The 144,179-nt window shown below is 33.7% G+C and overlaps 2 protein-coding genes and 1 pseudogene across 4 annotated transcripts; 1 reads left to right on the forward strand and 2 right to left on the reverse strand.

The window, feature by feature from the left end:
• Positions 1-41,305: 41,305 nt before the first annotated feature.
• Positions 41,306-46,479, reverse strand: LOC127720834 (IgGFc-binding protein-like; annotated as a pseudogene).
• Positions 46,480-60,517: 14,038 nt separating this feature from the next.
• Positions 60,518-114,346, reverse strand: LOC127719750 (IgGFc-binding protein-like). 3 transcript variants are annotated; one of them, XM_052225994.1, is made up of 4 exons: positions 113,072-114,331; positions 108,742-108,829; positions 71,248-71,307; positions 60,518-60,579 (listed from the first exon to the last, which is right to left on the reverse strand). In XM_052225994.1, the coding sequence occupies exons 1-4, from the start codon at positions 114,329-114,331 to the stop codon at positions 60,548-60,550; spliced, it is 1,440 nt and encodes a 479-aa protein (XP_052081954.1). In that variant the 3' UTR covers positions 60,518-60,547. The 3 variants fall into 3 exon arrangements, with proteins under 3 accessions (XP_052081954.1, XP_052081955.1, XP_052081956.1); XM_052225995.1 differs by lacking the exons at positions 108,742-108,829; positions 113,072-114,331 and adding exons at positions 72,137-72,224; positions 77,646-78,917; XM_052225996.1 differs by lacking the exons at positions 60,518-60,579; positions 71,248-71,307 and adding exons at positions 105,535-105,584; positions 107,433-107,492 and having other exon boundaries at positions 113,072-114,346.
• Positions 114,347-137,299: 22,953 nt separating this feature from the next.
• Positions 137,300-138,238, forward strand: LOC127720968 (acetylcholine receptor subunit alpha-like). The gene has a single exon (XM_052227691.1). It carries the CDS (start codon positions 137,330-137,332, stop codon positions 138,134-138,136), a length of 807 nt encoding a protein of 268 aa, XP_052083651.1. The 5' UTR covers positions 137,300-137,329; the 3' UTR covers positions 138,137-138,238.
• Positions 138,239-144,179: the final 5,941 nt, after the last annotated feature.

A 144,179-nucleotide genomic window follows, 5' to 3' on the forward strand; every position in this document is an offset into this window, starting at 1 on the left:
CAATCAACTCCTACTGCAGTTTTTAATCCAGATCTCGTACACTTTACAATAAGATCGAACCTATGTTAAAGTTGCGCACCTCCTATGATTCGTTGAGTGATTTTTTCAACTTTTTCTAGACTTTGGATCTTAGTTATTTTCAGCAATATTTATGAAACTTTTGTGTAATCAACTCCTCCTTAAGTTTTCCACCTAAATCCTATACACTTCACTGGAAGATTGTAAATATGTTGGAATTGTGAACACCATTGTCGTGTGGATTTTTATACGAATCAAATATAACGGTGGAATGGAATCAGTTATTTCAAACCCCGGTAGTGAACCTATGTATGGTTGTCTGGACATTATGGTCCAGGAAATAAAAGGTAACTGCCTTTGATTTGCATCTAGTGCGTATAAAATAACTCAACAGATATTTCTTTTTTCTTATTAAATTTACAACGAGTGACAGGAGCAAGTAATGTAAGATCCCGATATTGGGCCTATCCTGAAGACCTTTTTTTAGTTTTCTCACCTGGGCCTTTTATCTAGGAAATCTTATGCCACTCGTTTGCATTTAAAGCTTATGCAGATCAAATTAAAAGCATGGCCAAATGGTTTATGTTTTAGATTTAAGTTACATACGTCAGTACCGATATTGGACTCATTGTATAGACCTTTCGTGAAATGTCCACTTGAGGCTTTTGGTCCAGGAAATATTTGCTCTCTGATTTTCATATACACCTAGTGCAGATAAAATTTTCGACGCAGGAATTGTTTTACAAATTAAATTTAGGTTGTATAACTAATAAAATTGAGAATGGAAATTGGGAATATGTCAAAGAGACAACAACCCGACCAAAGAGCAGACAACAGCCGAAGGCAACCAATGGGTCTTCAACGCAACGAGAAAATTCCGCACCCGGAGGTGGTCCTCAGCTGGCCCCTAAATAAAATTGTGTACTAGTTCAGTGAAAATGGACGTCACATTAAACTCCAAAACATATAAATCAACTAAAATTAAAAAACATACAAGACTAACAAAAACCAGAGGCTCATCATAGATACCAGGATTTAAATTGTGTACGCCAGACGCGCTTTTTGACTACAATGACTAGACTCTTCAGTGATGCTTGAATCATCAAGTCTAAAAAGACCAAATAAAGCTGAAGAGCATTGAGAACCAAAAAATTCCGAAATAGTTTATCAATACAGCTGAAGTATGCTATTCCTGGTGTAGAAAATCCATAGTATTTCGAAAAATGTAAAGTTTTGTAAACAGTCAATTTATAATGATGACCATATCAATGATAATTCTTGTCAACACAGAGGGCAGTAATGTCAGATACCGATATTGGAAAATGTGGTTTAGACCTTTCTAAGAGTAGTCATAAACTTAAAAAAAAATAACGTAGGCCACAGGTTTGATTTTTTTACTAGTGCGAATAAAAGCATTGACGTATGGAGTTAAATTTAGAGTAGATAAAGGTTCAGTTATATCAGATCTTTATATTTAACCTATAAAGTAGACCTTCCGTTAGTCCTCCCACCTGGATCTTTTGGTCCAAGAGATCTGAGGTAACTGTCTTGAATTTGCATCATGTGTGGATCAAAATGTTGTCGAAGAAAACTTTTTAATTAAGTGATGGTAAGGGGTAGGTAATCTCAGACCCCGATTTGGATCCTATGATGTAAATCTTCTGTTGTTTAACCCATCTGGGCTTTTTGTCGATAAAACATTATAGTCTACCTTTCATATGCATGTAGTCCGGATACAAGTATTGACATTGGAAATATTTTCGAATCAAATTTAGGCCGTAGGAAGGAGATGAGTATTAACAGACCTCAATATTGGATATGTGGTGAGATCTATCTTAGGTTTCCCCCTGTGTCTTTTGGTCAAGAGAACATTAGGCCTGTAGTAAAGTATTGACAGTTCGGCCGCACAAAAACATAGCACCGGTTTTTAAAACATAAACCCGTAACCCTCACCCTAAACCCTTAAAATAACAGCTAAGTTCGAAAAAAACAATTGACCTGACAGGAGAATGATAAAATGAAAAATACAATATGGAAATGACATCAACATATAAAGGTGAAAGCGAGGAAAGATTGAATATATACAGATGATCTGAACGGAAATGTCTCATGAGGCTATGAAATGTGCACTGTGATATCTCAGAAATTACAGAAGTGGATGGAAAATTTTGAAATAGTAAATTGTTAATTCTTAGAAATAGAAGAAATGGAAATCACTAAAGTCTCAGCTTACAATATACTACACAAAAAAATAAAATAAATTGGTGGGAACTTGTGTCAAAAGTAACGGTTTACAAATAGACCTACATTTTGATCTGTAAATAGTATCAGGGTTGGATTAAAAGCTTTAAATAAACTTTAAATGATAAAAAAAACTTTTTTGAAGAGGGGGATAAAAAGATATACAATTACGACATGGTATTAACAAATACAATGGTGTTTGCTGTTGAAACAAAAAACCGTAGAAAGCTTTTGCTAGGAATCAACTGCTTTAAAGAATTAAAATATAGGGAAAGTTTAGACAATTGAACCAATTCAATCTAAAACTGACATAATGCTGGCGGAAAGAAACAGACATTTTTTTTTAGATAGTCAAACCTAGAAAAAACCCAAAGTCTAGATGGATCCAGAGACATTTTAAAATACCACACGTTTCAAAAGAATGGAAATTATAAATGGGGGTACTACGAAAATTGGCAAAAGTATATGTGATTTTAAATTGCATGTTTGAAAAGATGGTTGGTGATAAGAAGGAAGAAGCTTATATTCATTGCTGATTAAACATGACAAAGGCGATCAACTTTGAAGATATGTTGAAAATGATGTAAAATAGATTTGGAGAGAAATTTGTAAGTTGGACATCAGACAAAAGTGGTTAGGCACTGACAGAGGAGATTTGAATAAAATTTGATATCGATAGATAAAGATCCATTATCGGATGTCAATACTAGGTCTTACCTAAGTGGCTGGCAGACAAGAAAGCCATCATTGATGTGAAGAACCAGGACGAGCAATGTTTTATGTGGGCGATTTTGGTGTCGATACATTACGAATGGGTAGAACATAAAAGTGCTGACCGGGTAAACTAGTACCATCGATGGGCAGAAGAGTTCACGTTTGAAGGGATTGACTTCCCAGTGAATCTCAAGTTTGAGAAAACAATCCAATATATCAACTAGCGTGTATGGTTTAGAAAAGAAAAAGACCTACCCACTCAGGATATATGATACTGACAAAAGAGAACTGAATGTGGACTTGTTGGAGATTGAGAAAGAAGGATTGACACACCGCTATTATCTGATACCTAATCACTTGATCTAAAGTATCAACATATTTTATAGATCACCCCCGGTTTTTTGTCAGTCTGATTTCGACTTATGAGTGTAACATGTTAAAATATCTCTTTGGTTTATTTCGCCTCTCTTTTAATCACTTCCAAAGTGAGCAGACCCTATCCAAGCAAAGAGAGAACAGTAATAACAAGATGATTGCTAAGTTACGATGACGGATCAAGGGGCCTACGATGATTTTGAAAACCATTTGAAATCAATGAAGGTTCCATTGATTCGATGTGTACGCAGGATTTGAGTGTTTTACTGATGACATCAAGTCGAAAACATTATGAGGAATTGTAGTGAAAACAATGCAATTTTTTTTAAATCAAGGAACAGAATAAGATTCCAGCTGAAGAAATCATGAATCGCTGGTGCCGAATGAATAACTTCAAACCCTACCAGAAGCACACATCGTGCAGAATTTGCTATAGCATTAAGGGCTATGACGACAGGGTGTAATCTAGAGAACCAATTTGTTATACAACATGATAACTGCAGAAAGAAAGGGACGATGTTACCAAGATCTTTGTGATTACTTCAATATGTACCAGAAAGATAATTATTGACTGTTCAAGGAGATGACGGAGGAGAATGAATAAGCATTACAGCAGGCAACGATGTAATGGATCTGTTGAAAAACTAGGAGATGACAAAGTGACATATAACGGTCAATATACCGGGGATGCAGGGCGCAGCTCACTATGTGAAACTTAAAGAACAAGATACCCAAATTAATTCCGTTGATCTTCTTCAACCAGACTGGGTACGACAGCCATTATATCATTACAAACATGGGAGTGAGTGGAGCACAGATTACTTACATACCCCAAAACGAAGAATTATACATTCCCTTTACAAACATTGTTGCGGTTGGTGAGTTTAAAGGGGAGGAGGGGAAGATGTAGACAATGTACCGGGACTCGCGCTTTATTGACAGCCTGACATTAATAAAAGCAATTGTTCAGGTACTTGTAGAGAATAACACAGCCGTCGCATTTCCAAACACACAGAACGTGTTTGGAGAAATCAGGAATTCTAATGCAATTTTTATGTAACAATTTTTTTCATTGGCTAAAAGTTACCATCAAATCCACAGTTGACATGGCGTAACTAAGGATGGAACCCGCCATTTTGAATTGCTTGGATCAGTAACTATCAATAACTACAATATTATCGAAAATAAAACAACATCTACCTCAAAATCGCCGTTTTGATGTGATTTTATCTAAATTTTAATCGTAGAATTAACGTAATAACCTACAGTTTGTAAGTTTTCATTTGTATGACGTCACGTTTAGCCATGTCGTTTTTGCGCCAAATTCATTCATGAAGTTTCGTGGAATTTTATTTTATTTCAATTTTATACATTTTTTCAAGCTCTAACGTATTATTTCTTTTTGTAATGCAAAAGGATATTTGCGACAGCAAAATCAAGTTTAACGAAGGCCAATCTTAAATACAATACAGTTATCTCCATTCTAATGCAGCATATTAAAATAAATTCCATTTTAATAATATTTTGGCATAAAAATTTCATAAAAGAAAAAGTCCGCGAAACTGTTTCAACGTCTTTAGCATTTAAACAATGTGACGTCATATGTATACTCACGATGTCAAACATAAAAACTAGACGTATTTATACCTTTCGTACGCCTCAGAATTGTTTCAATGTTGACAAAAAGAAGATTTAGAGGCTCAAAATGTGACTTTCTTGTTTACTTTGTGAGAAATCACATACCAAAAAAAATATTTGTCAACATCCAATGAAAATATCGTTACAAAAAAACCGAACTGCATTAGAATTTCCGTTTTACTGTCTCCGCTACGCGTCGCCAGTAAAACTGCCTTTGCGACCATCAAATCGCCAATTGACGGTGGCAACTCTTCAACTACAGTACTGTTATTCCTTACTGTGTAAACATATTTTATTAATTAAATTCAGGTTAAGTAATGTACACAAATTGGCATTTACATATTAATACAAGTGTTATTCCTTAATTGTATAAAATGAAACAACACAATGCTAGGGATGGTAGGAACATAGCCATAAGAGAGATAGTTGACAGTCGAAAATAAGAGTACATTGTGAATCATCTGGATGATTTCCAGTTTAGGACTCGGTGCATTGAAGGAGTTAAAGCAGACAAGAATACACAACTAACATGAATTCGCGACTACAAAGCCAGTACCTTTGGAATCTTTCACCTCTCTTTTATAAATGTTATGGGTCAAAATTTGTAGCCTGGATACTATTTCTGATCAGTTTGCAAAATATGTGGAAGGTCGTAGGTTAGAAGTTATTCTTTAAGAATCCTCCTCATACATGATTTTAGTAAGTTCATCATCATGATCTACAATCTATGAGATAAATATCTGTAATGTGTCTCCAATTTTGTAGTGTTTCTGTCCAATCGATAATGTCTTCCCCTTGTCGTCTGCTGAAAGAGCTTTATTATTTTGTGTTGTACTATGTCGATGGGAGCATTTGCTCAGAATCATTTTCGTGTTGTTGTAGGAATCATAGCCCGAGTTCAGATATTGTTTGAAGTCGCTATATGCAATCTTATCCTTGATCACATTTTTGTCACACTTTTATCTCTCCTGATTTCATACCTTTCTGTTTTAATGGCATACCGTTTCCGTCTTAGACCGACACGTGCAACCATTGGTATTCCAGCATAATCGATCGTGAAACATATAAAATGTCTTGTTTACTAGTACCTTAGTCTTGACTTGGAATGTATGGTCAGTTGGACATCTCGTACCATTAACGCACATGTATTTGTAAATGTCTGTGATCTGAATATCGCAAACGAGAATTTCAGTGTTGCGTATGTAGCAGATCGTGGCTCGCGGTCCGTATTGGGGTTTGAGGTAGTCTTATACAAAGTCAGTCATCAATGCTTTGGACTAGACCAAATTCGCAAAACCTAGAACGATTGGTTTCTCAAATCAACTTGTTTCGTGTCCTGTGGATTGCAAGCAAAAAATCTTAAAATATATTCCGTTTCTTGAAATTGAGGTTGATTGCTTGTTTTCAAGCTTTCGTTTTGTTACGGATACCAACACGGTTCCAGATATTTTCATGCTTTTTGCAAACACTTTCATACTTTTAACTTTTTTAAAATGTAACCCTAGATTCGGCTCGGAGTTTATTTTTGTTGTTAATGTAAGGTTTCAACATGGGTCTTGGTTGGATATGATAGCTTAATAGATATTCCTCAGTTTCAACTTCCGGGTCAGACACTCCTTAAATTCACTTATATAATGCACCACATATGTTGAAATAGCTTGAAAATTTTATCTTAAATGTATCTATAAATTATTTGTTTCCTTAATATTATCTGGCCAGTAAGGTCTCGGGTGATTATTCCTCGTGTCAATCTCATACATGTAGTCTTCGCAAATTTAAGTGTTTGTCTATTTCTTCAGGCTTGTATTTTAAAATTCGAGTTTTACCGCAGTCCCAATATCCGAAAAACCGTTCCACTGGAAGTAACGCATTATACTTTCATCTTTAACATTGGAGCTGGTTTGGTAATCGTGCATTCATGTTAGCTAGGTATTCGTATTTACTTTAACTCCTTTGATCTATCGAGCCTTAAGTTGGCAATGTACTCTTACTTTCGCCTGTCTACTATTTCTCTTATGATTATATTCCTGCCATTTTCCGGATTTAGTTTTATTGTAAATTCCGGGTAACGGGAAATTTCTCCATGCACTTTCTGTGTGTTTGGAAATACGACGGTTGGGTTATTCTCTGTAGACTTGCTTTCATAAATGACTGGCTGTTAATAAAGCGTAATGCCGGTACACTGTCTGCATCTTCCCCTCCTCATCCCCTTTTTGCTCAGCGACACTTTTTGTAAAACGAAATATATTTTTTGTTTTTTTTTTGGGTATGTAAGTAATCTGTGATCTACTAACTCACATGTTTTCAATGAAGAGGTAGCTGTCGTACCCGGCCATGTTGTGGAAGATCACCAGAATGAATTCAGGTGCCTTGTATTTTAAGTTTCACTTGTGAACTGTGCCTTTGTAAACCCCGGTATGTTGACAGTTATCTTTCACTTTGTCATCTCCTAGTTTTCTCAACATTCTTTGCCTGGTCGAACGCTTGTTTAATCTCTTTCGACATCTCCTTAGACATTATTATTATTTTTCTGGTACAGAGCTCAAAAATCTTCTTTAAATATATTCATAAGGATCTCGGCCACATCATCCCTCTATTTCTACATTGTACATGTTGAATAACAAACTGATATCTAGTGAACACCCTGTCGTCACAGTAATTTATGCAATAAAAAAAGGACGGTGTGTGCTTTTGGTAGGGTTTGGGGTCTGGTTTGCAGTCATACATTCGTCACCAGTAACTCATAATTTCTTCGGCCGGGATTTTATTCTTTCATTGATTTTTTTACAAAGTCTTGAATCTTTTTTTTATCTACTAATCCTCATAATGTTTTCGACTTGACGTCTTCAGTATAGCACTCAAATTCTACGTACACTACAAAATAATTGAACCTTCATTGATCTCATATGGTTTTGAAAATCTTGGCATCGTTACTTTCGTTGTCATCTTTTTTATTTTTGCTGAGATAGGGTCTGTTTACTTTGGAAGTGATTAAAAAAGAGGCGAAAAATACCAAATGGATATATATACAAATAAGTCGAAAATAAACTGGCAATGCCATGGCAAAAAACAAAATATGAGCAGCTGGGCACAATACACAACATAGAAAACTAAAGACTGATCAAAACGAACCCGACCAAAAACCAGGGGAAATATCGGGTGCTTTGGAAGGGTAAGCAACTCCTGCTCCACATGTAACATCCGTCGTGTTACTCCTATAAAATATTTTCATTGACTATATCAAGTGATTCTGTAGCACACGTTAGTTGATTCAATTTGGTAATTGACAGTTATCTAACGCTAAGACAGCAACAAATTCATCAACCATCAACATTTATAAAGTGTTCTTTACATTTTTTATACAGAGAACTGGGTTTTTTAAGTAAGAAAATCACCTAGATTGTATGGCAGTGCAAAGTTTTTACAAACTTTACGGATATGCATATAGATATGCATATAAATATGAAATTTTCTAACTCACTTTTTCCCTTTAAGATACTCTTGTATGGTATTTGACTGAAGTAGATTTTACGCAACCACATGAGCATACAACTACTAGATACCTCACTTCTTCACGAGAATGAAGAGTAGAAAAATGATCAGAAGTATTAGATAAATGAGTGAAATACAGATATTTAATAAAGTACTCCCCACAAATCAATGTCTTATATGGGATTCGAAAAGTGAACGAAAGACTTAAAAATTATAAACGTCAGATAGGTCTGTTTGATGTGTAAATTACTATATGAACCACAGGATATATAGTGTGGTATTTTAATCAACATTCTTCCATAGGAACTGGAACACACTGGACATGGTGATTTAAAAACGGATTAAAATATATATATTGTGATTATTATGAACTTCAACACCCCGAGAAATCGATTGAGTATTTACAATTATAAATTGACTAAAACATAGATGAACTACAAAAAACGCGACACAGTAGTGTGTGAAAATATTTGTTTGAACGTTTTGGAAATGCTTTCAGATGGTCAGCGGTTGATGAAATGACGTTTTTATTAAAATTATGAAAAAGAAAGATGGAAGATTAGTTTGTAATTGTTAAAGACGAGCAAGCATTGTTACTCTTTTCCACAGGCGCTTGGGTATATGATACAGAAATTTAAAAAAAAAAAATTTTGTTGATTAAAATATTCAATTTTCTACATTTATACTACATACTACATATCAATCACTACTGCGCATGTCTCACCTAGTTTCGAGTGATTTTACCAACTTTGAGACAAACCCCCATTTTACTATCCACACTAAGAAACAAAAAGGCAACTAACTCGACGCTATCTTGCGTGCTATAAATAAATAATAAAATTGACCTACCTGGATTCCCCATCGATTTTTATGGAAAATATGCCTTTCTCGCAGTCCGATCGCAGACGTCGTTTCTATTTATCAAATTGCTACTGTTCGTAACATTTTTAGTCCATCTCAAGCATATAATAAAAAGATTTTCACTATTTTCACTAAATTCAAATTTACGTGCCCGGAAGTTTACAGTTAATTTTCAGGGGAAGTTACTTTTTCCCGAACTTTTGTTAAAGGGAAGTAATATTTACCCGGACTTTTTCGGAACATCTCTGCAAGTACACATAAAACAAAGAAAGGGATACGATGATTTAGTGAAAATAGTGAAAATCTTTTTATTATATGCTTGAGATGGACTAAAAATGTTACGAACAGTAGCAATTTGATAAATAGAAACGACGTCTGCGATCGGACTGCGAGAAAGGCATGTTTTCCATAAAAATCGATGGGGAATCCAGGTAGGTCAATTTTATTATTTATTTATAGCACGCAAGATGGCGTCGAGTTAGTTGCCTTTTTGTTTCTTAGTGTGGAAAGTAAAATGGGGGTTTGTCTCAAAGTTGGTAAAATCACATGAAACTAGGTTAGACATGCGCAGTAGTGATAGATATGTAGTATAAATGTAGAAAATTGAATATTTTAATCAACAAAAAATATTTAAAAAAAATTTCTGTATCATATACCCAAGCGCCTGTTCTCTTTTCGTGAACCTCGATGGTAAAACGAATGCAGACAGGATTATGCAGATAAAAATGGGTTACACGCGAGAAAGAAGACGTAGATACTCTTTCCGAATGGATTAAGGTTGTGAGGTCGTTAATACAAATCAGAATTACGAAACTGAATGGTCTATTAATACCCATGCTACATCAATCTTTAAAGACCCAAATGTTGCTATACACTTGTCCGACCTCTATGACAAATATGTTGTTGTCCCCGCAGATAAAGCCCCAAACAACATAGTTTTTGTGTGTAAATCACATTACATAAACTGCTTGATAAATGAATTAGGTTATGACAATTCACTTGGAAACTCAACATATACCCCCACGACTCTTACTAAAGAGGAAATCCTGGATAATCATAGGTCTGTTCTATGTTCCTTTGGAATCTTCAACCAAAGATGAAGAACTGGATCTTCCATCACTGTATTGGATACCTAAACTACATAAGTGTCCTTACAAACAACGGTATATTGCTGGGTCTTCCAAGTGCTCCACGAAACCTCTTTCTAAATTATTAACATCAATTTTATCAGCAATCAAAGCCGGGCTTCAAAGTTATTGTAAAACTACCTATTCAAGAGGTGGCGTGAATCATATGTGGATACTAAAAAATTCCAAAGATCTTTTAGAGTACATACAATCTAAGACTCTTTCATCTTGCAATTATATTAAAACATTTGACTTTTCTACACTTTACACAAGTATTCCCCATTCCAAACTAAAAGACAAATTGAAAGAGTTGGTCCTGCTTTGTTTCATAAAAAAGAATAGCCAACGTTGATACAAGTATCTTGTCTTAGGGAGGGATAAATCCTACTTTGTAAAAAATCACTCTGATTCTAACAAAAAGTTCTCTCAAACTGACATTATCAGGATGCTTGATTTCTTGATTGACAACATATTTGTTACGTTTGGAGGGCGTGTTTTTCAATAAACAATCGGCATTCCAATGGAAACCAACTGTGCCCCTCTTCTTGACGACTTGTTCCTTTATTCATATGAGGCTGACTTCATACAGGAACTTCTTAGGAAGAAAGAAAAGAAATTAGCAGTATCCTATTTTACTTTCCGCTACATAGATGATGTTCTCTCACTAAATAATTCAAAATTTGGTCACTATGTTGAACGCATCTATCCCATCGAACTTGAGATAAAGGATACAACAGATACAGTTAAGTCTGCCTCATATCTTAACTTACAGCTAGAAATTAACAATGAGGGTCGGTTAAAAACAAAACTTTATGACAAAAGAGTTGATTTCAGTTTCCTAATTGTGAACTTTCCATTTTTATGTAGCAACATTTCAGCAGTGCCTGAATACGGAGTATATATCTCCCAGTTGATACGATACTCCAGGGCTTGTATTTTCTATCATGATTTCCTTGATAGAGAGTTCCAAGTGGTGAAGTTGAAATCATCCCTTCGTAAATTTTACGGACGCCATCACAAGTTGGTTGATCGTTACGGAATATCCGTTTCACAGATGATAGCAGATATATTCTAAATGTCGTAACTACAATCACGTCCCCTTTTCCCGAATGTGACCTACCAAATTAGACTTATTACCGGGTTTGTACTAACATGAGCACACGACGGGTGCCATGTGAAGCAGAATCTGCTTACCCTTCCGGAGCACCTGAGATCACTCCCAGTTTTTGGTGCGGTTCGTGTTGCTCAGTGTACTTGAAAATCCAGGGTGTTGTTCGGCTTAGTTTTTTTTTAAAGTGGTCCAAAGTTTGAGTCGGACACCCTACCCCACTCTTACCGAAAAGTAAATAAACAATGTTCTACGGCAATACTTTGTCCGCACTAGATGCAAAGAGTAGCTGTGTAGCTGAGGTCTACTTGAGAAAAAATCAAGAGTGTCGTTCGGCTTAGTTTTTTTTAAGTAGGTCCAAAGTTGGGGTCGGACACCCTACCCCACCCTCACCGAAAAGATAATAAAAAATGTTCTACGGCAATACTTTTGTCCGCTTTAGGTGCAAAGGGAAGCTGGGTAGCTGCGTTCTACTTAAGAATAAATCCAGGGTGTTGTTCGGGTTATTTTTTTTTTAAATTAGGTCCAAAGTTGGGGTCGGACACCCTACCCCACCCTGATTGAAATGTTAATAAAGTTCTACGGCAATACTTTTGTCCGCATTAGGTGCAAAGGGAAGCTGGGTAGCTGAGGTCTACTTGAAAAAAAATCCAGGGTGTTGTTCGGCTTAGTTTTTTTTAGAGTAGGTCCAAAGTTAGGTTCGGACACCCTACCCCACCTTTAACGAAAATTTTATAAAAATTGTTCTATGGCAATACTTTTGTCCGCACTAGGTGCAAAGAGAAGCTGGGTAGCTGAGGTCTACTTGAGAAAAAATCCAGGGTGTCGTTCGGCTTAGTTTTTTTTACAGTAGGTCCAAAGTTGGGGCCGGACACCCTACCTACCCTTACCGAAAAGTTAATAAAAAATGTTCTACGGCAATACTTTTGTCCGCACTAGGTGCAAAGGGAAGCTGGATAGCTGAGGTCTACTTGAAAAAAATCCAGGGTGTTGTTCGGCTTAGTTTTTTATTAAATAGGTCCAAAGTTGGGGTCGGACACCCTACCCCACCCTTACCGAAAAGTTAATAAAAAATGTTCTACGGCAATACTTTTTTCCGCACTATATGCAAAGGGAAGCTGGGTAGCTGAGGTCTACTTGAGAAAAAAAACCAGGGTGTAATTCGGCTAAGTTTTTTAAAGTAGGTCCAAAGTTGGGGTCGAACAACCTAACCCACCCTTACCTAAATGTTAATAAAAAATGTTCTACTGCAATACTTTTGTCCGCAATAGGTGCAAAGGAAAGCTGGATAGCTGAAGTCTACTTGAAAAAAATCCATGGCGTTATTCGGCTTAGTCTTTTTTTAAAGTAGGTCCAAAGTTGGGGTCGGACACGCTACCCCACCCTTACCGAAAATTTAATAAAAATTGTTCTACGGCAATACTTTTGTCCGCACTAGGTGCAACGGGAAGCTGTGTAGCTGAGGTCTAATTGAGAAAAAATCCAGGGTGTTGTTCGGCTTAGTTTTTTTTAAAGTAGGTCCAAAGTTGGGGTCGGACACCCTACCCCACCTTTTCCGAAAATTTAATAAAAATTGTTCTATGGCAATTCTTTTGTCCGCACTATGTGCAAAGAGAAGCTGGGTAGCTGAGGTCTACTTGAGAAAAAATCCAGGGTGTCGTTCGGCTTAGTTTTATTTAAAGTAGGTCCAAAGTTTGGGTCGGACCCCCTACCCCACCCTTACCGAAATGTTAATAAAAAAAGTTCTACGGCAATACTTTTGTCCGTACTAGATGCAACGGGAAGCTGGGTAGCTGAGGTCTACTTGAGAAAAAATCCAGGGTGTTGTTCGACTTAGTTTTTTTTTTAAATTAGGCCAAAAGTTGGGGTCGAACACCCTACCCCACCCTTACCGAAAAATTAATAAAAAATGTTCTACGGCAAAACTTTTGTCTGCACTAGTTGCAAAGGGAAGCTGGGTAGCTGAGGTGTAATTGAGAAAAATCCAGGGTGTTTTTCGGCTTAGTTTTTTTTTAAAGTAGGTCCAAAGTTGGGGTCGAACACCCTACCCCCACCCTTACCGAAAAGTTAATAAAAAATGTTCTACGGCAATACTTTTGTCCGCACTAGGTGCAAAGGGAAGCTGGGTATCGGAAGTCTACTTGAGAAAAAATCCAAGGTGTTCTTCGGCTTATTTTTTTTTAAAGTTGGTCCAAAGTTTGGGTCGTACACCCTACCCCACCCTTACCGAAAAGTTAATAAAAAAATGTTCTACGGCAATACTTTTTTCCGCACTAGGTGCAAAGGGAAGCTGGAAAGCTGAGGTTTACATGAGAAAAAATCCAGGGTGTTGTTCGGCTTAGTTTTTTTTTTAAAGTAGGTCCAAAGTTGGGGTCGGACACCCTACCCTACCCTTACCGAAAAGTTAATAAAAAATGTTCTACGGCAATACTTTTGTCCGCACTAGGTGCAAAGGGAAGCTGGGTAGCTGAGGTCTACTTGAGAAAAAATCCAGGGTGTAATTCGGCTAAGTTTTTCAAAGTAGGTCCAAAGTTGGGGTCGAACAACCTAACCCACCCGTACCTAAATGTTAATAAAAAATGTTCTACTGCAATACTTTTGTCCGCAATAGGTGCAAAGGAAAGCTGGATAGCTGAAGTCTACTTGAAAAAAATCCATGGCGTTATTCGGCTTAGTTTTTTTTTAAAGTAGGTCCAAAGTTGGGGTCGGACACGCTACCCCACCCTTACCGAAAATTTAATAAAAATTGTTCTACGGCAATACTTTTTTCCGCACTATATGCAAAGGGAAGCTGGGTAGCTGAGGTCTACTTGAGAAAAAATCCAGGGTGTAATTCGGCTAAGTTTTTTAAAGTAGGTCCAAAGTTGGGGTCGAACAACCTAACCCACCCGTACCTAAATGTTAATAAAAAATGTTCTACTGCAATACTTTTGTCCGCAATAGGTGCAAAGGAAAGCTGGATAGCTGAAGTCTACTTGAAAAAAATCCATGGCGTTATTCGGCTTAGTTTTTTTTTAAAGTAGGTCCAAAATTGGGGTCGGACACGCTACCCCACCCTTACCGAAAATTTAATAAAAATTGTTCTACGGCAATACTTTTGTCCGCACTAGGTGCAACGGGAAGCTGTGTAGCTGAGGTCTAATTGAGAAAAAATCCAGGGTGTTGTTCGGCTTAGTTTTTTTTAAAGTAGGTCCAAAGTTGGGGTCGGACACCCTACCCCACCTTTTCCGAAAATTTAATAAAAATTGTTCTATGGCAATTCTTTTGTCCGCACTATGTGCAAAGAGAAGCTGGGTAGCTGAGGTCTACTTGAGAAAAAATCCAGGGTGTCGTTCGGCTTAGTTTTATTTAAAGTAGGTCCAAAGTTTGGGTCGGACATCCTACCCCACCCTTACCGAAAAGTTAACAAAAAATGTTCTACGGCAATACTTTTGTCCGCACTAGGTGCAAAGAGAAGCTGGGTAGCTGAAGTCTACTTGAGAAAAAATCCAGGGTGTTGTTCGGCTTGGTTTTTTTTAAATAGGTCCAAAGTTGGGGTCGGACACCCTACACCACCCTTACCGAAAAGTTAATCAAAAAATGTTCTACGGCAATACTTTTGTCCGCACTAGGTGCAAAGGGAAGCTTGGTAGCTGAGGTTTACATGAGAAAAAATCCAGGTGTAGTTCGGCTTAGTTTTTTTTTAAAGTAGGTCCAAAGTTGGGGTCGGACACCCTACCCCACCCTTACCGAAAAGTTTATAAAAAAATGTTCTACGGCAATACTTTTGTCCGCACTAGGTGCAAAGGGAAGCTGGGTAGCTGAGGTCTACTTAAGAAAAATCCAGGGTGTTGTTCGGCTTAGATTTTTTTTTAAAGTAGGTCCAAAGTTGGGGTCGGACACCCTACCCCACCCTTACCGAAAAGTTAATAAAAAAATGTTCTACGGCAATAATTTTGTCCGCACTAGGTGCAAAGGGAAGCTGGATAGCTGAGGTTTACATGTGAAAAATCCAGGGTGTTGTTCGGCTTAGTTTTTTTTTAAAGTAGGTCCAAAGTTGGGGTCGGACACCCTACCCTACCCTTACCGAAAAGTTAATAAAAATGTTCTACGGCAATACTTTTGTCCGCACTAGGTGCAAAGGGAAGCTGGGTAGCTGAGGTCTACTTGAGAAAAAATCCAGGGTGTAATTCGGCTAAGTTTTTTAAAGTCGATCTAAAGTTGGGGTCGAACAACCTAACCCACCCGTACCTAAATGTTAATAAAAAATGTTCTACTGCAATACTTTTGTCCGCAATAGGTGCAAAGGAAAGCTGGATAGCTGAAGTCTACTTGAAAAAAATCCATGGCGTTATTCGGCTTAGTTTTTTTTTAAAGTAGGTCCAAAGTTGGGGTCGGACACGCTACCCCACCCTTTCCGAAAATTTAATAAAAATTGTTCTACGGCAATACTTTTTTCCGCACTATATGCAAAGGGAAGCTGGGTAGCTGAGGTCTACTTGAGAAAAAATCCAGGGTGTAATTCGGCTAAGTTTTTTAAAGTAGGTCCAAAGTTGGGGTCGAACAACCTAACCCACCCGTACCTAAATGTTAATAAAAAATGTTCTACTGCAATACTTTTGTCCGCAATAGGTACAAAGGAAAGCTGGATAGCTGAAGTCTACTTGAAAAAAATCCATGGCGTTATTCGGCTTAGTTTTTTTTTAAAGTAGGTCCAAAGTTGGGGTCGGACACGCTACCCCACCCTTACCGAAAATTTAATAAAAATTGTTCTACGGCAATACTTTTGTCCGCACTAGGTGCAACGGGAAGCTGTGTAGCTGAGGTCTAATTGAGAAAAAATCCAGGGTGTTGTTCGGCTTAGTTTTTTTTAAAGTAGGTCCAAAGTTGGGGTCGGACACCCTACCCCACCTTTTCCGAAAATTTAATAAAAATTGTTCTATGGCAATTCTTTTGTCCGCACTATGTGCAAAGAGAAGCTGGGTAGCTGAGGTCTACTTGAGAAAAAATCCAGGGTGTCGTTCGGCTTAGTTTTATTTAAAGTAGGTCCAAAGTTTGGGTCGGACCCCCTACCCCACCCTTACCGAAATGTTAATAAAAAATGTTCTACGGCAATACTTTTGTCCGTACTAGATGCAACGGGAAGCTGGGTAGTTGAGGTCTACTTGAGAAAAAATCCAGGGTGTTGTTCGACTTAGTTTTTTTTTAAATTAAGCCAAAGTTGGGGTCGAACACCCTACCCAACCCTTACCGAAAAATTAATAAAAAATGTTCTACGGCAATACTTTTGTCTGCACTAGTTGCAAAGGGAAGCTGGGTAGCTGAGGTCTAATTGAGAAAAAATCCAGGGTGTTTTTCGGCTTAGTTTTTTTTTAAAGTAGGTCCAAAGTTGAGGTCGAACACCCTACCCCCACCCTTACCGAAAAGTTAATAAAAAATGTTCTACGGCAATACTTTTGTCCGGACTAGGTGCAAAGGGAAGCTGGGTATCTGAGGTCTACTTGAGAAAAAATCCAGGGTGTTCTTCGGCTTATTTTTTTTTAAAGTTGGTCCAAAGTTTGGGTCGTACACCCTACCCCACCCTTACCGAAAAGTTAATAAAAAAATGTTCTACGGCAATACTTTTGTCCGCACTAGGTGCAAAGGGAAGCTGGAAAGCTGAGGTTTACATGAGAAAAAATCCAGGGTGTTCGGCTTAGTTTTTTTTTAAAGTAGGTCCAAAGTTGGAGTCGGACACCCTACCCTACCCTTACCGAAAAGTTAATAGAAATGTTCTACGGCAATACTTTTGTCCGCACTAGGTGCAAATGGAAGCTGTGTAGCTGAGGTCTACTTAAGAAAAAATCTAAGGTGTTGTTCGGCTTATTTTTTATTAAAGTAGGTCCAAAGTTGGGGTCAGACACCCTACCCCACCCTTACTGAAAAATTAATAAAAAATGTTCTACGGCAATACTTTTTTCCGCACTATGTGCAAAGGGAAGCTGGGTAGCTTAGGTTTACATGAGAAAAAATCCAGGGTGTTGTTCGGCTTAGTTTTTTTTTAAAGTAGGTTCAAAGTTGGGGTCGGACATCCTACCCTACCCTTACCGAAAAGTTAATAAAAAATGTTCTACGGCAAAACGTTTGTCCGCACTATGTGCAACGGGAAGCTGGGTAGCTGAGGTCTACTTGAGAAAAAATCCAGGGTGTTGCTCGGCTTAGATTTTGTTTTAAAGTAGGTCCAAAGTTGGGGTCGGACACCCTACCCTACCCTTACCGAAAAGTTAATAAAAAAATGTTCTACGGCAATACTTTTGTCCGCACTAGGTGCAAAGGGAAGCTGGATAGCTGAGGTTTACATGTGAAAAATCCAGGGTGTTGTTCGGCTTAGTTTTTTTTTAAAAGTAGGTCCAAAGTTGGGGTCGGACACCCTACCCTACCCTTACCGAAAAGTTAATAAAAAATGTTCTACGGCAATACTGTTGTCCGCACTAGCTACAAAGGGAAGCTGTGTAGCTCAGGTCTACTTGAGAAAAATCCAGGGTGTTGTTCGTCTTTTTTTTTTTTTTAAATTAGGTCCAAAGTTGGGGTCGGACACCCTAACCCACCCTTACCGAAAAGTTAGTAAAAAATGTTCTACGGCAATACTTTTTTCCGCACTAGGTGCAAAGGGAAGCTGGGTAGTTGAGGTCTACTTGAGAAAAAATCCATGGCGTTATTCGGCTTAGATTTTTTTAAAGTAGGTCCAAAGTTAGGGTCGGACACCCTACCCCACCCTTACCGAAAAGTTAATAAAAAAATGTTCTACGGCAATACTTTTGTCCGCACTAGGTGCAAAGGGAAGCTGGGTATCTGAGGTCTACTTGAGAAAAAATCCAGGGTGTTGTTCGGCTTATTTTTTTTTAAAGTAGGTCCAAAGTTGGGGTGTTACACCCTACCCCACCCTTACCGAAAAGTTAATAAAAAATGTTCTACGGCAATACTTTTGTCCGCACTAGGTGCAAAGGGAATCTGGGTAGCTGAGGTCTACTTGAGAAAAAGACCAGGGTGTTGTTCGGTTTAGTTTTTTTTTAAAGTAGGTCCAAAGTTTGGGTCGGACATCCTACCCCACCCTTACCGAAAAGTTAACAAAAAATGTTCTACGGCAATACTTTTGTCCGCACTAGGTGCAAAGAGAAGCTGGGTAGCTGAAGTCTACTTGAGAAAAAATCCAGGGTGTTGTTCGGCTTGGTTTTTTTTAAATAGGTCCAAAGTTGGGGTCGGACACCCTACACCACCCTTACCGAAAAGTTAATAAAAAAATGTTCTACGGCAATACTTTTGTCCGCACTAGGTGCAAAGGGAAGCTTGGTAGCTGAGGTTTACATGAGAAAAAATCCAGGTGTAGTTCGGCTTAGTTTTTTTTTAAAGTAGGTCCAAAGTTGGGGTCGGACACCCTACCCCACCCTTACCGAAAAGTTAATAAAAAAATGTTCTACGGCAATACTTTTGTCCGCACTAGGTGCAAAGGGAAGCTGGGTAGCTGAGGTCTACTTAAGAAAAATCCAGGGTGTTGTTCGGATTAGTTTTTTTTAAAGTAGGTCCAAAGTTGGGGTTAGACACCCTACCCCACCCTTATTGAAATGTTAATAAAATTTTTGTACGGCAATACTTTTGTCCGCACTAGGTGCAAACGGAAGCTCGGGACCTAGGGCCTGCTTGATACAAATTCTGAGTTTGGGTATAGCACGGAATTTATTAACCTAAAAAATAAACCTTTCGTCCAATCAAAAGTAAGCGAAATCTACTGGTTCAGAAGTAGAATGTTTCGTCAAAACAGATTTTTCTGGCAAAAAAAATGTTATAGCACGAGCGCAACTTTCTATTCTTGTAATGCAGAAGAATTGTTACTTTTCAGAAACTATTTGACAGGATGCCGTGAATATGGAAAGCCATTTCACACAATATCACAATTTTGCCAGCATTTAAATTATTTCATAACTATTTACGATTCTATATACACTCAAAAGTGTTGACTATTAAAAGCATGCAGAACGCTGTTTGGTATAATGAAAGCGAATACTATTGTCTTTAAATTAATGAACAGGAAATGAAATTTTAAAATTCATAGAACAGTGTCTTCGACTTATTTATATATCAAAAACAGATAATTTAGTGGTTATGCATTAATAAAAACATTTTAAGTACGTTTGAATCTGATGCAACTTTTGGGTTTATAGACATATCTGAAAACTGGCTGCTAGCGAAGTGGCTGCTAGCGAGTGGCTGCTAGCTTGAGTCTGGTGCCTTAATATAAAAACACTTGTGATTTTATTCTTAAGAAATTTCGTATAATACTTACCTCATATATCATACAAATCAGAAGCTGTTGTGTGATTGCCATGCAATGCGACTCAAACAAAGTTCAAACAAAATGGATTTAAGCGATTATAGGTCCCGTACTGCCTTTAACAATGAGCAAAACTCATACCGTATAGTCAGCTTCAAAAGGTCCTGACATGATACAAAATGATATTCAAACAACAAAAAACCAACCACCTGATTTATGACAAAACAATAAACGAAAAACAATATAATAACGTCAACAATTAATAACCGAATTACAGGCTCGTGACATAGGACAGGTACGTACAGAATGTAGTGGAAAATCAAATAAACATGGTAGTGGGCGTGCAACCCTCCCCAACTTGGGACTATGATGTTACAGCACAACATTATAACAAACAACAATAATCAGCTGGAAATGGTTTCTCTCATCAGATTCACAATAAGCACCGAAAAAAAAACTAATATAAAGACGAACGACACAAAATACCGATCTTAGAGAACTGAAGTTAGTTTAAAACCAATAACAACTACTGAATAAATCATGTTCTCCAAGACTGGAGTATCAACCAGTACACATCTAACGGATTCAATTTAAAGAGTCATAGAGAGTCTGAGAAAAGCATGACCTTGTGCAAATGACAATATATAAGTACACAATATCTACAGGATGTAGGACTATAAGTTTTCACCAATTTAAAGCAATACATACATGTATATAGTTCTGTTTTAATTTATCAAAAACAAATTCCATGTCAGTACCGATAAAAAAACATATTAAACTATCTTACTACGGTATAATTAATAATAAGTTTATTCAAAAGATCAATCAGTTTACATGGATCGTATTTAAATATAAGATAATTTAGGAAAAGTTTTAAGTAATCTATGGTAATGAAATCCATGACTTAAAATTTACTAGATATACAACAACGTGGTGATGGTATAGCGTAAATACTACAAGGAAGTTCTTAACAATGAAATTATAACATCTTCTACATCCATGGCCGTGCGCTCCACATAGAGGCAACTAGTAAACAATCATGTCACTGTCACATCAATAGATTTCCTTTGTTTTGCAATACAACGATTTGTGAATCGTAGTGTAAAGAGCTTTTTCTCCCCATTCGAAATGAGTTCTTAACTTAATGATTTTTTAACCTTGATTGTAAATCTTCTGAAATTTTTTTAAATCTCATACAGGTCATAAATCAGGATATAATTTTGAATCATGACCAGTGATTACATGTAATGTTTAATTTCCACTCAGTGACACGTGGTTAGTTACTTTGTAGCATGTGGTAGGTTGAATGATTGTGTAACCAAATGTTATGGAAAGGTCAACGTATTGAAATTTGTAGTCAGAAAATTAAATGAAGAGGAATAAAGGGGAAAATAAATAGCAATATTTTTTTTATCAATATGCTACATATAAATCACTGTGTACCATCACCACCGGGTATAGGTACCCCCGAAGCAAGAAACAATGATAGATAAAAAAGTATCTATTTTATTACCCGTATACTAAAAACTATTCGCCGAACAATTTATCCACTTTATGTGCATGGATTTCTCCGAAAACCATTATCTATTTCGAAATACGGTGTTATTCAAGCTTAAACATTATATAACTTTGTTATACGAAATGAAAAGTTGAAGGATAAATGTGTTTAACAAGTTAGAACTCGTCATATGCATCTTTGAACAGGTACGACCCGGTCCGATTCTGACGATTTGATAAGAGAGAAAGCCAATTAATTAAGGATCAAGATCAGCCCTAAATAGAGGCCAAATTATAAGGAATCAGTATCACAAAACTTTACTTGTCAGCAAAAAGTAAAGTATAACGAACACCAGAAGAATTTGACCTTACCTGGAGTGCATTTCTTTCTTACACAAACGATACAAACGACTAAGCGCGCACATGTTTTGATCATTTGTTTCAAACATACGTTTGCAAAGTTTACCTAAACTTTGACAAACTATGCACTCGCTAAAACTGCGTCTACAGTTTGTCATTCATCGTTTGTTAGTACAAACGCTACATGTGTTTCTAACTTCAGCCTGATTAAACGATGTGTTTGTTTCAACTTTTGTAATAAGTCTGTTTACCAACAACATTTGCATGCATTACTGAAAGTTCAAACAGGGTCAGTAAACACTGATTAAACGCTGTACTTGTTTCTAATTTTGTAGCGTTTAGCAAACGATAACAAACGGCACACAACGTTTACACAATTTTGGTTAGAAAGAAATGCACCCCTGACTTCACATTCCACCACTTCGGGGGTACCTTTATCCGGGGGTGATGCTACACAGTGATAATATTGGACCATTAGAGGGATCAAATGCAGACGACAATTGCAACACATGAAAGATTAAAATAAAAGCAATTAAACAAGTATATAACGGAGAAGTAAAAATGACATCTACGAATAATGAACACTTTAAACTGAAGTCCTAGACGACAAAAATCGGAAATGCTAATACAGTAATGATTTAGGAATTGCTGAAAACTGGTAATACAATGTCACAACACATTTTTATTATTCTGTTATCATTTAATAATGACTGCCAAAACAACTACATACTTTGTTAATAGAAAACGGTTGTTTTTATCGTCAATTAACTGGTAATACGGCACAGGCAGTAGTATTTTTAAGAGGGAAAGACATTTTGATTTTGTTCTAGTTTTTTTATTTTTCTTCTGCCGTCTAAGGTTATAGTGCATACATGGCGACATATCGAAAATGTTGGCATATGACATCATATAGTGATTACGGTTTCATCATTGACCCTGCGTAAGCAAACCGCTTGTTTTATATCATTATTCCTCTGTATCCATAAAAGATATTGACATGATATTATGCTTTGAGAACCACGACCTATGACCTTGAAATGGAGGTCAGTATCACCTCTTGGTCAATTTGATGTGCTAGATTTTGACTTTTGTTATAACATCATGATGGATAATGATTAACTACTAGATATTTTCCATTAGATTGGAAGGCATATGTCCATGAAAATGTCAACAGGAAGAGACATTACGTATACCGGAAGTAGCCATTTTTGTTTAACGTACAAATACCTATTAACCATATAAAATAGAAAAACAAAGGATATTGGGTATCCATCCATGACACAAAATCAGTACATGCATAGCAAAAAACACACAAAAAGCAAAGGAACAGCGCTTTTATTACTGTTCCTCATCTCAAAGTGAGGCCTTCAACACGGAGCAAAAAAAATAATCTCACCTCACTGCAAGTGTAAGACGGCCCCTAGCACCGGCTTGAGCGTAACTCTTTGCAAAAATAAGTTTGGTAGACGTTGTAAGCTGTAAAACCACCAAATCGGGCTCGGTCAAAAAAGAACAAACTGGAAAGTAGTACAGATTCAAAACAAAATAGTTCCTACACATAGGTGTAAATATAAACATATGTAGAATACATTTTAGTAATTAAGGTATACGATAAAAGGTGAAGGACTAGTGATCCTTGTAGAACACATATTGACTGATAATTTTGAATAATACAAAAAAGTATGAATGAATTCTAAAAATGAGGGCAGATAATAGCGGCTGTTTCTCATATATGAAGTACCTGGTTTAGTGCAACCAAAATGTCGTTTAAGAATCAGTGATAAGTAGCCTATCACAATGTCATGAACAGAAAGTGAAGTAGCAAATTATATTCCATGTTTCAAGCAAAAGTATATAGAAACCGTAAATTTTCGAATCAATGTAATATATTCTACCATATGACATCGGAAGTGGCATTTTGTACAACGGTATTATACAATTTATCTCTCTTATTTCAACGGGAAATACATTGAAATCATGTATTTTTTTTGGAATCAGTGAAAGTAATCTATCAGTGTCAAGTGACTTTTTAGTAATCAGATATAAAAATTTGCTGGAAATCGTATGATTACAACATGGCATCGTCCGTCAACTGAACAGAAACATAGTATTGCGCTATCGCAACTGTTAGATAAGAAAGTTAACAATTCCGGATTCATTAGTATCTTTTATTGATTTTATAACCGTTATTGAGAACGTTGTCATCATAATATTAACAGATGAGGTGGACAGACATTCAATTGTTTTCTAGACAATTGGCTTTGATGTATTATATATAATTCATTTAATAGTATATCATAATTCTTGATATAATGGTAGTTGTTTTTGTTTTATGTTAAGCTAATGACATTTTATTGTTAATTTTAATATAAAAGTATGTGTTATATATGTATCGATCAGTGCTGTTTTTTGGGGGGAATGTATTTACACGCAGTTGTTGTAACATCTTAACTGACGTCATTTTGGAATTTTAGAGTTGTGCCAGTTCATATCTCTAATTACTATTTTCATTTTAGGAATGTCTTTGAGTCGTTTTTTGGAAATTTTAAAAATTCATTAGCGTCTCTACATATGATGTTCGGGTGAAACTGTTTCACTTTTTTTATTGTATAGAATTCAAGATTGCTATAGTTTGATAATCAGAATAGATTGATCTGATTCATTTTTCAATTTAGACTTGTTTATATTTTTTCGTTTGGGCTTGTATTATATTTGCCTTAGGGTTTATATGATCCGTTCGTCCTATTTTGACTCCTCAAAATTCAAGAGTCTATCCTAAATTGAGGTAAATTGTTGGGCTTTCCAAATACCGTTTCGATTCATAACATCACTGAAGAGACATTATTTGTCGAAATCCGGATATGGTGTACAAAAACCTTTGCACCTTTTGTTTGCGGTATATCATCTTTTCCGCAAGTTTATTGTTTTCTGTTTAGTATTAAATTTAAAATTAAGATCCATTTATTACATCGGTGATCCGTTTATTTGACAATCGCCAATGGCAGTCAGCAGGATTTAAGAACATTTGTTGTTCGACCTGTTAGTCAAATGCGTTTTGTTAAAATATACTTTTCACTTTTTTGGTCTTTTGGAAAATGTTGTTTGTGCTGTATTTAGACCCCTCTAACAAGAAATTTGTTTTGCATGCACACGTATAAAAATTGCAGTTTTTATCCAACGCAATCATAGGTTTGAACGTTGTTTTCAATTTAGACTTGTTTATATTTTTTCGTTTGGGCTTGTATTATATTTGCCTTAGGGTTTATATGATCCGTTCGTCCTATTTTGACTCCTCAAAATTCAAGAGTCTATCCTAAATTGAGGTAAATTGTTGGGCTTTCAAAATACCGTTTCGATTCCTAACATCACTGAAGAGACATTATTTGTCGAAATCCGGATATGGTGTACAAAAACCTTTGCACCTTTTGTTTGCGGTATATCATCTTTTCCACAAGTTTATTGTTTTCTGTTTAGTATTAAATTTAAAATTAAGATCCATTTATTACATCGGTGATCCGTTTATTTGGCAATCGCCAATGGCAGTCAGCAGGGTTTAAGAACATTTGTTGTTCGACCTGTTAGTCAAATGCGTTTTGTTAAAATATACTTTTTTACTTTTTTGGTTTTTTGGAAAATGTTGTTTGTGCTGTATTTAGACCCCTCTAACAAGAAATTTGTTTTGCATGCACACGTATAAAAATTGCGGTTTTTATCCAACGCAATCATAGGTTTGAACGTTGTTTTCAATTTAGACTTGTTTATATTTTTTCGTTTGGGCTTGTATTATATTTGCCTTAGGGTTTATATGATCCGTTCGTCCTATTTTGACTCCTCAAAATTCAAAGAGTCTATCCTAAATTGAGGTAAATTGTTGGGCTTTCCAAATACCGTTTCGATTCCTAACATCACTGAAGCGACATTATTTGTCGAAATCCGGATATGGTGTACAAAAACCTTTGCACCTTTTGTTTGCGGTATATCATCTTTTCCGCAAGTTTATTGTTTTCTGTTTAGTAATAAATTTAAAATTAAGATCCATTTATTACATCGGTGATCCGTTTATTTGGCAATCGCCAATGGCAGTCAGCAGGGTTTAAGAACATTTGTTGTTCGACCTGTTAGTCAAATGCGTTTTGTTAAAATATACTTTTTTACTTTTTTGGTCTTTTGGAAAATGTTGTTTGTGCTGTATTTAGACCCCTCTAACAAGAAATTTGTTTTGCATGAACACGTATAAAAATTGCGGTTTTTATCCAACGCAATCATAGGTTTGAACGTTGTTTTCAATTTAGACTTGTTTATATTTTTTCGTTTGGGCTTGTATTATATTTGCCTTAGGGTTTATATGATCCGTTCGTCCTATTTTGACTCCTCAAAATTCAAGAGTCTATCCTAAATTGAGGTAAATTGTTGGGCTTTCCAAATACCGTTTCGATTCCTAACATCACTGAAGAGACATTATTTGTCGAAATCCGGATATGGTGTACAAAAACCTTTGCACCTTTTGTTTGCGGTATATCATCTTTTCCGCAAGTTTATTGTTTTCTGTTTAGTAATAAATTTAAAATTAAGATCCATTTATTACATCGGTGATCCGTTTATTTGTCAATCGCCAATGGCAGTCAGCAGGGTTTAAGAACATTTGTTGTTCGACCTGTTAGTCAAATGCGTTTTGTTAAAATATACTTTTTACCTTTTTTGGTCTTTTGGAAAATGTTTTTTGTGCTGTATATATATATATATATTATAAACAAGTCTAAATTGAAAACAATGTTCAAACCTATATATTATATATATATATATAAAATGACTGAATAATAGTCAACGATAAATCATATCTCATGATGACGGAATACAATCGTGTAAAGAAATACATGGGACTCGCGCAACACTTTAGAACCACCTACCGAATGTTTAGTCCAGCTGCTTACTCTGGTTCTGAAATGCAACAATTTCACCTTTAATGGTGCACATTACCTACAGATAAACGGGACAGCGATGTGGACGAAAATGACACCGTCTTACGCAAATATTTTCATGGGCAAATTAGAGAAACACATTATTTCAACATCTTTATCCAAACCTCTGTCTTGGTTCCGTTTCATCGATGATGTTGATATGAAATGGATTGAATCCCAACAAAAATTAGATGATTTTATCAGACATGCAAACAACGTCCACCAGTCAATGAAATTTACATATGAAATTTCCGACTCTAAAATATCTTTCTTAGACACTACTACATCTATAAAGGACGGTGTCGTATCAACAGACCTCTACTGTAAACCTACAGATAAACATCAGTACCTTTTTCGCCAAAGCTGTCACCCCAAACACTGTACAAAAAGTATCCCGTACAGTCAAGCTCTCAGAATAAGGAAGATTTGCTCCTCTGAGGAGGCTGTCACTAAACGGTTACATGAACTTCGCGGATTTTTTACCAAACGAGGTTATAAAAAATGGGACATAGATAAGGGGTTTGCGCGTGCCAACATAAACAGCCGCAATGACCTGTTACAGTACAAACAGAAGAGTCGCAGTAAAATAGTTCCGTTTGTTTTAACATACAATCCTGCCTTTACTAACCTTTCACGTTTGATCCGTGCTAATTGGCTAGTTATTGCCAAGCACCCAAAATTATCCAAGATCTTTCCCAATCCTGCTGTCTTAGCTTTTCGAAGACCAGCAAGTCTGAAAGACTTATTTGTGAGAGCCGACGTCTCCTCTAATAAAAGCGGTTCAACTGCAGGATGGTGCAAGTCGTGTGGTAACAGACGATGTCTGACTTGCCAACAAATACTAAATACTCAAACATTTACTTGCCACTCCACTGGGTCTGTGTACACTATATTTTGTAATGTAAGTTGCAAAACCCAAAATGTTGTATACCTTCTTGAGTGTCGATGTGGCATGCAGTATGTTGGCGAGACAGAACGGCCATTCAACAAACGCATGAATGGTCATCGAAGTGACTTCACCTGCAAGCCCGACCTCCCCGTAAGTCGTCATTTGAGATCACCTGGGCACGCCCAAGCTGATCTCAAAAACCTTACCACCACAACCATAGACCACAAAGACGGTTGGTCAAGGGCCGACAGACTTGCTCGGTAAAGGTTTTGGATAAGAAAGCTAAGGACAGTTTCCCCAGAGGGCATAAATGAAAAAAAACATAGAATGTTTCACTCATTTTCCCTACCATCACTCATTTTCCTACCATCACTTGTTTCCAGTTACTCCGGCTTCTGTACTAGACTCCTACATTTATAAGGAATTTTTTAATTACACTAGTTTTAATTACAGAGTTCTACTCATTTGGGATGGATGTAAAAGTACGCAGTCACGTTCAATTATTTTTCTTATCATTATCAAACTGCTATTTATTTGGGGTGTTTAAATAAGCAGTCACTGCTTTAATTAGTCCCCTACCGACGAAGTCGAAGGGGACTTTAGGTTTGCACTCCGTCTGTCTGTCTGTCCGTCTGTCTGTCTGTCTATCTGTCCTTCTGTCAGTCCGGCAAATCAGCTTTCCACACTTTTTTTCTTCGTTTTTGAAGATATTGATTTGATATTTGGTATATAGTTTTATCATGACAAGTTATAGATCAAGTTCAAATTTTGTTCCAGTCTGATGATTTAATCCAGAGGTATGGACCATAACTCTGGACCATATCTAATGTTAGAGTACTATGTTAAACCATATTTCTGTACAAAGGGAGATAACTAAATTTTTAAAAGCCATTCTTTGTTCAATTATTTGAAGAATTTTTTGGCAGGTTTGTTAGTTATTTAGTATAAACTAATTTTCTGAATGCTATATATACAAAAAATATTATGAAGAGAAATCCTTTAATTAGATAATAATCTATTTTTATTATGTAGTATATTTCAATACATTACATTGTGTAGATAAAAGTTGTTGACATTTTATAGATAAGTTACAAATCTATATTAGTTTGTGACAAATGAAAGAAAAAATATTTGGAACTACTAATTATATTTGATTATAATTTGAAAATAGATTCTGTAGATACACTGTATTACATCATATCTAATTTTAGAGAACTATTAATCATATGTAATGTTTTTTTCATCATGCTTATACGATATTGATTGATAATTGGTATATAGTTTTATCATGACAAGTTACAGATCAAGTTCAAATTTTTGTTTCGGTCTAATAATTTTGTGCAGAGTTATGGTCCTTGGACTTGAAAAATTCATCATACAATCAGTTTTCCACACTGTTTTTAGTCATGATTGAAGATATTGACATGATATTTACTTTTTGTTTACATCATGGCAAGTTATATAAAAAGTTAGCATTTTGTTCCAGTATAATGAATTTTTACCCGGTAGGGGACTTTGTATTGCCATGCAATACTCTCAGAATGCTTGTTACTCTACCGTTGTCAAATTTGAAATATTATACAAGCTTAAATCGGTTAGTGCTGTTTTATTGGGAATGTATTTCCACGCAGTTGTTGTATCATCTTAACTATCGTCACCTTTGGAATTTTAAAGTTGTGCAAGCTCATATCGCAAATTATTACTATTTTCATTTTAGGGATGTCGTTGCGCCGTGTTTGGAAATTTTAGAATTGTACTAGCGTCTCTATGATATTCTGGTAAAACTGTTTTTTTTTTTTTGTATAGAATTCAAGATTGCTATAGTTTTATAATCAGAATAGGTTGATAAGATTCATTTTACATCGTGATCATACTGATGAAGGATATCTGTTATCCGAAATAATTATAGTTACATTTGTTCATTTTATTGTTATTTTTTGGTGATGTTGTACCCTTTTAGACTGGTTATATATATATATAATTTATATGGATGTTTTGTGTCATACAAGTGGTGATATTTTTTTTTAAATATTTAATCTTGAATATTGTGTAAAAAATCCCCTCTTATTTATTTACTTTTTTGTTTTATACACTTATAATTATACTATCTTTGATCAATCATTGGAAATGTTAATATTTCGATGGAATATCAATACACTAATCTTGATTTTGAAATTGAAATTAATTACAGGAAAACAACAGTTGCTATTTAATGAATATTTTTCAAATTTATAATGCCATAAAGAACAAGAAATGATTGTAACAGGATGCTGTTACGAGTCTCCCAAACGAAGCTCCCATAAATCGTCATTCCCAGGTTTGCCTGACATTGGGCAAATGTCCAGTAAAGTTATATGTATTAGTAATGCCTGGGGACTGACCCTGTATATCATTCAAATCATCTTGGCATGACAAACCAGAATATATATGGTTTACGGGTGGGGATCTCGACCATTTACAAGATATTAGATCATTGGGGTGGGGGGACCCCTGGGGACTGACCCTATATATCTTTAGAATCTTTGTGACATGACGAACAGGAATATATATGGTTTAGGGGTTGGGATCTCAACCATTTGCAAGATATTAGAACTTTATCAAATGGCAGGGGGTGGGGGTGATCCCTAGGGACTGACCCTAAATATCATTCAAATCTTCTTGACATGACGAATAAGAATATATATGGTTTAGGGGTGGGGATCTCGACCATTTACAAGATATTAGATCATTGGGGGTGGGGGGACCCCTGGGGACTGACCCTATATATCATTCTAATCTTTGAGACATGACGAACAGGAATATATATGGTTTAGGGGAGGGGATCTCAACCATTTACAAGATATTAGAACTTTCTCAAATGGCAGGGGGTGGGGGTGACCCTTGGGGACTTACCCTTTATTTCATTTGATGTGCTTTATCATGACAAACCAGAATATATATGGTTTAGGGGAGGGGATCTCAACCATTTACAAGATATTAGAACTTTCTCAAATGGCAGTGGGTGGGAGTGACCCCTGGAGACTAATACTTTACTTCATTTTATGTGCAGTATCATGACTAACCGGAATATATATGGTTTAGGGGTGGGGATCTCGACCATTTAAAAGATATTACAACTTTCTCAAATGGCAGGGGGTTGGGGTGACCCCTGGGGACTAATCCTTTTATTTTCATTTGATGGACTTATCATGACAAACATGAATATATATGGTTTAGGGGTGGGGATCTCGACAACTTACAAGATATTAGAACTTTCTCAAATTGCAGGGGTTGGGGTGACCCCTGGGGACTAATACTTTACTTCATTTAATGTGCAGTATCATGACTAACCGGAATATATATGGTTTAGGGTGGGGATCTCGACCATTTAAAAGATATTACAACTTTCTCAAATGGCAGGAGGTTGGGGTGACCCCTGGGGACTAATCCTTTTTTTTCATTTGGTGGACCGTATCATGACAAACAAGAATGTATATGGTTTAGGGGTGGGGATCTCGACAACTCACAAGATATTAGAACTTTCTCGAATGGCAGAGGGTGGGGTAGACCCCTGGGGACTTACCCTTTATTTCATTTGATGTGCTTTATCATGACAAACCAGAATATATATGGTTTAGGGGTGGGGATCTTGACCACTTACAAAATATTAGAACTTTGTCAAATGGCAGGGGGTGGGGGTGACCCCTGGGGATGAACCCTTTACTTCATTTGATGTGCTTTATCATGTAGAACATTTTCAACTATAAAGATTGTGTCTATCACTAACGGTTTTCAAGTTATAATCATTTGGAAAAAAAAAGAAAAAAAATCCCATAGGGTTCTATAGTAAACCCCTCCCTTCTTTTGGCCCCTCAAAGTACCCCCTTTTAGACCCCAATGCACAAACGAAACCCTGATTGCACCACTAGACATGTTAATCTAACATATTGTGAAACCTTTAGTTAATCTGACTAGCGGTTTTGGAGAAATGGTGCGGACAAGTTCATTCAAAAAAGTGGCGGAAGAGCAAGAATAATAATAATAATAAGAACTGAGCAAAACCAATAAGTCTTCCCAAACTTCGCACTTTTTATACATTGTCACTTGGATGGAGAGTTGTCTCATTGGCACTCATACCACATCTTCTTATTCATACTTTAACAATCGCTTTTCTGGACTAACCTTCAACATGAATGCTCAAACTCTAAATTTGAAAAGCAAAATAAAAAAAAAGCATAATTTCCCGAATACATGAGTAGTTGTACGACTTAAGAAGAACCTACCAAACGCATTGATTGATTTTAGTACTGCACATATATTGTTAGAAACAGTATTAGTGTAATCTTAAGAAGAACCTACCATAAGCATTGATTGATTTTAGTACTGCACACATATACGTCTTGTTAGAAACCGTATTAGTGTGGTCCTCAGTTTGACCCTTTACTGGAGATGGGTTACTCGTGCGCTAAGCAGGTTTAGTTGTGAAAAAAAGAATGTCAACATTGAAAGTGAAACAAGGGGGCGACCAAAGAACCTGGCAAAGGAATCAACGTTATGCAGGTAAAAGGTATCCGATTGGCCGTACGGGATTTGCAAATTAACAAAATTCATTGGAAATTAATCAATAAATTCCATGCATCGTGTAGGGAGAGTGCCATGCACTCTGCATGTCAAATAGCACTTGCAACAACCGTTTAAGGAGTCCATAGATTTCTACCAATTATCTAATGTAGGCGAACCTTATAAATATGCTCGTGGCAGTTTAAAATATTGTCCATCTTTTCAGTCTTCCCTCATTACAAAATCTCTCTACTGAAAATTATAATACATGTAATTGTTAATTTGTTTTTGTCTTGACTATGCATGAAATATTTGCCACTGTCTGATACGAAATCAATCATGTGTTTGTAATTTATTGTTGAGGCGAAGAAATATTCAGAGTTGAAAGTAAACTGAACATACTATAGTTTAAGCTTAAATAGAAAGCCTCGTCTTTCGTACCCATGTTTTCCGACTGTAAAAACGTCCCTACCCTTATTCATTTGTATGACAGTCTTTGTCAGATGAAGTCCAACTAGTATGCAATCTAGCCAATATTAAGCAATCATAATTGTATTTTCCCGCATTTCGTTTAAGTATAGCGGAAACATGTTTTATTGACGGTCACGGGTCGTATGAATATATAATAGGGTCACTTATAGTGACCAGTAGTGTACTTTGTGGTAATTAAGCATACTAGGGTCATTATCTAGCGGTCGTGCAACGAGTGAACACTAAAATTACATTTTGGATGTATATACGATGACACTTTTTATGATTACATTTTGATTTGCCAAAACACACTTAATTAAGGTGTAGGTCAGAGCACCGGACCTTCAGTCGGGATAGCGCACTTGGCATCGAATGACACAGGTTTTTAGAGCTTTTTGATCGATTATATCGTTTTTCACCTCTAGTTGTTCCTCACCGGCTCTGACTGTCTATGAAGTAGTGTGTTAAGTCAAAGTTTGTTTGGTTTGGTTGTTAACATACTCTATCACAATATATTAATCGAAGTACTGAAGTACTGAACATCAGATGACCGCAAGTTCTTGTGGATGGTCACAAGCACTTGTCTCAGAAAAAAAAATCACATCTCTATACCTGAAAGTGAGGTTAAGGTACATAGATATATTTTTTTTCAGACAAGTTAGTGCGTGGATGATGAATAACTGACAGGGAATTCAACCTCACCGTAATAACTATTATATTGTAGTGATACAAATCAGTATACTCTGGTTTGTTGTTATATATTATATTAATATTTGTATATAACAGTTACATGTATATATAATTTTCATCCATTTGTATATCCTTCTAATCTACTATTCTAATAATAGTGCAGTGCAAGTGCATGGTGGACACTCTTCTGTAATAATTCGATTTTTCTAATAGATTGGATTTGAGTAGGCATTCATATTTTCCCGCAAAACGTTCTTGAGATATTCTTCCGCATGCGTTAACTAAAATTTTCGGTATTCTTGATTTGTTATTGATATATATATATTTCTCACGACAAAACATTTTCATATCATTTATCTATGTTCTTAAAAATTATTTTCATGAATATTTATTGATGAAATTGATATAATTTTATAACAAACGACAAGGAATGTTATTTTACTTTCGGTTATCAGTCAAAAACGAAAGTCACGTGGGTAGAAATGTCTGAGGCAACAATACACCGGAATGCCCTCACGGTCATCCGATGTAAAAATTCAGTTAGTGGCGCGCAGAAGTAGTCAAGAAGACAGTATTATTTTTTTAGGGGTTGACAGAATACACTTAATCGTTCGTAGTTTCAACTTCAAGGTTCTTATGCAAGCAAATTTAAGAAACAATGATTCAATACATGTTATTTTTGGTTTTTCACTTTACATAGGGCTCTATCTCTGATCTTATTTCTTTGTGCACAATTCTGATTCTTCGTATTTCACCTTTATCAATATAAGGAAAATCTGTTTCGGACGATTCCATATACCATTATGTTTTAGGGATTTTTAGATTCAGTGTCGAGATAATGTATATTATTTTTCGTTTTCTGCGAGAAATAAATCATTTTCTATAAAGTAACTTAATTCAAAACCGATAAAGATATAGTTAACATATATATTGTATTTAACTGAGTGTGTAAATTGATCGGAATGTGAACGACATAGACCTAAAACTCTTTTTGGACTATCCCGTTTAACACATGACATTTGCGCGAGAACTTCCTCCATTGACCATTGACATCGTTACTTAATGGACGTTAATATTTGATTTTGGAATGTGATATGAATTGTTTTTGTATTTATTAGGTCTTTCCACTTTTCTGTGGAAATACCTATTGGTTTTTTTCTGATTATTATTTTTTCCTTCTTCCGCCACTTTTTTCTGACGGTGCTTTTTTGTTTCGCAAGATGTCGCTTAGATTTTTTGTGTATGATATCGAACAGTTATTGCGATTTTGAAACTGACCCTGTTTAGCCGAATACTTTTTATTGTAAGAGTTATCCCCCCAAACACTGTTTTTCTTGTGTACGCATCTCCTTCGCAACCGTAAAAGATTATGACAAATTTATGTCTCCAATTTGTTCGTTATATCCTCAGGATCTTAAGAATAATTTTGACCGAAGCGGTCCAGAAACTCCATATGAGAGTTATTTCCCCTTTTGTATTTAAAATAAGTAAAATGTAATCGTAATTGGTAAACCATAAGTGATAGGGACCTAGGGTCTTTTGATTTGAGGTCCTTGGTCCAAAAAAAAGAAAAAAAGGTCAAGGTCAAAGGTCAAGGTCATTTTTAAATTTGGATTTTGGCTTGTTTTCACCTCTTTTCAAACACGATATAAGATATCGACAACATAATTTTACTTAATTGTTAGTTGCGACATGTCGTAACACATACATATCGGTTAAAAGGGTACGCTTACATCAAATAAGAGTTTTCTCCCCTCTTTTATTTAAAAATATGCATATGGTGATATAACTCGTGAACCAAATATAATTAAATCCTAGGGTCCTTAGTTGATGACCTTGAAATTGAGCTCAAGGTCATAGGTTAAATTGACGTTCTAGATTTTGACCTTTGCTTTTACCTCATATGTATACATGATAAATCCATTAGACTTTTTGCATTAGGTTTCAAGCCATTTAACCTTAGAACAGCCAACCGGACGTGACCTTGTGTAAACCGGAAGTAGCTTTTTTTGTACTTAATTAATGTAAAAGTTTATAGAACCAGATATATTTGGTATCAGTGTCAATTAAACGTTTGAATAATAACGGAACTAACATTTTTCAAACCGGAAGTAACAAATTATCTCCCTTATTTAAAAAATATTGTATAGAAACCATATATTTTTGAAATCAGCGTACAATAAGCTATCATTTGAAGCTGGAAATGACATTTTAAAACGAATTTTACTATTTTCATATTAAAAAACATGTTTTTTTGTGGAAAGACCTTCAATTGTTCTCTGAACAATTGGTTTTTAATTGTGATATTATTTGTTTTCTACTTCTACAGTACATAATTTGACGTCAAGTTTGTACACATTAAGTTTATAGTAGTCTTCCAATTTGATCTCCTACCACTTCATTCATTCAAGTAGAACAGTTTCAACATTTGATGTCGGGTTTGTACACAATTTGGAATACCGGTATACATGGACGTCAATCTTATTATTTATTGAAAATAATTGGATCCATTCTTTAGAAAAGTTGTTCCTTTTTTTTTTCCTTTTCTACAACAGCAAAATAAACCCTTGTCTGAGTGACGGTCCCCCAGACAAGGGATATCCCTCATTAAGTGTGGGGGGGGGGGGGTATTGTTCCCAACCTGATGTTTAGTTGTAAATCAGGCCATTACTTTTCTCAATTGAATAATTTTTATTGCATACTTTTCATGTCGGAACTTTTTACAGCCGACAAGGGTTTTTTTCTCATTTTTGATGGCCGTATGGTTGCCTATAATTGCTTTGTCATTTGAACTTCTGTGGATAGGAAAGAGGGACGAAAGATACCAGAGGGACAGTCAAACTCATAGATCGAAAACAAACTGACAACGCCATGGCCAAAAATAAAAAGACAAACAGACAAATAATAGTACAGGTGACACAACATAGAAAACTAAAGACAATAAGCAACACGAACCCCACCAAAAACTGGGGGTGATCTCAGGTGCTCTGGAAGGGTAAGCATTGTTGTCTCATTGGCAATCATACCACACCTGATTTTTATATCGATTGCAGACCAGAAAAAGATGTTCAAAGTTAAATATGCTGCCAACTTCAAACAACCTACTGCAACTGATTTACCATAAAACTGTTGAACAGAACTATATATATTTGATCTCATTCCAGTCCTTAATACCAATATCAATCAACAGAACAAATGTACATAATTGTGATGTTTTGAAAGGTATTTGAATAGATCTTATCAGTATAAACTGTATTGCAATATAAACATGTTGAGCCTATTTACAGCCGACTACACGATATTGGTTTTTCACATTTTTGAAGGCCGTATGGTTGCCTATAATTGCTTACATCCACTTTATTTGAACTTTGGTGAATAGTTGTTATTTATATAAATAGATCCCATGTCGATATAACAACAATCAGACATCAACCCAACGCCAAACTGAATGTAATTGAAAGACATCTAGAGGTCAATATACAGTCTCAAACAATAGACAAAATTAAAAAAAAATACAGCGAATTATTGAAAAGAATTATTATTGGGCGTATGACATTTGCGCCGATTTTAAAAATTTTCATTCTTTCATTTGCGCCGAATTCATTTTTTCATTTGCGCCGATTTTATATTTGCTCTTTATTGCATTTACAGTTTACAATAGGTGAGTAAATACTGGCCATACAAATCGGAAGGTCAGTGCTAATGATCACAAGAAGGTATACTTATTATTTCTACACACCTCATTCTTGAATGTATTTGCAGTGATTATGTTTGCAATATTTAAAGCTGTCCGAAATACTTTTATCAGTTATATACTTTACACGGATGTAAAAATGGAAACTACGTATATATGATATACACCCTCTTACCAGCGAAAGAAGAACAGTGTTATTAAGTTATGTGAAAAATAATTTGCGATCTCTGCTTTAAAAACAAGTTTCCTTTGCGGCCGAGGTTATGCATATTGACTTTGAACAAGCAATGCATAACACAATTATGGATGCTTTTCCACTATGTAGAATAGATTGTTGTCGTTTTCATCTGGCTAAGAACTTGACTGTTGGAGGAAAATCCAGTCTGTTGGGCTGAGCAAAGAGTATAAAGACAAATTAAGTGACATTGGTAAATGTCTATCCCAATTGATTGACAATTCATAACATTTGTACAACTGGCTAACGAAAGAGGTCTATGATGATAAATGAAAAATAACATTCACCTGTAATATATCTGTAAAAAAATCGGCGCAAATGAAAAAAATAATCGGCGCAAATGAAAGAAAAAAATCGGCGCAAATGAAATGCAGATCGGCACAAATGCAAAACGCCGTTATTATTACATGTATTTGCAAGATTTGAAATATATCTTTCACATTTTTTTAAGTTTTAGGTTCCATCTACAATTTTCTAAAAACTGTGATTTCATTGCGGCTAGTCTGTAAAAAGAAGAAGCCAATACTTTTGGGACATTGATTTGAAAACAACAAACAGACGTCTATAAGAGGTGTATTTAATGTAGATTTGGAATCTTATTTTATTATAAAGTCAGATTTGGACAACGACTTGAGGAATGGAGATCAATTAGAGACCGGGCGTCAATCTGAGTCTTATATATGTATACATATATTATTGATTCAGTTGTGATGGTAAATAGACACTGATTAGTCTGATAACATTTGATAGTTTTGAATGTTTGTTCACCAGTTTACTGTAATTAGGTGGAAGTATGTTTTTATTTCAAACAGAGAGGCACTCAGCCTATATCAATTTGTGCATGGAGCGATTGTTACTTGCTAGGTACTGAATGATTTTACCACAACTTTGTAAAAGATTTAACCGGTGTATATACCGAAAATATGAAAAAAAAATAATGTCTTTTTCAGGACTTCTGATCCATGTAGTATGGCATGTTTGTGAGATGTGGTTATGGAGGATGGATGTTCATGAAGGACCTGTAGTACAAAGTATATCACTGGATTGAGCTCTTTGTCTAAGTGTATTATTAAAGTGCTTTGCTTTGAGCTCAGTTCATTGTTATGCAATTCATTCTTTGTGAAAAAAAAGATTTGACAGACAACTCTCATCTGCATAAGGATTTGTTGAAGTAGTATACATTCTACGTAAGTAGTAATGGGGAGATAAAAGCATTTTGTTTACATTTGAACCAAACATTTTTTGTCCAAAAGCCAAATTAAAAAAAAAAGAAATTTACCAAACAATACAACTCGTGCTACTAGCAATATGATACTAGGTGGTATTGTTACACTTTTTTAAACATCTGTACTGCCTACTGACGACTCGGTCCTGAGTGTAAATGGTCATTCGGTATGTAAAAGAAAAGAACAAAATTCATAAGGCCTATTTGGCCTAATTGATTTCTAAAATTATATTAATTATTGTTCAACATTTATCATTCATTCGTTTAATTCTTAATTTGTGCAAATTAACAGTAATGTCAATTACAGCACATTCATACCACTACAAAACTAGCTTATTGTACTGGTATCACTTATATTTGTATCCATATAACAAAACAATCTTGAAACAAGAATATTTTTGCAATACCTTTTTCATTTTGAATACTATTACTTTTTAGATAATTAGAACATATTGAGTAGATGTTCATATCCACTAGAAATTTTATCAGTTGACTTTTGTAGCAGTTATGAGTCTTTGAAGCATGCTCTCAAAGGTTCTTTTATTGATATCATTTTCATAATGGTCAAAACGTTTTTTTACTTTGACCAGGCTTTGGAGAAGACATTTTCGAAGGAAGAACTAATATACAATAACACAGAAGTTTACCTTCTAGCTCATTACTTAAAACCGTTAAATATCCTCTGAGAATCAATTTCGACATTTAAAACGATTTTTTTACTAATGATACTGGGAAGATCCTTAACTAATTTACAGTTTTTTTGGACAAACCCAAGTAAGAAATGGCCACCACAAAGGAACATACACAGAGCCATACAAAAAGTACATGCATGCATGTTCTCAGATACCATCTCCCATATTAAAATCACATCATGCAGAAATGAACCTAATGTGTTCCTCTCCTAGCTATCCAAAATAAAAGATGTGAGATATATTTTATCATAATCATTTGGTAATCAATGCATTTAGTGTCTCCTCCATGACAATCTTGAAAATTAAAACTAAATATTAAATAAACAACACTAGTGTTTGGTTCAGGTTGGCTGTCATTGTGCAACACAGTTTACTATAGAACCCTATGGGAAAAAGCAGAGAACTCCTTTTGTCAGAAAACACTGTCAAACATCCAAACATACTATCCATACTGATCTGTACCCACACTTGTATTTCAGATAATATATACCTACGAATTGTAGCATTTTTAATTATGTATGCATTGCTTAACAAGACTTAAGTTGATCAAAATTTTTATTGTCAGAAAGCAAAAATCACCTATCGACGTCTGCCAACTGTAAAATACAATAAAATATATGCAACTGTTAAGCAATACTTTATTGATAAAAACATGTCTGTCTACTTTGAAGATAATGTTATTATATTCATTTCAATCAAATATTTCCAAAGTTTTATTATTTCCTAGTTTAAATTAACTTTATGTAGTTATCTCATCAATTTCATCTTTTTATGATATATGCATGTATGTATGTATGTTAAACAAACAACAATCAATCCATTTGTCAGCTCGATCTTGCTAATGTAAAAAAAAACAACAAATCGTTGACAGTATCTCAACATATTCAACATGATGCTTTAAAATGTCAACAATGACAAAAGATGTATTGAATAAATTAGGCTGTCGTTATTCTATTTGAATTGATTCCCATTTTGTCATGACGGGGCCTTCCAAAGTCTACTATACGGTATTCGCTCCTTGTTGAAGGTCATACAGTGACCTATAATAGTTGTTACTTCCTCGTCCTTTGCTTCCAGTAAAAAGTTGTCTATAGCTAGTTGGAAGTCATATGACATGTTCTTAGGCGTCAGAAAATTAAGATTCAATTGACCGACTTCCGTTTCGATGGCTGTAGGCGTCCATTACATTGTAAAGATGTTAGGAAAATAGAATCGTGGTAATTGCAAAGTAATAGCTCTTCAAAAACGTTTGTAATTGCAATGACAATAGTTTTTTTTTCTAAAAAGCTTGTATGTAGTTAGTCCCCTACCGACGAAGTCGAAGGGGACTTTATGTTTGCACTCCGTCCGTCTGTCTGTCTGTCTGTCCGTCCATCCGTCAGTCCGGCAAATCAGTTTTCCACACTTTTTTTCTTCGTGCTTGAGGATATTGATTTGATATTTGGTATATAGTTTTATAATGTCAAGTTACAGATCAAGTTTGAATTTTGTTCCCGTCTGATAATTTTGTGCAGAGTTATGACTCCTTGGACTTAGAAAATTCACTTAAATAATCAGTTTTCCACACTTTTTGTCATCATGCTTGAAGATATTGACTCGATATTTGTTATATAGTTTACACCATGACAATTCATAGATCAAGTTAGCATATTGTTCCAGTACAATTAATTTCTAACCGGTATTGGACTATGTATTGCCATGCAATACTCTCAGAATGCTTGTTATAGAGGCGTTTGAAACGCAGGTAATATTTAAATAACCTGCAACTTACTTTTTGTTCTTTCAGTATATTTTTGGAACCAATATGTATGTTGCGAGAGTTTGAGGTCGTGCCTCGTGGTCTTGATCCCCGACTAGATCAAAGTGAAGACTTTGCTACTCTCTGCTGAGCACGCTCTATTCAAGAGAGCAAATAATGGTCAGTCTTTAGGCACTTGAATAATTATGTGTCCGGTAATTGTGAAATGTCTTCATATTGACCGTTACCATGGGAACTAACTTGGTGTAAATCAGGCTTAATGTGTCGGTCTATTTAAGTGACAAAGCAGGAATCATATTCTATTCTGATTAACGTGTTTTCGTCTTGAGTATATATTTCACTTGCTACTGGACGTTAAACAGCCATTCATTGTCATTATCATCCCATTGTCCAACTGGATCAACTATAAGTAAATAAATTACACTTGATGTCTAACTAATACATACCAACAACCTTAGGAGCACAGCATCTGCAGTCTTCATCAATTCGACCGTCGCCATCATCATCTACAAAATGCATATTCTGTCATTTAACTCGTCTGCAAAATGCTGTAGTAATTGAAAATTTGTAACACGAGGCAAATCAAAGACCAGTGAAACAGCGTTATTAATCCATTGATTATACACTATTATCTCCCTAAATTAAGATTTTTACCCATAGTTTGCATAGTTTAATATATATATGCTCCTTTGAATAATGTTATGTCTAGAACGTTATAGTAAATCAAGACTACGCGCTTCAAACGTACAACATTAAACAAGTGTCATCTTTTGTTTTAAACATATGTACGCAAACATAGGAAGAAATATGAAAAAAAAGTTAATGTGGTGCTAATACGCTTCCGTACATATCATATGGATACATTATCTAATTATAACAGTATTTGGTATTTTATATTCCATTCTGAGACTTTCGTCGTATGTAGACGGACAAATGTCAATCCAATTGATTTTTATAGTTTTTCTTATGTTGTGTTGTTACACCACTGTCCCATGATTTGGCCATGATTTGGTGCAGTTTGGCCTCTCACAAGCATATTATTCCACACCATACTCCTTATGTGCCTGTCCCAAGTCAGGAGCCGGTAATTTAGTTGTTGTCGTTGGTTGCTGTCTGTTGTATTTGTTTTTCGTTTACTGTTTTGTCATTAATCAGATCGCTGGCTGTTTCGTTTTAAATTGTTTTACATTTTGCCATGCCGGGCTCTTATATGTTTGCCAATACACGGTATTGGATTTGTTCATTGATGAAGGCCCTACAGTGATCAATAACTACTTTCATCCACGCCATTTGAACTTTGGTGGATAGCTATAGTCATCTCCAGGATTTTATACATGTCATTTTGAAGAGCATTTTTGGCCCATAAGTGTTTACTATTATCACTTGAGGACAATAACGAGATAGGATTTTATTCACTCCTTACCCCCTATTTGTAGAATATTTTGCAGAAACTTTTTTACCTAGGATATAAGGAGAGGATTTTAAAAAAATTTGTATCAATTACTACAAAGGCAAACTAAAATATTCACGTTGTATCCTCATATCGTCATCTGATTTACAAAAGTTCAGTGTGGGGTAGGAAACTGAAACGTTTTTCCCCAATCAGCTTACAAATTAAAATAGACACATGTTTTAAATTTGGCAAGTGCTTTTAAGACTGACAAAACATCCAGTCCTAAACATAGTCCTGATGAGCGTATGTTTTCAAAACAAGAGTAGATCAAATGGGTTTCTTTTGACCGAAATTGCACGACATATTTTCAATCGAGCTAGACTTCAAGTCGATAATTTGTACATAAATCAAGAACAATAGAAGGTGGTTCCTTTAATTCTTACCTTGTGAAAGATTGACAATTATATTTTGAACGCAGTGTATCGTGATTTTTATTTTAATCCTTCAGAACGTTCCCTCCATAATTTTTCTATAAGAGTTGCCGAACTAATTATATGCGACAGTCAATTGATACAGTATACTTACCTTTTCCATCTCATTCCTCCTCGTCTACTTCACCGTCACAGTCGTTGTCAATTTCATCGCCATACTCCATCGCTCTAGCTTGACAACCCTAAAATACGTTTAAATGTAAATAAGGACTTTCCTAAAATTTTGATATTTTGTCATATTTGTATGCTGTATCTCTTTTTGTAAATTTTTTTCCGGTGATTTTTGGTCCGACCTTCTTAATTTATCCAAAAGGTTTATTATTTTTAATATTTCTGACTAACCTTTGACGAAGGCTCCGAGAAGATTTGTTGTAATACTGTGTAACTCTCTTGAACACAGTATTGGTGTTGTTTTTATCAATATTATTTGCATGACATATTTTGTTTGACACAAACTTTTTATTTTACAAATCATCTATAAACAAAACGTGTCCATAACGGATAACATACATGTATATATTATTTACTAGTATTATGGTCTAATTTCGATTTGATATGGACAGGTTTAACTGTTTTGATAGATTGCGTTTAAAAATACATGTACTATCAACAGTAATTCTTTATGATCAAAGATCAACATAATTAGATGACATTTTTAGTACTTCGGTCTCACGGTTACATGGATAGAATTTATGTTACCCTTAGCTGATTGAAGTATATTTTACCGAATGTCAGACTTAACAGCTATAAATCAACTTAGAAAAAAGGTGTCAACCTATTTTTTAAGCGAGTCGCATAAAGGCAGACAGTCGGTTTGCACTGAACCAAGATAAGTGAATTTCAACGGCCTTGTAATATGTTAGCCTAGGATTTAAACTTAAATCCTGAAAATTATATCCAGGCATTAATGTTAATGCCTTAAATAAAAATGAGAGTAAATACAAAGTAATTTATTCAAAGTTAGAATACATTTGGTACATAATAAAATGTCAATTACCTGAACTAAAATCATAGTAAAATATTGATAACAAAACTCATTGAATAAACCTCGTAAAAAAATATTTAAACCTGTTGGATAGTTGTCTCCTTGACAATCATACCACATCTCTTTATTTTAATATTAATAGAACATTCTATTGAAATTGATTTGTTATCACTTGATGCTGAGATATAGCATAGACGATTGCAAAGTTTTTAAGTTTCTAGCATTTGCATCTGGTGATCGTTCAATATATTTGTGTATATAGACTAATTTGATTTCAACTGACCACTTAATTAAATAATTTTCTCGCTGCGTTGAAGACACATTGGTGGCCTTGGACTGTTTTTGCTCTTTGGTCGGGTTGTTGTCTCTTTGAAACATTCTCCATTTCCATTCTCAATTTTATTCCCTCATCCGTGCAGTAAGCATGTCATAAATATTTCCTCTTGACCACTCAATCTACCCTGTGATTGGGGATGTATTTGCTTCCCGTAATCAATAACTAGTTCTGGCTACACTAGCATTAATTCGGATATAAGAAAATGAAAAAATTTTGCAAGGCCATTATTAGGTTGTTTTATTATACGGTCTACAATAATGATAGGCCGCTATGACCTATTTTTTTTATGTGTTTTCACCATACAGTTCCTCTAGAAAAACATAAACTTTGAAATTTCTCTCTTCATTCTTGTTTACCTTAGTTACCGGTCATTCAAACCTCCAATGGTAAACAATGTCAAATAATTTTTAGTTTTAATAGTATATAGCTGCCTTCTTTTCTGGTGCCAAACGTTTTGCTTTCCCAGATTCAAATTTATATTTCGCAAAAATTCAAGAAATTTGTAGTCGCTTAAATACTAATAATCCAGGTTAAGAATTGAAAAAAACCAGATGGGTATTTAAGAAAATTTATATATCCAATAACACTGATGGAAAGATGATATGACTGGCAAAAAAAACATATCTACAGTTGTTTATTTTGTGACCAGCTCAAACTGACTCGATTAGTGAAGAGAGATTTTTGCTTTACATAACTTTCAGATAGAATCTTCAATTCCCCCTTTTCCATTAGACACAATTACTTGTTTAAAAATCTTTATTTTTGCAATTCCGCATAGAAATACGAATCATTTCTGCTTTGAATACGAAAAATTGAAGATCTTTTAAATGAATGTATTTTTAAAATATTTTCAATAAAGAATATTTCACCGAATGTACATGTATTTGGAATATAAAACAAAAATCCCGTTTAACTTATTGCCTGAAATGATGTTCGGCAATAAGTTAAATAATCTTCATCAGATTTCAGGAAATAAGCTTAATGCCTGAAAATTTCAGGCAATAACTAAATGCCTAGGCGTTAGCCTATTGCCTAGGATTTAAGCTTAATGCCTAATTTCACTTATTGCCGCTAACATATACACATTGAACGTAACAATCACATTAAACTTACTGAATTTACTGGCTTCAGTAACAACCCAACAGGAAATCCATATGACTCCAATTTTGCCTTTCCAAACAGTATGCCACCTACAACTGTGTGGTTTATATTGGTAACAGAATGAGTACCGACCGATATTTTGATGTAGCCAGCGACTAAGTGAGTTCCAGGTATATGGTGATAAATCGTGTTTCTAGGTAACTGATGATGGTCAAGTCTTAGACCATGCTTTAGAGAATTCTTGACAACAAACATGAAATAATTGGTATAGTTTCCTAATGAATATTCTGGAGTTGTGAACGTATAATGGGCCGCATACTGTTCAATTGGAGGAATCGTTATCAAGGAAGGATCAGCTAAGTCAATACCACCTTTCTGCTGCGTCAGAGAAAATTGAAACAATGAAATAGGTTTGTCCGAGACAACATGGGAATACAAGCCTGAGCTATAATGTTTTTGAACATAGTGTCCAGCTTTAGCTATTTTTATATTATCGTGAAACGGTTTCCCTTCAATTATGCCGTTGACAGTTATATGTGTATTTTCTTCACTAGCCAAAAACATAAACATATCACCCACGTTATGCCTTTCAGGTATAGGAATTGTGGCAAAACGTTTACCCCACGAAGCTACCGGAAGTAACATTTCCACAAGATGATCACGTGATCCTCCGGTATTACCTACTACCGCTTTCTTGTTTCCACTTAAAACTCCAACTGGCTTATCGGATAAAATATGACTTCCAGTTAAATCTCCTACGGAACTAATCTCCAATGTACTGAATCTATTTAAAGTCAGATTTATCCATTGATTTCGGTGATAGGTGTGTCCGTTTAAGGTAACATTTAGATGATGCGTATTCGGCAACTGAATAGAGACAAAAGTGTCATTGTGAACCCCGATGACGGTAAAAAGGGTGTAGTAGTAAGAAGGAGAATATGAAATAGTGTAATATTCTTTACCTAAAGCATCTGTAGGCAGGGCAAGATAGCCGTCATCAGAATGTAATTCTCGGTTCACACCATACACAACGATTTCTTTGTCGGACTGGATTAGTATAGCTTTTTGGGATGACTCTGTATGGTCCAGTCGGTAACTCGGATCAATCTGAACTAAGTGAACCTGACCACGTGATACGGTAAATTGCCTATGCAGTAGTGAATTAGGAATGCCTGGAGACGAAATATTGATATGGACCAAATGTCTGTTGTCTGTTGTTATGAATAACTCGGGCTTGATATCATGTCGTTGTACTTTGTTGTCCATGAAGGCCACCAAAAATTCTGTCCCTTTATTATCCAAAGCTCCTGTTTAATTTAGAAAAAAAAATAAAGAAAAACACATACTTAAATTGAGCTAAAGAAATACATGAAAGAAGAAACAGTTTATTATCATTTCCGCTATTCCCTAGGCAAATTTCAACCAATAACTAGCTTTACGAAACTTCTTGATAGGAATAGAGTTGATCAATTTAGAAAATATTGAAATCGTTTTTTACATTTTTAGTTGAAGTTAACAAATAATGCACTTTTAAAAATTATTATGCGTTTTTTTTATCATTCAAGTGAGTATTCATGCGTGTGTTTCTAACATGTTGCATCGGCGTCATAGAAACAATAACATCACTTTTATATGCAAAGCATACTGCAGTTTTAAAAATAAAATTTTTGTTTGATATTAAAAAATGACATGTGGAGTATAATTCAATACGACAGTACCTCAAAGATACAAAAAAAAAAACAAAAAAACAAAGATACTCAGTGTCTCCAAAAGTTTTTGTGCTTCCATGACCATTTCACATTCTGTCATTCATTCGTAAGGGTTGAAGAATTCACAAGTTCTGAATTTTTAATAAATGGGATAAATTTAGACTATGCACATATTCGTAAATATGTTACGTTTTCATACCACATGTAAGGAAATCAATAGAGTTCCGTTTCATGCAACCCCATCTTCCCTAATTATATATAAATTGTCATGCTTACCCGATAACATTATTTAGACATTTTTTGTTAAGCACTATTAAAGTCCAGAGCATTTCTCCTATATTTATAAATTATATGGTTTATTTAAAATATTTATTTTTCTAAATAAAATTATTTTACCTACTTACCGATTTTAAGGATGTACTAAGGTTTGGTTTAGGAATTGTTGTCAGATGTTCGGACTCCTTGGTTTTTTTCCTACGATAAAAGGTAAAATAATTTGCCCCATAACACCCAGTTTTCTTTTCATATAAGACTTCAATAGCTCAAAAAAGGTCATTTAGCAAAGTTTAAGCAGATTCTACATTTATTTTCTTTCGATTTGAGACCCAAATAATACCAATTCAAATATAAGGTTAAAGTCCGAGTCAGCCTTTTCCCGCCATTTTTTAAAGATTAAATATCCCAAAAGGAGCTCCATAACTTATCAATATTTATAGCTTATTTTGTTCCTTAACTAATGCTTCTGACTTATAGTATCATTTTAAAATTCTAGATTTTTTTAATTTCACCTAAGTACATCCATTGTATCTTCTTAAAGAATTTATGAGATTTAAACACCGGTTAATTAATGTTGTCTCGAATCTAAATATATTCTGCCACGAGATAGTAAAAAAAAAGATTATTCAGCGCTAGACTATATATATTAAGCACTAAAAACCATAAATGAAAATATAACTTGATACATTTCGTGCGTCCGAAGCGTTTCTCTGGATTGTCCTATTTCTAACCGCGAGACTGCCGTCTTACTTGCCTATATCCTACATTTCCGTTAATTTAAAGGCAATACTTTTTACACTCATTAAAAAGTCAGGGATATACTTGAAAGCAAAATAATACATTTTTTAATATACAAAAACAACTTTACCTAGAGCAATCTGTAATACGCATATCCAAATTTGTATAGTTAAACAAGAGAACGCCATTTAACCAAATTACGTGAACTTCGGTCAACTTCTCTGACACTATATTGTTATCAATAACCGATCCCTTTTATATGTGCACCACCAATATACAATACATATAAAGCCTTGACATATTTATACTAACTTATAATCTTATTTACAAATTATCAGAACCATATACATTTTGATATCTATTATCGTCACTTTTCATTCAGTTTCAAAACTGAAAATCTTCATGCTATAGCTATATATATATTATATAATTGATATTTTCCCCTATAATTCTGCTCTGTACAAGTTCGTATTTGTGTGTACATACTATTTTACAAGCAAACGTAGAGACGTTACAAGTACACCAATAATTAAGGTGAAGAAACCGATATTTTGTTAAAATTTTACCAAAATGAATTTTCATGACTTTGGTACCGATTTGAGACGTATAGCAAGACAATTGACAATTTTTCAATGATATTATGGAAAATGGACTTTTGTAATTATAAATTGTATATTATATGTAAAAACAAAGTGGAAAACAGATATTCGAGAAACTATTAAGTTCAAAGTATGTCCTGGAATAAAGACATTGGAAAACTCTTATACAAACTACCACTTAATTTCCCGTTTAATCATTGATTTATTAAAAAAATACTCAGGATTATCTATCACAGGAATAGATTATCTTAGCTGTATTTGGCTAAACCTTTCAAAATTTTGGGTCCGCAATGCTTTTCAACTTCGTACTATCTTTGAGCCTTTTAACTGTTTCAATCCGAGCGTCACTGATGAGTCTTTCGTAGACGAAACCTGCGTCTGGCGTACACCATATTAATCCTGATGTCTATGATGAGTCTTTTTAGCCCTTTCTGGCAACTTCGCGGTAATTTAATTTTGCGATTTTCAAATTTACTTGGTGGAGTTCAATAATCAAAGATGTAAGACTTACATATTCGCGACGATTTATATTCGCGTATTTTTCTACTTGCGAAAGTCGTAGAAATTAGTTGGTTTACAGTATGTCCTGTCGAATTAGACTACAACTCCTCAGTATGGGGATATATAGACTATGCATGTATATTTTCAGTGTATTCACGCCAAGTTAAGATCTGTAAACAACTGTTGCCTCTATATTGTTCAAAAGGGAAACTTTCTCTCATGTGCTAGAGGTAAGGATGTACACCTATGAACCGGACAACTGAAACGATACCGCTTGATACATGATAGATGAAACCAAAGAGAACTGACAGTAAGATCATCAGCTCAGTAGGCGGTGCTTTGGTTCCGACATGTTCTATAATATGCTTTTGCAATTAAATTTACAATTGGACAAGAAATAGTCCAACATTGATTTCATGTATCCCGTTAGATAGTAAATGCTGAGGCTTGTCTTGAGGAATGTGTAACTTTAATATTGTTGTTACAAAGTTGATTTTGAGCACTCTTGTGAAATATTGGGATAAAGGAGTAACAATGAGTTTATGTCGGTGACAGCCTCGCGTAAGTGTGTACATTTCATTACGTAGCTTAAAGTGATAAGCCAGGAAACATGTATCACATGAATATATAGTCAACGCATTTTGAATGCTCAAATAGAACGATTGTAACTTAGTTTTAAAATGATTTCCACATTTTTGTTTAGAGTAAATTCCAATAAATCAATTTCCATACTTTCATACCTGTACCAAAGTACTAACAGAATATCTCTAAAAAATATGTAAATATTTTTTCTATGTTTTGCAATAAAACAGATTAGGAATCCTATTTCAAATAACATTTTTGATCCGCATTTAAAACGAGATCTCAACTTTTTACACCCCAGTTCTATTGTTATACTTCATAGTTTCTATTTCTGAAACAAGTGTAAATTGAATAGATCTATTGTTACGAATAACAATGGACTTTGACCACATGGTGTGACGAGCGGGGTTTCTGGAAACCCCTGCTTCTTAATCATGAAAACAAAGCCCATTGTTATTCATTACAATAGAAATTGATTATTTTTCAAATAGCATGAACATAAGAAATTACTAATAGTGTTCACTACGTGTCGGTTAGTGTATGGAAAGGTATATACTATGAAATTTAGAGCGAGGGGCTTGCCCCGAGCTCTTAATTTCATAGTATATACCTTTCCATACACTATCCAATTTAGCACATATTTACAACTTGAGTAATCCTGTAATTAGTCTATTGATATGTTTTGGCTGACTAGGTGTAGCTCATGTACGTAGTTTTGTAAATCTACTCACTAGTATCATTGTAAAATATTGAATCCAGAATGAAAAGATGGTAGCTGCTGCATGGTGTAAGTATGTTTATTGACATAAAGCGGTGTTTTACTATTCATGTACTTCTTCACATGGTAAGATGACAGAATAAATTGACCAAAAGCAGGCAATAATTAAATTGCAGTGGAAGCTTTACATTCTTGAAAACATTTTTTCAATTTCACCTAAAAACTAAAACTATAATAAATTTTACACATATAGTTTGCACTGGCGGATCCAAAAAGGGGGAGGGGGAGTTCAGGAGGGGGATGGAAAACGCCCTTTTTGTGATGATCAATGCTTTTGAATGAGGACATACAGTTGGACCCCCCTTTTATCTTGGGTTGGAATCCCTTTTAAAAATGACTGGATCTGCCCTGGTATGTACCCATAGGTAGTCTAGTGGATAGTTTACATGCATGAAATATTTGTCACTGGACATTAAGCAACCAATAATCAATCAATTCATGACGAAATATATCAAATTGCTGTAATTTTCCTTCACAAGGTTTCATGGTTCACTCTTTTTTGTGTACAAAGTAATTGCATGGAAGATAAATGATTACAATTTTCAGATGGCGTTGTACTCTAATCAAGGTATAAAAAAAACATATGTGTTACTCTTTATTTAAATGAAAGAAACTTTTAATCTTCAAAAACATTTTTAGAGATCCAAAGATTAAATAGTAGGATGTTTAAAAATCAATTTGAAATTAAATACAAACTATTTAGTTTAATTTAGCACATACTTACAACTTCTCGTCCAATCAAATTGCTTATATTTGCCTTCTAATTTTCATAGTACATACTTTTCCTGTGTACTAAGTAACTACGCATGAATGACCACAAGGGTAAGATTTCATTGTATCGTAATCAAGATATTTATAACAAAAATTGCCACTGGCTATTTTGAAATAAAATGCTGTGTTCCAAATTAAATTAAATAGTTTGTAATTAGTTTTCACATTGATTTTTAAATATCCTGCTATTAAAATCTTTGGATCTAAAAAATGTTTTTGACAATTGCAAATTTTATCATTTAAATAAAGGGTAATACATATGGTTCTCTATACCTTGATTAGAGTACAACGACATCTTAAAATTATGATAATGTATCATCCATGCAATTACTTTGTTCACAGAAAAGTGTGTAATATGAAACCTTTTGAAGGAAAATTAAAGCAAATTGGTAATAATTTTTTAAACTTTCTTAAGGAAAGTGATCTATTTCGTCATAAATTGAATGATTTATTGATTATTGGTAGCTTAATGTCCAGTGGCAAATATTTCATGCATGTTCAGGACGATGTCATGAATTGAAAAACTGTGATTATGTCTGAAGATAATGTGCCACCTATATATATATATATATATATAAACATATTCTGATAAATCTTTTAGTTTTTACTTTGAACTAATAAAAAAACAAAAAAACAAAACCTATAATCCCAGATCTATTTGTAGTTGCTTTTTAATGCCTATCTGCTAGACTATATCTTTGGGGACAAACTATCTATATGTTTCAAATTTATTATAGACTGTGAAATTAAAAAATGTTTTCAAAACATGTAAAGCTTCCACTGCAATTTAATTATTGCCTGCTTTTGGTCAATTTATTTTGTCATCTTACCTTGTAAGAAGAACATGTATAGTAAAACACTGCTTTATATAAGTATACATACTTACACCTGCAGCTACCATCTTTTCATTCTGGAGTGAAGGGCCTTTTGAAATCACATATTTTACAATGATACTAGTGAGTAGATTTACAAAATTCGTTAATGAGCTCCGTTTTACAAACACCTGTGATACAAGTAGTCAGCCAAAATAAACTATCAATAGACCAATTAAAAGATTACTCAAGTTGTAAATATGTGCTAAATTGGATAGTCTATGGAAAGGTATATACTATGAAATTAAGAGCTCGGGGCAAGCCCCTCGCTCTAAATTTCATAGTATATACCTTTCCATAGACTAACCTAGACTTGGAACACAGCATTTATTTCAAAATAGCCAGTAGCAATTTTTGTTTTAATATCTTGATTACGATACAATGAAATCTTACCCTTGTGGTCATTCATGCGTAGTTACTTAGTACATGGAAAAAGTATGTACTATGAAAATTAGAAGGCAAATATAAGCAATTTGATTGGACGAGAAGTTGTAAGTATGTGCTAAAAATTGTTTCAAGATATTAAAAAACACATTTTAGGAAATTCCAATAGCGAAAAAAAATATTAAGCATCTATTTTTGAATAAAAAAAAATCCTTTAAGGGAAAAATAATTTGATTGATAGCGTTGAAAAACCATACCCCCCCCCCCCTTTGAAGTTAAAATGATTGCTCTCTAAATACTCCTTTGCTTGGAGGTAAAATTTTTGATCCAAGTCGTATGTCTCTATTCTAAAGCATTGATCTTAAAAAAAAACAGGCATTCTAACTCCCGGACCCACCCTCCCCCCTGGATCCCGATCGTCGGGTTTCTAATTCAGACACACCTATCCCTCAGTGTGTCCGAATATGAATGTTTGTTTTTTTCTCGAGAAGGGGGAGGGGGGTTTCTTTTTTTTTTGTAAAACCGTAACATAAAAAATACATTTATGATTACCTTCATTAAACTGATCAATACAGTTAAGTACTTTTGGTTACAATATTGCCTTTATCTTTAGTCTCTTCTACCAAATCCAACGCTTGACTCAAAATGTCGTCCGTCTTATACCCGTCCATATTGACAACTGCATACAAGGAGCGTGATGTATTTTTTTTTTTGGGTGATAAGAATGCACGAAACGGTCAATCTTGAACTGCTGATCCATATTAGCACCAGGATTTAACGGGAATATGCAAAACAGCAACTTTGACATTTGTAAAATCTACTCACTTGTCAAAGTTTAAAAGAACATAGCCAAAGTAAGGTTACTAGTGGGGTTTTATGTAAAAAAAAATTTTTTTCTTATAAATCATTGTTCGATTTTGTCAATAAATATGCTATCAGTTCTTTTGCATTTAATAATCAATGTTAACAAATATAGGGTTTAGCATTGGGTGTAAGTTAGTTATACACCTCGGGATACGGCGTGTCTGGACAAGAAACCCCTCCGTCCTCCGGCCGTCGGGCTTTCTTCTCCAGACACACCTATCCCTCGGTGTATAACTATTACATATGTTTTGTCAATTTTTCTGAATAGCTCGGCCATTTAAATCTCATACAGGTCATTAATTAGGATATAATTCTAAATGATGACCAGTGATAACATTATGTTCTAGTTCCACTCTCGTGATTAATGTCTTTGCAGTATGAGGTAGTGTGAATGATTGTATAAGCTAAGGTCATCAGAGGGTCAACCTTCTAAAATACTCTACAATAAAAAACAAATGGATCAATTTGTAGTCAAAAAGATAGAGGATGAAGAATAAAGGAGGGTCTGGATGAGGTTAGCAGAATAGAAAATAACAGACAAAATGTGCAGAAAGAAATGCAAAAATATAAAGAATACGGACAAATAGGCCAAAAAATAAAGAATAGAGAAAGAAAGGGGTGCTAAAATATAAAGAGTAGAGAAAGAAAGGGGTGCTAAAATAAAAAGAATAGATAAAAACAGGCAAAATCTGCAAAGAATAGAGAAAAATGGTTTTAAAAATTAAAGAATACAGAATTGAAGGACTCCCCATCCACACCCTCATAAAGGGGAAAATGAATAAACATATTCTACTTGGACCACTTGATAGTAGTAGAATGGGACTGGTTTTATGCAAGTCTAAAACCCGTGGCGCTGAGGCGGAGGAGGTGTGACCCTATGACGTCACCGGAAGTCCATACCGAATATTGCCCGATGACGCAGACCAAAGTAACGTCATTTCCTTATAAGGGGCCACACCCTGTATGAGTCATAGACATCTACCTCTTATCCTCAAACAGGATGGAAAACCGTCTTCCCCATAAGTGACATCATGCCTAAGTAACACATGACTCACATAGACGGCATTGTTGATACGTTTATTATATAAGAAAATGTGTCCGTATTTGGAAAATTAAAATTCAAAAAATTGAAATTCAAAAAAAATTTTAAATTTAAAAAAATTCAAAAGTTTTTAAAAAAAATTTCCATTTAAGAAATTCAAATTCAAAAATTTCCAAAATTTTAAAATATTAGTTGTTAAAAATCAAAAAACCAAATCAAAAATTTTGAAAAAGAATAAGAATTCAAATATAAAAAAATAAAAATATTTTGAAAAAAAAAACAACATTGCATTCAATTTATCAACCCTATATAAGAATGCCTGAAGCAAAACTTGTAGCTAAACGATGGGTAAATTTTACCTTTACGTATCGAGCGAGGATTCTCTTTTGCTTTTTGAAAATGATAACGGTATTGCAATTAGGATTCAACTTCACAAAAGCCGTATATTGGACGGAGAATGAGAATGTGCACTGCGAGAGTTAACGTTCGTACCAAAATTTCCAACACAAACGAGACGGGATTTTTGCTCGGACTTTGTGATCGACACGTACACACGGAAAATGTCTCTGCCGATACTTCAATCGACTAGTTTTGACCGAAGATATCGTGGACATCGTATATGAAAAACAAATTTACCTCAAAGTAACCAGAAACGAATTGTACCAAATCGCATTCGTCTTGAGGGATGAAAATCTCAAAGTATGTCGCCCGAAGGATAACCATCGGTTTTGCGTGCTTCATTTTCGCAAGAAACCTATGAGAGGAGATTGAATACACATGCAGAAAAGGTGAAAACGTTTCATTGCAACCTATGTCGTAGCGTTTAGGCTTGGCTACATGATCTTCAAAGACATATGAAAAACAAACATGCGCAGAAGCAGCCTCAACAGCAGCAACAACAGCAGCAGCAGTTCCATCCACTGAAAGAGGAATATGAATTTTCAGTTCCATCCTACTACTCATAATGGTTAAATGTAGACCACAATACATACAAGATTTAAATAAAAAGCAGTAAGGTGAAGTTATAGGAATGACGTCAATTTAAACTAAAGCCCTAAACGACAGAAAAACAAACCACACGAAAATACTGTTACAGTAAAGATTCAAGAATCACTGAATACCAGCAATACAAGGTCACAACAGACCTGATTAATTCTATTGAACATCTAATGATCACTACAACATTTGTAAAAAATATGATGAAAAGGTTTTTTTATGTCTCAAATAACAGTTTTTTTTATGTCTCAAATAACAGGTTAACATTTGACATTGTGTCTCTAATTGACATACCATTTTGAATCTGAACTACTTTTTTTTTATCTTTAAAAGTATTCACCAAATCACTGTAAAATGCTCAACCGATTAACCAAGGGAAATATTACATCAGCATCTACACGGAATGACTGGCTGATTATGTTTGTCTAATGTCCCTGGAAAATATTTCATACATATTCAGGACAATCGAAAACAAAAATTAAGATAGTTTCTGAAAAATCGGTCGAACGGAATGAATTTTTTTTTCTTCGTAACGGACCTCATGTGGACCCCCTATAGTATTGTTACAAGGGTTTACTTATCTAACATGCAGAGAAATTGACAACCTCTCTACAGAGGTATTGTATCTAACGTCTTGGATGTGGCTGCGTATTTCATATCCAGAAATCAACGCCACTTTGCTTATTTGAATATTATACTAAAAAAATCGGATCAGGGTCACGGAAATTATATTGAAATGATAGGGAATTTTAAAAAAATGTCTGTTTTAACTTTGATTTAAGTGATAGACAGGTTGCCGGGGCAGAAAATAAATATACACAACAATATACACCATTTAAACGAAATATAATGACTGTCGTTGCAAAAATCAAGGTTCCTGAGCTATTTTAAAATTCGAAGCGAGAGGCTTTTAACATTGCAGTATAAAATACAGGCTAAAATGGCTGAAACGTCAAATTTGGAAACTTCGTGTTGAAAATTGGCTAACAAGGTCATTAGAAATACAGGTTGCCGGGGTGAAACTTGAAACTTGAATGTTCAAAGAATAAGCAAGTCCAAACCTTGTATGTGTAGTCGTTGAACTCTAGGTTCCCACGTAAAGTTAAAATGCCTCTATTTCAGGAAGAATAAACTCACGAAAACACGAAAAATTCACTATATTCGCGTTCATTGTTTTGATTTTGACCGCCTGACAACTTTACGGAAATATCACAGTGATTATAAACAAGGACTCTGTGACGGGCAACTTATAATATCCGTGTTTTAAAGATTTAAATGATATCAAGCCAGTCCAGTTCAAACTATTATCACGTGGTACAATTCTCATTTACATTTTATGAATATTAATTAGCAAAAGTACTACTAATTTCTGGCTATGTATACATTCCACACTCACACGCTATGACTGGGATCAATATCTATATCTTAGTGAACCCTCGGTAGGGTATTCATACATGACAAACTCGACAAAAGTTTGTTCAAAGGGAAAATAGTAGAATTTTGAGTTAAAAATATGGTATAAATTTCCATAAATGTTTTCCAATGAGGTCCAATTTTATATGTTTTTTAATCTTTACCAAAATTCAAGGTATCACAGCTTCATGTGTTCTTTAAGATTTTATCTCATTTCTTAAACAAACGAAAACAAACGAACAAATAATTTATGCCTGAAGATATCTCAAAACTGCATTATTTGGCAAATTTTGAGTACATGAATTTATTATAAAATGTATAAAAAAGATACTGCTAACCAAATCTAAAGTTCTATTGGAGCGTTAGTTAAATAATATCTTTCAGATACAAACTAGTTCATTCTGAATAAAGATATTCTTCGGTGGATAATACGAACATATGTGAGATTTGCAAAATTAGCATGTAACTGTCTTAATTATATTTATACTCTTTAATATTCAAATTGCAGTAGCTTTCTCAATTATTCTATGAGTGAAACAAATACTTTGGAAATCAACCCTATCTCCTTGAAATTAAAACCTAAACAATCTTCATTTTGGAAGGATGCTCGAAACTGATGCTTCATTACTGACAAAACTGTAATAATATTGTCCTCCAAAAATCATAAAATGCATTTGTACTTTGCCACACAGTTTGCATTAAACATCACTACATAACTTTTTGATAATTATGCTTTATAGCCACACTTGATACGATTGCACTAACACTTATACATTTCAGTTTGTTCTGGTCAATCTTGTTTACGCATTATATCATTGTTGCCGTTTCTATGTTGTAACATTACCAGAGGATTGTCCTTTGTGTTTAGAATAAATATTATCAATGTGCCTTTTGATGTTAAGTGGTTTTAGTGTATTTACTTTTTTATGACGTTATGAATATGGTTTCTGATTGCTTTCATTGTCAGACGTTGTTAATATTTAATCGATTATGATTTTGTTATATAAAGCAAACATTTTATGACAAAAGTAATTAAGTTATATGATCATGTATAGGTCATTAATCAGGACATCGTGATTTATAAATTGAAAAGCTGATTATTACCTTAGCATTTTGAAGGTCATTGCTTGCAAAGCTGGTCACATGTTCGTGGTTTTAATTTGTTGTTGGTTGATATATAAGAATGCACATATTTACAGCTATCAGATTTAAATTTCCATTACTTTTTATTTTATCATATATACTGTTTTACGTCGTTAATGGACAGACCTCTACAAATATCAAGTAGTTATATACCGTTATTTTTACAAATCACCAAAAGTCAGTTATTCCCAATTCTGATTTTTCGCAGCCTTTAGAAATAACGGTGAAGCTATTTTTGCTAACAAATACACAATTTGATGAAATGGACGAAACATTGGACACTGGAGTTGCAATTCGGACTACCTGGAATGATGATGGAATTTCATGGAATCCGTCTTCCTATAGTAATGCAGAATCTATTGTTGTGCCTCACACAGATAGTTGGACACCGAAATTGGTACTATTAAATTCCGTTGAATCATATGAACAATTAGGAGGAGATAACGATCTCCTTGGAACAGTTAGTTACAATGGTTCTTCAACTATAATCGTAGGCGATGTTTTATCGTCAAAATGTACACCAAATATATACAAGTTCCCATTTGATTCTCAAACTTGTTAGCTGGTATTTGTTGTATGGGGATCAACAATAAACGACATACATTTGAAAGCAGATCTTGACCCCGTTGATATTAATTTCTTCAAACCAAACTCTGACTAGATACATACATGATGGTTATATCATATTGTATCATAACCTTTATCAACTGTTTATATTTCATCATTGTATCGGTTTAATTATTTGATTTTTAAAAAAATTAATGTTGAAAATTGGAATGGTTAGTTGAATAATAAATGGTGGAACAATTGTTTTTAGTGGAGTTTGCTCATTATTGAAGCCCTTACGCTGACATATACTAGTAATTAAAAGTTGTTTACATTCTCGTCCTTTGGCTTCTGGTGGATAGTTACGGCTTATTGTCCATCATACCACATCTCCTTATTTTTATATTCCGTAGCAGCACATAAACTGGTTATTTATCAAAGGCATAGATAACAATGATCAAAGATATGAGGCTAAGTGTTTGTGACGCCAGATACGCATTTCGGAATCACTGACACTCGAAACGAAGAATTTTAAGGCCAAAATAAATACGAAATACGAAGAATGATATCGGATATGTTCCTTATGTCGTAACTACAATACCCTTCCCTTTTCACGAATGTGACTTACCGAATTAGACTATTTACCGGATTTGTAATAACATAAGCAACTCGACGGGTGCCACATGTGGAGCAGGATCTGCTTACCCTTCCGGAGCACCTGAGATCACTCCCAGTTTTTGGTGGGGTTCGTGTTGCTTAGTCTTTAGTTTTCTATGTTGTGTCATCTGTACTATTATTTGTCTGATTGTCTTTTTATTTTTGGCCATGACGTTGTCAGTTTGTTTTCGATCTATGAGTTTGACTGTCCCTCTGGTATCTTTCGTCCCTCTTTCAGATCATTGAACACCAAAAAGCCGAAAGGGGATGCCAAATACAGCTAGTGCAATAACGTTTTTGTCTACTGATAGTTAGATTGAATGCCTGTTCTTTTTATTTTTGCAAATACTTGGATAGGATAATGCACTTAAAGTAAAAGTTCATCAATATAGGCCAGGTGACATGATTCACTTTCTTTTATATTTGCCTACGATAAACTTAATGCTCGTCGGTGGTAGGATTCAAATATTTTCTTCTTATCTCTAACTTACCTAAACGCCTGAGTGAGATAATTAACACCAAGCGCCTACAGCGACTTGCCAAAGTCGAAGTCAGCTATCAAGTATGGGTATACTATTAGTATGCATTATGGTTGGTATTGCTAAACTCCCTCTGGTTAATATCTTGTTTATTGGTTGAGAAAAATGAAAGACAAATTGTATTGGTTTAAATGCCTGGTAGTGATGTGCACATGAGGTATAAAGCAATATATGCCAGTAAGGGAATTTCTGTTCTCTGCACAATTTCTCATGGGGAAAGTTTGTCAAGTAGTAGTTGGATTGAACGTTTGTTTCCTTGTTCCAATAATTGAGCAACTGCGTTAATGGTATAGTACATTTGAAATGTTCAACAACAAACCAAATGTCAAGCTTGACATTACAGGCAAGTTGACACGATTCATTATTTCCCGATTTCCCTTCGACTAATGGTAAGATTAAAAAAATTTCCAAAATCTTGAAATACGCATCTGAACTCCTTTATGGAATAATGCAATTCATTCCTACAACGTATTGTCAAGGTCTACAATTTAATTTACCTGTCAATTATTATGGGCTTATGCATCGTTTTATGCCCCGTCTTACGAAATTGGGAGTCAATATGTTTTTGGTCCAACTGTCCGTCCGTCCGTACGTCCATTTGCCTGTCTCATTTCAGGTTTAAGTTTTTGGTTAAGAAAGTTGATTATGAATTCGTCGTCACATTAACTTGACACTAAGTACACATGTCCAATATAGAGTGAATTCTTACGATTATATTTCAAATTACGATTTTGTCCAGATTTTACGGTTCACTCAACAAAGACCTTAGTATGATCTCAAATTAAATTTGTTGGTCCAGGTAGTTTACATCGAAGTACACATGCTCACTATGGTGTTCATATTTAGTAGCTTAAGTCTAGCAGTTTCTTGATTGACGCTATCAAAATAATTCAATACGTGCCGATGATTTAAACAAATATAAGGCTAACGTTATGTGGATGACTAATCTTTATTGTACAGTTATACTAAATTCCTCTTTCGACGTCTTCCAACTGAAAAATAGAACATTTTGAAAGTTATATAAACAAATATTGTTTTGGTTATCAAATTCATTCTATTGACAATGTGTTTCAAATAGTTTCGCATCTTTGAGCACATCAAACGATAAATAAATTATCAAAACAAATTCAATTTTCATGTGCAATAGATATCATTCTACAGCTTTCCTTTCACTGTTTTGATGTACTTGAACAGGTTTTCTTCAATTTCCAACATTAGGTTCCGAGTATTATTGACGAGAGACGAATGTGCCAATTGATATTTATATAGACGGAGCATCATATATATATATATATATACAAGTCTAAATTGAAAACAACGTTCAAACCTATGATTGCGTTGGATAAAAACCGCAATTTTTATACGTGTGCATGCAAAACAAATTTCTTGGTAGAGTGGTCTAAATACAGCACAAACAACATTTTCCAAAAGACCAAAAAAGTGAAAAAGTATAATTTAACAAAAAGCATTTGACTAGCAGGTCGAACAACGGATGTTCTTAAACCCTGCTGACTGCCATGGCGATTGCCAAATAAACAGATCACCAGATGTAAAAATGGATCTTAATTTATTAATAATATACCAAACAGAAAACAATAAACTTGCGGAAAAGATGGTATACCGCAAACATAAGGTGCAAAAATTTGTACACCATATCCGGATTTCGACAATAAATGTCTCTTCAGTGATGTTAGGAATCGAAACGGTATTTGGGAGGCCATATAATTTACTTCAATTTGGGATTGACTCTTGAATTTTGAAGAGTCAAAATAGGATGAACGGATCATATAAACCCGAAGGCAAATATAATACAAGCCCAAACAAAAAAATATAAACAAGTCTAAATTGAAAACAACGTTCAAACCTATGATTGCGTTGGATAAAAACCGCAATTTTTATACGTGTGCATGCAAAACAAATTTCTTGGTAGAGTGGTCTAAATACAGCACAAACAACATTTTCCAAAAGACCAAAAAAGTGAAAAAGTATAATTTAACAAAAAGCATTTGACTAGCAGGTCGAACAACGGATGTTCTTAAACCCTGCTGACTGCCATGGCGATTGCCAAATAAACAGATCACCAGATGTAAAAATGGATCTTAATTTATTAATAATATACCAAACAGAAAACAATAAACTTGCGGAAAAGATGGTATACCGCAAACATAAGGTGCAAAAATTTGTACACCATATCCGGATTTCGACAATAAATGTCTCTTCAGTGATGTTAGGAATCGAAACGGTATTTGGGAGGCCATATAATTTACCTCAATTTGGGATTGACTCTTGAATTTTGAAGAGTCAAAATAGGATGAACGGATCATATAAACCCGAAGGCAAATATAATACAAGCCCAAACAAAAAAATATAAACAAGTCTAAATTGAAAACAACGTTCAAACCTATGATTGCGTTGGATAAAAACCGCAATTTTTATACGTGTGCATGCAAAACAAATTTCTTGGTAGAGTGGTCTAAATACAGCACAAACAACATTTTCCAAAAGACCAAAAAAGTGAAAAAGTATAATTTAACAAAAAGCATTTGACTAGCAGGTCGAACAACGGATGTTCTTAAACCCTGCTGACTGCCATGGCGATTGCCAAATAAACAGATCACCAGATGTAAAAATGGATCTTAATTTATTAATAATATACCAAACAGAAAACAATAAACTTGCGGAAAAGATGGTATACCGCAAACATAAGGTGCAAAAATTTGTACACCATATCCGGATTTCGACAATAAATGTCTCTTCAGTGATGTTAGGAATCGAAACGGTATTTGGGAGGCCATATAATTTACCTCAATTTGGGATTGACTCTTGAATTTTGAAGAGTCAAAATAGGATGAACGGATCATATAAACCCGAAGGCAAATATAATACAAGCCCAAACAAAAAAATATAAACAAGTCTAAATTGAAAACAACGTTCAAACCTATGATTGCGTTGGATAAAAACCGCAATTTTTATACGTGTGCATGCAAAACAAATTTCTTGGTAGAGTGGTCTAAATACAGCACAAACAACATTTTCCAAAAGACCAAAAAAGTGAAAAAGTATAATTTAACAAAAAGCATTTGACTAGCAGGTCGAACAACGGATGTTCTTAAACCCTGCTGACTGCCATGGCGATTGCCAAATAAACAGATCACCAGATGTAAAAATGGATCTTAATTTATTAATAATATACCAAACAGAAAACAATAAACTTGCGGAAAAGATGGTATACCGCAAACATAAGGTGCAAAAATTTGTACACCATATCCGGATTTCGACAATAAATGTCTCTTCAGTGATGTTAGGAATCGAAACGGTATTTGGGAGGCCATATAATTTACCTCAATTTGGGATTGACTCTTGAATTTTGAAGAGTCAAAATAGGATGAACGGATCATATAAACCCGAAGGCAAATATAATACAAGCCCAAACAAAAAAATATAAACAAGTCTAAATTGAAAACAACGTTCAAACCTATGATTGCGTTGGATAAAAACCGCAATTTTTATACGTGTGCATGCAAAACAAATTTCTTGGTAGAGTGGTCTAAATAAAGCACAAACAACATTTTCCAAAAGACCAAAAAAGTGAAAAAGTATAATTTAACAAAAAGCATTTGACTAGCAGGTCGAACAACGGATGTTCTTAAACCCTGCTGACTGCCATGGCGATTGCCAAATAAACAGATCACCAGATGTAAAAATGGATCTTAATTTATTAATAATATACCAAACAGAAAACAATAAACTTGCGGAAAAGATGGTATACCGCAAACATAAGGTGCAAAAATTTGTACACCATATCCGGATTTCGACAATAAATGTCTCTTCAGTGATGTTAGGAATCGAAACGGTATTTGGGAGGCCATATAATTTACCTCAATTTGGGATTGACTCTTGAATTTTGAAGAGTCAAAATAGGATGAACGGATCATATAAACCCGAAGGCAAATATAATACAAGCCCAAACAAAAAAATATAAACAAGTCTAAATTGAAAACAACGTTCAAACCTATGATTGCGTTGGATAAAAACCGCAATTTTTATACGTGTGCATGCAAAACAAATTTCTTGGTAGAGTGGTCTAAATACAGCACAAACAACATTTTCCAAAAGACCAAAAAAGTGAAAAAGTATAATTTAACAAAAAGCATTTGACTAGCAGATCGAACAACGGATGTTCTTAAACCCTGCTGACTGCCATGGCGATTGCCAAATAAACAGATCACCAGATGTAAAAATGGATCTTAATTTATTAATAATATACCAAACAGAAAACAATAAACTTGCGGAAAAGATGGTATACCGCAAACATAAGGTGCAAAAATTTGTACACCATATCCGGATTTCGACAATAAATGTCTCTTCAGTGATGTTAGGAATCGAAACGGTATTTGGGAGGCCATATAATTTACCTCAATTTGGGATTGACTCTTGAATTTTGAAGAGTCAAAATAGGATGAACGGATCATATAAACCCGAAGGCAAATATAATACAAGCCCAAACAAAAAAATATAAACAAGTCTAAATTGAAAACAACGTTCAAACCTATGATTGCGTTGGATAAAAACCGCAATTTTTATACGTGTGCATGCAAAACAAATTTCTTGGTAGAGTGGTCTAAATACAGCACAAACAACATTTTCCAAAAGACCAAAAAAGTGAAAAAGTATAATTTAACAAAAAGCATTTGACTAGCAGGTCGAACAACGGATGTTCTTAAACCCTGCTGACTGCCATGGCGATTGCCAAATAAACAGATCACCAGATGTAAAAATGGATCTTAATTTATTAATAATATACCAAACAGAAAACAATAAACTTGCGGAAAAGATGGTATACCGCAAACATAAGGTGCAAAAATTTGTACACCATATCCGGATTTCGACAATAAATGTCTCTTCAGTGATGTTAGGAATCGAAACGGTATTTGGGAGGCCATATAATTTACCTCAATTTGGGATTGACTCTTGAATTTTGAAGAGTCAAAATAGGATGAACGGATCATATAAACCCGAAGGCAAATATAATACAAGCCCAAACAAAAAAATATAAACAAGTCTAAATTGAAAACAACGTTCAAACCTATGATTGCGTTGGATAAAAACCGCAATTTTTATACGTGTGCATGCAAAACAAATTTCTTGGTAGAGTGGTCTAAATACAGCACAAACAACATTTTCCAAAAGACCAAAAAAGTGAAAAAGTATAATTTAACAAAAAGCATTTGACTAGCAGGTCGAACAACGGATGTTCTTAAACCCTGCTGACTGCCATGGCGATTGCCAAATAAACAGATCACCAGATGTAAAAATGGATCTTAATTTATTAATAATATACCAAACAGAAAACAATAAACTTGCGGAAAAGATGGTATACCGCAAACATAAGGTGCAAAAATTTGTACACCATATCCGGATTTCGACAATAAATGTCTCTTCAGTGATGTTAGGAATCGAAACGGTATTTGGGAGGCCATATAATTTACCTCAATTTGGGATTGACTCTTGAATTTTGAAGAGTCAAAATAGGATGAACGGATCATATAAACCCGAAGGCAAATATAATACAAGCCCAAACAAAAAAATATAAACAAGTCTAAATTGAAAACAACGTTCAAACCTATGATTGCGTTGGATAAAAACCGCAATTTTTATACGTGTGCATGCAAAACAAATTTCTTGGTAGAGTGGTCTAAATACAGCACAAACAACATTTTCCAAAAGACCAAAAAAGTGAAAAAGTATAATTTAACAAAAAGCATTTGACTAGCAGGTCGAACAACGGATGTTCTTAAACCCTGCTGACTGCCATGGCGATTGCCAAATAAACAGATCACCAGATGTAAAAATGGATCTTAATTTATTAATAATATACCAAACAGAAAACAATAAACTTGCGGAAAAGATGGTATACCGCAAACATAAGGTGCAAAAATTTGTACACCATATCCGGATTTCGACAATAAATGTCTCTTCAGTGATGTTAGGAATCGAAACGGTATTTGGGAGGCCATATAATTTACCTCAATTTGGGATTGACTCTTGAATTTTGAAGAGTCAAAATAGGATGAACGGATCATATAAACCCGAAGGCAAATATAATACAAGCCCAAACAAAAAAATATAAACAAGTCTAAATTGAAAACAACGTTCAAACCTATGATTGCGTTGGATAAAAACCGCAATTTTTATACGTGTGCATGCAAAACAAATTTCTTGGTAGAGTGGTCTAAATACAGCACAAACAACATTTTCCAAAAGACCAAAAAAGTGAAAAAGTATAATTTAACAAAAAGCATTTGACTAGCAGGTCGAACAACGGATGTTCTTAAACCCTGCTGACTGCCATGGCGATTGCCAAATAAACAGATCACCAGATGTAAAAATGGATCTTAATTTATTAATAATATACCAAACAGAAAACAATAAACTTGCGGAAAAGATGGTATACCGCAAACATAAGGTGCAAAAATTTGTACACCATATCCGGATTTCGACAATAAATGTCTCTTCAGTGATGTTAGGAATCGAAACGGTATTTGGGAGGCCATATAATTTACCTCAATTTGGGATTGACTCTTGAATTTTGAAGAGTCAAAATAGGATGAACGGATCATATAAACCCGAAGGCAAATATAATACAAGCCCAAACAAAAAAATATAAACAAGTCTAAATTGAAAACAACGTTCAAACCTATGATTGCGTTGGATAAAAACCGCAATTTTTATACGTGTGCATGCAAAACAAATTTCTTGGTAGAGTGGTCTAAATACAGCACAAACAACATTTTCCAAAAGACCAAAAAAGTGAAAAAGTATAATTTAACAAAAAGCATTTGACTAGCAGATCGAACAACGGATGTTCTTAAACCCTGCTGACTGCCATGGCGATTGCCAAATAAACAGATCACCAGATGTAAAAATGGATCTTAATTTATTAATAATATACCAAACAGAAAACAATAAACTTGCGGAAAAGATGGTATACCGCAAACATAAGGTGCAAAAATTTGTACACCATATCCGGATTTCGACAATAAATGTCTCTTCAGTGATGTTAGGAATCGAAACGGTATTTGGGAGGCCATATAATTTACCTCAATTTGGGATTGACTCTTGAATTTTGAAGAGTCAAAATAGGATGAACGGATCATATAAACCCGAAGGCAAATATAATACAAGCCCAAACAAAAAAATATAAACAAGTCTAAATTGAAAACAACGTTCAAACCTATGATTGCGTTGGATAAAAACCGCAATTTTTATACGTGTGCATGCAAAACAAATTTCTTGGTAGAGTGGTCTAAATACAGCACAAACAACATTTTCCAAAAGACCAAAAAAGTGAAAAAGTATAATTTAACAAAAAGCATTTGACTAGCAGGTCGAACAACGGATGTTCTTAAACCCTGCTGACTGCCATGGCGATTGCCAAATAAACAGATCACCAGATGTAAAAATGGATCTTAATTTATTAATAATATACCAAACAGAAAACAATAAACTTGCGGAAAAGATGGTATACCGCAAACATAAGGTGCAAAAATTTGTACACCATATCCGGATTTCGACAATAAATGTCTCTTCAGTGATGTTAGGAATCGAAACGGTATTTGGGAGGCCATATAATTTACCTCAATTTGGGATTGACTCTTGAATTTTGAAGAGTCAAAATAGGATGAACGGATCATATAAACCCGAAGGCAAATATAATACAAGCCCAAACAAAAAAATATAAACAAGTCTAAATTGAAAACAACGTTCAAACCTATGATTGCGTTGGATAAAAACCGCAATTTTTATACGTGTGCATGCAAAACAAATTTCTTGGTAGAGTGGTCTAAATACAGCACAAACAACATTTTCCAAAAGACCAAAAAAGTGAAAAAGTATAATTTAACAAAAAGCATTTGACTAGCAGGTCGAACAACGGATGTTCTTAAACCCTGCTGACTGCCATGGCGATTGCCAAATAAACAGATCACCAGATGTAAAAATGGATCTTAATTTATTAATAATATACCAAACAGAAAACAATAAACTTGCGGAAAAGATGGTATACCGCAAACATAAGGTGCAAAAATTTGTACACCATATCCGGATTTCGACAATAAATGTCTCTTCAGTGATGTTAGGAATCGAAACGGTATTTGGGAGGCCATATAATTTACCTCAATTTGGGATTGACTCTTGAATTTTGAAGAGTCAAAATAGGATGAACGGATCATATAAACCCGAAGGCAAATATAATACAAGCCCAAACAAAAAAATATAAACAAGTCTAAATTGAAAACAACGTTCAAACCTATGATTGCGTTGGATAAAAACCGCAATTTTTATACGTGTGCATGCAAAACAAATTTCTTGGTAGAGTGGTCTAAATACAGCACAAACAACATTTTCCAAAAGACCAAAAAAGTGAAAAAGTATAATTTAACAAAAAGCATTTGACTAGCAGGTCGAACAACGGATGTTCTTAAACCCTGCTGACTGCCATGGCGATTGCCAAATAAACAGATCACCAGATGTAAAAATGGATCTTAATTTATTAATAATATACCAAACAGAAAACAATAAACTTGCGGAAAAGATGGTATACCGCAAACATAAGGTGCAAAAATTTGTACACCATATCCGGATTTCGACAATAAATGTCTCTTCAGTGATGTTAGGAATCGAAACGGTATTTGGGAGGCCATATAATTTACCTCAATTTGGGATTGACTCTTGAATTTTGAAGAGTCAAAATAGGATGAACGGATCATATAAACCCGAAGGCAAATATAATACAAGCCCAAACAAAAAAATATAAACAAGTCTAAATTGAAAACAACGTTCAAACCTATGATTGCGTTATATATATATATATTCGATCCCTAACATCACTGAAGAGACATTAATTGTCGAAATCCGGATATGGTGTACTAATTTTTCACCTTTTGTTTGCGGTATACCATCTTTTCCGCAAGTTTATTATTTTCTGTTTGGTATTAGATCATTAATTTTTAAAGATCCATTTTGTTACATCTTGTGATCCGTTTATTTGGCAATCGCCAATGGCAGTCAGCAGGGTTTAAGAACATCAGTTGTTCGACCTGTTAGTCGAATGCGTTTTGTTAAAATATACTTTTTCACTTTTTTGGTCTTTTGGAAAATGTTGTTTGTGCTGTATTTAGACCCCTCTACCAAAAAATTTGTTTTGCATGCACACGTATAAAAATTGCGGTTTTTATCCAACGCAATCATAGGTTTGAACGTCGTTTTCAATTTAGACTTGTTTATATTTTTCGTTTGGGCTTGTATTATATTTTCCTTCGGGTTTATATGATCCGTTCATCCTATTTCGACTCTTTAAAATTCAAGAGTCTATCCAAAATTGAGGTAAATTTTATTGCCTTCCAAATACTGTTTCGATCCCTAACATCACTGAAGAGACAATAATTGTCGAAATCCGGATATGGTGTACTAATTTTTCACCTTTTGTTTGCGGTATACCATCTTTTCCGCAAGTTTATTATTTTCTGTTTGGTATTAGATCATTAATTTTTAAAGATCCATTTTGTTACATCTTGTGATCCGTTTATTTGGCAATCGCCAATGGCAGTCAGCAGGGTTTAAGAACATCAGTTGTTCGACCAGTTAGTCGAATGCGTTTTGTTAAAATATACTTTTTCACTTTTTTGGTCTTTTGGAAAATGTTGTTTGTGCTGTATTTAGACCCCTCTACCAAAAAATTTGTTTTGCATGCACACGTATAAAAATTGCGGTTTTTATCCAACGCAATCATAGGTTTGAACGTCGTTTTCAATTTAGACTTTTGTATATATATATATATATATAGTGTCTAAAAATAGCAACAATCAACATTCAATCTATCTAGGCGTGGATCAGTTTGTAAATAAACTGATGCAGTTACTACATTAAATTATATAAGTGCCTAAGAATTTAACTTTAACACACTAATGAGTGTTATAAAATTAGTTGTTATATTTTATATTATTCACGCAATATTTCGCTAAACAAATTAGCTTCATCAGGCGTGTGCATCTCTCAAGGTGAAATCGGATGCATGACAAAAAAATATTTTTGTAGCTTGAACTACACAAAATTTGAGTAAAAGTTTAACAAAATTTATTGATGTTCTATAAAAAATATATGTTTGTAAATTGTCTAGAAAAATATTTTTGCCGCTTATTGTAAGTTTGAACTACACAAAATTTTAGGAAAAGTTGGTTCTTCCGCATTGTTTGTATTACATTTGCAATTGCATTACAAACAATGCGGAAGAACCAATTGTAAGTGCTGTAAAGTCGCCCACACTGACCACTCTTTCATCAGCACAGTAACAAAGCAGCTATACAACATCTATGTTACATCTAATTGCAAAACGGAAAATAATATTTATATTCTTACTAGTTGAACTTGCAAGCTGCAGTATGTTGGTGAAACAGAAACGAAATTCAACATCAGACTTAACAATCACCAGTCTTTTTATACAAAAGGAAGAAACTGTCCAATTACGAGACACCTCTTAAGAACAGGGCATACTTTTGAAAATATCATCTTTCAAATAGTTAAGGTAAACCAAAATTGGGACTCCCAAAGGAGAAAACAGAGAGAAAGGTTCTGGATGCATCAGCTACGTACTCTTGAACCTGATGGACTTAATGAGAGAGATGAAAAACAGTTCTACCCAAAACCAAAGGAATAAATCCTGAACTTCATTCTATTTAACTAAAACAACTATTTGTTTTGATTTAAGAATTGCTATGTACAAAAAGCGGCAAAAATATTTTTCTAGACAATTTACAAACATATTTTTTTTATAGAATATCAATAAATTTTTTTAAACTTTTACTCAAATTTTGTGTAGTTCAAGCTAACAATAAGCGACTAAAATATTTTTCTAGACAATTTACATACATATATTTTTTATAGAACATCAATAAATTTTGTTAAACTTTCACTCAAATTTTGTGTAGTTCAAGCTACAAAAATGTTTTTTTGTCATGCATCCGATTTCACCTTGAGAGATGCACACGCCTGATGAAGCTAATTTGTTTAGCGAAATATTGCGTGAATAATATAAAATATAACAACTAATTTTATAACACTCATTAGTGTGTTAAAGTTACATTCTTAGGCACTTATATATATATATATATATAAGGGATTCAAATATATATATATATGGGACTTCAAACAAAAACAATGAAGTTAAAAAAACCAAAATGGTTAAACGGACTAACCATTAAATTCAGTATAAAAATGACCACGAATTAAGTACCAAAGTAAGAAAATTAATATAAAATATCTGATATCTGAGAAATACGTTGTGACTGCTGTGACAAAGGAAAGTAATTTTTGGATCTTTGGTGTAAATACGTGGAATTTTAAGATACATGTGACAAAGATATGCATAGTTTGTATCATCGGTTAAGCACCTGGTATATTATGTATCTAAGTAATCATGACAAAGTCGGGTACAGCTTACATCTTTAATTTGAAATAATTACTGATTAATGAACGCATAATTGATATCAGTAACAGGCAGCTGATGAGCAAATACATTGTTCATTATTTATGTATGGTAAACGTACCTCACATTTCAAGTAATATGTATAGAAATCAAACCTCACATCTTAAAGGATACATACCTACTACCTGAGGAGCACAGCACCTACAGTCTTCATCAACTCGGCCATCACCGTCGTCATCTACAACAATACATGAAACTTTCAGTTTCTATCGTTTAACTAACTGACAAAATAATCTTGTAAATTACGATAACTCTATTCAGATAAAAAAAAATCTAGCAACTTCCTCAGTGAGCAACTAATTAAATAAAAGTCAAAATGAATACACGTTTTATAATGTCGTAGATTTCATTGATCCCATAAATCCACCTTTTATAATTTCGTAGGATTATGGACATTATTAAACCTTCCTTGCACTCAATTCATATCGTTCCTGTTAGTGTGTAGTGAAACATTTGTTTGATTTCTGTATTTTTGTTTATGTCTTTTAGTTGAAAATTTTTCCATATTATCAATATGAAACAGCTTGGCTTATTTTTAAGAACAACTTCAATTAGTCTTTCATGGTAATAGTAGCTGTATTTCGTTATGATACTTTTCAATAATAACTGTTGAAATATGCGTTATTCAAAGTTAAGTTCAAGATTTTGTTCAAGATAAATTCAAAGGTTCGCGTATGTTTTTAAAAATGTTGCCATAGGTTTAAAGCATCCTTTTCGCTATCAAAAAAGATTAAATGATAGATATTATGAGGTTACGTGAAACATTGTTATTTATATGTAGTTCTGGACAACAAAAACTATCTAAACCTTACACGAACCAGTCGTGAACATTGAAAACATTTACGGTTCTTGAATAGCAAATATTGATCTAGGAAGGCAGCTTTCAGACAAAAATAAAAGAACTTTCAACGGTATATTCAAGCGCTGTATATGATACTGACATTCAAATTGCTTTTCTTCTAAAGTATTTTTTCTCCTTCGTCATAAGAGTAATATCTAATACAAACCTTTGCCATCACATTCCTCTTCGTCTACTTCACCGTCACAGTCGTTATCAATTTCATCGCCATAATCCATCGCTTTAGCTTGACAACCCTAAAATACGTTAATACAAGTTTCAGCAAGACTTTCCGAAATTTGCATGTTTTTTATATATATATATATATATATATATCCATCGCCTTACTGAATCGCTTTAGCTTGACAACCCTACAATACAATTCAAAATACAGTTGATATTGAATATTATTAAGCTACTTCGTGAAACACTACATACACCAGTTCATAAACCTACCTAGTGTAGTAATTATTGATACGTTCCAGTCCTGCATTTGTATGATATAATTATCACTTGACGTTAAGCAAGCGACAATCAATCTGTATATTTTATGTTTTTGATTTTTTCCCTTGTTTGTGAAAAGCTCTGCAGGTATTTCCAGATTTGTTTGATATCTGTTCTTCTCAGATCGGGTCAATTAGTAATTTCAATGTTGGGAACTATCAGACCAATCTGTTAATGTCTGATGGTTTTACTTGTTACTCTAATGGATTGGTGGTAGCTTTCCGACATATTTAATCGTAAGATATTTGGCTTTGGTAATTAATATAGCGGTATCGGTTTGAATTCAAAATTTTTCTATACCTGTTTCCAGTTCATCGTTATTGCATTGACATGGCATCCGGGTGATATTATCCTTGATTTTGTATTTACTGATTTTCTTTAGGGTGTTATCTTTTTTTCTGTACTATTTTAGATTTTCAGGATGAACGATGCAAGTAAGTGTGTGTTGTTCGCATGGTATTTATTATTTTTTTGTGGATCAAAGGATACATTTTTGGTAGTCAGCTAAGCAAATAATCACACTAATCTGTTGTAAACGTCCCCAAGGGTGTACTGATGTTTTATAACCAACCTTTCTTAAATGGCTCATTTATAATTTTATTCCTCAAGCAAAGTTGACCTTAGATGGATTTGGCTATTATCCTTATGCCTTTTTGTCGAACCTGCGACTTTTGTCGCTAAAGCGAGACATAGCGATCCTACATTCCGTCGTCGTCGGCGCCGTCGGCGTCCACAAATATTCACTCTGCGGTTAAAGTTTTTGAAATTTTAATAACTTTCTTAAAATATCCTGGATTTCTACCAAACTTGGACAGAAGCGTGTTTATGATCATAAGATAGTATCCAGAAGTAAATTTTGTAAAACAAAAATCCTGTTTATCCGTATTTTACTTATAAATGGACATAGTTTTTCTGCCAGTTACCATTACATTCACTCTGTAATTAAAGTTTTAAAAATTTTAATAACTTTCTTAAGCTATCCTGGATTTGTACCAAACTTGGACAGAAGCTTGTTTATGATCAAAAGCTAGTATCTAGAAGGAAATTTTGTAAAAATTTATTTCCTGTTTTTCTATATATTACTTATAAATGGACTTAGTTTTTCTTCCAGTTAACATTACATACAGTCTGCAGTTAAAGTTTTTAAAACATTTATTATGCATTAAACCATCCTTGATTTTTACCAAACTTGGACAGAAGCTTCTTACAATCAAAAGATAGTATCTAGAGGAAAATGTAAACATTATCTTCTTTATCATTTGTTTATTCAATAAATTTATGTTTGAACTCTTTTATAAATCTATAGATTTGATTGCATACTGTATTCATTTTTTACAAGCATTTTTTTCATACATTTCAAATTTTTATTTCATTAACTGTAAATCTATTATGTGCATTCCCCTATCACACTGAAGACATAGACAACAGCAAAGGTAGGCGAGACACTGGGTTCCGCGGAACCCTTACGAATGTTTTTGTCATATATATCGTCAACTGTTTTAGTTCTTATACATTCTTTGCTTTAACATATTGGGCTTTGAACGTTACTGATGAAGGTAAATCCAGCAAAGCTCTTTGGACGCATGGAATCTATAAAGTCAAGAACCTCTTACATTCGTGTGACGCACAGTTTATAATTCTATTGTGGTTTAAATGGGAGGTGTCCGTTGTTATTCTTTGGTTTACATGTTGTAATGTATATATATTATTAGCTCAACGGGAACCGATGAGCTTATGCCATCACTTGTCGTCCGTCGTTTATCGTCGTCGTCGTCCGTCGTCTATCGTCGTCGTCGTCTGTCGTCGTAAACTATTTCAAAAATCTTCTCCTCTGAAACAACTTGGCCAAATACCTTCAAACTTCAACTAAATGTTCCTTAGGGTATCTAGTTTATAAATTGTATCAGAAGTTTTGATCCATCGACAAACATGGCCGCCATGGCTAAAAATAGAACATAGGGGTCAAATGCAGTTTTTGGCTTATATCTCAAAAACTAAAGCTTTTAGAGCAAATCTGACATGGGGTAAAATTGTTCAATTGGTCAAGATCTATCAGCTCTGAAATTTTCAGACGAATCGAACAACCCATTGTTGGGTTGCTGCCACCGAATTGGTAGTTTTAACAAAATTTTGCAGTTTTTTGTTATTATTTTGAATATATTATTATAGATATATATAAACTGTAAGCAGCAATAATGTTCAGCAAAGTAAGATCTACAAAAAAGTTAAATGACCATAATTGTAAATTTACCCCTTAAGGCGTTATTGCTCTTTAAAGACAATTTTACACAATTTGTTCTTCAAGTTTGCTAACATTTAAAAATCTTCTCCTCTGAAACTACTGGACCAATTACCTTCAAACTTTAACTTAATATTCCTTAGTGTATCTTGTTTATAAATTTTATCCAAAGTTTGTATCCATCGACAAACATGGCCGCCATGGCTAAAAATAGAACATAAGGGTCAAATGCAGTTTTTGTCTTATATCTCAAAAACTAAATCTTTTAGAGCAAATGTGACAGGGATAAAATTGTTTAATTGGTCAAGATCTATCGGCCCTGAAATTATCAGACGAATTGAACAACCCATTGTTGGGTTGCTGCCACCGAATTGGTAGTTTTAACCAAATTTTGCAGTTTTTTGTTATTATTTTGAATATTATTATAGATATATTACACTGTAAGCAGCAATAATGTTCAGCAAAGTAAGATCTACAAAAAAGTTAATATGACCAAAATTGTCAATTCACCCCTTAATGAGTTATTGCCCTTTAAAGACAATTTTAACACAATTTGTTCATCAAGTTTGCTGACATTTAAAAATCTTCTCCTCTGAAATACAGGTGAGCGATGCAGGCTCTTGAGAGCCTCTTGTTTATTTAAGTATGTCTTTGTCCTGAGTGTTCTTGCGTTTAGTTGTAATGTATTCCTGTGACGTAATGTTGTCATTTTAGCGGTATTTTTAACATTGTCATATAAGCAGGAGGTTTGGCTAGCCATAAAACCAGGTCCAACCTACCATTTTTTTTTAAAAGTCCTGTACCAAGTCAGGAATATGGCAGTTGTTATCAAATAGTCCGTTTCTATGTATGTTGGCGTTAGTTATTGTAGCAGTTCAGTGTTCCGTTGTTTTCCTCTTGTAGTTGATGTGTTTCCCTCGGTTTTGGTCTGTGACCCGGATTTGTTTCAGTTAAATCGATTCATGACTATTAAACAGCGGTATACTACTGTTGCCTTTCTTTGTTAGTCTTTTATGTTTTTTTTAATTTTATTTCATTTATATGTTTCGAAGTTTACGTCAATTTTCGCTAAACTAGTATACATTATTGTTTGGGGGTCAGCTGTGCGGGATATTCTCGCTGTGTTAAAGACCTATTGGTGGCCTTTGGCTGTTTTTTACTCTTTGGTCGGGTTGTTGTCTATTTGATACATTCCCCGTTTCCATTCTCAATTTCATTTTCATGTTTTACAGCACTGGGTCAGTAACCGAGGGTATCATCAACTCAGTAGTCAGTACTATGGTACGGACATGATTAGTAACAAACCTTTTTTTTTAATTTCCCGTTTATGAATCTATGAATGATTAAGAAACTAAGGATTTAGCTCCTCTAGACAAAGTTGAACTTAGATAGATTTGACTTTTAGTTGAGGTCCTTTTTGGTCATATTCAACTGTGTCGGCTCTTACACATCCGTGGCTTCCGTATATTTGGTTTTAAGCGTTCCTGATAAAGGGAAATCTTGAAAAAGCCAATGTTCATTGACAAGGATTGTAAGTTTTCCTGCCGAAGGTCGACGGTTCTCTCCGTGGCTTCATCCACTTATAAAAACTGACCGCCACGAAATAGCCAAGAGTGTTGAAAGTGGCGTTTAAAACCAATATCAGGCAATCAAAGTTATCGATCTCATGCATTATTTTCAAAACATTTTCACCATTTATACCTTAAAAGATCAGTATGATCATGATCACAATTAACATTTATATAAAAAAGTATATACTAAACATTAGAGCTTTGAAATCATTTAATAAATTTATGCTTTATATCTTCATTGCAGATTATGCTTATTTATGTAATTCACCCTTTCGATATTTAAAAAAACGGAATAAAATCAGATGTCTGCAGTGTTTTTGCTATATGAATAAATTAGAATTTGATTATTTTGAGTTGTAAACTTTTTACAATTATGCAGTAAAACGGGCCTATATAAAACAACCACACTAACAATTAACAGCAATAGGAAAATATTACTTTACAAAACCCTACCCAAAAATGAAACAACGCAGCTCTATAATGTGCCAAGTTATCCACCCACAATTTACACAAATAAGATTTCTAGGAAACCATTTGCTTTTTTAGTATGTTCAATCAGCTGATTTTGGAAAATAGATTCCAATTTAGATATATTTGTAGGATTCGGAAGTGCGATGGGGAGGCTGAAGTGCGATGGTCATACTGATGTGTAATGGTCTGCCGTTTTTGTCTTATAACATGGTTATGGCGTCACAATGATACCATCGCAATGCAGCGTCCAGCTATCGCACTTCAGCGTGACCATCGCGATTCGGAATACCATGGCGGTTCAAAGTTCTACATAATTATCACCGTATTATATTTAGATGATCTAACATCGCTATAATTAATTTGTACTTTTGTCGTAATACTGAAAAAGGATGATAAAGTGTATTTACACCAAGATGCCGTTAAATGACATTGGATACCCTGCATTTCTCATGCTTTTCAATAACATATGATCAAATCACTAAAAAAACGTCCTAAATTATTGAAAACTAACATTCTGCATTGACAATAATATCTTGGTGTAAATTAAATACACCCATTAGGGCTGACGCCCTCTAGGTGTATCTAATACTTACAGATGTTCTTATCTATCTTTGGATAATTTCATTCTGTCAGTCATCCAAAAACAATTGTAATTCGATAAATCTTATCGCGGGAACCAGTGTAAAGGACAATAGCACGCACTGACTTATAATGCGATCAAAATATAAAAATAAGAAGATTTGGTATAATTGCCAATGAGACAACTCTCCACCAGAGAGCAAATTACATAGAAGTTAACAACTATGCGTGACTGTATACGGCCTTCAACATTGAGCAAAACCCATACCGTAGCATTTAATGTTATATTTCGATAAGGTATAATATATACTTACAGAATTAACTGGTGTAAGCAAAAGTCCAACAGGAAATCCGTACGACTCTAATTTTGCCTTGCCAAACAGTATTCCGCCAATGACCGCTGTGTCATTAATATGATTCACAGTATGTGTACCGACAGATATCCTGACATACCCAGCGACTAGGTTACTTCCGGGTATCTGATGGTATGTTGTGTTGCTAGGTAACGGATGATTATCTAGTCTGAGGCCATTTCTCTGATTACCATTTATAATAAACATGAAATAATTTGTATAGTTTCCTTTTGAATATTCGGGAGTAGTAAATGTATAATGGGCAGCATATTGTTCAATTGGTGGAATAGTGATCAATGAAGGATCGGCGTGATCAGGGCCACCCTTCTGCGTCAGAGAAAACTGATACAAGGAAATAGGTTTGTCCGAGACAACATGAGAGTACAAGCCTGAGCTATAATGTTTTTGAACAGATTGTCCGGCTTTAGCAATAGTAAATTTTTCGTTGAATGGAACGCCTTGGTCCATGCCAGTTACAGTAATTACAGTATTGTCTTTACTTGCCACAAACTTAAATATATCGCCTACGTTAAATCTCTCAGGAATAGGGACTGTGGCAAAATTTTTCCCCCAGGAGTCTACCGGAAGTAACATTTCAACAAGATGGTCACGTGATCCACCGGTGTTACCTACTACTGCTTTTTTGTTACCACTTAAAACTCCTACTGGCTTATCGGATATAATATGACTTCCGGTTAAATCTGCCACGGAACTGATCTCCAAGGTACTATATTTATTTAAAGTCAGATTTATCCATTGATTTTGGTGATAGGTGATTCCCTTTAAAGTAACATTCAGACCAGGCGTATTCGGTAACTGTATAGCAACATTTGTATGATGAGCGGTCCCGATGACTGTAAAAAGGGTATAGTAGTAAGAAGGAGAATATGAAATGGTGTAATATTCTTTGCCTAACGCATCAACAGGTAAGGCAAGATAACCATCATCGGAATGTAGTTCTCGGTTAACACCATACACAACAATTTCATGGTCTGATTTGATTAGTATTGCTTTCTTTGCTAATTGCGTATGGTTCAATCGATAACTCAGATCGAGCTGAGTTAGGTGAACTTGGCCCTGCTTCACAGTAAATGTTTCATGAAGTCGTGAAGAGTGGTGAAAACCTGGTGAAGAAATATTAACATGAACAAGTTGTTTACTATCCGTTGTTATAAACAATTCTGGCGGTATATCCTTGTTTGTGATTTTGTTATCCATAAATGCTACCAAAAATTTCGTTCCTCTGTTATCTAAGGCACCTGTTGCAATTGAAAACAATATAAATAAAATCAAGCATACAAAATATTTTTGTAAAATTTGTGCAAGGAATATCAAGGAACATGAAATACCCTCAAATGTTGTGTATAAAAGAAAAGAAAGAATAGGTTTTACATCCATGACACAAATTCAGTACACACATAACAAAACACACAAAAAGTAAAGAAACAACGCTTTTATTGTTGTTCTTCATCTCAAATTCACAGTTTTACCACCGACAAACACTATGTACAGGTCATGAATTTTAACATGGGTAGTGCGATGGTGTCATTAGTTGAGTAGGTACTGTTAAACCCGTCCGAAGCATTTCCGTTTATCCCTATTCTTAGTGATATTTGAGCTGTTCATTCATTAGGTTTTTGTTATGTGTTTTTCGGATAGCTGCACAGTGTTAACATTTAAAGAAATATGATAATAATATTGTATACTTCATACAATCAAGTAGATATCCAGTTTGATTTATTTAATTCTCAATTCTCAAAACAAAAGTCCTCCTTATTTCATATACAACCGTATTTTTTTATTAGGTATGCTTTTATACGTATTTGGCAACAACTTTACTGATATAAAAAAATTATCAGCATATTATTTCAACTATTTCAACTTTGCTGGGGTATATTTTGACCTATGCTATTTGTGTTTTTAAATCGTATACAAATGTTCAATTCAGTGTGTTATATATTCAATACTCCTTCCAACGCAATCTGGGAATTGCAAAAACCTTCGACTGTTTCATTTGTTAATAGAATAAAATATCTAACGCTTTGCTTACATGCCGAAATAAATTTGAATACTTTACTGTTGTGTGTTTATATTAATAAAAATTATTGCTGAGTTCACATTAAAAGTTCCAGGAATAAAAGCACAACGAGGAATATTAATTATTCAATCTTATAAGGGGACACCCATTTGATTTCTCTAGGTGGAGGGACAGGAGGATTTTGACAATGACTAACTTGGCCTGGTAAAACTGAAAATACATGACTTTGCACAAGACAGGATGAAAATGAATATTCTTCAACATGAAATGCAGGATATTTGAGGATACGAATGTGTACAAAAGTGAAAATAAATTTTCGCGCGGCAAATGTAATTTTAATAATCCTTTTCTTGGAATACATTTATATAACAGAAACTAGGACACCAGATAAGACGATAATAGTATTGATAATTAGCTCGTTCTTTATGTTACTTTTAGGAATAACCGCGATGGCCGTTAAAAGTAAAAGCTTTTCTAAAAAGTCCGTCGTCCTCTGCCTATTTTAGTTATACAATTGTTGGTTAAGTAAACACTGTAAAGTATAACCTTTAGTCAAGTAAAGAATTTTTCACAAACTGTTTAAAGAATCCTTGCATATTGCAGTATTTGACACATTCTAAAGGTTATTGATGTGTAAACTGCGACCAATTAACTCACACAACCTGAATAAAAGTCCGACATGGCAACTTAGTACATACTATGTAACGACACGATCAAAATATTATTAATTTTTTGTTTTAGCTTTATGTTTACAAGATTGATGCATGCATTATATTGTAGAGTAATTCTAGGCTTTGAACTAACTCCTTTTACTTTGTTCTCGTCCTTAGTACGTATTTAACGAATACAAATAAGAAAATATTAATAAAACTGATGAATATTTACTATAAAATAAGAAAGAAGGAAAGAAAAAAAAGTGCTTTCTATGTTTTTGTTGCGTTTTATAAACCCAAAGAACTATTGTGAATATGTTTCATATACCGCTTTTTTTTCTTTTTTTTTAATGGAGACTTCTTGTGTTGCAAGGCAATGAAATGAATTAAAGTTTACTGTACCGGTATAGTAATTTCAGAAATGTATATTGTATTATTTTAAGAAAGAAAGAAAAAACAACAGAAAAAAAGGAACTGACGAATCTTACTCCGTTTTTAGAAAAGAAATAAAAACACGCATGTATACTGAATGCCGATTCTTGAACAGCCCAATATCATTTTCACGGTATATTCACGAAATTTAGTACATAACAACCATCCAATAAAATTGATTTTTTTTCTTTATATTATTGAAATAATGTAACGTGTACGTAATAAATTTGTTTTGCCAGTTTTTGACCTAAGCTACATGTATAGCGGACGCCATTTTATGTCGTTACATTTAAACGAAAGTATTTGGAGGGTGTATATGTACCGGACAGAAGGATAACCTATAGCTATCACCAGACTCGCCTGTATTGCAATGATTGCGGAACAGATTTTGCTTAAATTAAAAACTCGCATTTTAAATTTAGATGGCATTATTTGAATGCAGTATTACCCGAAATCGTAATAATTAATCTCGCAATTTTTATTCAATTTTGCAACAACCCCAAAAATAACAAAGGAGTAGGCCCGGTAAGACCCCATTTTGGCCCCACAATATAGCATTTTTACGAATTTGTAATAATGTAAACTTTTTGCTATTCATTGGAAAGTAGAATACTTTTGATACATAAATATAGGCTGTTTTTTGACAATACATTGCACATGCATCATTTACTAACATCATAAATTCATACAAAATTACTGAAATTTTCACAATTTTAGCATTTGAGCTAATTTTAAGACGTTTTTTGTCTAAAATGGAATTGGCCGCATTTGTGTTCAGTCTTAATAATTAAATATATGTTGTATTTGATGATAATACATAACATATATAAAGGTTGAGACTGAACACGAATGCGGCCACTTACATTTTGGACAAAAACCATTTGAAAAGTGACGTTTTATAGCATATTTGATAGATTTTTTATATTTAAGCTTGAATTTGAGCGTCTTTCATGACCAAATCAGTTCAAATCTTTTACATAAACTGATTGAATCTATTGCAGTAGACACTTAAGTGTTTAAAAAATGTCAAAAAATCTTTCATCAGATGTACTTCGAATTTTAGGCCAAAACTAGCCCTTACCGGACCTTCTCCTTTCTGAAGTAACAGTATTTCATAAGTTTGGGCATGATACCGCCTCGGTATAAGATTAGGGGGAATAGAGCTTAAACTAATACATATTTACACTAATTCGGTTGGATTTGTACTGACTAATATTTTTGTTTTAAAGAACATTATGTATTAAAAGATTCGTGCCAATTTGATGAATGAAATATGTTACACCACTGTTACAAATTAAGGGAGAGTTGAATTACTCACACATGTAAACATGTTTAACCCTGTCACATGTCCCAAGTCAGAAGTCTCTATTTATGTGGTAGTTGTTAGTTGCTGTCCGTCATATTAGTTTTTTGTCTATTAATTTGTCATGAAAAAGTCGTTGTTTTTGTATTTTTTGAATTGTTTCATATTTTGTCATGCCAGGGCATTTTCTATCTGACTATACGGAATTGGTTTTGCTCATTGTTGAATGCCGTACGGTGAGCTATATTTTTTTTTAATCCATGCCATTTGGACTCTGGTATATAAATGTATAATTGACAATCAGAACAATCTCCTAATTTGATATACATTTAGTTATTTTATATATTTAGAAAAATTCTAAATTTTGATAAAATGGTTTACAATATATTATCTATAATTCATAATTTCTCGTCCTCTTTTTTGAAAATGTTTTGCTAAAACTGAATCATACAAGATTGACATATGGGAGTGTTGGTTTTATTTCCGTCTTATACATGTGCAAATTATACATTAAACAACTTTACCTCGCGCAATCTGCACTATACATATCCATGTACATATATTTAAGTAGGAGAAAATCATTTTGACAATGCTACTCCTAACACCCACTCTGACAATGACTTCTTATCAATTCCTTAGCCTATTTAAATGTAAGTCATTCAGTTCACGACATACATTGTTGTGTATAATAAATACTGTAAGAGTTCGTTATGACCTAGGAAATAACCACACATGTCATACAAATATTGTCAAACATGCAGTAAAAGGTTTATGATATGAATCATTTCGTATATATATAATTAGGAGAAAGGATTGCAAAAGAAAAGATTTAAGAAAGAAAAATTATGGAATAAATGTATAAATAATCAAATATTTAAAAGAACCCGTTATCGGTTGTCCTTTTAAAAAGTACAATAACAAAAATACCGAACTCCAAGGGAAATTAAAAACGTAAGTCCTATATCAAATGGCAAAATCAAAAGCTCAAACACATCTAACGAATAGAAAACAACTGTCATATTCCTGACAATATTGTTCACGTCTCCTTGAAGTCAGCAATGGACATCTGAGCAATATGGCCGGACATTTGAACGATGAAAAAAGGACGTTTGAGAGCCAAAGTAAAGGACATTAATTTTTGAGCGCCAAAATTTTAGGACATTTGAGCGAAAATAAAAATAAGCATAGGACATTCGAGCGGAAAATAAACATAAAGGATGATGAAGGAGTGCCTTTTCCGTTCGCCAGATATAACCTGTTACCCCTGCTCACCACCGGGAGGTGGACGTACGATTTCGAGCAAGATATAGTTCATAAAAAAAGAAGTTAATAACGGCATTATTTACAAGTCATTCGGCTTGAAATTTATATCCTAGGCTTCTGACATAAAAATCCCTCGTTATTTCCTGCTGACAGTACCACGAATGCATGTCGAGGAGATTATGTTCCTTTTCCGTGTCTGTTCGGCTCTGAGGTGCATCAATATTCAAACTCCGAATTTTGATGCAAGTCACAGATTATGATAAAATTGCTCATTATAATGAACATGAAATGATTCGGGTCCATTGTTTGTACGTTTTGACGTAGATGGAACTGCGGCCCAGAGATAAGGGGGAAACAACGATTCGTCTGTGATGTAAGTTTCAGTCAAGTAATAGGCAAAGTCTATACAAGGCTTGTCGTTAGGTGAAACGGTCATGAAATCATCGACAAATCTTGCTCTGTATTCTTACTTTTTAAAAATATTTTCTTAATTCATATAAAAGTATTACAGGAAATTTCGCTCAAACGTCCAATTTGAAAATCCAGGTAAGGTTAATATAATAGTAATAGTTTGATAACATCCTTTGATACAGTGTATCGCCTGTGTGTCGTACATATATAAGTTTTTCGCATTTGTACATGCGGGAAAATTGTGTATTATGTTCACACATTAATGAAACCAAAGTATTCTGTGATAACACCAGAAAAGAATATACCATTCAGGAACAAATTGACTGTAAAACTGTGGGCGTAGCGTAAACTGTACAAAATGCGAAAAACTTCTATATGTAGGACAAACAGGCGATACAGTGTATCAAAGGATGTTATTGAACTTTTCAAAAATAATAACAAACAAAACAGACGATCCAGTAGCAAACCACTTCATTCAACATAACCATTCGATGAAAAATCTAAAAGTCACTGCAATAGAATGAGTATTTGGTACAGAAATTTACCGAAAAACCAAAGAAGCCTTTTGGATTAAAAAATCAAAAACTTTAGAGCCTTACGGACTGAACATTATGAACGAACGATAGTAAAAAAAATTATAAAAAAGAAAATAGCGCGGCAAATGAACGTCATAGAAGTTATTGTAACGTAATGTATACAAGCGATATAACTGTTATTTCAATTTAGAAGGCCGTAATGGCCGAAACGTATGGAAACTTGTGTTATAGTTTAAACGATTTTATTATATATAATTATACATCCGATTTCACCTAGATAGATGCAAGCTCGATGAAGCTAGTTTGTCTAGCGAAATATTGCGTTAATTTTTTTATCGCATCGTAAATATTTTTAACATTTTTATATTTGCATACTAAATATCGTGTTAAATTTACATTGTTAGGCAATTTATATATATATGTATATTGTAAATATTTTTAACATTTTAATATTCATATACTAAAAAGTGTGTTAAAATTACATTGTTAGGCAATTTATACATATATATATATTGTAAATATTTTTAACATTTTGATATTTATATACTAAAAAGTATGTTAAAATTACATTGTTAGGCAATTTATATATATATATACATATTGTTCCATACCTCTCACACGCTGCTTTTCCTTCGTCTTGTGGTATATTTAAGAAATAATTCATGGAAGCCATAGATTTGTTGGAAATTTACACATGGCCTGGGCCGTGATATTCGAATTTTATCCTGAGCGGGGGTGGGTTCGCCATGTGTGTGGTTGTTCCTTTTTACTCCCTGTTAGATAAAGCTATAACATTCTAATAAATCTGTAGCTTGCATGAATTATTTCGTAAATAACCGCCAGAAAAAATGCGTTTAGTTCTTTTAATTATCAAATCCTACATTTGCCATTTTTTATTAACTTGTTTTTCTCGTAAGCTACCGTCAAATCCTAAGTTGACATTTCGTAACTAAGGAGCCGCCATGTTGACTTACTGAAATTCGTTAATATGCAAATAATGCAATAGGATAGAAAATAAAACAAACCCTACCTCAAAAATCCATTTTAATGCAATTTTATACGAACTTCGATGGTTCACGTAACGGAAAACCTTCAGCTTTAGCGATTTCATTTGTATGACGTCATGTTTTGAAATGACTTAAATGCGCCAAAAGCATTAATGGACTTTCGCGGAATTTTATTTTATTTTTGTTTTATAGATTTCTCTGAGCTCTAGTGCATTAATTCTTTTTGTTATGCATCCGAATAAGAATAGAAGTTCTGTAGTCATTTTTCTATTGCAATTTTTAAATAGGTTCCGATACATGTGGATATAAGTAGGAGGTATTTTGTAACATCCATTATTATGTATATCTCTGAGTCTGCGCTAAGTATAGATATATCGAGTATTTTATCACGGTGTTGTTTACAAAGCGAAAGCAGCACGTCATATTAGAATTGTATATAAAGAAGACACGCCCATGGATGCGAGTATAGTATTGTTTGGTAAAGGATTAAGGATTTCCTTTGTCTTTAAATAATCAGTCGTATCTTGAATGTAAGAAGGGAGTTCTTTAACATGAGGTCTTAAGTGATGGTCTATAAATTCAGATATCTTTTCAGTTGGGTGACTATATGCTGAAACAATTGGTCGACCTGAATTGCCAATTTTGTGTTTTTAAGGCAACATATAGAATCTGCCCGCCTTGGCTTCGTTCTCAAGCGGTCGAAGATATTTATAGGTGTCATTATCGATATACTTTTGGTCGTACATTTCTTGAAGGGTGGTGTTGATCTTTCAAAAAGTATTTTGTGTTGGATCAGTGGTTAATTGCTTGTAAAAATTGGAGTTTGACAGTTGACGATTCCCCTCTATTACGTAATCTGTTTTATTCATAACAACCACAGCGCCCCCTTTGTCGACGGGTTGTATTACAATATCCTCTTGTTCTTTAAATGTTTTCAATGCGATACTTTCTGATTTTGATAAATTATAATGTCTTTTCTTTGTTATGCAGGTTTTTATGTCAGACCTCACGTAGTTAATAAATGACTCCCAAGTTTTCGTTTCTACTTTTTGGTTCTACTTTTTGGTGGTTTCCAAGAACTTTTATTCCTAAATTTCGGGATGGGCGTATCTTCCTCATTGTCCTCATTATCTGAATCTGTTCATCCGGCTTCCTCAAGATGTTTCTTGTCTCTTTTGTAGAAAAAATCTTTCAAACGTAAACGTCTAGTGAATTGGTCTAAATCCTCGTCTAGCTGAAAGTTATTTTCATTTGATGAGATAGGACAGAAGTTTAAACTGTTACATAAAAGAAATTCTTCAGCACATGTCAGTTCTTTATATGACAAATTCACAACAATACTTTCATTCTTTTGTTTCCGTCTTTTAAATTTTCTTTTTCTAGGGGCTTTAGGGATTGTAGTATTTATATCATTAGTATGCTGAGGTGAAGGAACAGGCAGTGTGAACTTTATCTCTTTGAAATGTCTTCCTTTTTTTCCCCTATGTTTTGATTGTTCAATTTTTTCGATGTCTTCGAGGCGACGTTTTATTCGTAGTAAATCGTCCCGTGAAATGTGACTACTGTTGAAGATATCGAATATTTCATTTTCAATGTGTTTGTAATTTGTGGTCGTAAAAGAAAGTAACAGTTGAAGTAGCCGGATTGAACAGTTGAACAAAATTTCATTCCAACGACTCATGAAACTACCGGTATTGGATTTTTGTCCCGGTGCCTGGGGACTCACTTTGATGTTCAAACCGTGACAATTGATAGTCTGTTAACGTCTGTTCAAAAACCTTTAGGAATTCACCATATCAGAACTAAATTATACTCCATTCCATTATCTAAACTTTATTTACTATTTCAAGAGGACCAAAATACTTCCGTTATTGATTCTAATTCTGTTTTGTATAGATTAGTTGCAATAATCATGGACATTACTAACTATAGAATATTCAAACCCGTATCAACTACATCCAAAAATGAAGAAAAACGTATTTGTTTAAGGTAGAATTCGCCAATAAAGATTTAGATGCTTTTAATATTAGCAATATTTTCCACCAGAAATTTGTACAAAAAACTATACCTGATTACTTCAAAAATAAAGCTACACTTTAATTTCTTATACTTACACCAAGTCTATTGAATCCAATATTTTCAATCACAAGAGAGTTTTAGAGGCCTTTAACATCAAAAATGTGAAATCCAAACCACCGGATTGCTCATGTGCATATTCACAATACAATTATAGTCCAGCTGATCATGTTATTACTGGCTACCTTGGCATCGTTACCAATGAACATCTAAGAGAGTTGTTAGCAAAGGGACCAAAAAATTTGTCTTAATGGATCAAAGCTATTCGATCACGCATGCAGACGCGCATTTAGAAACTACGATGTACTATGAGCACAAGGGTTTCTAACCCTTTCAAGAATCCGGAGGTTGTGGATGCTTTATCCTCTTTGCATGACAAATATGTCGTTGTTCCAGCAAATAAAGCCTCCAATAATATTGTCTTCATATGTAAAAGCCATTATTTGCAATGTCTCACAACAGAGCTTGGAATAAACAGCACAACTGGTAATCCTACATATTCTTTAACATCATTTACAAAGGATGAAATTTTACAAAATCACAAATCTGTCCTTCTTTCTTTTGGTATCACCATCAAAGAAAACGAAGAAAATTTACCGTCATTATACTGGATACCAAAACTTCACAAAACTCCATATAAAGAACGATACAGAGCTGAATCATCAAAATGTTCGACTAAACATATTTCTAAAGTACTGACTACTATTCTTTCTACAGTAAAGGATGGCCTTCAAAAATATTGTGATGATATATTGTATTGCCGGCTTTTCCCTCTTTTTATAGTAAACCTATGTCTGTATAGTTTCTTGAAATTATTGAGGATAAATGATAGATGTTAGTGAGATGTCTAATGTTGCAAGTAATGTCAGACTTGTAATTTGTTATTTTGGATGTTGTTTTAATGATACGACAGATTTGTGTATGTTAGTTTGTTAAGAAGTTTTATTTCACGTACTGATTCCATATTTTCGCGGTAGTTACCTTATTAGAATATAAACTCAAATAAAACTCTTCTAATGATCTACTAATGTATTTAAAGTCAAAACCCATCTTTATTGATGAAGATAAATCCATGTTTACAAGCAATATCAACATTACGGGAATGTCCCTTGTATGATCCATGGTTGCCGATTGGTAAACAATATGTAACAAGCTCTGCCATTGGTCAGTCGAAAGTATAAAAGCAAAAACAACAACAGAACCGATGGAGTGTTGGGTTGACAAAGAATGGGAAGTGACAATCTTTAATAGAAGCTGGAATATGTCTGAGAAATACAGACAAGCGTTGAAAGTTAACTTTGTTTTAATTTAAGATTGTCGGTGCCGGTGACGGTGCTAAATACGGGTGACGGTAACGGTGATAAATACGGTTGCCGGTGACGGTGACGGTGCTAAATACGGTTGCCGGTACCGGTGACGGTGACGGTGCTATTGAAGTGATATTGAAGGTGCACATTAAGTGTTCTGTTGGCGGTTCCGACATGATTAATATGTCATTTAATTTGTTATACTAAGATGTTGTCTTCTATAATGTAGTAGGGTGTAATATCCTTAAATTGAGATTATAGAAAGATTCTAAATAAGTGGCAACCTTGTTACTTGACTGTTGAATTATAGACTAGTTTTGTTTGTATATGAAAACCAACCATTACCGGGGACCTGGCAAGACTAGTGAGAAAGCCGGCAAGACCCATTCACTCCGCCGAGGATTATTTTTTTTGATATTGATAAAATATGAAACTTTATTTTATTCAGATATTTTATTTCACAACTGAGAATATATATATAAACACAAGTATACGATTTCCCTTTCTGTAACGTGTTTTGGTCCGACGGTTAACAGTGGACGTCGAACCTTACACTTTATATATCATTTTACTCTCTTTTTGTTTGTGACCCAGTGTTCTCTGGTGGCCGACTCTAGCACCAGGGAGGCAGCGTTTCAATATGTTCTACCAGTGGTGTTAACCAGATGTGGATTCTCAAAAATGCTAAAGATCTACTGCTTAATCTTAGATCACAATCTCTGCAATTTTGCAGCAACATTAAGACTTTTGATTTTTCTAAGCTTTACATTACTATCCCCCATGCTCAATTGAAAGATCGACTTCACCATCTCATTAAACAGAGCATTTTCTATTAAAATGGGAATCGTAGATACAAATTTCTTGTTTTGGTTATAATAATTCTTATTTTGTGAAAAAACCACACTAAATCTACCAGAAAATATACTGAAAATGATATTATCAAAATGCTGGACTTTTTGCTCGACAATATATTTGTTGGGTTTGGAGGATTGATATTTCAACAGACAGTCGGTATTCCAATGGGTACTAATTGTGCACCCCTACTGGCCGATTTTTTTTTGTACTCGTATGAAGCAGAATTCATTCAGAACCTTCAAAAAGACAAACAGAAAAAGCACCTTTCGAAATCCTTTAATTTTACTTTCAAATATATTGATGATGTCCTACCACTGAATAACCCATATTTAAGCTAATACTTAAATCTCATGTATCCCAGTGAACTTGAAATTAAGGATACTACTGATACTAGAAGGACTGCTTCATACCTTGATCTTTTCCTCAATATTGACACAGATGGACGATTTCACACTAAAATCTATGACAAACGGGACGATTTCAATTTTCCAATTATCAATTTCCCATTTCTCAGCAGTAACATACCCTCTGCTTTATCGTATGGTGTTTACATATCTCAGTTGATACGTTATGCTCGTGCATGTTCACACTATACGGACTTCATATACAGGAGTGTGCTCCTTACGCAGAAACTGCTCCAACAAAGTTATGAGGAGGAAAGATTAAAAATGACACTCCGTAAATTTTATGGACACCATCACGAATTGGTTAATCTATACAATATGTCTGTGTCTAAACTAACTAAGGTCATTTTTACCACGTCTTAGATTGTGGTTTACCATTTACGTCGTCTGGTCTTTTAGGTACCGAACATGATCTATTCCCGAATATGACTGTTTTGCCGAGTGTGAATTCGCATTGCTATAAGACGTGTCACGGTATTTGTTTATCCAACATTCATGTATTTAGTTATGATGTTGTATTTGTTATTCTGATTGGATATTGTTAAATGGCTTATCGTTTGTAGTTGTAATTCTTTTTTTTTTATTTTCTTTTCGCATGTAAAAGTAAAGATAATTAATCACCCAGTTCATTTATAAGATTTTAGTTTAAAGCAACTATATGTACACGATTTATTTGTTTTACAGTTTGATTTAGAAGAAATACCGACACAATTCTATATTACTATTCTTGTAATTGTTATAAAATTCATCAAATGACATAGTAACAAATTTGATCTTGAACTGTATCAAATTTTCAGAAATTTACCTGTGACGTTACTTTTGTGGCGTTGATTCAGTCGTGTGAAAGACAGTTCGTGGTTCTGTTGTGCTGTTTTTGTGTGCTGTCCTATGTTGTTTTACGTGTTCGTTTTTATTCTGTGGTTAACATGTCGAAATGTTCTAATGTATTGTTTATTTGTGTATTTCTCTGTCCTGAATGTTCTTGCATTTATTTGTACTGTATTCCTGTCATGTAATGTTGTCATTTTAGTGTTATATTTAACATTGCCATAAAAGCACGAGGTTTGGCTAGCCACAAAACCAGGTTCAACCCACCATTTTTTCTTAAAATGTCCTGTACCAAGTCAGGAAAATGGCAGTTGTTATCTTATAGTTCGTTTCTGTGTGTGTTGCATTGTCATTTGTTTTTTGTTCACTTCAGTGTTTTTGTTGTTTCGTTGTTTTCCTCTTATAGTTGATGTGTTTCCCTCGGTTTTAGTTTGTCACCCGGATTTGTTGTCTCTGAATCGATTTATGACTTTCGAACAGCGGTATACAACTGTTGCCTTTATTTGCTACAGTTCTATTTTGAATATAATTATTTAGATTTGATATATGATGTTCAGTTTGACAAACAATGTGGGAGAAGGAATTGTTTATGTCGTAAAGCTGCCAATACTACAAATGTAGCAGTTCTTTCACCAGCTCCTTTACAAAACAAAGTTATACTATCTACGTAAAACTGAGAACTCAGTTTATGTATTAACATTTATAAACACGTGTGGCATTCAGTACTTGGGAGAAACAATGGACAAATTTTATATTCGGCTAAATAACCATCGATCATGGTACAAAACCAACAAAAATTGTCCCCTCATCAGACATCTTTGCTCAAAGAAACATCATTTTGATAATGTTACTTTTCAAATCATAGAAGTGAACACTGTGGGACACCACGGCGAGAAGGAGAAGAGAAAACTTTTGGATCCACCAGCTCCATACTTTAGAACCTGATGGTCTAAATGAAAAAGACGAGAAAAGATACAGGAAAGATAAAAAATAATTTATTATGTAGCATCATCCTTAACATCTCTGTAATATTGGCCAATGGACGTTGCAAACTTAACTTACTTTAACAATAAAAAATCTTGAACTTCATTCAAATTTTGAATTTATTTATAAGCAGCAAACATTTACTGTACAATCAGGTGTAAATGTTTCTTACATATAATTGATATTTTCCCTTACACATGTATATTTTGCTTTTTACGAGTGCGTATTTGTGTGTGCACACTATTTCACAAGCAAACGTTGAGATGTTACAAGTACAGCAATAATTAAGTGAAAGAAACCAATATTTTGATTAAAGTGTTGTGACATTGGTACTGATCTGAGACGTATAGCAAGACAGTTGACATGTTTTTCATTGATGTTATTCGGATTTGAAATAGACATTTGTAAAATAAATTATAAACTGTATTTTCTATTTGAAAAACACTTTGGAATGAAGGCATTTGAGAAACTCTATGCAAATTTTGTCATGGAAGAAGACATTTGAAAACTCTATATAAACTACTACAGTGACTGTAAATTCAGAAATTATTGCGTGCATTTATTATTGCGATTTTGTCATTTTAGACTAAAATGCGATTTTAATCTTTGCGATATTGAGAAAATTCCTGTTTAATTCATATAAAAAATTTCAAAATGCGAAATTAAATTATTGCAATTATAAGCCTGTCGTATTTTTCGCAATAATAAAAACATCGCAATAATTTCAGAATTTACGCTTATTTTCGCGGATTCTTTATTTTTATTGAAATTTAATTTTACGATTTTCAAATTTACTTGATGTAGTTAATTAAGGAAAGATTCAAGTCTTACATATTCGCGACAATTTAAATCCGCGTTATTTTTCTACTCGCGAAAGTCGTGAAAATTAGTTGGTTTACAGTATGTCCCGTCGATTTTAGACTGCAACTCCTCAGTATGAGGATATAAAGACTATGCATGTTTATTCTCAGTGGATTCCCGCGATGTTAAAATCGGTAAACAACTGTTGCTTCTTTATTGTTCAAAAGGAAAAATTTCTCTCATGTGCTAGAGGGAACCATGTTCATTTATGAACCGGACAACTGAATCGTTACCGCTTGATACATTTTACATCTCATAGATAAACACAAAGATAACTAACTAAAAGTTAGATCATCAGCTCAGTATGCGGTGCTTTGGTTATGACATGTTTTATAATATACTTTTGCAATTAAATTATATTCCTCCGTTGATAAATTGAGCAATTATTGAAAACTAAATAGGATTCCGAATTCTTCAGGCAAATTTGACCTTATTTGGTATTTGTAGGCCCTTTTGATCTTATAGCTCTTCACGTGTTAGTGTAGTTTAATTATATGGGTATAACGGTTCCCGATGAAGGTAAATTCAGATAAGCGCTTCGTTCAAAACATTATAAAGTGTTATTTTCATACAAATTTGTTTTGAACAATCACAAAGTTCGACCGTATAAGCATCAGGCAATTGTACATGGTCGTTCAGTATTGCTTAACAATTGTCCAAGAAAAAAAGCTGACTATGCGGTGACGGTTTTGTTCATTGTTGAATACCGTACAATGACCTATAGTTGTTAACTTTTATATATAGATATAAGAAGATGTGGTATGAGTGCCAATGAGACAACTCTCCATCCGAGTCACAATTTGTAAAAGTAAACCATTATATGTCAAAGTACGGCCTTCAACACGGAGCCTTGGCTCACACCGAACAGCAAGCTATAAAGGGACCCCAAAATGACTAGTATAAAACCATTCAAACAGGAAAGCCAACGGTCTAATCTATATAAAGAACGAGAAACGAGAAACACTTATGAACCACATCAACAAACGACAACCACTGAACATCAGATTCCTGACTTAGGACAGGTGCAAACAAATGCAGCGGTTTTAAACGTTTTAATAGGTGCCAACCTTCACCCTACCTGAAACAATAGTGTAACATCACAACATAGAAAGACACACTATAATATATCAATTGAAATGGCTTAACTCAATCAAAAGACATATGAACAAAAACAAGTGAACATGCACTGAACGAATAAATTTGATCTATGGCACAATGTAAATACAAAATTAATAAAACAAGGGGGTTAGATATAAATCAGTATCAGAAAGACAACCATAACCTTGGACAAAATGCCGCCAAATAAAACAAAGTACACAGTTAAATAAAATAATTTTGTTGTAAGGTATACATGGAGTACAGAAATAATTTTGTTTTCCTTGAACAAGAACAAAAGTGAAAATGTATCGTCATACTAAACACTCATCAAAGGTGGTACCGTATAGCGGGTTATTTTCGCGGGGTGTAAATTTTCGCGGATAGAACAAAATCGCCAAAATAAATTCCGCCAATTTAAAAGTGCACATGCAATGGTATTGATAAAAGATTTGAATCCGCCAAAATATTTTGTATACCTTATTCAATGAAAATCGCGAAATTTTACACCCGCGAAAATAACCCGCTATACGGTATGTAATTATAAATAGTGAGACTAGATATAACACTGAATAAGTAAACATCAAATAATAAAAATACACTACAAATTGTATCAACAGGTCAAATTAACACGAAAGTACGATTTGAGAGTACTTGCAGTTACTGAAAGCTAGTTAAAAGCCAAAAACAATTAATAATAAAAAAAGCATGCACCAGAGACTAAAATCAACTAAAACACATCCCAGGGATTTAGTGTTTTAACGCCATGGACTGTCAAAGAAGACATGACTTGCGCAATGCCAAAATAAAAGTATCGACAGGCAGTAGGATAGTTTGGAGTTAACCTGTTTATAAATATGTATAATGTAATATATAGATAGAGTAATCTCTATATAGAAAATGAACGTGGATGTGTATTTATACATCCCAAAAAACCGTTTGAAAAGAATACAAATTTAGTTATGTTTTAATTTGCTGATGACAAAATCGATATTTGCGCCAATGTAAACTATATTCAAAGATCTAATTACAACATTGGTAAGATAATTCTATGTCATTTGGTCTCTGGTGGAGAGTTGTCTCATTGGCAATTACACCACATCTCCTTATTTTTATATACAACAGTGATTTCGTGTATCCCGTCAGATAGTAAAGGCTGAGGCTTTGCTTGATGAATGTGTAACTTTAATAGTTTTGTTACAAAGATGATTTTGAGAACGCTTGTAAAATATTGAAGGGAAATTGTTTACTTGTATATTAGGCTATACAATAATCCTCGCTTGCTCATTTTGGAGCCATAATCATTTCCACATGTATACAATTAGACAATTAACTGAAACAACAATGTTTTCTTTTTTAAACATTTCAAGAAAAATCAATAGTTTGTCAGTTCTAGAGTTGTGTGTTACTGCCTTTTACTATTAGCAAGAGGTACAATAGTATATAGAAAATAACAGTGCCGAGCATTGTCTGCGTTTCGTGCCGAATCCTTATATCGTGTATATGTCAAGTCAATACACTATTGTTGTCTTTATACTGCAATCTTAAAGAATGTTATACCCATTGTGTGTTCTCATTTTGCTTTTAAAAATATGTTTAAAACTGCTGTCATAAGGATCACCCTAGAAATGTTTTGGCGGAGTAAAATTGTTATGTTTCAAAATGTGAAAGCATGCAGTTCATGCTGTCGGTTGAACGAGTGCGGCAGATGTCAGAATAGAACAATTAGAAATGAATATCAGAAATTATACTTATTAACCTTATCAAATAAAAAGATCAATTAAGAACAAAAGATTTTGTATAATTTGTATGGGATAAATGAGTAGTAATGAGTTTATGTCGGTGACAGCCTCGCGTAAGTGTATTCATTTCATTACGAATTTAAAATTGATATGCGTGGTTATCACATGAAAATATAGTTTACATTGGCACTAATATCGATTTTGTCATCAGCAAATTAAAACATAACTAAATTTGTATTTTTTTCAAGTGGGATGTATAAAGACACACCCACGTTCGTTTAGATCTATAAAGAGGTTAAACTCCTAACTATCCTACTGTCTGTCGATACATTTATTTTGGCATTGCACTAGTCGTGTCTTCTTTGACTGTCCATGACGTTAAAATACTAAATCCCTGGGATGTGTTTTAGTTGATTTTAGTCTCTGATGCATGATTTTTTATTATTAATTGTTTTGGCTTTTAACTAGCTGTCAGTAACTGCGAGTACTCTCAAATCGTACTTTCTTGTTTATTTGACCTGTTGATACTAATTGTATTGCTTTTTGTTATTTAATGTTATTCAGGGTTATATCTGGTCTATATACCAGCTTTTATAAGTGTTTGGTTTAACTATAAATTTTCACTTCGTACTATGAACATCAAAATTATTTATTTTGTAATAATATTTCCTTTCTCTATTGGTACTGTACACATATACCTGACAACAAAATTATTTTCATTTACCTGTGTTTAAAGTTATTGCAAATGGATGGTATTTTTGTTCCGAGCATATTGTTTTTCTGTAATTGTTTAACATTTCTTACCGATATAACATGTTACTTTTATTATTCTTCCCTTAGTTTATGTATTTTGTATTCAAAATTATTTATTTTGTAAAAATATTTCCTTTCTCTATTGGTACTGTACAGGTATACCTAACAACAAAATTATTTTCATTTACCTGTGTTTAAAGTTATTGCAAATGGATGGTATTTTTGTTCGAGCATATTGTTTTTCTTTAATTGTTTAACATTTCTTACCGATATAACATGTTACTTTTATTATTCTTCCCTTAGTTTATTTATTTTGTATTTACATTGTGTCATAGGTCAAATTTATTTGTTCAGTGTATGTTCAATGTTGTTAATATGTCCTTTGATTGAATTAAGCTATTTCAGTTGATATTTTATAGTGTGTCTTTCTATGTTGTGATGTTACACTATTGTTTCAGAAAAAGGGTGAAGGTTTGGTACCATTAAAACGTTTAAACCCGCTGCATTTGTTTGCACCTGTCCTAAGTCAGGAATCTGATGTTCAGTAGTTGTCGTTTGTTGATGTGGTTCATAAGTGTTTCTCGTTTCTCGTTTTTTATATAGATTAGACCGTTGGTTTTCCCGTTTGAATGGTTTTACACTAGTAATTTTTTGGGGCCCTTTATAGCTTACTGTTCGGTGTGAGCCAAGGCTCCGTGTTGAAGACCGTACTGTGACCTATAATGGTTTATTTTTATAAATTTTTACTTGGATGGAGAGTTGTCTCATTGGCACTCATACCACATCTTCTTATATCTATCAACACATTTTGACTACGCAAATAGAACGATTGCAGTATAAATTTAAATATATATCTGGAGTACATAATCAATTTAAAAGATTGACTGAATCTCGCTTTTCTAGTTATAAAGACGACACACTTGGGTACCTGAACGCCGCAATTCAGAGTATACGTAGCGAATAAACTATTCCATGAATTTATCCAACAATAGTTCATCTTATCAAAACACTTCTTTTTACGTTATCTGTCTTGTTGCTCTCTATCCCCTGCTGTTAATGATCTTATATTATTATACTTCATGTACATGTCAAAATGCCAGATTTTGATTAGTTAATACGATGTAGATAATTTACTCTATCCCATGGCAAATACTCTAAGACGTCATAGTTTATTACTTTAAATTTGAAATTTACCAGACAGTAATAACAGAACATTCAATATAATATATTAAATAACCCATAGCTGAGAGGGTGATAGAGCAGATTTTTACCCCTCGAAAAGACATTGTCAACCTTGGCTTCGCCTCGGTTGACAATGTTTCTCTGGGTAACAATCTGCTCTATCACCCTCTCAGCGATGTGTTATTTATATAGTATTTCACCTTATCAACTCACTTGCTTTTCACGTTACGTGTATCTGTCTTACCTGTCTTGTTGCTCTCTATCCCCTGCTATTAATTTATCCAATAGTAGTTCATCTTTAAAAAATAAACAGTTGCTTTTTGAATGTCACCTGTATTTTTGCTCTCCATCGCCTGCTGTAAACACCGTATAAGACGTCAGGACCTTTTAACATCCCCGTTGTAGTGTTACATTTAGCACTGGGGTAATATCTTCAGCGTTTGATTTTATATCTTTAGCAATAAATATCATAAATGAAAATATCACTTGATAAATGTCGTGCGTCCGAAGCGCTTTTCTGGATTAGCCTTTACCAGGAACGCCCAAGTCTAACCCTTTTAAAAGTCATGTATGTAGTATATAATGATATAATTACGTGGAAACTTTAAGAGCTATATTACCAAAGGGAGCTCAACAGAAAAGGCAAATTCATCTAAGGTCCACTTAGCCTGGGGCAAATGACAATAGTATAGTCAAAGTGTTCGTAAGTCTTATATTAGAAAAACAGAAAACTTACCTCACAAGACATGAAACAATACGCCACTTTGTGCTCACTGTTTTCTGTCTTTGTTTTATCTATGTTGTGCTTGTTGGAATATGAGAGAAATAAGAAATTACTGGACATTAATCTAAAAGCTCCATTTAAATACACGAAGGAAAAAGTGGGATTTTAAAATGCAAAAAAGGATTTTTTAGCAGTTTTCACAGTTAAGAATTTTGACAGGAAAACGGATAAAAAACAGAAAAATATACAATCTTTTTTTTTCAATTTAAAAACTTCCAATATGTTTAAAGAAACAAATTAAAAATAAATTTGAGATTAATGTTATAACGAGACAGAAGAAGTCTCGTCATTCTCCTTTTCTTTAAAATTTGTTATAAATTTATCAAAAATAATTACCAAGAATTTAAAAAAAAAAACATCAAACTATTTGAATAACAAAAGAAAAAAACAGAATTAGGACAAAATAACACTGATAAGGTACTTGAATAAGATCAGTCACGTACATATATTATCACATGTTTTAATACTTGTTTTTTTTTAAATACACGACCCTCAATGTTTTCTCCCTATTTGAAATAATAAAAAGTACAAACATTTTCAAGAACACACAATAAAGATAAGTTCAGAAAATATGGATTTTTCGGCAGTATTTTCTGGTGTCTAAATGTATCCATATGACAAACTACTTTAAACATGATTGATTACGGCTGATTCTAAAATAACCGAAAATTCCAGCTTCAACGCAAGTAAGTAAATAAATGACAATAGCGTCTCCCACTTATATTTTGTAAAAGTCACTCATACATTTTCAATGATTATTGACTAGTTTGATTCTGGTAATATTTGTTGATTAATTTTAATGATCGCTCACAAACCATTATAATAGCAGTTAAGAAACGGAGATATTATTAATGTGGCCACTATGATAATATTTGTATCTCAATTGACATATTGCCAAATATATACAATAAAATTGTTAGAGAATACTACGATAAAACTATATAAACTGACGTTTTATAGTAACGTATGGTCTATACTATTTTCAAATTCGGTTAGAAAATGATACAATGGAATAAAAATTGGGGTTTCTTTCAAATAGGTTTGATAAGTTAAGGCTGGGATATTATCACTAATGCTTTTTAAAAGAATCAATTTCTTATTTTGGGCGTATAAGCATACAGAATTTAGGATCATTCCATTGAACAAACAGAAAGACAAAACAAATTTTATAATGATGAAAGGACAATTATCTACTAATGAAACAAGGAGAATATACCGAAGGGGGCAACCACGCACACAAGTACAAAGGTTGGGCACCATGCAAACCTCACCAAAAACTAGGGTGAACTCAGGTGCTCTAGAAGGGTCGGTACGTACTGTTCCGCTAGTGACACCTGCCGTGTTTAAATATGTTGATGAATCTTTTAGACGATTACGCGTACATTGATATCGGACGCTTCAGTTTGTAGCAAATTGATTAACACAATATGGTTTACTTTGTATGCTGTTAGGTAAGGTAAGGTAAGGTACCGGATAACAACATTGAATATTACAACTTCTAATGTTACATATAAGAAAATGGAACCATACACTCAAATGTGTATCTTCACTTACATGTATTTCCCATGATCACGTGTTTGGCAAAACAGCGTCACTAGTCCTTCACCTTTCATCTGATATCTTAATTACTAAAATATATGCTACATAGTTTTAGATTTACATCTGTGTGTACGAGCTATTTTGTTTTAAATATGTATACTACTTTCCAGTATGTTCTTTTTTGACCGGGCCCGATCGGGTGGTGTTACACCTTACAAAGTCTATCCAATTTTTATTATTTTTGCAAAGAATTCCGGTCAAGCCGGTGCTAGGGGCCGTCTTAAACTTGCAGAGAGGTGAGAGTTTTTTTTTTGGCTCCGTGTTGAAGGCCTTACTGTGACTTTGAGATGAACAACAGCAATAAAAGCGCTGTTCCTTTGCTTTTTGTGTGTTTTTGCTGTGCATGTACTGATTTTGTGTCATGGATGGATGCCCCATTTCCTTTGTTTCTCTATTGAATTATATTAACGGTACCAATTTTAATGCACAAGCTAGCAATTTTGACAATTAAATTAAATGTCTCTTAAGTAATGCTGGAAGATTAAATATATGAAAATCCAAACCCTTAAAAATAGGCTGAAAAGCTGATAAAGTCAAAAAGTATTGCCAAATTCTCGCAAAGACTAAGAGCTTTGCACGAGGGGGATAAATCCTTAATTTAAAATGAATTCCACAATTTAAATAAAATAAATTTCAATAAACCAATTTCCATATTTTCATACCTGTGCCAAAGTACTAACAGTCTAATTCTAGACATATGTAAATATTATTTCTATGTATTGCAATAAAACGGATTATGAATCCTAGTTCAAATAATATTTTTGATCAGAATTCAAAATGAGTTGTTAACTTTATGTGTTTTCCAATATTCTGAATGACCCGGCCATTTAAATCTCATACAGGTCATCAATTAGGATATAATTTTAAATCATGACCAGTGATAACATTAAGTTTTAGTTCCACTCTCGTGAATACTTTCTTTGCAGTACGTGGTAGTGTGAATGATTGTGTAACCCAAGGTCGTGAGAAGGTCAACGTTCTAAAATACTCTACAATTCAAAATGAATGGATGAATGTATCAACATATTCTACTTGGACCACCATAAGGGTCAAATGTAGACGACAATACATAAAGATTTAAGTAAAACGCAATGATAGAATTATACGGTGAAGTTAATAATGACGTCTACTAACTAAAACAGTCTAACTAAAGCCCTAAACGACAGAAAAAAAAAACATCAAAACAAACGAAAATGATGTTACAGTAAGGATTCAGGAATGACTGAATACCAGCAATACAAGCTCACAACAAACAACATCAATAATTTAATTGACATTTAATGATGACTGCAAAAACAACTACAATATTTGTGTTAAAAAGGATGAAAAGGTTTGTTTTCTCTCTCAAATAACAGGTTAACATTTGCATAGGCAATCGTGTAACTTCCTTCCGATATTGTGTCTTTATATTGACATATGATTTTATAAATACCATTTTGAACCTGAAATAATGGTTTTTATCTTTAAAAGTATTCACCAAAGCACTGTTAAATGCTCAACCGATAAACTAAGGGAAATATGAAATCAGCATTCACACGGATTGACTGAATGATTATGTGTTTGTCTAATGTCCAGTGGAAAATATTTCATACATTCAGGACAATCGAAAAAAAAATATTAAGATAGGCTCTGCAAAATCGGTCGCCGGAACAAAGATTTTTTTCTTTCTAACGGACATCATGTGGATCCCCTATAGTGTTGTTACAAGGTTTTACTTATCTAACATGAAAATAAATTGGCAACACCTCTACAGAGCTAGGTATTTTATCTAACGTCTTGTAAGTGGCTGTGTATTTATACATCCCACACTCAGACGTAATGACTGGAATCAATGTCTATATCCTAGTGAACCATCTGTAGTGTATACATACATGACAAACTCGAAAAAATTTGTGTTTAAACTGAAAAATGTAGAATTTTGAGTTAAAGATATGGAATAAATTTCCCCCAAATTTTTTCCAATGAGGTCTAATTTCAGATGTCTTTTAATCCTTACTTAAATTCAAATTATCACAGATTCATGTGTTCTTTAAGATTTTATCTCATTTCTTAAACAAACAAACAAACAATTAATGCCTGAAGATATCTCAAAACTGCACTATGTATAGATTTTGGCAAATTTAGAGTACATGGATTTATTTTAAAATGTATAAAAGGGATACTGTTAACCAAATCTAAAGTTCTTATAGCTTAAGATAAATAATATCTTTCAGATACAAATTAATTCATTCTAAATAAAGATGTTCTTCGGTGCATAATACGAAAATATGCGAGATTTGCAAAATTGATTTAACAGCATGTAGCAATTGTTTATAACTGTCGTAATCATATTTAGACTCTTTAATATTCAAATTGCAGTAGCTTTCTGAATCATTCCATGAGTGTAACAAACACATTGTAAATCGGCCCTTGAAATTACAAGTAAACAATCTTCATTTTGGAAGGATGCTCGAAACTGATGTTTCATTACTGACACAACTGTATTTTAATAATATTGTCCTCCCAAAATCATAAATGCATTTGTACCTTGCCACACAGTTTGCATTTAAAATCATTACATGACATTTTAATATAATTATGCTTTATAGCCACACCTGATACGATTGCACTAACACTTATACTTTTTAGTTTGTTATGGTCAATCTTGTTTACACATTTGTATCATTGTTGCCGTTTCTATGTTGTAACATTACCACAGGCATATCCTTTGTGTTTGGAATAAATATTATCAATGTTAAGTGGTTTTATTGTACAATGTATTTAATTTTCATGACTTTATGAATATGGTTTCTGATTGCTTTCATTGTCAGATGTTGTTAATATTTAATCGACTATTAAATTATAATTTTGTTATTTAAAGCAAACATTTAATGAAGAAAGTAATTAAGTAATGTATGATGATAGGTATGTCATTTTTCAGGACATTCGTCATTTATAAATTGAAAAGGTGATAATTACCTTAGCATTTTGAAGGCCATTGCTTGCAAAGCTGGTCATATATTCGTGATTTTAATTTATTGTTAGCTTTTATCTAAAAAGAATGCACATATTTACAGCTGTCAGATTTAAGTTTCCATTCATTTTTATTTTATCGTGTATACTGTTTTACGTCGTTTATGGACAGACCTCTACAAATATCAAGCAGTTATATACCGATATTTTTACAAGTCACCAAAAGTCAGTTATTCCCAATTCTAATTTTTCGCAGCCTTTAGAAATAACGGTGAAGCTATTTTTGCTAACAATAACACGATTTGATGAAGTGGACGAAACATTAGACACTGGAGTTGCAATTCAGACTACCTGGAATGATGACGGAATTTCATGGAAACCGTCTTCATATGGTAATGCGGAATCTATCGTCGTGCCTCACACAGATATTTGGACACCGAAATTGGTACTATTAAATTCCGTTGAAACATATGAACCATTAGGAGGAGATAACGATCTCCTTGGAACAGTTCGTCACAACGGTTCTTCAACTATAATCGTAGGCGATGTTTTGTCTTCAAAATGTACACCAAATGTATACAAGTTTCCATTTGATTCTCAAACTTGTGAGCTGGTATTCGTTGTATGGGGATCAACAATAAACGACATACATTTGAAAGCGGATCTTGACCCCGTTGATATTAATTTCTTTAAACCAAACTCTGACTGGACATTGCAATCATATCAAGGTAATACATATCGTTTGCGTGTATACGATGTGTTTGAAATTTCACTTACCATCAAACGTGCACCTTTATATTACAACATAGTTGTAAGTTGTCCTACAATTTTGTTCGGATTATTAAATCCACTGGTTTTTCTTCTTCCGGTAGAATCTGGAGAACGGGTAGGACTATCCATTACTGTGTTACTATCGTATGCAATATTTCTGACCATAGTCCAGATGGCTGTTCCAGCATCTTCCAATCCAATGAGTCTTTTATTAGTCTTTATGGTAGTGACTATTGCTTTAAGCGGAATCATTGTTGCTGTAACTATTTATATATCATCACTTTATTATAGAGATCCACAGTTAAAAATGAACAATATTTTAAAATATATTGGATCAAGGCGGCACGGGAAAAAAAGATTGACTGCAGTTGATCCAGAGTGGGAGATTGAAAAGGAAAATGTGAAATACTCAACAGAGATGAACATAACGTGGAAGGATGTCTGCGATGGACTAGATACATACATGATGGTTATATCATATTGTAACATAATCTGTATCATCTGTTTATATTTCATTATTGTGTCGGTTTAATTATTTGTACAATTTTTTAATTAATGTTGAAACTCGGAATGATTAGTTGAATATTAAATGGTGGAACACATTTGTTTAGTTGGTTTTGCTCATTATTGAAGCCCGTAACCTGACATATACTAGTAATTATAAGTTGTTTACATAATAGATCATCAATTCAAGCAATGTGATATGATTCACTACCCTCCATATTTGCCTACGATAAACTTTATGTTCGCCATTGGTTTGATTCAAATGTTGTGTCCTACTTTAAACTTTATGTTCGCCATTGGTTTGATTCAAATGTTGTGTCCTACGATCAACTTTATGTTCGCCATTGGTTGATTCAAGTATTGTGTCCTACTCATTAACTTGCCTAAACCCTGAGTGAGATAATGCACCTCAAGCCTACATCCATTATGGGTATATGTAATATTGTTGGTAATATCTTGTGTAGTGGTGGAGGAAAATAAAAGCTATATTGTATAGGTTTAAATGCCTTTGCTCTGCACACTTTCTCTACGGGAAGGTTTGCCAAATAGAAGTTGGATACAAAGTGTGTTTCCTGATTCCTGTATTTGTGCAATTGCCTTAGTGGGATGATACCCTCAAAGTAGACAACAGAAAATCAAATTGCATGCTTGTCATTACATATAAAAATAAGAAGATGTGGTGTAATTGCCAATGAGACAACTCTTTACTCTAGACCAAATGACATAGAAGTAAACAGCTATAGGTCACCGCACGGCCTTCAATAATGAGTGAAACCCATACCGCATAGTAAACTAAAAAATGCCTCGAAATGACAAATGTAAAACAATTCAAACGAGAAAACCAACGGCCTGGTTTATGTACAAAACAATAAAAGAAAAACAAATATGATATACAGCAACAAACGACAACCACTGAATAACAGGCTCCTGACTTGGGACAGGCCTCTTCAGATGGTGGCGGGGTAAACATGTTTATTGGCGCCAAACCCTCCCCCTAACCTGGGACAGTGGTAACCAAGTTTACACGATTTCACCACATTTCCCTGCGACTAATTCTTTGGCAACCAGTTTAAGATTAAAAATATTGTCAAAATATTTTAGTAGTCAACTAAACTCCTCTATGGAATAATGCACTTCATTCCTCGTTTCATATCAGGTTCAGGTTTTTTGTTAAAAAGTTTTTCATGAAATTGTTGTCATCAATTTGAAGCTTAGTACACATGTCCATTATGAAGTAAATTCTTACAATTGTTATATCAAATTACGATTTTGACCTAGAATTCATAGTTCACTAAGTAGAAGTTAGCAGATAAATTACTAGATTCTGAGGTTAAATTTGTTGGTTCAGGTAGTTTACCTCGAAGTACATATGCTCATTATTGTGTTAACTTTTAAAACTATATACTAGAAATTGGTCGCTAGCTTGCGTTTAGTGGTTTCTTGATTGATACTATAAAAAAAATTCAACACGTGTATTTAAACAAAGATAGGGCAAAACTTATGTGGATAAAGAATCTTTATTGTAAAGTTATACAAAATTCCTCTTTCTTCGTCTTCCAACTGGAAAATAAGAACATTTTGAAAGCCATATAAAATTGTTTCATTTTTTATTCTATATAAGATATTGACAATGTTTTCAAAGAATTTTGCATCTTCGAGCACCACACACGATAAATAAATTATCAAAAAAAATTCAATCTACTAAAAGATGTGATTTTTAGGTTTTCCTTTCACTGTTTTGATGTTCTTTAACATGTTTTCTCAAATTTCCAACAATTGGTTCCGAGCATCATTGACTTGGGACAGGCGTAAAATTCCAGCAGGGTTCAATATGTTTTGTGAGATCTCAACCCTCATGCATTGTCATGTCTAGAACGACCAACACATGTTACTTCTGACGGCCAAAGCTATTTTTAAAATTTTTCTACTAAACACTTATAATCAACTAAAGATCCACTACATCTGTTTATGTTAACTTGTTTGCTGTCTTACCGACGTTTACTCCATTCCTTTTATTTTCAAAGAGTAATCTAGTCCGCAAAGATCTCTTTAAATATCATATCGTCAATTTAACTTCCGACCAGATACGTGGCTGTGTATTTATACATCCTGCACAGCCAAACGGACACCCCTATTTAGCAAAGATTTTTCTACGACTATATTTGTTATACAAAAGTCAAACCTTGAGGTTTTTAATATACACATTAATCTTTCATATTAAATCATATATTTAATTGGACTAGGTATTCATAAATGCTATTCTGACTACAAAAGATCAAAAAGAAAACAACTCAACAAATCATTGAGATCAAAATAGGCACCTAACAAAAACAATGAAGATGAACGGACATTCAGTATAAACATGACCAGACAAAAAATACCAAAGTACAAGATGATAATAGATATCTGATATCTGAGGAAAACGTACTGACTGTTGTGACAAAAGAAAGTAAATTTTGGATCTTTGGTTTAAATACGTGGATTCGGGGGATATATGAGACAAACATCATGTATAGTTTGAATCATCGGTTAAGCACCATGTATATTATGTGTATCTTTGGAAAAAGCACCCGGTGCCTTACTAGTTATGACAAAGGAGGGAAGTACGGCTTGTATCTTTTATTGAAAATGTCTTGTGACTAATGATGAACGCATACCTAATATCTGATAAATTGGTAACCGGCACCTGATGAACCAATATATTTTTCAATATTTATTTATGAAAAATGTACCTCGCATTCAGTAAATATGTATAGAAAACAAACCTGGATGTTGGATGTGTATTGATTGATAATTTAGTCTTAGATGCATGATTTTTTATATTAGTTGTTATTGGCTTTGCACTAGCTGTCAGTAACTGCGAGTACTCTCAGATCTGTACTTAGTGTCTTTTTGTTGTAGGGATGTACAAGTACCCGGTCACGTCCACGTGTTTTTGTTATATGTATTTCTATTTGTATCCATCTGATGAGTTAAGCCTTTTTCAACTGGTTTTTATAGTTCGTTCTTATGTTGTACTGTTACACCACTGTACCAGGTTAGCGGGAGGGTTGGAATCCCGCTAACATGTTTAACCCAGCCACATTCTGTATGTATGTGCCTGTCCCAAGTCAGGAGCCTGTAATTCAGTGGTTGTCGTTTGTTGCTGTGTTACATATTTGTTTTTCGTTCATTTTTTTGTACATTGATTAGGCTGTTAGTTTTCTCGTTTGAATTGAATTTACATTTGTGATTTCGGCGCCTTTTATAGCTGACTATGCGGTATGGGCTTTGCTCATTGTTGAAGGCCGCACGGTGACTAATAACTGTTAATTTCTGTGTCATTTGGTCTCTTGTGGAGAGTTGTCGCATTGGCAATCATACCACATCTTCTTTTTTATATATACTGACATACTAAAGTATACATACTTGCTACATCAGGAGCACAGCACCTACAGTCTTCATCAACTCGGCCATCACCGTCGTTATCTACAAAATTGCATGAGACTATCAGCGTCTATTGTTTAAAAATCTTAGAAATAAATAATGGATTTTAATAGTATTACGGTAACTCGATTCTTATCAAACAAAATCTAGCAACACCCTCACTGAGCGACTAACTAGATAATAGAAAAAATGAATACACGTTTTTTTGTCTTACGGTTTGTGACCTCATAAATCAATACTTTTTACAATTTCGAAGCCAAGGATTATAAAGATGTTTAAAACTTCTCTTATAAATGAATGACTCAATTTATATCGTTCCTGTTATTGTATAATGAATCATTTATTTGCTATGCAGAACAAAGGCATTTCTGTACTTTTGTTTATGTCTTTTGATAAAAACCTTTACATATGTTATATTAAAATTTTGTCCTATAGATACATGCAAAGGTGTTCCCGTGTGGATAGACAACTTTTGTTTTTAAATGTTGGCACAGGTTTATGAAACCCTTTTTGCTATCAAATTATATTTAATGGTATATATTATGAGATCACGTCAAACATTGTTATTTATATTTACCATACATTATACTTAGTGTGTAACAAGCGGAAGTAAAATAGCCATAAATCTACTCCAAGACTGATAACCCACTTCAGCCCTATGTGACGTCACATGGCCGGGCTGATATTGGGTTATCTGCATGGGTGCGTTCGTACATCGGTAGTGTATGATAAAAGGTTAAAACATGTCCTTTTCCGGGTATCATCCTTCGACCAATATCACCTCTTGACTAACGTCTCGAGATGATACCCGGGACGATATGGAACATTAATCTGTTTGTAATTATGGACAAATCTTAAAAGCTTACCTACACCAGTTGTGAACAGTTTGCAAAGAAGTCCGCTCAAACCGGTTCTAGGGTCCGCCTTAAACTTGCCGTGAGGTGAGTGTTTTTTTTATTCCTTGTTGAATACCTCACTGTGACTTTGAGATGAATAACAGCAATAAAAGCGTTCTTTTTTTAAATTTTTTTTGGTTGTGCATATACTGATTGTGTGTCATGGATGGATACAATATATCCTTAGTTTTCTATCATAGAAAGAATTACGACTTACAATTGTCGGTTGTTGAATAGCAAATATTGATATATGAAGGCGACCTTTTAAATCAAACAAAAAGAACTTTCAATGGTATATTCAAGCGCTGTATATGATTCTGAAAATTGATATTCAAATGGCTTTTCCTTTATATTATTGTTCCTCCCTAGCAATAAGAATTATACTTAATTCCAACCTTTGCCATCACATTCCTCTTCGTCTACTTCACCGTCACAGTCGTTGTCAATTTCATCGCCATACTGCATCGCTTTAGCTTGACAACCCTACAATACGTTTCATAATAAGTTGATATTGTATATCATTAAGCTTCTTTGGAAAATACTAGTTTCACCAGTTAATAAACCTAGCTTTTGTATTAATTGTTAATATTTTGCAGTCCTGAATTTGCATGAAATTACTGTCACTTGACGTTAAGCACGCAACAATCAATTTGTTTGATTTGTTTGATACCTGTACTTCTCAGATTGGGTCATTAGTGATTTCATTGTTGGGAACTATCAGACTATCAATTTGTTTAATGTCTGAGGGGTTTACTTGTTACTCTTATGGATCGGTTGTAGCTTGCCTTTTCGAAATAGTTAATCGTAAGATTTTCGACTTACAAACACTGAAATACAGCTTGGCATTTTTAATATAGCAGTATCGGTTCGGATTAAAAATTTGGCCGTACCGGTTTCCAGTTCATCGTCATTGCATTTGCACTGGGTCGATACCACTGCCGATGAACTGTTAGACGCCAGGGGTATCATCACTTCAGTAGTCAGTGCCACGATTTATAAAACGCTTTTCATAAATTCGCTATTGATGGATTAAGAAATTATCAAGAAACTAAGGTTACTACTCCACTTGTCCTACTCCCTCATGCAAAGTTGACCTAAGATGCATTTGTCTATTTTGAGGTGCCTTTTGGTCATATAGATGTTTGTCTATTTAGAGGTGCCTTTTGGTCATATAGCTGTTTGTCTATTTAGAGGTGCCTTTTGGTCATAAAGCTCTTTGTCTATTTGGAAGTGCCTTTTGGTCATATAGCTCTTTGTCTATTTAGAGGTGCCTTTTGGTCATATAGCTGTTTGTCTATTTAGAGGTGCCTTTTGGTCATATAGCTGTTTGTCTATTTGGAGGTGCCTTTTGGTCATAAAGCTCTTTGTCTATTTGGAAGTGCCTTTTGGTCATATAGCTCTTTGTCTATTTAGAGGTGCCTTTTGGTCATATAGCTCTTTGTCTATTTAGAGGTGCCTTTTAGTCATATAACTCTTTGTCTATTTAGAGGGGCCTTTTGGTCATATAGCTCTTTGTCTATTTAGAGGTGCCTTTTGGTCATATAGCTTTTTGTCTATTTAGAGGTGCCTTTAGGTCATACAGCTCTTTGTCTATATATTTAAAGGTGCCTTTTGGTCATATAGCTCTTTGTCTATTTAGAGGTACCTTTTGGTCATATAGCTGTTTGCTTGGTCAGTCATATATACATGCTTGCATGGCTTTCAGGTGTTTTGGTTTGGGCGTTACTGATGAAGGTAAATCCTCAAAAGCGCTCGCACGAAATTAAAAATTTGTATTTTCAATTATTAAACCAAAGTAGAATATTTATATATATATTGCATGAGCACGTACTTTTGAAAAATTTCATGCGGGATACTTTACTTAAAGGCAAAACTAAAATTTTTACAATGAAGTTATATCGAAAGGTTGGCAACTCTTTTATCAAGATAAAGTTAATCTTGTAATAGTCAGTGGTCACCTGCTATTGCAATACATAATAGAGACCCCCGTACGTGTCCGTTGTTTTCTCTTAAATGTGAGTTTTCATTCAAATTAACAATCGATAGTAAGAATATGTTTAATCTCTAATCGAAGACAACACACGAGCATTTTATGTTAAAAATCATTTTCCACTATTTTTTTTTTAACCATTATATAAATTGATGTCGCTCGTTAACTCATTAATTTTAAAATTTCGACTTTTGACGCTTGTGTGTTTATCTAATTTTTCTTAGTGAAATGAATTTTGAATAAATGTCATTTCTGACACTTATAATTTGATGATCGTTTGTTATCCTTATAGGGGCTTCGGTGGCCAGTGGTCTAAGTAGTTCATCAACTGTATCACTAGCCTGTCAACACCGAGGTTGTGAGTTCGAATCCCGCACGTGGTAGGTGCGTTCGACTCCAATATTCTTTGACAAGGATTTTAAATTTTCCTGTCGAATGTCGGCGGTTTTCTCCGTGGCTTCATCCACAAATAAAAAAAATGACCGCTACGAAATAGCTAAGAGTGCCAAAAGTGGCGTTAAACACCAGCAATTAATCAATGTTATCCTTCTAGTGCCTTGTTTGTTGAATGTTTTAAAACTTTTTCTACATTATTACCTTAAAAGATCAGTATGGTCTTGAACACAATTACAATTTATAAAAAGAACATACTAAACATTAGAGTTTTGAACTCATTTAATAAATTTATGATTTATATTTTTATTGCAGATTATGCTTATTTATGTTATTCACCCTTTGGAAAATTTAAAAAAAAATTGACTTAACACCAGATATCAGCAGCGGTTTTGCTATATGAATAAATTAGAATTTGATTATTAAAATTAGATGTAAATAGAGAATATTATACGATTTTTTCAATATCACATCCGGATCAATCTTAGACACCAATATAATCCCAAGAGCTCTGCTCGAGGGATTATATTGGTTGAGGGTTGATACGGTGTGTGATATTGAAAAAGCCATATCATATACACTTTATTATATATCTCAAGTAGATGTTTTTCGTGTACGTGACGTGCTTCATACAAATAAGGGGTTTGATAAAGCCTTTGCAACGGTGACTGATGTCGATGACGTGACGTCATAGAGATTAAGGGTACATCCGTGACTGATATCGATATCATCACGGATGGCTGATACAGCACGATTGCCATTGATCGTATTACGCATACAATTTACATGTATTGACTACTAAGTATATAATAAAGCTATTTACAATTATGCAGCAACACGGGGCTATATTAAACAACGAAACCAACAATTAACAGCAAAAGGCAAAGATTCCTTAACAAAACCCTAACCCAAAAATGAAACAATGCAGCTCTATAATGTACCAAGTCATCCACCCACAATTCACACAAATAAGATTTCCAGGAAACAATGTGCTTTTTTAGTATGTTCAATATTAAGCTGATTTTGGAAAATAGATTTCAATTTAGGTATATTTGTAGGACTCGGAAGTGCAATGGGGACGCTGAAGTGCGATGGTCACGCTGATGTGCGAAGTCTGCCGTTTTTGTCTTATAACATGGACGCACAGTGTTGTGTTTGGGATGGTGATCCGAGTTGGGACCATGATAGAGCGACTTTACAAGGATAGATATAGTGTCCCGACAAAGAATTTCCGCCAGTTGCAGTAAAAAATAAAATACGACGATCTTATTCTGTTCTCTCATTTACAGTAGTCGAATATACTTGTTGCTACTTTGTGTTGTTGTGACCAAGCAAGTAGTACTTGAATTTCTAATATATTCCTCGTTTTTCAGTATTTAAAATTAGTACTGGTTTGAATGGACTATAACCTTTGCATTTGAATTTTAATAACGCTTGTATGAACGTTTTATTATTTTTGTCGAAGCCTATTTATAAAGTAAACAATAACGTTCCAGTTATGATACGAAATGTAATGGCTAATTATCATGATATTCACGGTCTTTTACTTGAAAACCTGAAATTCTGCTTCTACCAATTATATCGACTTTTACATCGACATGATAACATGCAAAATATTGAAAATATAGTTATGTAATTCATCGCACTTCAACGTTGCCACCAACTCACTTCGTCGTACCTATCAACAACAAAGCGTCACAATGCTAATCATCGCACTTCAGCGTGATCAAAAACACACATCAGCGTCCAACAATCGCACTTCAGTGTGACCATTGCGGTCCAGAGTCCAACATATTTATCACCGTATTATAATTAGATGATCTAACATCGCCATAATTAATTTGTATTTTTGTCGTCATACTGAAAAAAATGGCGATCAACTGTATTTACACCAAGAAATGAAATTGGATACTCCGCATTTATCATGCTTTTTAATAACATATGATCAAATCGCTGAAAGAACCCCATCCTAACTTACTATCATTCTGCATTGACAATAATATCTTGGTGTAAATTAGATACACATATTCGGGCTGACGTCCACAAGGTATATCTAATACTTACAGATGTTCTTATCTCTCTTTGGATAATTTCATTCTGTCAGTCATTCACAAACAATTGTAATTCGTTTAATCTTATCGCGGGAACCCGTGTAAACTTTTAAGGACAATAACACTCACTGACTTATAATGAGATCAAAATATAAAAATAAGAATATTTGGTATGAGAGCATATCACATAGAAGTTAAAAACTATGCGGCACTATACGGCCTTCAATAATGAGCAAAACCCATACCGTAGCATTTAATGTTATTTTTCTATAAGGTATAATATATACTTACAGAATTAACTGGTGTAAGCAACAGTCCAACAGGAAATCCGTACGACTCTAATTTTGCCTTGCCAAACAGTATTCCGCCAATGACCGCTGTGTCATTAATATGATTCACAGTATGTGTACCGACAGATATCCTGACATACCCAGCGACTAGGTTACTTCCGGGTATCTGATGGTATGTTGTGTTGCTAGGTAACGGATGATTATCTAGTCTGAGGCCATTTTTCTGATTACCATTTACAATAAACATGAAATAATTTGTATAGTTTCCTAATGAATATTCAGGAGTAGTAAATGTATAATGGGCAGCATATTGTTCAATTGGTGGAATAGTGATCAATGAAGGATCGGCATGATCAAGGCTACCCTTCTTCTGCGTCAGAGAAAACTGATACAAGGAAATAGGTTTGTCCGAGACAACATGAGAGTACAAGCCTGAGCTATAATGTTTTTGAACAGATTGTCCGGCTTTAACAATAGTAAATTTTTCGTTGAATGGAACGCCTTGGTCCATGCCAGTTACAGTAATTACAGTATTGTCTTCACTTGCCACAAACTTAAATATATCGCCTACGTTAAATCTCTCAGGAATAGGAACTGTGGCAAAATTTTTCCCCCATGAATCTACCGGAAGTAACATTTCAACAAGATGGTCACGTGATGCACCAGTATTACCTACTACTGCTTTTTTGTTACCACTTAAAACTCCCACTGGCTTATCGGATATAATATGACTTCCGGTTAAATCTGCCACGGAACTGATCTCCAAGGTACTATATATATTTATAGTAAGATTTATCCATTGATTTTGATGATAGGTGATTCCTTTTAAAGTAACATTCAGACCAGGCGTATTCGGTAATTGTATAGCAACATTTGTATGATGAGCGGTCCCGATGACTGTAAAAAGGGTATAGTAGTAAGAAGGAGAATATGAAATGGTGTAATATTCTTTGCCTAACGCATCAACAGGTAAGGCAAGATAACCATCAGCGGAATGTAGTTCTCGGTTAACACCATACACAACGATTTCATGGTCTGATTGGATCACTATTGCTTTCTTTACTAATTGAGTATGGTTCAATCGATAACTCGTATTCAGTTGAGTTAGGTGAACCTGGCCCTGCGTCACGGTAAATGATTCATAGAGTCGTAAAGAGTGGTGAGCTACTTTTGTAGAAATATTGACATGAACAAGTTGTTTACTATCCGTTGTTATAAACAATTCTGGCGGTATATCTTGGTTTGTTATTTTGTTATCCATAAAAGCTACCAAAAATTTCGTTCCTCTGTTATCTAAGGCACCTGTTGCAATTGAAACAATGAAATAAAATCAAGCATACAACATACTTTTGTAAAATTTGTGCAAGAATGTCAGGGAACATGAAATACCCTCAAATGTTGTGTATAAAAGAAAAGAAAGAATATGGGTTTTCCATCCATGACACAAAATCCGTACATACACAGCAAAAATTCCAAAAAAGCAAAGCACATCCTATATTGTTGTTCTTCAACTCAAACTCACAGTTTTACCACCGACAAACACTATGTACATGTAATGTGTTTTAACATGGTCAAAGTGGCAAGTGTCATGAGTGGAGTAGGAACTGATAACCCAGTCTGAAGCAAATGTGTTTATCCCTATTTTAGCGAGATTTGATCTGTTCATTCATTAGGTTTCTGTGTTGTGTTTTGCAGATTGCTGTACATTGTTTACATTAAAAAACAAATTCTCAAAAAACAAAAGTCCTCTTAACATTTCATATACAACCGTAATTTGTTTTGTTATCTATGTTGATATAAAATAAAATTGTCAGGACTTTATTTCACTGTTTGACCAATGTTATTTTTGATAAATCGTATTCAAATGTTAAATACAGAGTTTCATATTCAATATTCCTCCCAAAGCAATCTGGGAATTGCAAAAACTAGACTATTTCGTTTGTTATAAAAAGAAAATATCACACAATTTGCGTATATGCCGAAATAAATTTAAATACTTTACTTTTGTGTTTTTGTTTTAGTAAAAGTTAATGCTGAGTTCACATTAAAACTTCCAGGAAAATATGCGCATCGAGGAAAATTGATTATTCAATTTTATAAAGGGACAACCATTTGAATTTCTGGGTGGAGGGGCAGGAGGATTTTGACAATGGAATAGCTTGGCCTGGTGAGAACTGAAAATAATATCTTTGCACAATACAGGATGAAAATGAATAATCTGCTTCATGAAATGCGGGATACTTGAGGATATAAATGTGAACAAAAGTGAAATTAAATTTTCGCACGGCAAATATAATTTTAATAATCCTGTTCTTGGAATACATTTATATAACAGTAACGAGGACACCAGATAAGACGATAAGTGTATTAATAATTAGCTCGTTCTTTATGTTACTTTTATGAATAACCCCGATGTCCGCTACGAGTAATAGCTTTTCTAAAAAAACTCGTCGTCTTCTGCCTATTTTAGTTATACAATTGTTGGTTAAGTAAACACTGTAAAGTATAACCTTTAGTCAAGTAAAGAATTTTTCACAAACTGTTTAAAGAATCCTTGCATATTGTAGTACTTGACACATTCTAGAGGTTATTGATGTGTAAACTGCGACAGATTAACTCACACAACCTGAATAAAAGTCCGACATGGCAACTTAGTACATACAATGTAAGGAAACGATCAAAACATAATTCATTTCTTGTTTTAGTTTTATGTTTACAAGATGGCTGCATGCATTATATTGGAGAGTAATTTTTCTAGGCATTCAACGATCTCCTTTTTTTTTGTTCTCGTCCTTAGTATGTATTTAACGTTTAGACATTAAGAAATCAACAAGGAATTATGATAACATACATACAAGTGTATTGCCGTTCCAAGACCATTTTCACAGATGTTTTTGGTCAGAATATGATTTATTTTAGTGGAAAGTAACCCTCATGAATAAGAGTTTTAAGTTAACATGGTTAATTACTTATGAATAATAATTATTCTTCAGTATCAATCACCGTGTTTATTGGTTTTGGTTTGTGAACATTATTACAGAAAGCAAGTTTTCAGGAGTACGTTCAATTATTTAATCATAATTATATTAAAAAAACAGTACATTTATACATAATTTGTGTCACCATTTTTGACTGCTCCATCGAGCAAGTAGCCGGCAATTAGTTCATAGTTGACATTGCGTGTAATAGACATGGCAATCAAGCACTGACTATGAAGCAAAAGATGAAAACAGACTCAACATGCAGATATCTTATACGTTCGGGTATTTCACATCCAATCTTTTATGGTAATATTCTTTACAAAGCACAAAAATGTCAGTATTCACCTCAAAAGCTAACAAAACCTTTAAACAGACTTATTAAGAAGGGATATAGTTACGATACTGTCATTAAAGATTGCATATTTGGCTTTAATATTAATTCACTTATAGGGTCTTTGCATCGGAATTAAACACATTTATTCTAAAACCAGTTGTTGGCATGACACGGGTTATGTTCTTCTCATATATTTTATGACGGTATAATACTAAACCCCTAACAGGAGGGATTGTGCCTAATATTCATAAGATGAAGACATAATCTTTTAATCAGTTTAATTGAGGTTTGGAGCTGGCATGTCAGTAACTGCTAGTAGTCCGTTGTTATTTATGTATTATTGTCTTTTTTGTTTATTTTCTTTTGTTTCTTATTCTGACATCGGACTCGAACTTCTCTTATACTGAGTTTTACTGTACGTACTGTTGTGCGTTTGTTTTTTCTACATTGGCTAGAGGTATAGGGGGAGGGTTGAGATCTAAAAAACATGTTTAACCCCGCCGCATTTTTGCGCCTGTCCCAAGTCAGGAGCCTCTGGCCTTTGTTAGTCTTGTATCATTTTTTAATTTTAGTTTCCTGTGTATAATTTGGAGTTTAGTATGACGTCCATTATCATTGAACTAGTATACATATTTGTTTAGGGGCCAGCTGAAGGACGCCTTCGGGTGCGGGAGTTTCTCGCTGCATTGAAGACCCATTGGTGGCCTTCTGCTGTTGTCTGCTCTATGGTCGGGTTGTTGTCTCTTTGACACATTCCCCATTTCCATTCTCAATTTTATTTGTTTCATATTTTGTTTTTGTTTACACGATATATGATATTGAATGAAGAGTTCTACCACATAGGTTATTGATGAGATTTTTTTCTATAGCAAACATAAGTACGGTATGGGGTTTTCTCATTGTTGAAGGTCGTACTGTGGCCTACAATTGCTTACTACCACTTCATTTGGTCTCTGGTGGATATTTGTGTCATTGGAAATCAAACCACATTTCCTCCTATTTATATTAGTACATACAGCTCTTTTTCAAAACATGTCTTTATAGCTTGTACATGTAATCAAACAAACGAATTTTTCAGAAATGTTTGTATTAAGTTTTTAGCATCAGTGGAATAAAATCAGTGATTCTTTTAAAAAATTTAAAAAACGAAGACAAATAAGAAAATATTAATTAAACTGATGAATATTTACAATATAGAAAGAAAGAAGGAAAGAAAGAAAGAAAAGTGCTTTCTGTGGTTTTTTTTTCGTATTTTAAAACCAAAAGAATTATTGTGAATATTATTACGTTTGATTTTTTGGATTTTTTTTTAATGGAGACTTCTTGTGTTGCAATGACATGAAATATATCAAGGTTTTCTGCGCCAGTTTAGTAACTTTTAGGAATTAATTCTTTTTTCACTTTTCAAACAAAAGTGATAGAAACTATGAAAAAGATAGCAATGAGTGCAAAGATGGTGCCTTTCTTGTGTTGTATAAAGTATATCTTATATATTAGATTTGCAATTCATTCTTTCATTTTGTTGTATTTTACTACGATGCCGGTAAATTAGCCATCTAAGGATTTGTATTAATGATTCGCGGTGCTGTTGTCAATGAATTTCGTAAATAATTGTACCGTGTGCTTGATTGATATCTCAATTCTAAGAAAATCGAATTATTTTAAGAAAAAAACAACTGAAAAGAGGCTTTGACGAATCTTACTCCGTTTAGAAAAAGAAGTATACACGCATGTTTACTGAATGCCGATTCTTGAACAGCCAGCTATCCCTTTTTTTCGGTATATCACTTTAAATGGGAAATTTAGTACATAACAACCATCGTATGAAATTGAATTATTTTTTCTTTATATTATTGAAATAATGTAACGTATACGTACAGAATACATATTTTGCCAGTTATTGACCTAAGCTGTCTGGGACGCCATTTTATGACGTTACATTTTAAACGGAAGTATTTCGAGGGTGGGTGTACCGGATTGAAGGATTTCATGTCACCAGCATTATTTGAATGCAGTATTACCCGAAATCATAATAACTAATCTCGCAACTTTTATTAAATTTTGCAACAACCCCAAAAATAACAAATTTCTGAAGTAACAGTATTTCATAAGTTTGGGCATGATACCGCCTTGGTATAAAATTAGGGGGAATCGAGCTAAATTCATAACATATTTACACTAAATCCATTGGATTTGTACTGATTAATATGTATTCTTGTCTAAAAGAGCATGGTTATTTTATTAATTGATTCTTGCCAATCTGATTTTTGCAGTTTGTTATTACGTTGTGATGTTACACCACTGTCCCAAGTAAGGGGACGATGCGCACTCATAAACAATTTTAACCCTGTTACATTCTATAGGTGCTTATCCCAAGTCAGGAGCATGTAATTCCGTGGTTGCCGTAGGTTGCTGTCTGTCATACATGTATATGTTTTTTTTGTTTATTATACTGTCACGAAAAAGCCGTTGTCTTTTTTTTTCAATGAATTGTTTCACATTTTGTCATGTCATGGAATAATCGATTATAGCTTAATATACGACATTGGCCAGGGTTTTGCTCATTATTGAAGGCCGTTCAATGAGCTATTACTTCTCTACATCCATTCATAATTTCTCGTCCTTTTCTTTATTCTTGGCTGAAACTGAATCATGCAAGATTTACATTTGGTAGTGTTGGTTTTTAGTCCAGTTTTATACATGCGTAAATTATACATTAAACAACTTTACCTCGCGCAATCTGCACTATACATATCCATGTACATATATTTAGGTAGGAGAAAATCATTTTGACAATGCTACTCCTAAAACCCACTCTGACAATGACTTCCTATCAATTCCTTAGCCTATTTAAATGTAAGCCATTCAGTTTAAAGTAAGTTCAAGACATACATTGTTGTGTATAATAAATACGGTAAGAGTTCGTTCTGGCACTCGCACCCTAGGAAATAAACACACATGTCATACAAATATTGTCAAACATGCAGTAAAACGGTTATGTAATGAATCATTCCCTAAATATAGAATTAGGAGAAAGGCGTGCAAAAGAAAGATCTAAATATAAGAAATAAAAATAATGGAATAAATGTATAAATTATCAAATATCAAAAAGAACTCGTTATCGGTTGTCCTTTTAAAATAAAGTTCACGTCTCCTTGATGTATACCCAACATTCCCTTTGTTATGACTGTACACTAAGTACTTGCCATGGCAATGTCAGTTGGTTTTCGACTTATGGGTTTGAATATCCTTTTGGTATCTTTTGCCTCTCTTTTACTTCCTGCTACAACAAAGGGGTTCTTTATGTTTCTTTAACATCGTTTAATCATATCACTCAATTTTTTTATTATTTTTGGTTTTGCCGTGACAATTTTAAAGGATTGCTTTAATGCTAGTTGGTGCACAAATGGTTTAAATAGATGTGCTTTTCAGCAACAAAGTAAAACATTCTGAATCTGTCTATTCTGAGTCTTATCAATTTAAGTGCACTTAATAAGAAGGTATAAACGCCCACGGACTAACAATTCAAGGTAATGGTGACACCACTGTTTTCTGATAAAAATGTTAAGTAAGTACATGCAACTCTGTAATACTTTTGATTTTGGTAAGACTACGAGATTCTTATCAATGACGAAACATTGCTTGACATAAGACTTAATGTAGTCATTTTATGTAATCATTATATAATTTGGCCGCCTCTGTGGTCACATGATAGCGTGTATTGATCTTCTGTATAGTCAAACCAACGACACGACGCGAACAAAGACGTTACCAATTAACGAATCAGTATATTATATATTTCATGCACTATATTCGTTATTTTATGACCTCAGTTCAAAATCCAAAATTATGATTTGGTTGTCAATTATGCGATGAAGTGAATAAAAGAATTTTAAAGAAGAAGGAGGCCATAATCGAGTTCTATATAAAAATAAGGAGATGTGGACAAATTTCCAAAAGTACCAAAGACAAAATAGGTGACCAATTACATTTCACGGTATGTCCATCAATATTTTTAATGAGCTAAACCCTTACCGAATAAGCGGTAAACGGTCTGTATAACAAAACATGAAATAATTCTAAAGAAAAAACCAACAATCTATTATGAAAATAAGGAGGTGTGATTTAATTGTTTACGGGACAGCTATAAATATATATATATATATATAAGGATACAAATGGCGTAGATGTAAGCAACTATAGGTCACCGTACGGCCTTCAATAATTAGCAAAACCTTACCGTATAGTCAGCTATAAAAGGCCCAGACATTTGTCAAGCTGTTTAAAATATATTAAGTTTTCGAATTGTTATTTCAAATTCATTTTTATAAGGAAAATTACAGAAAAAGACAAAGACAAACATCGACACCCGAATCATAAAAAAAGACATACAGACAGAGGAAGACAAAAAAAATATAGCGAATAGCATGATCAACACTTACTTATGGCACACAAGGTGGTCGGGTTAAACGCACTATACCCTTTCCCGTTTGTAGATCTACACCAGATGACGTGAAGGTTAAAATCACAATAAAAAAACCTACATAATAGTCAAATTACCAACATACTGAAAACTAACATAAACAGTAAATAAAAGGATTCACAGAACATGGAAAGTTGGTATTCTAAAACCAGTTGTTGGCATGATACGAGTTATGTTCTTCTCATATATTTTATGATGTTATGATACTTAACCCCTAACGGGAGGGATTGTGCTTGATTTTCATATGATGAAGACACAATCTTTCAATCTGTTTAATTGAGGTCTGGAGCTGGCATGTCAGTAACTGCTAGCAGTCCTTTGTTAATCTATGTATCATTGTCATTTTGCTTAGTTTCTTTTGTGACCTATTCTGACATCGGACTCTGACTTCTTTTAAACTAAGTTTTACTGTGCGTATTACTGTGTGATTGTTTATTCTACATTGGCTAGAGGTATAGAGGGAGGATTGAGATCTCACAAAACATGTTTAACTCCGCCGCATTTTTGCGCCTGTCCCAAGTCAGGAGCCTCTGGTCTTTGTTGGTCTTGTATGTATTTTAATTTTAGTTCATTTATATGTTTTGGGGTTTAGTTTGACGTCCATTTTCATTGAACTAGTACACATTTTTGTTTAGGGGCCAGATGAAGCCCGCCTCCGAGTGCGGAATTTTCTCGCTGTGTTGAAGACCCATTGGTAACCATCGGCTGTTTCTGGTCGGGTTGTTGTCTCTTTGACACATTCCCCATTTCCAATCTCAATTTTATCAAAATGTATGGAACGCCATAGCTGTCTTAGGTGGCAAAAAGAAATTCTATGTTGTGGATTTATTTTAATTTTATTTTGTTCTCCTACTAATATATGCTGTGAGTATTTAATTATATGCTGTGGGTTTTTAATTACCAGTATATGCTTCAGGTATATGATTTTATGATGTGGTTCTGTTATTATAAGTATGATGTAGCTCTATTATATTATATGCCATTGTTCTTTTTATTATATGGTATGGTTCTTTTATTATATGCCATGAATCTTTTAGTATATACCATGGTTCTTTTATTATATGATATGGTTCTATTATTATATGCTGTGGTCCTGTTATCATATCCTGTGGTCCTGTTATCATATCCTGTGGTTCTAATCTGTTATTTTATGCTTTGGTTCTATTATTGTATGCTGTGGTTCTATTATTACATGCTGTGGTTCTGATACTGTACGTTGTGGTCCTGTCATTATATGTCGTGGTTCTATAATCATGTGATGCAGTCCTGTTATTGTTTGTTGTGGATCTGTTATTATATTCTACGGTTCTATATTTGTATGTTGTGGTTATGTTATTATATGCTGTGGTTCTATTATTGTATGCTGTGGTTCTGCTATTACATGCCGTGATTCTGTTATTATATGCTATGATTCTGTTATGATATATCATGTTTCTTTTAGGAGTAATACCACTATTGTTTTCCCCTTATAAGTCTTTGTTAAAATGTAATTTTTCAAGAAATTGTGAACTTATCTTTGTTTCAAATAAAGAAATAATTGGCATGAGTACCACAGTCAAAATTTCACATAACATTTCATTGCATATAACATAATAACCATCTCTGGAAGTTAACCAATCAAATTTTAACCCCTTTTTACGTGTTTACAAGCTTAAGTAACCATGTCACCTCAAGTTTCCAAAATATTTTATAAAAACACCAAATAGAAACAGATTGGGGCTTTAAAATACCAAAGCCTTATGTTTATGACGCAGAAATATTTTATTGCAATGAATTGTGGGGTTAAAATCTTACAACTGTCAAATTCAAGGGGATATTTTTTTTTATCCTTTTTCGTAAGAAACCGAATGTGATGTACTAAGTGTTGGTGGTATTACACCTTTATTTAGATGTTAGACCACCAATTCACCCACTCAAAACACATGTAAAAGTAGCCCTTCCCTGAAAAAAATAGTGCTTTTGATGTCATTGTTCACTTTAACTATCTAACAAATGTGCATAAATGAAACGTGTGGCGAAAGATAAATATATTAAGACTATTTTGGGCCAAAGGTTACTTGTCCATGAGTTTGCATTAAAAAATGAAGATTAATGCGCTCCATAGTATACTTAGTTAAGATTTCCAAAAACCAGGGGATTATTTTTAGTTGTAGTTGACATCCAAACGGTTGGGTTTCACTACAAGAATTTAAACATTGGTTGAAAATTGGCGTATAGAAAGGTGATACAAGTACAATTCACGATATACATGGTTTCTGTGAAGTTAAACTTAAGGTACAATATTGAGAAAGTTGTGATCATTGAAAATCTTTGTTAATTATATAGGGGTTTTGAACTCGGGGTCTGACACCTTAATGGCTTTGGTTCTTTTATTATACGCCGTGAATCTGTTGATTTGTATGATGTGGCTCTGTCATTATATTCTGCGGTTTCATTATTATATGCTGTAGTTCTGTTATTGTATGCTGTGATTCTATTATAAGCTAATGTGAGTATTAAAAAGTATATGCTGTACGTATTTAATTATATGCTGTGGTTCTGTTATTGTATGCTGTGATTCTATTATTAGCTAATGTGAGTATTAAGAAGTATATGTTGTACGTATTTAATTATATGCTGTGGTTCTGTTATTGTATGCTGTGATTCTATTATTAGCTAATGTGAGTATTAAGAAGTATATGTTGTACGTATTTAATTATATGCTGTGGTTCTGTTATTGTATGCTGTGATTCTATTATTAGCTAATGTGAGTATTAAAAAGTATATGTTGTACGTATTTAATTATATGCTGTGGTTCTGTTATTGTATGCTGTGATTCTATTATTAGCTAATGTGAGTATTAAGAAGTATATGTTGTACGTATTTAATTATATGCTGTGGTTCTGTTATTGTATGCTGTGATTCTATTATTAGCTAATGTGAGTATTAAGAAGTATATGTTGTACGTATTTAATTATATGCTGTGGTTCTGTTATTATACGTTGTGGTTTTGCTTTCAGTAAATGCGAGTTCTCTTATTTCGGTGATTTGTTTCTATTGTTTTTATGTTAGTCATTTTATCCCTCTTACCGATATTTTGAGTTAAGCCATTTGCTACTGATTTTTACAGTTCGTTCTTATGTTGTGCCGTACAGTTGCCTGTAATTGCTTACATCTACTTCATTTGAACTCTGGTGGATAGTTGTCTCATTGGAAATCATACCACATCTTCTTTATTTTATACTATTTGATATAAAGCTAACTTACCTTCGTCCAGAATACGCGGGAAATGTTTATCACTTGACCTTAAGCAAATAACGACCAATTAAAAAACCCAATACAAATATTAATAATATGACAAATATGCACCGAATAAAGTTATGAAACCTCCACATATAACGAAATAGTAACAGCCTTCACATTGTATAATAGTTGTTATTTGTTTAACGCCTAGTGATATACATTTTCTGTGCACTCTAGACGAAAATAAGTTGATTATATGCATCTATAAAGGATATGCGTTGCAAAAAGGATCGACCAGGATGAAAGCCTGGAAATTTCACTTCTACTGGAAAAATAAGGTTATCATGGATTGGTGCCAATATTTTGCCTTGAAACAGGACCCCTTAAAATATTTTGCAGATGTTATGCTAAGGGGCAGAAAACACGATACTTTCCTTATTTGAGGAATCAGATTAAACCTTCCCATTTCAACAAGTTGTGGGTGCAAATTTATTCATCCTACACAGCCAAACGGACACCGTGTGAACAAGACTGGTGACCCTCATACGGAGAAACTGGGACCAATTTCTATACCCATGGGTACCATCAATTTCAAAATATATTTTAATATCCGCTTTCTGGGTGATTAAACGCATAGATGAGTAATTAAAAAAACATTGCAATTAAAACTTGTCTACTATTTCGTAAACAAAATCTGTTTTAATTGAGGTCAATTTGACCTAAAATGGTTGTGGATATTTTAGATTTTTATTTTCATTGCTCCATCTAAAATTATTGCGGAAGAAACATCAATAAACAGCAACCGACCGACAAAAAACATCTACCAGTCACCATACAATCTTCAATAATGGAACAATGTCTAGCTACTAGTATGTAATATGCACATGTCGCCCAGGGACGACACAAGTTGAGTATAAATCAATCAAAAACTACATTTATATAAAAGATATAAAGCTGCAATTCTCTCGGGCAATGCTGGCCTTGGTCACATTTTAACTTTTCTACTTTTGCTTTTTCGCGAGTATACCTGACGATTGTTTTCCAGAAACTCGCGAAATGCACATACGCTTTTTTCTAGGTCCTAGGTCCGAAAATTGAGAAAAGCACTCCGAACACAGATAGGTCTACATGTTTTACGTTAAAAAAAATAACCAGTAAATATGTAAATAAACATACATGAAAATATGATTTATAAAATGGACTGTTAAAAGCAATGAAACAATCTTAATTCAATTTTATCTGAGGCAGTTTCAATCTCAGCTTAGTACAATTATTTTGTACGCATCAGAGTACACACCTGTCGGAACTTAAGTCAAGGATAAAACTGGAAATAAAAGAAGATAAGAAGTGAACATGAATAATTCTGATATGATTTGCATATCTACAAACATTTGAATGTGATTGGTCCGTTATATCCCCCTCTTTGATTAACACTCAGATCGACCGTGTTGCCGAAACTAATTACGTAGCATAATGAAAACACTTGTACGTTGTAGCTACTTATATGTTCTCGTTATATTTCGGACCCACGTAATAAGCGATTATGGGTCGGTAAACATAACAAATAATTTGGGTTTAGAATTATAAGGATTAAAAATATTTTTCTAAAAGTAATTAATGTCTAAACTTCGACCGAAAGTTTGTGAGTCGGCAGTCCAGTTCCTCTATAAAAAATATCTCAGCGACTCAACATAAAAAAGGCAGTTCAAAGTATGAAATGGTTTTAGTTTTGGAATAGGGACACAAGGAATTAAAAGTGAAAAAAAAATAAGCAACATAATGCATCCTAATATAATCAGGTTGATAATTGAAAGATGAAAACAACACCAAAATATATCATTTTTGAGGGATAATGAACAGAAATAATGTATTTGACACCGGTGCTTTATTTAAATGACAAGAACACTGGTGATAGTCCTTGTTGGCCACAACACGAAGTGTCAACACAGGTCCTGCGCACGCATCTACAGTAACATCTCGTTTTACAATAGGCGCACATGTTGAACCGTCCTCCTGTAGGTCTTGATTGCATGTTAATCCTCTTGACTCCTGGATTTAAAAATTAGAAGGAAAATACGTTATAAATTTATATACATGAAGTTTTAACGTACTTTTCATATAACCGATAACCTTGGCATTGCCGGGAAGATATTTTTTATTAATTATGTTCATTTCGGAATATTTTTTTTTCCAAAGTTGGGGAACTAACTCGGAAGTAAGAAATGTTAAAATTACACCATACATGTAATGTTTTTCAGTTAATTTTATTTCAAATCAAAATCTTGCCTGTCAGACATAAGATTGAAAGAAAATAATATTTATTCAAAACCTATGTTATGGTTGTTTTTACGACTGGTGCAATGGTTGGATCACGGGGTATTATAAATCGGACGAACCTGTTACCTGATGTCAGATTATAAGATAGACAGAAATATTCCATCCTACAAAATTTCCAATTACAGATAATTTGTGCAAAATAAGTAGTACAGTATGAAGTTTCAGATTTAGAACTAAAATCACCTTTCCAACCAGATGATTTAACTGTTTCTCGGATTAAAATACACTTTTGATGAGTGCAAATCGGAACCACAATTTTTTAACGGTAGAATAATCAAACTTGGCTATAATGTACCTCTGGGGATAGGTAAAGCAATACAATTTTTTAAAATAGCTCTCCTGGTTCGTTAATACGAGCAAAAAATTGGCAAAATCGTGTAGGATATTATTTTTAAAAACCCTACAGGATTTCCTACAATCATACAGGATATTAAAATCCTACGGGATTTATAATCCCTTAGGACAATAAAAATATCTTACAGGATATATTTTCTTCCTTAGGATTAACAAAATCCCTTTGGAGAAAAAAAACATTTCCTACAGGATATATTTTGTAATAAAATAGTCCTGTTGGATAAAATATTTCCGATAGGATTAATTAAAGTCCTAAGGGATGTCATTACAGAACAAAATCCTGTGGGATAAAATAAAAAAAATCCTAAAGGAGAACAAAAAACCTATGGGAAATTATAACAAATCATAAGGGAGAAAATATCCTATGGGAGAACAAAAATCCTATGGGAGAAAGTAATATCCTATGGGAGAAAAAAAATCTTATGGAAGAAAGAAATATCCTATGGGAGAAAAAAATCCTATTCGAGAACGAAACCTTAGAAAAGAGAATACTTTTTAAATGTTATGATGTTTAGTTAAAGTATTATCTTATTTGACCAAATATCCCCAAAATTTTATGGTTCAAGAAATGCAAACTTTACTACCAATAACACAAAATTCCCAATAATAGTACTCCAAGTATGGAGCTGGGATGTCAGTAACTGCTAATAGTCCTTTGTTCATTTATGTTTATCTTTGTCATTTGCTTAGTTTCTTCTGTTACCTTTTCTAACATCTTACTCGACTTCTTTTAAATTGAGTTTCACTGTGTGTTTTGATGTGTGTTTGTTTATTCCACATTGGCTAGAGGTATTATAGGAGGAGGTTTGAGGTCTGAAAAAACTTGTTTAACCCAGCCGCAATTTTGCGCATGTCCCAAGTCAGGAACGATAATTAAACCTCTAGCCTTTGTTAGTCTTGTGTGTTTCTTTTTTTTAAATTAAGGTTCATTTGTATGTTTCGGAATTTAGTGTGGCGTCCATCTCGCTTAACTAGTATACATCATTGTTTAGGGGCCAGCTGAAACCCGCCTCCGGGTGCGGGATTTTCTCGCTGCGATGAAGACCCTTTGGTGGCCCATGGCCGTTTTCTGCTTTTTGGTCGGGTTGTTGTCTCTTTGACACATTCCCTGTTTCCATTCTCTATTCTATATAATATGAAATTGTTTTTGAGTCTTTGGGCACGTATTTTTTAAAACAACGTGTAGCAAGTACAGCAGTAATTTTCAACTCTTCAGTGCACCTGTACTCAGCCCTGTTTCTTTACTGAGACGAGACAATAACACCATCTAAACAAAAACTTAAACTATGAAAAAATTTAGAAGCAAATTCAAACAAGAACAGTAATGCACATGTTGTTGAGGCTAAGCATACCACCAACTCATAATTGAAAGTAAGGGCGAGCTGGAAATAGGTCTCGAACAGATCTTTAAGAAATGACATGATGAGTAGGGTTAAGAATGCTTGTTTCTTGGTACGTGGTACGACTCATAATTTGAATATTTTAAAGTCAAAGTATAACATCCTACAGCTGCTTCAGTAAATTCATGAGAAAAGAGAAAGAGGACATATCAAAAGGGGCAACGAAAGCTATAAGGCGTAGAAAAAACATAGGACCGAATTATAACGATATAAATCGTTTAATGTCAAGTCATAGTAACAGGGCTATGTCACAGATTTTGGTAACAGTTTGCATACAACCTTGACTCGTTGAACTTGAACTGAAAATTAAAAAAAAATAACGATTTTATATCTTTTATTTGCTGAAGTATTACTGTTTGAATTCTTTCAAAATAGGTGAACATTTGTATAGAAAGTACATAAAATCGATGAAAAATGTTCTTAATAGATATAGAAAGATGTGGTATGAGTGCCAATGAGACAACTCTCCATCCAAGTTACAATTTATAAAAGTAAACCATTATAGGTCAAGGTACGGCCTTCAACACGGAGCATTGGCTCACACCGAACAGCAAGCTATAAAGGGCCCCAAAAAATTACTAGTGTAAAACCATTCAAACGGAAAAACCAACGGTCTAATCTATATAAAAACGAGAAACGAGAAACACGTATGAATTACATAAACAGACGACAACTACTGTAATCAGATTCCTGACTTAGGACAAGTGCAAACATTTGCAGCGGGATTAAACGTTTTAATGGAATCAAACCTTCTCCCTTTTCTGAAACAATAGTATAACATCACAACATAGAAAAACACACTATAAAATATCAATTGGAAGGCTTAACTCAATCAAAAAACTTACATTAACACACACAATGAACGAATAAATTTGACCTGTGACACCTGAAAATAATCAACTCTCCAATTTCCAATACATAGATTTTTCTTAAAAAAATAAATGTTGTTTTGATACATTAATTTATGGTATTTGGTATTTTGAGAATCTGGTGTTGATGGCATATGTATATTTCTATTAAATTCATTCACATTTTTTTGTCGTTTTTGGATGATTTATAGCTATACATATTGTATAGACAATTGTCTATATACTATAGAAGAATTTATGTCGAGCACAAAGCAAAATTCGACACGTCATATGCATGTAGGAATTATAAAAAACCAAAGTTTAAGTTACATCTTGAAAAACATAAACATTTATAAGTTATGTCCTGTGAGAAGCTGATCTTTTGTTTTAAGTGTTTGAGTATGCTAAAATGAAAGGCTAGCATACAAAATAAAGCTATACACGTACAGAAATATGTTAATGAAAAGAGAATGGAAACGGGGAACGTTTCTAAAAGACAACAACCCGACCAAAGAGCAGAAAAACAGCCCAATGCTACCAATCATTATGGGTCTTCAACACAACGAGAAAATCCCGCACCCGCAAGCGGGCTTCAGCTGGACGCTAAACAATAATGTATATTGCTTTAAGAAAAATGATTAAAAAACATATTACCTCTGTACTGGTAGGTACCTGCAACAATAGTCAACAGAAGAAAAGACACCATGAAACATATCATGTGGTTCATTCTAACACAAATGAGAAAAACAATATCTTAATGTTAATATAATGTTTGACAAGCAAACATCAAAATAAAGTGACAAGACATTTCGAAATTAACTTTTCACATAAGGGTAAATTATACTTGTTTTTGTTTTTGTTCGTGTTAATTGTTATAAATTATTTGCCGAATAGCAATAAATCTACATATAAAAAAAATTTAATAATCACGCAATATGTTAATGTGCCTGTCCAATGTAATTTTTATTCTCCGATTGCAACGGCAAAAACGGTCAAATTACCGTTTAACTCCGTCTGTCCGCCATGCTTTTGTGTTTTTTTTTCGCCTTACAACCTGCATACGCCTGGAGTAAACCTATGTTGTTGACTTGCTGTCTGAGTGACGTTTTTAAACGCCTCTCTTATTCTATTAATGACATGAAGATTTCTCAATAGATGGTTAACATACTTGTGTATTTATGTTATCATATCTCACCAAGTCAAATAAGCGCTCCCTCAGCAAGAGTTGTTGTAAATATGAAGGAAAGGAAATGCGTAAGTGCACGGTTCGAAAGTGCCATGATCAACATCAGGCAAATAATTTATCATTAAAATCGGTGCTAATGAATATACTGAACTTTTAGATAAGTGTGAGCTATAAATTCCATGTGAAGTCCTCTCTATTTATCTTTGAGATTAGGGGCATCAATCAAAGGGCGATTCCTTTGCTTTTCCTTTGCTTTGAGTTTAGGCAAGTGCGAGTCGACATTTGTGTAAGGAATATCCTTCTTTCCGAGAAATACTTGCGACTTAAAATAATATATGAAAGCACGTTCGATAATTCCACAGTAGATAGTGTACATCTTTCAATACTATATAAGAAGCTGGGACTAATAGGCCATGCATAAGTCACATATAAGAAGTGATGAATCGAATTGTCAGTAAATGCACTTTCTGATGGTTGAATTGCTTATATTATTCAGAATTTAATATAGTAACTATGCATACAGATTTTTAATTTAATTTCAATCTAAGGTTACGTATGCAGAGAAATTATTTGCGTATTTATACAGAAATGTAAGCAAGCTAACATTTTCTCACTATCCTTAGTTTTACAACCATAATAGAGGACGAAGTCCTAATTACAGAAAATAAATAAGTAAAAATTCATAAAAAAGCAACATACTATTTAAAATCAAAAAGTAACTTTCTATGTATTGTCCACTTTTTTTGTTTGTTTCGCATATGCGCAATAATTTCCTTCAGTTTTCGACTTTCTCGGGATTTTTCGTAAAACGTAAAAAGGAGCGTACGATTTCCTAATTTTATATTTGATTTCAAAAAAGAATAATGACAATAGTAGTTATATGGACTTTATCCTGTTTCACAGCAAACACCTGCCTCATATTACAATAGTATCATATAGATGATGAACCAAATGGTTTAACAAATTATACTTAGATTGGAAATTTTACATTTTTCGTTTTGTTATCAGCTGACAGTTTCTTCTTACAGAATAATATTGACTATTTGTTTTGTATATTTCTATTTCATGCTTGGTCTCTATATAAATAAATCATTGAGTTATCGCAGATAATAAGTGTTTTTGTTTTTGTATCATACGATAGCTGTATTTGCTTATCCGTTTCAAACGACATAATAAAACACTGTTTTGCGAAGTCCGAACTAATTTGTTGTACCATTGAGTTGCGAGACAAATAAATGAACCCTTTTACATCCACAGATACGCTATTATTCGGCAATGGAAACGTATGGTTTTTATCTGAACTCGACATGGTTCTTTGTGAATTTTCATTTTTTACAAGGTTAAGTTCCATATACGTTTTACTGATAGTGTCCAAACGAAACAACGTATCGCCATGGATACAAACACAATATAATTGCTTCATAAATCCTGATTCTAGGATCATTTCTCCTCGTATTTCTGTAACCACATCTAGAATGTCCAGCCTGATATTCAACACAAGAATCCCCTTTTCTTTGCAACTTATATAAAGTTTACTCTCGGCGTAAGTTAGTCCACACAAAACATCATCAATACTGGCCTCTTTTATTACACGGTCATGTTTTGCATTAACTGTAATGACTTTATTCTTTGACGGCAATGTAGCTGCAACGATATTGTTAGGGATCACTGTCAAAAATCGTGCTATTCCCGGAAGCTGTACACTTTTCCATTGCCGTTCTTTGATTTTAAATAATAAAAGTCGTGAAATCTTTGAATCTGCAAGTATATCGTCTTCTGTCAAAAATTTCAAGTCATTTATAGATGAACTGTCAATAATCGGAAGGGATTTTATAAGCTTGAATGACGATCCGCTGTTAGTCATTTTATGTAATGAGTTTAATGTCAATCTTCACTTCATAATTAGAACTACATGTAGCTAGTACCTGAATCTGTCCTGAAAATGCACACTGTTAACTTTTATCTCTGCTCGTCTCCTCAATGTTCCCCCCTGGTTCTATTTTAGTAATTAAGTAACGTTATTGTCTCATTTCGGTTAAAATTACTTCTTTTTACATACATACATTTAGCGACATTTAAGACCGGTACATTTATTCCAAACTATATTTGCCAAATGATTGAATTTGATAAGTAGATGGTTGAAGTGTAGATAAAAGCTCTTTAAAACTGTGATGTAATAATTTTACTTCAGACCATAACCAAAAATGACCAAGTTTAAAGGTTAAAAGGTAAATCTCAATTTTAAATAGTTACGTATACACAAAACAGTCGGGGCTGTAAATAAAGTCAAGTATAAAGGTTAAAGTTTAAGGTGTTTTGTCATTTAAGATAAGGTTAGTAGCATAGGCAAAACTTGCTTCAATTATTCTTTTAAAAATACTATAATTGTCAATCTGATGAATACTTACAATTAAGTACTAGAACATTAATTGTTCATTCTTATGTCGATATATTTCACATAACATCACAATGCTAACCCAATATAGACTAACTCTTAACGTAATTTTCTTTCGTCTAAATTTGGCTCTAAAATAATCATTACTATGAACTTTTCTCAGAGCATAGAATAATATATTACCGATATGTGGCATCATCATAAGTCTTTATTTACTTCATAGTTTTGTGTAGTTTAAAACAAAAAAAAAACATTAGTTTAAACAGAAAGAATTCTGAAACAGCCTAAGGCATCAATCATTAAGATGCTTTATTATTAGATTGACGACATATTTGATACTTTTGGAGGAGTTTTTTTTTCTTACAAAACAATCGGCTTTCCCATGGGAACCTATAGTGCTCATCTTCTTGTCAACTTGTTCCTTTATACATACGAGGCAGATTTCATAAAAGAGCTTCTCAAAACGAATAAAAAGCTAATATTATCCTTTAACTTCACGTTCCGCTATATAGATAATTACCTCTCTGAATAATTCGTTTGGTTCCTAGATTGTACGTATCTATTATTTCCAATTGAACTCGAAATAAAGGATATTAGAGATACAGTTAAGTCTGCCTGATATATTGACTAACATCGCCAAATTGACAAGAACCAAGGACGGCGTTGAGAAAAACTTTACAACAAAAAGATGATTTTAGCTTTCCAGTTGTAAGCTTTCAATTTGTATGCAGCAACATTCGAGCATCGCCTGCATATGGAGTATATATCTCTCAGTTGATAAGATATTCGAGATTTTGCGTTTCCCATCACGATTTTCTTGAAGATTGTTGCTGCTCATAAAGTAATCTAAGGTTTCTACGTGGCAAAGTTTAAATCATCCCTCTTCTGTTAAAACGTTGATAATGGAGTGACTGATTCAGGAGTGAGCACAGGGGATGTACACCCTTTTCCGTAAGATTTTGTTGTAATAAGATTTAAAAAAGTAAACAACAATTGAACTTGCAACGGACATAAATATTATAAACCAAAATAGAATTGTATAACATTTTCCCATAATTATTTATATCGAAAATAGGAGAAGATATCTCAAGAGGATGATTAAAAACAAATAAATCGAAGAAGAATATACGACGTTATGACCAAAAGAGGGGAAAAGACAAACAACCAAACTATCCGCAAAACACTTCATGGAACAACACAAACACTTAAATAACCCGAGAAAAAACTCAGGTGCACCGGATGATTCAGCAGTTTTTGATCAAGTAGCAAAGCTTATTGTGTTACTCCGGTTAACATCCGTTGATAAGTCACTACCGGTGATAAGGCATTATGCAAAAGCACATTAGTAAATATCTCTTGGTTAAGACATTAAGAAATAATTGAATTACTATAAAAAGAAACAAGATTCAAATATTTAAAAAAAAATATAATCCGATTTTTTCTTTAATCAGCTTTAACAATTGTTCTTTTTTGCATCATAATTTGCATGGTGTGTCTATTCAAATCTCCAGAGTTAAACAAAAGTAGTAAACACGTTTAGTTATTTTAATATTTGTTTACTTTATAAGCAGCATTAAAATATAGATTTAGGTAACAGTAGTGTACCGATGTTCTAGTCTCATAAATCGATTAATAAGGCATATCAAGGTAAAAAAACAAAAACTGAGATAATTGCATGAACCCCAAAAGGAGCGATAGCGGGAGCGTCGAAAGGGTTAGCGTTTCCTGTTATGAAAGCATTACCCGTCATGCAAATCCAATATCCTGGTATCTAAAGATAAAAAATGAGATTTTTTTTGCTAGTGAGTTCAGAATCGGAGATATCTAATCGGTCAAACAATTTATTTGTGAAGGTGACCGCCAAACTTATGTATCGTCGATTCTAGTCATTTTACCTCGTCACTCTGATGGAGATTTTTTTTTGTATTGAAAACACTCCTTTCTTTTCCTCGACATTTTCTGGCACTCTACAAATACAAAAAGTAATATAAAGAGCTATTATTTTAGTAATTAATTAATATATTTGGCTCATCGTCTTTGGGTTTTGATATTATCTAACATTTTATGTTGTTTGTTTTCCAGACTATTCGTTCCAGATGTTTCAGATGAGGGATATTTCACAGACACGTTTTGTGATGTGCAAGGAATTGGTATCATATCAAACATAATTATATATTATAAGTTATATATTGTATTTTAATTGCTTTGATATTCACTGAATTTTGAAATCCGCTAAATACAGTTCTGGAGAAAATTGATAAAAATACTCTGCATTCCGGAAAAAAAGTACATTGAGATTTATAGTACAGGAACACACTCGTAGTAGTTTGAATAATTGTCTCGCTATTTAAAACAATTGTACATTATAATTGATCCAGGAAAAAAAATAAAAACTAGTTCCAATTTAAATCCAATTATTTAACTTTCTTATTGTCTTCTATAAACACTGACACGAGAAAGGATGATTTGTCATTCATCAATGGCACGGTATTTGACTAATTATGGGGATTGGTAAGAGTTACTGGAACGATTCCGATGTTTACATTTTCGAAATAGTATTTAATTAATTGATTTTAGTTTATTTGTCTATAAATTGAAAAAATAAGATTTACCTCTATATTTTGTATTTGGAAGGATACAAGCGACATAGAGAAATTAGTAAGTTGTTTTTACATGTTTTTAAAAACTAATTGTTGGAGATATTTAACTGTGTACATATAAATATATGGAACCTTTGCATTTCTAAACCAAACAAATTCGTAACACGTGCAGTAACTGTCACAGAGACAGTAGGAAACCCTTTTGAAGTCAATATTTTGCTGTGTGAAAACCCCTAAATGATGACAATCATAAAATGAAATAAAAGTAAGAAATTGCCGTTGGATACTACAAGAATGTCTGTGACCTTCTGGTTGAAATAAGTTCATTGTGCAAGGAAGGATATAAAATAGAAAGTGCGAATGGATAAAAATAACCATGAGACAAACGCACAAAACGCTTACTATACTGTTCTGTTTTAAGAATGTGTAAGTGGTTGATAAATTTATATACATATTTGTTTTATTTCATTTATTTTTTTTTGGGGGGGGGAGGGGAGAGGGGGTGTATACATGTATATAGAACAAGAGGGTTATTCTGTTTAATATAATGTGTGTGAATATTTAAAGCGAATCTTACCAAATTTGCCATGACTTATGATCTTTTCTGCATCTAATTTTCGTCTGGATCAAAAACATTAAAAAACAAATATCAAACCAATATGAGTTTAATTTTTCCGATAATGTTGCAATATATCTTTTTATGCCCCACCTACAATAGTAGAGGGACATTATGTTTTCTGTTCTATGCGTCCGTTCTTTCGTTCGTCCGTTCGTTCGTTCGTTCGTCCGTCTGTTCCGCTTCAGGTAAAAGTTTTTGGTCAAGGTAGTTTTTGATGAAGTTGAAGTCCAATCAATTTGAAACTAAGTACACATGTTTCCTATGATATGATCTTTCTAATTTTAATGCCAAATTAGAGTTTTGACCCCAATTTCACGGTCCACTAAACATAGAAAATGATAGTGTGAGTGGGGCATCCGTGTACTATGGACACATTCTTGTTTTAAAAGAAAAAAGTTTTCGAATGGAAGTTGTACATCATACCAATGCCAAAAACCTTTCCGAAAACATATATCTTAAAAAGATTTCCAGCTACACGAAACCATCTAAACTATTAAAAATTCCAATAGACCGTACACGAAAGTGAAGAATAATAACATAAACAGGTATATTGAATTTTAATTCTTTACAGAGATCAATAAAAGATCATTAAATAAACCTTAGTTTACTCAGCATAATTGCGTCCCTTCATCAAAGTGAATTTAATGAAACATCGGAAATGATTTTATTTCATATCAAGATTGATTGAATCTTAATTGTCGATGGACTATCCTATTTACACAAAGCAAACGCAAACATATACAAAGCATTTCATCGACGCAGTTATTATCGTAAATACATTCTAAATTACATTCATTTCATATAAAAAATACCTTTTGTTAATTCTGAAACATCCATGATTGACTTATTGCAACCTTTATAATATTTATTTTGTTTTCGGTCATTTATTTTTTTTAATTTAAAGCTGTTTACTGAATATTGGATTCAATCTATTTGTTTTGTTTCATTCTTTAGCATGATTGCTTGATCAGTTGTCAAACTGTACCGATTGACTTTCAATCTAGTAACGGGAACGCTGCATATAAGTAATGCTCGTCACAGAATTTAAACTTATTTCAAATATTGTTATTACAGCAACACTGTGAGTCAACATATTCAACTGAAACTGAAAAATTGTAAAATAAAAAGAAGATGCGTTTTAAAAACTTCAGAGTGTTGCTTATGATCAGTATTGCTACATATATGGAACTTGTATACGCTCAAAGTCATGCTGATGTTAAAAAGCTCTATACTGATTTGTTCACTGACTATAAGAAAGAAATCTTACCTACGGCGGACCAGTCCAAACCATTAGTGGTAGGAGTTACATTTTACATGGCTTCATTCAATTCGTTTAATGAGGTAGAAGAGACAATTTCACTAACTGCAGCAGTAGGAATGAATTGGACAGATCCTGCTCTTATGTGGAATCCCATCTTGTATGGTAATTTGTACGTTACCACAATTAATCCGAAAGATTTGTGGCTTCCGCAAATATTTCTCACAAACAGAGTAGACTCGATGAATCCGGTAGGAGATGACACAATGTTTTTCCCTACAATTGTATTTACTGGAGAGGTGATATACAGTCCTGGTGGAATTCTTAAGGCTAAATGTCCGACGGATATATCGAAATTTCCCTTTGATAGTCAGACATGTACTCTACAATTGATGCCATGGGGATTTGTTAAATCGAATCTTTTACTATCTGCCAATTTTGATAAAGCTCAGCTTGACTTCTTTTCTGCACATTCAGACTGGAATCTGTTAGAATACTCTACGAACGTTGTAAATGAGTCTTTGGGTTACAGTGTGTTAAACGTGAAACTTACCTTTAAACGCGAGCCGTTGTATTTCGCGGTGATGATTATTCTTCCGACACTTCTATTTTCACTTTTGAATCCATTAGTTTTCATCTTACCAGTAGAGTCTGGAGAACGAGTGTCATTATCGATGACAATTTTACTTTCATACGCCATATTTTTAACACTTGTATCAGCTTCGATTCCCGCCTCTTCGAATCCAATGTGCGTTTTGTTAATTGCTATGATCGCTATTATCTCGATCAGCGGAGTAATCGTAATTGGTTCCATTATCAATGCAAAATATTTCTACCTGGAAAATGGCGAAAACATTGGAATAGTGATGAAATCTTTCACCATAGTATGGACGAGGAAAACGAACAAAGTGGTTCCAATAGATGAATACAAAGAACCGGCTATTAGGGGAAAGGATATAACGGAGATGTTAGATTTTCTTTTTTTCTATGGAACATATATTTCAATCATTGTAATCATTTCTGGTTATTTTTTGTACGTTTTGTTATAATGGTTTGAAAATTATCCAATCAGTTAACAGTCAAGGTAGTTTATGCTTCCTACATGCTATCATATGTGAAACATTTCAACAAAATGCATAAGTATTGCAAACCATGGAAATAAATTGACCATTCTAAACTGTTGTTTTCGTTGTATTTCATTATTCAGATGATACAAAAATAATTTAGCACTCTTAGTCCAGAAATCATTTTGTTTTATATCGCACAAAAAAAAATATATAAAAAAACTTTATTATTGAAAAAATCTTTGAAGAAGTGCTTAAGTATGACAAGATAATCCCACCAATAAATTAAAAACACGACTTTGAAAGAAAAAAAAACAGCACACGATCATGATTCACAGAACAGAGCTTAATAACGAACTGCTGTATTGTTTATTTGCTATTAATCACAAGCAAAACAAAGTGTGGTTTCCGACATTAACGGACAGAATCTGAAGTTTTCCCAAATCATGTTATAAGTTTTTAAGCATATCTTGGTATTTTTCATGATCACGTAGTTTTTTTATTGGAAAATAGGTGGTATGTTTTCCTCCATAGGCGACTATATTAGCATTTTCTTAATATATTATTTTTGTAATAAATACCTTAACAGCTATGTGTGTAATTAGTATCTTATTATTCTGTTTTAGAAATTGAAGTCAAATTCCGGCATTATCATCTTCAAACGGAGCTTGTTTATTATATCCAATACCACCGTTATTTTACATAGAATTTATGAAAAAATTGGAAGCCTATTCGAATAATTCGTAAGAATTTATTTCCCTGTGTTTCAAAATTTATATTGTAAATATACACGCTGCAGATATTCATAAATAAAAAAATTATATATTATACCCTTACATCCCATCTCAGTTGGCTTCCTTCACCTGCCTTGGGTACACAAAAGGCCAACCTAAAGCCGGTAAAATGTAATACTAGTACTACTTTTCCCATATGTTACAAATTCTAAAAGTAATTCATATTTTCCAATCAGCTTATAAAAAAAATGAGATTGGTAACAATTACCATGAGGATATTCATAATTATTAATTAGTTAAAGGTAACGTTACCTTGCCTATGTTCAAATATCATAAATACATGAAGAAAATAAAAATCAAGGTAAAAGACAGAAAACTGAAGAAATCGCAGGTTGAGCGTCTCCTATTGTGATCCATCAGCCATTCGCAAAAGGATAGTTATCGATGAGGTCACTGAACTTAGAAATACATTTTGAAGAAAACATCATATTAAAAAACTGAAATTCCATGAATGGACTACTAGTATTTCGTAAGGATGACAATGCTTATTCATGTAATATTGGTCTAAAGAAACCAGTTGCAAAATGTTAATTCGTTTTCGATATGTCTTACAGTGCTTTGTTACTCAGTAAACAATGTTGAATAAATTATTCAAAATAATAGTAGACATGAAGAAGTAATTACAAATGAAGCTACTTAATAGTACACTGTAACTATTCCTGCCGGAAACGCTAAATACACAATCATTCTGAAGAGCTATCAAAGAATTTTGCTATAAAAGAGCAAGAACAAGTCCAAGCATAGGTCAACAACATATACGTTCATAAGGTCAGATTTTTATCTTCAAATTTTAGATAATACGTTTCATACTTTGTTTTCAAGGTTCCAAAATGCAATTCTATAAATATGAAAATAAATAAATTTGGCATGATTGCTTTTTAGACAACTATCCATCTAAATCAATACCCTACAGTATTCTGATCGCCGAGTATATGTTTGTTAATTTTTGATGGTATTCTACGTTTTATACCCACAAGGCATATATTTTCTTAACCGTGTTTGGCATAGCTTTTCGAAACTTTCGTGTTTTAATGCTCTTTAACTTTAACGTAATTGAATTGACCTTTCCATTGTTTTGATTCGAGCACATCAGATAAGTCTTATGCAAATGAAACTCCAGTGTGGCGTACCAAAGTAAAAACCTGAGGTTCCTTTCACAAAAAATCTTATGACAAAAAACTCGTAAGTTATACAGAAATATTTATGACTTACGAGTATTTGTTCTCGTAAGATTTGTTTTGAAATAGGTCGCTGGTATCTTTGATAAGTTTTAATTTTCCCTTCGTTTTGATTCGTAGATTGTCACATAAGAAATAAAGATTAGTAAAAACAACAAGGAATTTTTCTGCCATGATTGAAGTAGCTTACTCCAGATTATTTCCCTATGACCTTCTTAACAAGAGATGCAAAAGATACTCAAGGGACATTCAAACTCACATGTCGACTATAAACTGACAACACCATGGCAATAACAAAAAAGACCAAAAGACAACTAACAGCTTACAAAACACAACATGAAAAAACTAAAGACTGAGTAATACGAACCCCACAAAAACCGGGGATGATCTCAGGTGCTCCAGGAGGGTAAGCCGATTCTGGTCCACTTATGAAAGTACAAACCCGGTAATAAGTCTAATTCGGTAGGTCAAATTCGGGGAAAAGGAGTATATGTAACAACGACTCTATCAAACAATTGATCGACAATCTAAACAACATAATTACACAATGCAATCAGTACTGCTTCCTATCATATCAAAACTGAGTCAACAATATTTTTTCTTAGCAAACAATGCAATATATTTCTAGTAACCGAATCAAAATTTCACAGACGTCGGTCTTGCTTTGTTCAAATTATACATTAAGTGTTACCCTTTTCCGTCTGTACGTCCGTCCGTTCGTACGACCAAAAATTAATTTCTGTTCTTTTAGTTTGCCTTAATCAAATGTTATGAAACTTATTCACAATGCATATTACCACAAAAAATAGATCAAGTTTACATTTGGATGGCGTTACTTTTACCGTTCTTGAGTTATGTCCCTTTACAAATGGAAACATTGCTGAATTTTGTCGTTTCTGTTCTCATACTTAAGTTTGTCTAAACCAAATGTTATGAAACTCATACACAATGCCTATTACCACAAAACTCAGATCAAGTTCGAATTTGGGTGATATCACTTTCGCCGTTTTTGAGTTATGTCCCTTTATAACTTTATATTCAAGCGGGGGCATCATCTGTGTCCAATGGACACATTCTCCATTTATTTATTTTATGTTTGGTGACTGTTGTTCGTCCTTTCGTTGTTTTTCGTTTGTTTTGCAATGGCATTGTCTGTTTCTCTCAACTTGTGTGTTTTGAATTTCCCCTTGGTATCTTCTGTCTTTCTTACTACTTCCAATATGGTTTACTTTTTCTTAAAATCATTATATTTTATTTATTTTTATTTACACTTCAGTACTTTCAATTACAATTATAAATTTTGAAATATAAAATGCCCAAAAAGCAACGAAGGTATATTCCTGAAAATGCAATTAAAACATATAACTTAAAAAAAAACACACAGATTCCCAGCTACACAAAACCCTCTAAACTACTAAAAATCCCACTAGACCGTATACAAAAGTGAAACATGAACTGTTATAAAAACAGGTAGATTGAATTTTAATTCTCTACAAAAATTGATAAAAAACTAATTAATCTTTACTTTACTCAGTGTAATTGCTTTCGTTCATTATTGTAAATTCAAAAATCATCAGTATTTATTTTATTTCATAACAAGATTGATTGCATCTTAATTGTCTATGGATTATCGTTTTTACACCAAGTAAATGCAAACACATATAAAGGATTTCAATGACGATGTTATAAGTATAAACAGATTCTAAATTACACCAGTTTATCTTAAAATTACCTTTCGTGAACTTTGAAACTTATATCAATGACTTAATGGAGACCTGAATTATATTTGCTTCGGTCATTTCCTATTTTCTGAATTAAAGAACTGAATGTTCGATTCAATTTATTTGTTTTGTTTCATTCTTTAGTATTGTATGATCAGTTGTCATATTGTTCTTATTGACTTTCATACTAATAACTGGAACGCTGCATATAAATAAAGTTTGTCACGAAATTTAAACTTACTTAAACCATTGTCATTAAACCATCACTATAGTTCGTCCAATACATCTGAAAAATTGTAAATAAAAAGATGCATTTACGAAACTTTGGAGTGCTTCTTATGTTCAGTATTATAACATTTATCGAACTTGTCTATGCTCAAAGTCATGCTGATGTTAAAAAGCTCTACACTGATTTGTTCGCTGACTATACAAAAGAAATCCTACCTACGGCGGACCAATCTAAACCATTAGTGGTAGGAGTTACATTTTACATGGCTTCATTCAATTCGTTTAGTGAGGTAGAAGAAACCATTTCACTTACTGCAGTAGTGAACATGAATTGGACTGACCCCGCTCTTATGTGGAATCCAACCTTGTATGGTAATGTAAACTCTATCACAATTAATCCGACAAATTTGTGGCTTGCCCAACTATTTCTTACAAACACGGTAGACTCGATGAATCCGATAGGAGATGACACAAAATTTTATCCTACAATTGTGTACACTGGAGAGGTGATTTATAATCATGGCGGAATTCTTAAGGCTAAATGCCCAACGAATATATCAAAATTTCCCTTTGATACTCAGACATGTACACTACAATTGATAACTTGGGGATTTTTTCAATCGAATCTTTTACTATCTTCCAATTTCGACAAAGCCCGTCTTGACTTCTTTGCTGCACATTCAGACTGGAATCTGTTAGAATACTCTACAAGTGTTAAGAAGGAGTCTTCCGGATACAGTATGTTAAACGTGAAACTAACTTTTAAACGCGAGCCGTTGTATTTCACAGTAATGATAATTCTTCCGACACTTCTATTTTCCCTTTTGAATCCATTAGTTTTCGTCTTACCAGTAGAATCTGGAGAACGAGTGTCATTATCGATGACTATTTTACTGTCATATGCCATATTTTTAACACTTGTGTCAGCTTCGATTCCTGCCTCTTCAAATCCAATGTGCGTTTTATTGATTGCTATGATCGCTATTATCTCGATCAGCGGAGTAATTGTAATTGGTTCTATTATCAATGCAAAATATTTCTTTCTAGAAAATGGCGAAAACATTGGAATGGTAATGAAATATTTCACCAAACTATGGTTGAGGAAAAAGAACAACGTGATTCCGATAGATGAATACAAAGAACCTGCCATTAGGGGAAAGGATATAACGGAGATGTTAGATTTTCTTTTTTTCTATGGAACATATATTTCAATCATTGTAATCATTTCTGGTTATTTTTTGTATGTCTTGTTATAATGTTGTAAATGGTATATAATCAGTTAACAGCAAAGATTAGTTGATGCTTACTAGATTTACGTATATGTGGAACATTTCAACAACATGGTATTATTAACAATGGCCATACTTGAACATTTATCAGATGGCGTTATTGTTGTTTTCTTTGTATTTCAATTTTCTGGGTGTACGCGACGGCACTGATAGTCCAGGAATCACTATGTTTTTTTAATCATGGAAAATCCAAAAAAATACACAAAAAGTCTTTATTATTGAAAAGATCTTTAAATGAGTGTTTTAAATTTTTTTTTTATTACATTGGTTGCAAGGATTACCGTGATTTCCCAATGAAATAAAAACCGATATTTTCACATGTGAAATAAACTCGGTTATTTCACTCCTCTGACGACGTCATACAACAATAGGTGTTGTCAAGACGTTGTTAATGACGCCGTATTAAAGCAAATTGTGAATGCGTAGAAAAAGATATAGTTTCATACATGTTTTACTTTAATTCCATTAACAAGCCCATTGTCAATGTAATAAAAAGAATAATTAATCAAAGAATTCAAATATCGAAAAGTATTCAACTCGTGACCGAACAACACTGATAATATCTTATGCGCTACGCATTAATCCATTAATTAATGTGTTGTTCGGTCAATCGTTGAAAATTTTTCTATATTTGAATTCATCGATTAGTTGTTCTATAAATAATGATAGATAATGACACAACAGTCCAATTTTCTGAAACAGCACATGATACTGGTTTCCGAGCGGTTGCAGTTTTTCTGTAATAACTTCACACAGTATTTTCTGAACAGAACTTGATAACTATATAATGTATCGGTTTTTTTTAAATTAATCACGAG

Source organism: Mytilus californianus, unplaced genomic scaffold (assembly GCF_021869535.1).
Source record: "Mytilus californianus isolate M0D057914Y unplaced genomic scaffold, xbMytCali1.0.p SCAF_11, whole genome shotgun sequence".
Taxonomy (NCBI): Eukaryota; Metazoa; Mollusca; class Bivalvia; order Mytilida; family Mytilidae; genus Mytilus; species Mytilus californianus.

What these genes read in the sequence shown, in the direction of transcription:
- LOC127720968 (XM_052227691.1), top strand. Translation starts at nt 137,330, where the DNA reads ATGAATCCGGTAGGAGATGACACAATGTTTTTCCCTACAATTGTATTT.
- LOC127719750 (XM_052225994.1), bottom strand. Translation starts at nt 114,331, where the DNA reads ATGGATAACAAAATAACAAACCAAGATATACCGCCAGAATTGTTTATA. An exon ending in TGCTTACACCAGTTAATTCT is followed by an intron (nt 108,830 to 113,071) that starts GTAAGTATATAT and finishes AACGTATTGTAG; the next exon opens with GGTTGTCAAGCTAAAGCGAT. An exon ending in AGAGGAATGTGATGGCAAAG is followed by an intron (nt 71,308 to 108,741) that starts GTTGGAATTAAG and finishes GTATTGTTGTAG; the next exon opens with ATGACGACGGTGATGGCCGA.